Here is a 121,896-nt window from a genome sequence, read left to right as displayed (position 1 = left end):
ACAAAGTAGTTCTATCTGTGTTGCCGCCTCCTCCTCCTCGTGCTGTTTAGGCAGCAATTGCTACAGTGCTCATGAAAGAGAAAAACCACAGAGGTTTCATAGAGCAATGATGTAAAAAGAATCAAAAAAAATTAAGAGTGGATATAAGATCAAATAATATTTAAAGAGAAGTGTAGATTAATGATGTGGCTCTAGCCACTGAGCCAGCAGCTTCACTAGACATGTGACAGGGGAGGACGAGGTTAGGGTTAGGCTGCAGGAGGGGTGAGTTCAGCTGCAGGGGTGGGGGAGGTTAGGCGGGGGGGGGGGGGGGGGGTTAGGCACTACGGGGAGGGTTAGGCACTAGGGGTAGGGTTAAGCTGCAGCTGAGGGGGGAGGTTAGGGTTAGGCTGTGGGAAGGGTGGGTTAGGCTGCAGGGGTGGGGCGAGGTTTAGGCTACAGGGGTGGTGAAGGTTAGGGTTAGGCTGCAGGGGTGGTGAAGGTTAGGGTTAGGCTGTGGGAGGAGGTTAGGCAGTTGGAGGGGTAGGTTAGGGTTGAAATACTTACCAAAATATGTCGGGATTTTGAACTTTGGGATGCCGCTGTGCGATGGAATCGATACCAACCCCGTGCAAGCATCAACACACAGGGAATAATGTGGGATAAACTTTAATGTGCCCAGAGAAGGTGAGCTCATCACATAACATGGAGGATCAATCAACACGTGTCTACAAAAGAGTATACTGTCACAACTACAGTGCCACCTGCTGTCCCTCCGATATAGAGGGTAATTCAGACCTGATCGCTAGGGTGCGTTTTTTGCATCCCGGCGATCAGATAGTTGCCGCCTACAGGGGTGAGGGTATATGGTGTGTGAATTTGTAGCAGAGCTGCATAAACATCAGTTTGTGCAGTCTCTGCACTGCCCTGGACTTACTTAGCCCCTGCGATGGTTTCCTGGTGTATGGGGCTGAAGCTGACGTCAGACACCCTCCCTCCAAACGCCTGGTCCTTCCTGCGTTTCTCCGGACACTCCTGTAAAATGGTCAGTTGCCACCCACAAACGGGCACTTCATGTCAATCACCTTGCAATCGCCTGTGCGACCGCTTTTTTTCGCACCATCCCGTCGCTAGGTACCGATGCCCGGTGCATACGCATGCGCAGTTCAGATCTGATCGCATGCTGTGTGAAAACCATTGCAATATGAGACTTACAACACATGTGAGCTGTGGGGGACACTGGAAGGGATCCTATTGGATCACTTTCAGGGTTTTATGCGGAAAGAAGCCCATAGGCAGGGCCAGATTAACAATAGGGCGGATGGAGCTCCAGCTCCAGGCCTACACATAAAAATAGGCCCATCATCATGGCAGCATGCTGATCACTAGCCACCACCTGTACACATGGTCTGCCACAAAGCATAACTAATAGCCTTGCATTTCTATTTTTCTCTGAAATGATGCAATTTTTTATATTTTAATATTTAGGGTGACATTGGAGCTGATAGTGTAGAGGGTGTGTATGCCCATATGGCTTTTGCCACACCCACACAGCACTCCCCTGTTTTCTTAATAGGCCCTTGAATATTTTCAGCTCCAGGCCCATGCGGCTCTTAATACGGCCCTGCCCATAGGTGTCTATTAGCAGGGCTGCCATCAAAAATTGTGGGGCCAAGACTGGCAAATAGGCAGGGGCTCCCCAGTCATTATTCTCATGTGTGTATGTATGTATGTATGTGTGTGTGTGGGGGGGGGGGGGGGGGGGGGTGAGAACAATAGAGGGAAATGGTAGCGAGAAACAGAAGGAATAGGTGGGAGAGAGGGAGGAGGAATATGGGGAGATGGGCGATAGAGAGAGGAAGAATTGAGGCAGACGGGAGAGTGAGGGAGAATCGGGGAAATGGGGGAGAGTGTGTGTATGAGAGAGAAAGAGAGAGATAGAATAGGTGGAAATAGGTGCCAGTCTCTAGTTCTCAGAGCACTAACAGCGCTGCCGGCTACAGGGGAGGAGGGGGCTCACACACGGAGACCGATGGACACCAGAAAGGTAAGTATAGAAGCAATGGGTGCAGTGTGTGCGGTGTGGGCCCCCTCTAGACTAGAGATGAGCGGGTTCGGTTTCTTTGAATCCGAACCCGCACGAACTTCACTTTTTTTTTCACGGGTCCGAGCGACTCGGATCTTCCCGCCTTGCTCGGTTAACCCGAGCGCGCCCGAACGTCATCATGACGCTGTCGGATTCTCGCGAGACTCGGATTCTATATAAGGAGCCGCGCGTCGCCGCCATTTTCACACGTGCATTGAGATTGATAGGGAGAGGACGTGGCTGGCGTCCTCTCCATTTAGATTAGATTTAGAAGAGAGAGAGAGAGAGAGATTGCTGTGATACTGTAGATTAGAAGAGAGTGCAGACAGAGTTTAGTGACTGACGACCACAGTGACCAGTGACCACCAGAGACAGTGCAGTTGTTTGTTTTATTTAATATATCCGTTCTCTGCCTGAAAAAAACGATACACAGTCACACAGTGACTCAGTCTGTGTGCACTGCTCAGCCCAGTGTGCTGCACATCAATGTATTGTATATAAAGCTTATAATTGTGGGGGAGACTGGGGAGCACTGCAGGTTGTTATAGCAGGAGCCAGGAGTACATGATAAATAATATTATATTAAAATTAAACAGTGCACACTTTTGCTGCAGGAGTGCCACTGCCAGTGTGACTAGTGGTGACCAGTGCCTGACCACCAGTATATTAGTAGTATTGTATACTATCTCTTTATCAACCAGTCTATATTAGCAGCAGACACAGTACAGTGCGGTAGTTCACGGCTGTGGCTACCTCTGTGTCGGCACTCGGCAGGCAGTCCGTCCATCCATAATTGTATTATATACCACCTAACCGTGGTTTTTTTTTTCTTTCTTTATACCGTCGTCATAGTCATACTAGTTGTTACGAGTATACTACTATCTCTTTATCAACCAGTGTACAGTGCGGTAGTTCACGGCTGTGGCTACCTCTGTGTCGGAACTCGGCAGGCAGTCCGTCCATCCATAATTGTATTATAATATATACCACCTAACCGTGGTTTTTTTTCCGTTCTTTATACCGTCGTCATACTAGTTGTTACGAGTATACTACTATCTCTTTATCAACCAGTGTACAGTGCGGTAGTTCACGGCTGTGGCTACCTCTGTGTCGGAACTCGGCAGGCAGTCCGTCCATCCATAATTGTATTATAATATATACCACCTAACCGTGGTTTTTTTTTCGTTCTTTATACCGTCGTCATACTAGTTGTTACGAGTATACTACTATCTCTTTATCAACCAGTGTACAGTGCGGTAGTTCACGGCTGTGGCTACCTCTGTGTCGGCACTCGGCAGGCAGTCCGTCCAACCATAATTGTATTATATACCACCTAACCGTGGTTTTTTTTTCATTCTTTATACCGTCGTCATACTAGTTGTTACGAGTATACTACTATCTCTTTATCAACCAGTGTACAGTGCGGTAGTTCACGGCTGTGGCTACCTCTGTGTCGGCACTCGGCAGGCAGTCCGTCCAACCATAATTGTATTATATACCACCTAACCGTGGTTTTTTTTTCATTCTTTATACCGTCGTCATACTAGTTGTTACGAGTATACTACTATCTCTTTATCAACCAGTGTACAGTGCGGTAGTTCACGGCTGTGGCTACCTCTGTGTCGGCACTCGGCAGCCCGTCCATAATTGTATATACCAGTGACCTAACCGTGTTTTTTTTTTCTTTCTTTATACATACATACTAGTTACGAGTATACTATCTCTTTATCAACCAGTCTATATATTAGCAGCAGACACAGTACAGTGCGGTAGTTCACGGCTGTGGCTACCTCTGTGTCGGCACTCGGCAGCCCGTCCATAATTGTATATACCACCTAACCGTGGTTTTTTTTTCTTTCTTTATACATACATACTAGTTACGAGTATACTATCTCTTTATCAACCAGTCTATATATTAGCAGCAGACACAGTACAGTGCGGTAGTTCACGGCTGTGGCTACCTCTGTGTCGGCACTCCGCAGCCCGTCCATAATTGTATATACCAGTGACCTAACCGTGGTTTTTTTTTCTTTCTTTATACATACATACTAGTTACGAGTATACTATCTCTTTATCAACCAGTCTATATATTAGCAGCAGACACAGTACAGTGCGGTAGTTCACGGCTGTGGCTACCTCTGTGTCGGCACTCGGCAGCCCGTCCATAATTGTATATACCAGTGACCTAACCGTGGTTTTTTTTTCTTTCTTTATACATACATACTAGTTACGAGTATACTATCTCTTTATCAACCAGTCTATATATTAGCAGCAGACACAGTACAGTGCGGTAGTTCACGGCTGTGGCTACCTCTGTGTCGGCACTCGGCAGCCCGTCCATAATTGTATATACCAGTGACCTAACCGTGGTTTTTTTTTCTTTCTTTATACATACATACTAGTTACGAGTATACTATCTCTTTATCAACCAGTCTATATATTAGCAGCAGACACAGTACAGTGCGGTAGTTCACGGCTGTGGCTACCTCTGTGTCGGCACTCGGCAGCCCGTCCATAATTGTATACTAGTATCCAATCCATCCATCTGCATTGTTTACCTGAGGTGCCTTTTAGTTGTGCCTATTAAAATATGGAGAACAAAAATGTTGAGGTTCCAAAATTAGGGAAAGATCAAGATCCACTTCCACCTCGTGCTGAAGCTGCTGCCACTAGTCATGGCCGAGACGATGAAATGCCAGCAACGTCGTCTGCCAAGGCCGATGCCCAATGGCATAGTACAGAGCATGTCAAAACCAAAACACCAAATATCAGTAAAAAAAGGACTCCAAAACCTAAAATAAAATTGTCTTAATCTTACTCACACAGTCAGCTACCTCATTGCGCCTCTTTTTTTCTTTGCGTCATGTGCTGTTTGGGGAGGGTTTTTTGGAAGGGACATCCTGCGTGACACTGCAGTGCCACTCCTAGATGGGCCCGGTGTTTGTGTCGGCCACTAGGGTCGCTAATCTTACTCACACAGCTACCTCATTGCGCCTCTTTTTTTCTTTGCGTCATGTGCTGTTTGGGGAGGGTTTTTTGGAAGGGACATCCTGCGTGACACTGCAGTGCCACTCCTAGATGGGCCCGGTGTTTGTGTCGGCCACTAGGGTCGCTAATCTTACTCACACAGTCAGCTACCTCATTGCGCCTCTTTTTTTCTTTGCGTCATGTGCTGTTTGGGGAGGGTTTTTTGGAAGGGCCATCCTGCGTGACACTGCAGTGCCACTCCTAGATGGGCCCGGTGTTTGTGTCGGCCACTAGGGTCGCTAATCTTACTCACACAGTCAGCTACCTCATTGCGCCTCTTTTTTTCTTTGCGTCATGTGCTGTTTGGGGAGGGTTTTTTGGAAGGGCCATCCTGCGTGACACTGCAGTGCCACTCCTAGATGGGCCCGGTGTTTGTGTCGGCCACTAGGGTCGCTAATCTTACTCACACAGCTACCTCATTGCGCCTCTTTTTTTCTTTGCGTCATGTGCTGTTTGGGGAGGGTTTTTTGGAAGGGACATCCTGCGTGACACTGCAGTGCCACTCCTAGATGGGCCCGGTGTTTGTGTCGGCCACTAGGGTCGCTTATCTTACTCACACAGCGACCTCGGTGCAAATTTTAGGACTAAAAATAATATTGTGAGGTGTGAGGTATTCAGAATAGACTGAAAATGAGTGTAAATTATGGTTTTTGAGGTTAATAATACTTTGGGATCAAAATGACCCCCAAATTCTATGATTTAAGCTGTTTTTTAGTGTTTTTGGAAAAAAACACCCGAATCCAAAACACACCCGAATCCGACAAAAATAATTCGGTGAGGTTTTGCCAAAACGCGTTCGAACCCAAAACACGGCCGCGGAACCGAACCCAAAACCAAAACCCGAAAAATTTCAGGCGCTCATCTCTACTCTAGACTCAGGGGCCCGTGTGCACTGCACCCATTATAGATACTGTATGTATGAATTGCAGCACAGCTGTACAGAAGTCTGAACCTGCTGCATGTGTCTGACAAGGAAACGTCCCTTTGATCATCTGCTGAGCCTGGTTCATATAGTGCTGACAAAGGATGAAGCCTTTCTTCTCTGTGCTTTCATTGACCACTTTCCTTGTCCTCTGCATCTCTTGCTACAAATGCAGTCATAGCGTTGCCCTCACCTCCCAGTGGTAATCTCACTGTACAGCAGTACGTAACTGGAATGGTGGTTCCTGATATCATGCTGGTATCTTACCACACACAAACCTTTCTGCACTCACAGCATCACCCCTTACATCCTGGCTGCTGATACCGCCAAATGTTTCTTCATGATTACTTACACAGGCATGTCATTTATGTGTATGGAAATACTTGCAGACAAGGAAACATTTCTTTCTCACTTGGGAATAATTGTTGTACATGTTGGCAATGGGCCTAATTCACAGTTGATCGCAGCAGCAAATTTGTTAGCAGTTGAGTAAAACCATGGGGGTCATTCCAAGTTGATCGCTCGCTGCCGATTTTTGCAGCGCAGTGATCAGTTAAAAAATGGCAAAACTGCGCATGCACCGCTATGCGCACGCACGTCGTACAAACAGCATCGTTGCTGTGCAATGCTTCTAGCAAAGAATCCATTCGCACAACTGATCGCAAGGAGATAGACAGGAAGAGGGCGTTTATGGGTGTCAACTGACCGTTTTCTGGGAGTGGTAGGGAAAACGCAGGCGTGTGCAGGCGTCTGCAGGGCGGGTTTCTGACGTCAATTCCTGGACCAGACAGGCTGAAGTGATCGCAGCGGCTGAGTAAGTTCAGACCTTACTCTGAAACTGCACAAAAACGTTTTTGTACCGCTCGGCTGCACATGCGATTGCACACTTGCAAAGCGAAAATACACTCCCCCGTGGGCGACTATGCATTTTCATGGCTGAAAAAAGTAGCTAGCGATCGATCAACTCGGAATGAGGGCCCATGTGCACTGCAGGGGGGGCAGATATGGCATGTGCAGAGAGAGTTAGATTTGGGTGAGGTGTGCTCAAACTGAAATCTAAATTGCAGTGTAAAAATAAAGCAGCCTGTATTTACCCTGCACAGAAACAAAATAACTCACCCAAATATATCTCTCTCTACACATGTTATATTTGTCCCCCCACCCCCTGCAGTGCACATGGTTTTGCCCAACCGCTAACAAATTTGCTGCTGCGATCAACTCTGAATTACCCCCAATAACAGAATGGCTTCATATACTACAGGAATACAGTGGCTTTATTCACCGGAATCATCCTGTATAGCAGGGCTGGACTGGGACTAAAAATAAGCCCTGGCATTTAAAGCACACAGGCCCACATTGCATCAGCATCTGGCTCCTGGCATAGGCTCCTCCACTTACTATTCCTGACTCCTCCTACTTCTTAGTCTATGTTCTTACAAATATAATTAATATTAGAACAACATGCAAGTATACATCATCTGGCTCCTGGCATAGGCTCCTCCCCTTACTAGTTCTGACTCCTCCCACTTCTTAGTCTATGTTCTTACAAATATAATTAATATTAGAACAACATGCAAGTATACATCATCTGGCTCCTGGCATAGGCTCCTCCCCTTACTAGTTCTGACTCCTCCCACTTCTTAGTCTATGTTCTTACAAATATAATTAATATTAGAACAACATGCAAGTATACATCATCTGGCTCCTGGCATAGGCTCCTCCCCTTACTAGTTCTGACTCCTCCCACTTCTTAGTCTATGTTCTTACAAATATAATTAATATTAGAACAACATGCAAGTATACATCATCTGGCTCCTGGCATAGGCTCCTCCCCTTACTAGTTCTGACTCCTCCCACTTCTTAGTCTATGTTCTTACAAATATAATTAATTTTAGAACAACATGCAAGTATACATCATCTGGCTCCTGGCATAGGCTCCTCCCCTTACTAGTTCTGACCCCTCCTACTTCTTAGTCTATGTTCTTACAAATATAATTAATATTTGAACAACATGCAAGTATACATCATCTGGCTCCTGGCATAGGCTCCTCCCCTTACTAGTTCTGACTCCTCCCACTTCTTAGTCTATGTTCTTACAAATATAATTAATTTTAGAACAACATGCAAGTATACATCATCTGGCTCCTGGCATAGGCTCCTCCCCTTACTAGTTCTGACCCCTCCTACTTCTTAGTCTATGTTCTTACAAATATAATTAATATTAGAACAACATGCAAGTATACATCATTCTCTGTATAAAATACCCACAACAGAGCTCATCCTGCAAGGGATTCAAACTTACTATAGTCAGACATTTTGTTAGTGTCCAGATGTGTCCTCTGTCATCTTACACGCAGTGTGTATGCTTGTGCATATGCATTGCATGTAAGATTAGCCGCGCCGGGCTGCATATAGTCACAATGCTGTGCGAATGGGCCACTTGTGGGCACGCTTGCCGCGATTGTCCTACCATGATGCGTACACCTAGCAGGTAAGATGAAAGAGTACCCATCTGTAGGTCACACACAAAGTAAATGGAAAGCATATTTCCAATTGACCAAGCAGTTGTAGAGGATTAGATAGTGTTCACTGTAGGAATTTTTAGGGCAGGGGTGCTGAACACAGAGGAGGACACATCGGTGCACATCACAGCAGAGCTGTAACTACACATTTTGGTGCCCTGTGAACATAAAGAGCATTGGTGCCCCCCTCTATATTTTAAGTAGGGAGAGCGTGTACTGAATATGCATGCCCAAAAAAGGGCATGGTCTCGCTGGGAAGGGGTGACCACACAATTATACCCCCAATTCAAATTATGCCACACAGTAATGCAATCTTACACCATTCAGTAGTGCCCCTTATTCAAGTTACGCTACATACAGTAGCGTCCATTATTCACGTTACGCTGGGAGGCAATCACGAGACTGCCTGTCGGGATCCCGGTGGTCACAATGCCGGCGCCAGAATCCGGACAGGCAGTGAAATGCCGCCGCCGGAATACGAGCACCACAGGCTTTTCTCCCTCAATGAGTGTCCACGACACCCATGGAGGGAGAATATAACCTATGGCGAGTGCAGCGAGCCACCGTGCCCGCAGCATGGCGAGCGCAGCAAGCCGGCAAGGGGATTTCTAGTGCTCGCCCTGCTGCTGGAATACTGGCGGACGGAATCCAGCTGTCAGTAAAACATATGTATTCCGTTACGCCACACAGTAGTGTCCATTATTCACATTACGTAATACAGTAGTGCCCCATATTCACATTAGATCACACAGTAGAGCCCTTTCACATTATGCCACACAGCAGTACCCCTTATACAGATATGCCACAAAGTAATGCCCCTTACACATTATGTCACTCAGTAGTAGTGCCCCTTATAACACATTATGCTACACAGTAATTCCCCTTACATATTATGCCACACAGTAATGCCTCTTACACATTATGCTACACAGTAATGCCCCTTACACATTATGCCACACAGTAATGCCTCTTACACATTATGCCACACAGTAATGCCCCATTTTAAATTATGCCACACAAATGCCTCTAATAACACATTATGCCACACACAGTAATGCTCCTTACACATTATGCTACACACAGTAATGCTCCTTACACATTATGCCACACACAGTAATGCCCCTTACCATTTTGCCACACAAAGTAATTTCCTTTACATATTATGTCACACAGTAATGCACCTTACACATTATGCCACAAAGTAACGTACTTTACAGATTATGCCACACACAGTAATGCCCCTTACATATTATGACACACACATTATGCCCCTCATAACATATTATGCCACACAGTAATTTTCTTTACACATTATACCTCACACAGTAATGCCCCTTACAACATATTATGCCATTAGGGAAAAGATGAAAAGAAGGCTCTTGTGTGGGCGCACTCTTGACAACTAGAAAAGTTTAATTAAGTCAATATACAGATAAAATAATACTTTTATTATTTTTACATTAAAAAATAAGTCCACCAAACTGTCGATAAATCAGGACAGTACAAACGTGAAAAACAACGAATGTTCTGGTCTCATGTAGTTATGCAATAACTTGAAAAAGATGTACACACATTCAGTACTGCATCTATTTAACCTTGACCAGTACAGATGAATCTGTATTAATGAGACCATCATAGGCCAAGAAAAAAATGAGTATATGTACAGACCATAATTGGTCAAGGAAACACCTCAGATAACCTCCCCCTAATGTTTGTGTGGGGGGTCCCACTTAAAGGGATCTAACTGCGCATATGCATCCTTTAGTGATGTGCCAGTCAATTGCTCTGTTGTTGTAATAAGACAATACAAGTGATGAAAGAAGAAGTGGTGATGCTGCTGTTAGTGTTGTATCATATGCAGGCCCATTAGGTAAACCAACCTCTACAACACCGGGTATTCCTAGGAGGTCTCCCTTCACAGTACTGACCCAGCCCACCACTGCTTGGCTTCCAAGATCAGACAAGATCGGGCATATTCAGTGAGGTATGGTAGTAGATAATATTGGTAATTGACACAACACCAATGAGAGTGCACCGAGGTAGAATAGTTAAAGTGTGAATGCTGAAAGTTCAAATAAAGAAGAAAAAAAGTAGTGGATCTGCTGTCCAACGTTAGACATGGGAGTATCCACTAAAGTGGATTACTCCCATGAATCGTGGATGAGAGTACACTGAATAAGTACAGATTGTGAAAAAAAAATATTTTTAATAAGGAATTATAATCACAATTTGCAAGCCCTTGCGTGTGGGATTAGAGAACAAATTCCTAAGGCGAAAGAAATAGCGGATGCTATCACTTTTTCACTGGTTTCTGTTGATACTCAAAATCAGCGTATATAAAATATAAATATATTTTAGCTTGACTGAAGCAAAACCAAAAAGCATGGAGAAGGGCAATATAAAGTACAATAACTCTTTTGTGATTTCAAGGCTCCTATTGCTACTAACACACAGCAGATGTCGCAATTGATACTCTTTAGGCAGCCATATCGAGAAAAGCCTATATAGATGTATAATTTCATGTGCTTAGCAATGGTTATATTCATGCTGGAGTTCAACACAGCGTTTCACCCATTTTACGGGCTTGTTCACACCAGGAAGTGAACAAGCCCGCAAGATGGGTGAAAAAATCCATATGATTTCACCAATTTATCCGAATGACCATTTTTGCCAATTTTCCGGCTTTTGAGAGCAAGTGGTTGATTGTCATTTACTCCCATACATTACCAGATTTTCGTTCCAACCAGAAAGATTGGACAGATAATCTTATAGTGTGTATCCAGCTTCTCACATTATGCCACACAGCAATGTCCCTTACACATTGCAACCTCACACTTACCAGCTGACGGTTTGCACGCTGTATCTGCTGGCAGGTATTTGTCCTCCAACAGCAGTGGGCGCAGGTTCGCTATGTAGCTGGAGGCCAGGTACAGGGTGTCCAGCTTGTAGAGTTTGGTATCATGGGGCACCCAGGGCAGGCTGGTCTTCAGCCAGGAGAACACCTTGCCCAGCAAGACATTGAGTGCGTTCCTCTGGGACTGCTTGATCTCCTTGGAGGAGCGAGGAGGCCGCTTCCTATCCTGGTGCTCCTGGCTGCAGCTGCCATGCTTCCATCGGCTGCCAGTGGTCTCTGCAGTAACTATATCCGCCAATGCCCGCACCTGATACAATCCACATACCACACATGATGAGATCCGACGACGGGGTCCCAGGCTCCTCTCGCCAGTGTTTGACCAAATACGCAGCTGCACAACATGACAACATAATGACACGATTCAACCGCACCTTACAGGAACACCACCCACCAAGCAGAGGGCTAGGCATTTGGACTGGCCCATCTGCCCTTCGTCAATGCTGCCAGGTGGCCAGTCCTGCCATGCTGTATAGTCATGTTACCATACGTCACAGTGACGTTCCATTTTTACTTTACTAGCATGTCAGTTACATCAGTTCAGTTTTTATACTATTTAAAATCTGTGCAAAAAAAATGAAACGTCCATTTTTAACCCAGAACAACAGCGCAAGTGCCCTAATATGAGCTCATCAAATTTATCAACAATCAATGTTCTCTTTCTGCAGAACTTTGCACAGACCAGGCCATATTTAAATTAATGTAACGGTGGAGGCAAGAACCTTAGTAAGTTAGGTAGACCTGGGCGCAGGAGCACAGGAGTCTTATACTTGTGCCTGCTGGAAGGCTGGGACAACGAGACACAAAGATAATAGCGATTGATCAGCAGTACTAGCTAGCTGCTTCTGATTGGCTGATAGAATCTTTACTACGCCCTTTAGTAGCGTTTCATTCATTAGTGTGGTTGTTATACAGAGGCAGTTCAACACAGAGGAGTCTACGTGCAGGTGCCCCTTACTCGCTGGTGCATGTGACTAGTAGACTCTAGCACTATACCTGCGTATACTGCACAAGCGCAAATCTCCAGGAAAATGGAGCCAGTTCCATCTTCTCAGTGATTTCTCTACGGTGCATGCACAGATCTCTGGCTGTTGTCCACAGGTGATAGCTCGGAGGGTGATGATCGCTGGTGTAGACTATCATGCACCTTTTTTTCTAAACTAAAGGATTTTGGGAAATATATTTTTAGCAATCTATTGTGCACAATTTTAGTGAAAGACATAGGGGATCATTCAGATACTGCCGCTATTGCGCAATGTGTATGCCTGTGCGGCCGCTGCGCTTGTGCAGTTTTACGGTGGCTGCAAACTGCACCTGCACAGTGGCTGCGTGGGCATTCACATTGCAGTCACATCCCCGATGGATGCGACCGCAATGTGACAGCGGCACGCGTTTTCGGGGTGGCGACACAGTGTTTGGGGTGGGGCGGGACAAACCGGGGCAGGCCGAGACCATTTTTGCGGCGTCTGCATGACGTTTGCGTGCAGCCGCTCCGATAAAACACATGGCCACTGACCGTAACGCAGCCAGGGGTCAACCTTAGTTCTGATGCGTCCGCAAATAGATTGCGGATGCTTTGGTAGGTGGCCCCACACATTCTGGGCGGCCCTCAGCATGTGCCGAGATGCACGCAGATCTGGCTGTGTACACAGCGATCTGCGTTCATCTCTAAATATACCCCCATAGTCCCAATATATGTGTGCAGAATGAGAACATACTGTATCTTATCTTGGACAGTTGCCTAATTTTGTAGTGGAGTTAAACTCAGTCTGATTTAGTATGTAAGGGGGTGGGGGGTTTAAAGAGGCAGATGTATTGAACTTTGGAGATAAAATACTAATCAATCAGCTGCTGCCATTTTTCAAACACAGCCTGTGTGGGTCAATCAGCCACAGTAAATGTCCGTGGGTAGCGGAGTACCTCGCGCGCATTCCGCATGGATGGTTAAGTACAGATGGAGCCGCACTCATCCGTCGCGTCTCCATTGCAGGCATGCACTCCCGGCGTGACTAAGCAATCCGTCCGCCTAGTCACGCCGGGAGTGCACAGAGACGCTCCCATTCTGAGAGTCTCCGCCCAGGCGCGCGGACGGAGACGCTCTCCATTCAAGTGAATGGGGGGCGTCTCCATCGCGGATGTGCACACCCGGCTGGACGGGGACACTCTCGGTGAAAGGCGCGCCCAGGCCTGGTCACAGACGGAGCCACGACTAGCATGGCTCCATCTGTATGAAACAGTTACAAATATATATATTTTTTTTAAAAGCCGTGTTCTTTTTCATGTGTCGACCAACTTTTTCCCATGTCGACCAATAGTGTCGACCTACCATGCGGATACTGCGCATGTCACCTTAGACTGCTGAGCTGGCGGATCTCACATTAATATTCAGGGGACATCCGTGTAACATTGTGTGTGGCTCTGCATGTTCCAGTCCTATATTTCCTGCAGCTGTATGAACTAGAAAACTAAAATAGCAACAAGTGCAGAGGGGTTTTTACCAGCTGGGGGGCTGGTGGAGTCAGAGAACCAAGATTAGACATAAGCTCCTGCAGCAGCAACAGATGATCCGACTCCGAAATCCCTATTCTAAAATCAAGATGCGACAGAGGGACAGAAATGATGGAACTCTTATCAGACGTCTTCTCTGCTCCAAACACAATGTACTTGTTACTGGTCACATTCAATAGAGGCATCAAGCAATATGCTGCACATTTGCATACCATTACTATATTAAAGCACCACAGAATATGCTTACATTATATAAATAAATGGTGATAAATATTACTTCCAGGCACATACAGCTGGTTTGAATAATCACTACCGTATGTGATTTCGCACTGCGCACACCCGGAACCAAACATCCGCTTGTACGAGTGACGCAGAGTCGTACACATCTCCACTTGTGACTGGAGAGGGTATATGTGCTGTAGCGGGATGCTCCCACCTAGGCTCAGTCAGTGAGGGCGTGCTGACGGAACTTTGCAGAGGTGGATGTCAGCGATCTTTACTGCAGTTTCCCAATAATCGGGAAACTGCGCATGCGCAGGACCTGTTCTGCACATGTGCACAACAGGTCCAGCAATCGAATTGCAGGAATGCGATCGCCTCTGCCTGTCAATTTGCAGAGAGGGAAGGGGGCAGCCAGCATTGCTGGAAAAAGGGGCGTGTCACCCCCCATTTTCCGGGAGTGGCGAGGCCAAGGATTGCGTTGTGAGACGCAGTTCCTTAGCCTGGAAAGCCACCCTGCAACAGCAAGCCTGAGTATGTTCATCCCATATGCCAGAGGTTCTCAAACGCAGTCCGTAAGACGCCCCAACAATCCAGGTTTCAGATATATCCATGACTCTGCACAGATGGTTAAATAAAATTGACTGAGGTGCTCATTAAGGCACCTGTGGACAAGCATGGATATACTTAAAACTTGGACCATTGGGGTGCCTTGAGGACAGTGTTTGAGAATCTCTGCCATATGTGATTGCATCGCAGATGCAGGAAGGCACCTCTTCCAGCATTTGCAAATGCAATCTTTGCTGAATTAGGCCCTTAGGGGTCACAAACAGGTTTTTTTTAGGCCCTTAGGGCCTAATTCAGTAAGGACTGCGTCCCTCCCCACAAACTCCTCTGCCTGATTGCCCTGTGATGCAATCGCAGGACTCTTTCTGCAAATGCATAGAATGGCTCCTGCACATGTGCAGTTCCAGACCATCGGGAAAATACAGCTTCTGCAATACTTACTGAATTAGGCCCTTAATCCCTATCCGCTTATAAATGCCAATCACATTACCTTTTGGTCCCACATACAGCAGATACTTCCATCTCGCATGTTGTTCTGTTTTGTATTATTGTTGTTGTTGTTTATGGCCTGCTCACAAAGGAAATCCCTTTACTCCCACCATCCTAGGGGTACAATGAGGATGGTCCAGCTCTCAGAACATAAAGAAGGAATATTACTCACTAGAGAACCTGCAGGAATTTCTTGCTGAGCATATGAAAGAGCCAAGACATTTACCCTATAGCATTCCCTGACATTATATGTACAAGCACCATATTGCCACCTTACCGACCTGTTCCAGTGTCAGGTGGAGCGAGTGACATAAACCATCACACCTAGCTTTAAGTACCATTTCCTAACACATAAGCATCCCATCTTCTTTCGGGATCACAAACAAGAGTTTTGTCACATGAACGCTCTTTTTGTCCCATGTACAGGATACAGTCAGGGACCCACATTAGCTTGTGCAAGGCAACATCCCCTGCATTACTGGCATGCACACAGCCGTGGGAGAATTACATTTACAAGTATGGTAAAAAACCGACACCCAACATATCTGAATATAAGGTCTTAAAGATCCTATATGGAAGTGTAGGAAAGGTAAAAGGGAAGAGGTTAGGGGGGGGGGAGGAACAGGTAGATCCTCTGCACAAGTACTATATTAGTATGTTAAATAAGAATAACCCATATTATTTATGTATCTGTAAATAATAATAGAGTTCGGCAGTTACAAACAAGAGAATCAACTACATATTATTGTGTGTGTGTATATATTTATTTTGTTCCATTTGTTCCTGACCTGAGAAATTCAGGTGTGGTTGCAGTGTGCATAGCTGTTGCCTCCTTGGAAGCAGCAGGAAGCGTAATGCAGCAGGAAGCGTCTGGTATAAGTAGATGCCTCCTGCATGCATGTGCCATCTTCTGCTGTGTCCGAGGAAGCAGAATCAGATTACCTGCGACACCATCAGGCGGCTGAGTCACCCACGAGGTCACGCTGAGGCCAGGAAATCTCCATTGAAAGACGGAGACCCGGGCCTCAGTATGCCCACAAAACGGAGGCCACCTCTGCCCCCAAACGGCTGCAGACTATCAATCGCCTGACGTCTTCAGCTGCTTTACTAGCGATGACACAGAACATCAGTACACGGCTTCTTTTCATAGATAGCGACCGAACCTGAATCATACCCATTTGCTGGCCAGAAGGAACACACGTGCTAGAGAGAGGAACCGTATTCTACGATAATCCAGACCAATATAGAAACTATTTATTAATATAAAAACTTTCAAAAGTTTGACTTATCATTTAGCAATTTACCACATCATAATAAGAATATGATATAAGAGTGCAATCAGATTATTACACTGTATTTAGCCTAATGAAAATAATAACACGCGCACCTTTTTCCATTGATCATAGTAAGGAATCACATTTTTTTGTTTATTCACAATTCTCTAGAAACCTTTATGCCTCATTATAATTACTATTTCACTGTTGCTATAAAACTTTAAAATGAATAAATGTTATATTTTAAGGGGTGCAAGTTTCAGTTTTCACTTCTCTATTTACTTCTGACGGAATCTGGGCTATACTTAACCAACAGTGGGGCAGATGTATTAAGCCCGGAGAAGGGATAAAGAAGTGATAAAGCAGTGATAAGTGGAAGATAACGCAGCAGCCAATTTTTCAAATTCTTAATGATTGCTGGTGCGTTAACACCTTGCGCCTATCACTGGTTTATCACTTCTTTATCCCTTCTCCAGGCTTAATACATCTGCCCTATTTGATGTGTTTTGGGGAAAAAGGAAAAGAAAATTGGGGGAAAAAACACAAAACAAATTATCATTATTCATCAAAATGTAAAAATAAGAATTTACTTACCGATAATTCTATTTCTCGGAGTCCGTAGTGGATGCTGGGGTTCCTGAAAGGACCATGGGGAATAGCGGCTCCGCAGGAGACAGGGCACAAAAAGTAAAGCTTTTCCAGATCAGGTGGTGTGCACTGGCTCCTCCCCCTATGACCCTCCTCCAGACTCCAGTTAGGTACTGTGCCCGGACGAGCGTACACAATAAGGGAGGATTTTGAATCCCGGGTAAGACTCATACCAGCCACACCAATCACACCGTACAACTTGTGATCTAAACCCAGTTAACAGTATGATAACAGAGGAGCCTCTGAAAGATGGCTCCCTAAACAATAACCCGAATTAGTTAACAATAACTATGTACAAGTATTGCAGATAATCCGCACTTGGGATGGGCGCCCAGCATCCACTACGGACTCTGAGAAATAGAATTATCGGTAAGTAAATTCTTATTTTCTCTATCGTCCTAGTGGATGCTGGGGTTCCTGAAAGGACCATGGGGATTATACCAAAGCTCCCAAACGGGCGGGAGAGTGCGGATGACTCTGCAGCACCGAATGAGAGAACTCCAGGTCCTCCTTTGCCAGGGTATCAAATTTGTAGAATTTTACAAACGTGTTCTCCCCTGACCACGTAGCTGCTCGGCAGAGTTGTAATGCCGAGACCCCTCGGGCAGCCGCCCAAGATGAGCCCACCTTCCTTGTGGAATGGGCCTTAACAGATTTAGGCTGTGGCAGGCCTGCCACAGAATGTGCAAGTTGAATTGTGTTACAAATCCAACGAGCAATCGACTGCTTAGAAGCAGGCGCACCCAACTTGTTGGGTGCATACAGTATAAACAGCGAGTCAGATTTTCTGACTCCAGCCGTCCTTGAAATGTATATTTTTAAAGCTCTGACAACGTCCAACAACTTGGAGTCCTCCAAGTCGCTTGTAGCCGCAGGCACTACAATAGGCTGGTTCAGGTGAAACGCTGATACCACCTTAGGGAGAAAATGCGGACGCGTCCGCAGCTCTGCCCTATCCGAATGGAAAATTAAATAAGGGCTTTTATAAGATAAAGCCGCCAGTTCAGATACTCTCCTGGCGGACGCCAGGGCCAGTAACATAGTCACTTTCCATGTGAGATATTTCAAATCCACATCTTTTAGTGGTTCAAACCAATGGGATTTGAGGAAATCTAAAACTACATTTAGATCCCACGGTGCCACCGGAGGCACCACAGGAGGCTGTATATGCAGTACTCCCTTGACAAAAGTCTGGACCTCAGGAACTGAGGCCAATTCTTTTTGGAAGAATATTGACAGGGCCGAAATTTGAACCTTAATAGATCCCAATTTGAGACCCATAGACAATCCTGATTGCAGGAAATGTAGGAAACGACCCAGTTGAAATTCCTCCGTCGGAGCACTCCGATCCTCGCACCACGCAACATATTTCCGCCAAATGCGGTGATAATGCTTCGCGGTGACTTCCTTTCTTGCCTTAATCAAGGTAGGAATGACTTCTTCTGGAATGCCTTTTCCTTTTAGGATCTGGCGTTCAACCGCCATGCCGTCAAACGCAGCCGCGGTAAGTCTTGGAATAGACACGGTCCCTGCTGAAGCAGGTCCTGTCTTAGAGGTAGAGGCCACGGATCGTCCGTGACCATCTCTTGAAGTTCCGGGTACCAAGACCTTCTTGGCCAATCCGGAGCCACTAGTATCGTTCTTACTCCGCTTTGCCTTATGATTCTCAATACCTTTGGTATGAGAGGCAGAGGAGGAAACACATACACTGACTGGTACACCCAAGGTGTTACCAGCGCGTCCACAGCTATTGCCTGCGGATCTCTTGACCTGGCGCAATACCTGTCCAGTTTTTTGTTGAGGCGAGACGCCATCATGTCCACCATTGGTCTTTCCCAACGGTTTATTAGCATGTGGAAAACTTCTGGATGAAGTCCCCACTCTCCCGGGTGAAGATCGTGTCTGCTGAGGAAGTCTGCTTCCCAGTTGTCCACTCCCGGGATGAACACTGCTGACAGTGCTATCACGTGATTCTCCGCCCAGCGAAGGATCCTGGCAGCTTCTGCCATTGCACTCCTGCTTCTTGTGCCGCCCTGTCTGTTTACATGGGCGACTGCCGTGATGTTGTCCGACTGGATCAACACCGGTCTTCCTTGAAGCAGAGGTTCCGCCTGGCTTAGAGCATTGTAGATTGCTCTTAGTTCCAGAATGTTTATGTGAAGAGACTTTTCCAGGCTCGACCAGACTCCCTGGAAGTTTCTTCCTTGTGTGACTGCTCCCCAGCCTCTCAGGCTGGCGTCCGTGGTCACCAGGATCCAATCCTGTATGCCGAATCTGCGGCCCTCCAATAGATGAGCCCTCTGCAACCACCACAGAAGAGATACCCTTGTCCTTGGAGACAGGGTTATCCGCAGGTGCATCTGAAGATGCGACCCTGACCATTTGTCCAACAGATCCCTTTGGAAAATTCTTGCATGGAATCTGCCGAATGGAATTGCTTCGTAAGAAGCCACCATTTTTCCCAGGACTCTTGTGCATTGATGTACAGACACCTTTCCTGGTTTTAGGAGATTCCTGACCAGGTCGGATAACTCCTTGGCTTTTTCCTCGGGAAGAAAAACCTTTTTCTGAACCGTGTCCAGAATCATCCCTAGGAACAGCAGACGAGTTGTCGGCATTAATTGGGATTTTGGAATATTCAGAATCCATCCGTGCTGCTTTAGCACCTCTTGAGATATTGCTAATCCCATCTCTAGCTGTTCTCTGGACCTTGCCCTTATTAGGAGATCGTCCAAGTATGGGATAATTAATACGCCTTTTCTTCGAAGAAGAATCATCATCTCGGCCATTACCTTTGTAAAGATCCGAGGTGCCGTGGACAAACCAAACGGCAGCGTCTAAAACTGATAGTGACAGTTTTGTACAACGAACCTGAGGTACCCCTGGTGTGAGGGGTAAATTGGAACGTGGAGATACGCATCCTTGATGTCCAAGGATACCATAAAGTCCCCTTCTTCCAGGTTCGCTATCACTGCTCTGAGTGACTCCATCTTGAACTTGAACTTCTTTATGTACAGGTTCAAGGACTTCAGATTTAGAATAGGCCTTACCGAGCCATCCGGCTTCGGTACCACAAATAGAGTGGAATAATACCCCTTCCCTTGTTGTAGAAGAGGTACCTTGACTATCACCTGCTGAGAGTACAGCTTGTGAATGGCTTCCAAAACCGTCTCCCTTTCGGAAGGGGACGTTGGTAAAGCAGACTTCAGGAAACGGCGAGGTGGATCTGTCTCTAATTCCAACCTGTACCCCTGAGATATTATCTGCAGGATCCAGGGATCTACCTGCGAGTGAGCCCACTGCGCGCTGTAATTTTTGAGACGACCTCCCACCGTCCCCGAGTCCGCTTGAGAAGCCCCAGCGTCATGCTGAGGCTTTTGTAGAAGCCGGGGAGGGCTTCTGTTCCTGGGAAGGAGCTGCCTGTTGCTGTTTCTTCCCTCGACCTCTGCCTCGTGGCAGATATGAATAGCCCTTTGCTCTCTTATTTTTAAAGGAACGAAAGGGCTGCGGTTGAAAAGTCGGTGCCTTTTTCTGTTGGGGAGTGACTTGAGGTAGAAAGGTGGATTTCCCGGCTGTAGCCGTGGCCACCAAATCTGATAGACCGACTCCAAATAACTCCTCCCCTTTATACGGCAAAACTTCCATATGCCGTTTTGAATCCGCATCGCCTGTCCACTGTCGCGTCCATAAAGCTCTTCTGGACGAAATGGACATAGCACTTACCCGTGATGCCAGTGTGCAGATATCCCTCTGTGCATCACGCATATAAAGAAATGCATCCTTTATTTGTTCTAACGACAGTAAAATATTGTCCCTGTCCAGGGTATCAATATTTTCAATCAGGGACTCTGACCAAACTACCCCAGCACTGCACATCCAGGCAGACGCTATAGCTGGTCGTAGTATAACACCTGCATGTGTGTATATACTTTTTTGGATATTTTCCATCCTCCTATCTGATGGATCTTTAAGTGCGGCCGTCTCAGGAGAAGGTAACGCCACTTGTTTTGATAAGCGTGTTAGCGCCTTGTCCACCCTAGGAGGTGTTTCCCAGCGCTCCCTAACCTCTGGCGGGAAAGGGTATAATGCCAATAATTTCTTTGAAATTATCAGCTTTTTATCAGGGGCAACCCACGCTTCATCACACACGTCATTTAATTCTTCTGATTCAGGAAAAACTATAGGTAGTTTTTTCACACCCCACATAATACCCTGTTTAGTGGTACCTGTAGTATCAGCTAAATGTAACGCCTCCTTCATTGCCAAAATCATATAACGTGTGGCCCTACTGGAAAATACGGTTGATTGGTCACCGTCACCACTGGAATCAGTGCCTGTGTCTGGGTCTGTGTCGACCGACTGAGGCAAAGGGCGTTTTACAGCCCCTGACGGTGTTTGAGGCGCCTGGACAGGCACTAATTGATTGTCCGGCCGCCTCATGTCGTCAAACGACTGCTTAAGCGAGTTGACGCTATCCCGTAATTCCACAAATAAAGGCATCCATTCTGGTGTCGACCCCCTAGGAGGTGACATCCCCATATTTGGCAATTGCTCCGCCTCCACACCAATATCGTCCTCATACATGTCGACACACACGTACCGACACACAGCAGACACACAGGGAATGCTCTAAACGAAGACAGGACCCACTAGCCCTTTGGGGAGACAGAGGGAGAGTCTGCCAGCACACACCAAAAAGCGCTATATATGACAGGGATAGCCTTATAATAAGTGCTCCCTTATAGCTGCTTTATATATATCAAGATATTGCCATTAAATTTGCCCCCCCTCTCTGTTTTACCCTGTTTCTGTAGTGCAGTGCAGGGGAGAGACCTGGGAGCCGTCCTGACCAGCGGAACTGTGAGAGGAAATGGCGCCGTGTGCTGAGGAGATAGGCCCCGCCCCTTTTTCGGCGGGCTCGTCTCCCGCTATTTTGTGAATACAGGCAGGGGTTAAATATCTCCATATAGCCTCTGGGGGCTATATGTGAGGTATTTTTAGCCTTTTAATAGGTTTTCATTTGCCTCCCAGGGCGCCCCCCCCCAGCGCCCTGCACCCTCAGTGACTGCGTGTGAAGTGTGCTGAGAGGAAAATGGCGCACAGCTGCAGTGCTGTGCGCTACCTTTAGAAGACTGCAGGAGTCTTCAGCCGCCGATTCTGGACCTCTTCTTACTTCAGCATCTGCAAGGGGGCCGGCGGCGCGGCTCCGGTGACCATCCAGGCTGTACCTGTGATCGTCCCTCTGGAGCTGATGTCCAGTAGCCAAGAAGCCAATCCATCCTGCACGCAGGTGAGTTCACTTCTTCTCCCCTCTGTCCCTCGTTGCAGTGATCCTGTTGCCAGCAGGAATCACTGTAAAATAAAAAAACCTAAGCTAAACTTTCTCTAAGCAGCTCTTTATGAGAGCCACCTAGAATTGCACCCTTCTCGGCCGGGCACAAAAATCTAACTGGAGTCTGGAGGAGGGTCATAGGGGGAGGAGCCAGTGCACACCACCTGATCTGGAAAAGCTTTACTTTTTGTGCCCTGTCTCCTGCGGAGCCGCTATTCCCCATGGTCCTTTCAGGAACCCCAGCATCCACTAGGACGATAGAGAAATTATAGTGCAGTTATGTTTTGACTGGGAGCTCAAGATGTCATCTCATCATGAAGCAGCTGGCAGATCAAGGGTCAGAGGATTGTGAGTGGGAATCTGCTAGTTACATATTCTCGGATATCCGGCAGACAGCTCAGAACCACACAAATAAATGAGAATCAGTAAGAATGGAAGAAGAAAAGAAGAAAAAATCCAAACAGTAAACAGTTTGATTTGTCATGAAAATATTTAATTATTATACTGTAGCTGCTGTACATTCCTGATCAAAATAAATACAAAAGTATAAAATCTATTTGGTATCTTCACAGTTTGAGATTTAATCCAGCCCAAAATAACAGATAAAATATTATATCAAGTAAAACCCTGTCTCTAACTAGTCATCTTATATTCCAGGTACACTGTATAAAACGAATGCAGAGGTCAGATCTGACCAGTGTACTCACAGCACAAATCACACAATCTCCATTTGTTCTACACACAGGCACCAAAACAAAAGAAAAAAAATGATTTTTTTCCATTGCATACATTGTAAAGAACAGCACACGCTGTATAATACGAAATTAATAATGACCAACTTAAAAACACAATATGGAAATCGATTCGATCTGCATTAAGAGAAATACTTTTTGGCATAACATTAAGTTCATAGTTGTAAGCGAATGCCTTCGCAGCTGCGATCCCGTACGCAGACACTGGGGGTAATTCCAAGTTGATCGCAGCAGGAATTTTGTTAGCAGTTGGGCAAAACCATGTGCACTGCAGGGGAGGCAGATTTAACATGTGCAGAGAGAGTTAAATTTGGGTGTGGTGTGTTCAATCTGCAATCTAATTTGCAGTGTAAAAATAAAGCAGCCAGTATTTACCCTGCAAAGAAATAAAATAACCCACCCAAATCTAACTCTTTCTGCACGTTATATCTGCCTCCCCTGCAGTGCACATGGTTTTGCCCAACTGCTAACAAAATTCCTGCTGCGATCAACTTGGAATTACCCCCACTGTGCGAAAATATGCAAATGTCTCAGCCTGCAGGATCTGTATAGAGACACCCAGCACAGTAACCGCATACAAAGTGCGATCATAGATCCTTCGATAACCGGCCTTCGGAGTTAGCCTATTGTGACGCAGAATGGCTGAGTGTTCAGAGACTCTGAGCAATCTTTAATGCATACCGGATTGCAGACACAGGCAGCATCACACCCCTAAAACGGCCACGGCACATCTGCATTTTTGCTGACATCCAACATTACCTCCCCCAAACGGTTCTTTCCTGTCAATCACTCTGCGAATGAAAAGTCACTGCGTGCGACTACGGTAATGGACTTTGACGTGTGCGCAGTGTGACCATAACACATGAGCAGTCGGATGATAATCGCACAACTGCGAAAGCATTGGCACTGCATACAACTATGACTCAGACCCTAAGTCACAATGGGGCTATGTGGAGGGGTCAGGTAGCTGAAATTTAGCTGGTGTTTTACTGTGTAAAGATGGAACAGTTTTTGCTTCAGTGAACAGAGCATCGTAGTTGGACATGGAGTACAGATCGTGTTATAATGTGACAAATCTAGCTGGATTAGTGGTGCTTATTCCATTTAACTGCAAAACACTGGATGTGCCTTGCTGCCCTATTCCTCGTATTATACTCTACATTCATACACAGGAGTGGCCATTTTATAGGGAGGAGTCCATTATATATTTTAACACTTTATTATCACCATTTTGTTTGCGTCTGAGCAACATGTAAAAAAAGATTCTCTAGATTTCCATACGGAGACAAAGACACTAGATGCCAAATAGTCTGTCACACAGGGGCATAGAATACACAATCTTTATATTGATTTTATCCTTTGCCCCTAGTGTATTGTCCCTCAGTGCAATCATTAATTTACTGTAGTCTATAATTAAATGTAGTCATACATAATATATACGCCAGTGACAAGGCCAGCATGTGACGTATACCCAATGATAAGTGATTAGGATCCAAGAGATGGGTCACATGGATGGATCAGGCAGGAATCCTAGGCCTGGGGCATCAAGCAGCATAAAGAACAGATAAGGCACATGGAAGAGACGGGAGATATGATGTCGCCCTGTAATAAGACTTATTCCCCAGGCCTGTTAGGACATCAGGTATGAAGTCTGAGGTAAATCAGTGTACCCAGTCCTTGGGCTCCCGCAGAACATGGAGAATCTCTGCCTCCCGAGACTCTGGAGGTGGTATATGCATGTACTCCCACCTGAGGAAACATTCACAAGACTCACGTTATTAAATGTGCAGGAAGCAGCCCATAGATAAAGTGTTCTCCATTTATAAGAAAAATCTCTTTCTACTCCATACTACTCTCCTCACACCGTCCACACAGGTCATTTAGAGATGTGCTGTGTGAGCACATATGTGAGGAGTACTGTAGTGGGCTGACAAGCTGTAATCTATATGAGCACTAATAACATGCAGCTTTTTAGGCGTCAACCTGTAGGGCTGTCTAGGTGACGCATAGGTGCTTCCAGTGTCCGCATATCTTCGTATGTATAAATCCGGGTTCCAGCAGCAGTCACTACACTTCAGCCCAGTCCAGGTAGCACTGCAATGTATTTTACAACGGTGTTCTGAATTTTGCCCAAAACTCACTTAAACTGGAGGCAAAACAAGAAGCCACAGTGATCCTACTTTTTTTGTGTGTGATGCATTGATATTCACACCAAGACTGACCGTAAGCAGACGTGACAGTGGATGCCTGTGACAGATGGCTGCGTTATCAGTCTATGGCAGCTACCAATACTGATAACCATATTGCTGAAAGGGCAATAAACTCACAACTGCGGCACTTTTCTAACTTTGGCCTTAACGCATTTTTGTACTACTGACACATCTACAAGCAGACAGAAACCCTGCAGGCTTCCACAATTTGTTTACCCAATGAAACATAAGACGAAACACCCCCCCCCCCCAAAAAAAAAAAAAAAAAAAAAACACAACAACAACAAAACCTTAAATAGAAATAAACAACCGTCTAACAATGGTAATAAAATCGCTTGTCAGCATGGAGGTGCTAGAACTCATTTACATGCCTTTTAATGATGGTAACACGGAGTCTATTTACTAAGCCTTGGATGGAGATAAAGTGGACGGAGATAAAGTACCAGCCAATCAGCTCCTCACTCTCATTTTTCAAACCCAACCTGTAACATGGCAGTTAGGAGCTGATTGGCTGGTCGTTGATTTCCGGCCACGGCTTAGTAAATAGACCCCAATCTTCTGTGCATCTACATACCTGGCGGTCAGCGGCAGGGACATGAGAATACTCTCAATCCTGGAGCCAGAAGTTGCGAGGCCAAATTTGGTTCCTCTGTCATAAACAAGGTTGAACTCCACATACCTGAGATTGAAATACACAAGTGTACAGGTAAGACACGATACGTTACTGCCACTGCGCATACAACTAAGAAACAGTGATGCAAGCGGTGGAGACATTACTGATTAGAGATTTATGGCAAAGCTAAAGATACTTCTTATGTTTGACAAACACACAAATAGAATTATGCATTAATTACGGGAGCAGATTCATAATATAAGAATGTGTGAGGACAGGCTTTGCATTTGTTTCTTTGGCTTACTCAGAGAAGGAACTAATTATATGTGCATATAAAAGACAAAAATGAGTCTCCCTTATCAGAGTTGTACTTTTACCAATATATGAAGTTGTAAGATTAAGTAGCAGCTTCCTAGAATCTCTTATTGCAGACATAGGGGTATATGCAATTGCGGTCGAATTCCCGAAAATGTCGAAAAACTGGACATTTTTGCCAAAAAAAATAATAATAATTCGACAATGCAATACAGTACTTTTCGCCAAAAAAACGGCCATTCCAAATTCGACTTTTTGAAATTCGACATTTGTCAAATTCGACATTTCTGCAATGGTACAAATGCGGCATTTCGACAAAAGTATATTCAATTGAAGATTGTAAATTCAACAACAGTGCTTTTAGACAGTAAATTCGTCATTTTCAATCCGCCACACTTTGCTGGCGGAATCTAATAAAATTTTTTAAAAACATGTTGTTTTTTTGTGTTTTTTTTATTGGTAATAGCATATCTATTTATATTAGAAGGGATTAGGTACTTGGTTTGTCTATTTAGGAGGCACAAGTATTATTTAAAAAAAATAATATATAATAATTTTTATTTTATTTAATGGAATGGTGTAAAAATCAGGAAAAAAAAATGCGTGTGGTCCCCCCTCCTAAGCATAACCAGCCTCGGGCTCTTTGAGCCGGTCCTGGTTGCCAAAATACGGGGAAAAAAATGACAGGGGATCCCCCGTATTTTAACAACCAGCGCTTACTGATTGGCTGAAGGGACCTTTCTGTGACAGGAGTCACGGGGGGTCTCTGCATTCGGGGAAAGGGGTCCCATGTGTAAACATGGGACCCCTTTCAGTCCGTCTGGTTCGGGTAAATGCGGTTTTTTGTTTTGCCAAGTACGTGGATTATAATAAAAGAACTGGACACTGGATCAGGTGAGTATAATTTTATTTTCAGGTACCCGGACGTCGACATTGGAGACGAGGCCAGAGTCGGCGTGTCAACATAGGTAAGTATGTGTCGGCATGTATGTAATAAAGTTATACTTTCACGGTGTCTGTGTCCTGTTTTTATTGGGGTATTTTTTTTGCAGTAGAACTACAGGTACCAGCGGGCCCGTTTCCCCCCCGCATGCTGGTACTTGTGGTTCTCCAAGTACCGGCTTGCGGGGGAGGCTTGCTGGGACTTGTAGTTCTGCAAAAAACAATATTCTTACATTTTCAACAAGGCTATCAGCACCCCATCCGCAGCCCTTGGATGGGGGGGGGGGACCCCTTGATTGAAGGGGTCCCCACTTTTCCAGGGTACCCCGGCCAGGGGTGACTAGTTGGGTATTTAATGCCACGGCCGCAGGGCGCTGTATAAAAGTGACCCCCGGCTGTGGCATTATCTGTCCAGCTAGTGGAGCCCGGTGCTGGTACAAAAAATACGGGGGACCCCTACTCTTTTTGTCCCCCGTATTTTTTGCACCAGGACCAGGCGCAGAGCCCGGTGCTGGTTGTTAAAATACGGGGGATCCCCTGTCATTTTTTCCCCCGTATTTTGGCAACCAGGACCGGCTCAAAGAGCCCGAGGCTGGTTATGCTTAGGAGGGAGGACCCCACGCAATTTTTTTCTGGGTTTTTTACCGTTGTTTTCCGTTTTTTAAACATTTTTAAAAATCTAATCAAAATCCGTCAAATCGGCCGTTTTTCGACAGCGGGACTGTCGAATTCGTTTTTTATTGGATATGTCGAATTCCGGCACCCACCTGCCGGAATTCGACGGTCGAATTTAAAAACGGGCGAAAAAGTGCCGCAATTCGCCCGGAATTGCATATACCCCATAATAGAGAAGGATAGGAAACAGACTATAGGAAGAGTACATGAGCGCCACCCAGTGTTCATATGGTATAAACTGTTACACTGTTCTGTAAAATGGGAATATTTATAGCAGAGATTAACAAAATGGTCAGAACTGTTCCATAGAGTAAGTGCATCACTCTGCATTTCCATGCAGAATCTTACACCTTTCTTCAGCGGAATTAGGCTTGAAGTGTTCTGCACCAAGTTCTCCATTATTATACCCATAACCGAACACCGTGATGACTTGCCACCATTACTGTCCCAACTCTAATGATGAAACATGGCGTGTCATTCAGAGAAATGGGAAAGCCCATGCGGAACTCAACAATTATCCTTGGAATGTTGCTCCTCTGCAAAACCATCTGTTCCTCTGTGAAGCCTGACTTGCAAGACATTCAGCAGCTAATTATTAATCTCTAACTGATAAACAGGACATTAAATTTTTTTTTTTTTTTTTAAATCACAATTTAACAAATGTATTTTTTTGGGAGGTTTGGTGGCTGGTCAGAGAGGGGAGAGATAAATAATTTATATGGCTCCAAAGTAATTTAGAAAATCAGACCTGTGAGTTAAAGGTTTTAATAATGAAGCTGAAGTCAGTCATTTCTAGATACGTTCATCGGCACAATGCAATCCTTACTTACCGTCCTCTTCTCAGCTGCTGCCACAGCTTTTCCTCTGGGGTAAAGGGGTCATTCTTGTGCTTGTTTACTATGGGGATGTAACACGGAACCACGGCCCTGGCACAGCTCTGCACAAACTGGAACAGCTCTTCTTTGGATGGGGAGTCCAGGTCATCAAAGAAAATGCCCCCAACTCCTCTCCGCTCTCCACGGTGCTTAATGAAAAAGTAGTCATCACACCTAAAATGATATTACCAATACAGAAGACTGAGGGGGTAATTCAGATCTGATTGCAGCAGCAAATTTGGGCAAAACCATGTGCACTGCAGGGGGTGCAGATATAACATGTGCAGAGAGAGTTAGATTTGGGTGGGTTATATTGTTTCTGTGCAGGGTAAATAATGGCTGCTTTACTTTTACACTGCAATTTAGATTTCAGTTTGAACACACCCCTCCCAAATCTAACTCTCTCTGCACATGTTATATCTGCCCCCCACCTCCACCCCCCTGCAGCGCACATGGGAGGTCATTCCGAATTGATCACTTGCTGCCGATTTTCGCAGCGATCAGCTAAAAAAAACAACAACTGCAAAACTGCGCATGCGTACGGGCCACAGTGCGCACGCGCAACGTACTTTCACAAAAAACTATGCAGTTTTACACAAGGTCTAGCGACTCTTTTCCGTCGCTCTGTTGATCGGTGAGTGATTGGCAGGAAGTGGGTTTTCTGGGTGGTGACTGACCGTTTTCCAAGAGTGTGCTAAAAAAAAAACACAGGCGTGCCTGGGGAAACAGGGGAGTGGCTGGCCGAACGCAGGGTGTGTTTGTGACGTCAAATCAGGAACTAAACGGACTGAAGTGATCGCATGGAAGGAGTAGGTCTGCAGCCACTCTGAAACTGCTTGAAAAAATGTCTGCACTGTACTGCTAACCTTTTGCGGGCACTTCTGCTAAGCTAAGATACACTCCCAGAGGACGGCGGCTTAGCATGTGCACTGCTGCTAAAAGCAGCTAGCGAGCGATCAACTCGGAATGAGGGCCATGGTTCTGCCCAACTGCTAACAAATTTGCTGCTGCAATCAACTCTGAATTAGGCTGAGTGAGCAGGGGAGAAAGCAGGTATACCACATTAGACTGTTCTACCTACCAACTGCACAACTTTCATGTGTACAACCCACTGCATTCCCATTTAGGATTACCAGAACCTTGTTAATATGGTTTTACCCAAGAATTAAAAATAAAATAAACACACACAATTTTATTTTTTTAAATTGGAACCCTTCTCCTGGCGTCTTTAAGGCTTAATTACACTTTCTATTCTTGATGCAATGTAGTTTTTATTAGGCGAGCACAAGGAAACAAGTCACCACTGCTGTAATCTGAAATGGCCCAAATACACAGCATGTTCAGTCCTCATTATAACCCATGTCCGGAATGGGCAGTTTGGTTTACAAACAATAGTCACTGGTAACAACCCCTAGGAAGACTAGCATGTACAATTACTACATCATACAGACACCAGTACTATGTGCCAATAATCCATTATCCGGCAACCAAACAAGCCTGGCCTACTCACAGGAGTATACTCTATATACTGTACAATGAGCTGCTTTCACACAACTTATTATTGTTACTCTGTAAGGTGCCAGAGTGCCCCGCAGGTGTGCGCAGTGGGGAAAATGGGGCATATATATACGATAAACTCAGATGTAAATACGAAGGTTAGGGATGGCTGTGTCACGATCATTTACAATCTAATTAGTAGCGGGTGTGAGTGTGGACCATGGTGAAGATTGGGACAGTTGTGATGGTGCATTAGTGGAAATAGTATAGGTTAGGCTAGCTTGTACAGTTAATTGACATTTTATTCTTGTTATTATAGGATTTCTAATTAGGATGATAGTTCACCAACTTGAAAAGGTAGGGCTGACAGGTCAGGCAATTATCGCATGTGCAATACACGGAGCATGGTGTGACAATGGCTCCTCCCGCAGCTTAGGCTTGCTGAGAAAGTGACAAGACAGCAGGTGAACATACAAGTGGAACAGCTTTATATTTGGTCGGTTAAGAGTTTTATCATTACCAAAATGTCACACGAGGAAAGGAACACAGGGATTACCCCACAGATAAAGTAGCAGTTCACTAAGATGAGGTGCACCTGTACCGTACACACTGTGGGTGCAGCCATTTTGTGGGCAGAAGCCATATGCACAAAGATCTAGTGATATCCCTGAGGCACGCAGCGAGGGCTCCCCTCATGTTTACATGTTTAGAGAAAAAAAACAGAAACAGAAATATACACCACACATAATCTGGACGCCCATGTGACCAGAATATACCCTTTTATTTTGGGTCCCAAATAAAGAGGCACCTCTACCTCACCTAACATGTCAGTCTGGGACACATGGGAACAAACACTATGCATGAAGTGCCTCATAGTGATGTCATGTATTACTTCTGAATGGACGGGCTCTATGGAGGACGACTCCCAGATAGCATTGATAGCAGAAGCAGCACAGTATACCACCCCACCTGCTTTATCTTAGGACGCAGTGTGTCTGTTACACCGAGGTGCGTTATCTCCCACAGCTGACTGAGCTCATGTACAATGTGGCCTTCACTTTAACCGAGATAAACGTACTAGAGGTTTCACGTTTTATTAGTGTACATGTTCTGCCATAATACTATAAAACTAGTCCTAAGCTATAAATGCACATACATTATGGATCACGTCTAAAGCCATCACAGACAGAATTACATGATGTGCTTTAGTATTGAACTCAAATAACTGCTCATTAATCTGATAAGTTATTACATCATTTCCTACATTCTGTCATTTTAGGGGACCTTGTAAATATTTTAGGGCACTGTACCCTCATCTACTAAAATACAATCTCTTACAATTCCTGCAATGTTCCTGAATACATAAAACAAACCTAACTAATGATTTACTCGCGGTGAGGCAAGCCAATGATTACCGGACACCTACCACTTCTTGAACTGGGGATAGAAGCCTGGACTGTGTTTATCACACGCTTCCTTCAGGGTCTGATGGAAATGCACCACATCCTCCTGGTTCAGGTAAGTTGGGGTGAGGTCTGTCCCACCTCCAAACCACCACTGCTTGTTGCCTGGGGCAAGAGAGCAACTGACATTATATACAGCATCGTGGGATATTAAATGCCTTACGCTAAAACGGAATAAAGTAGCAGAAAATTTGATTTTTTTTTTGCATTTCAGTTTATAATGAAAAATAGTCATTTTATTCATCTCCTATTGAAACACACTACCATAACTTACCTCTTGCTGCATAACTGTGATAAGGCCCCCATACAGCTGCTGACCCATTTCCCCGATCTGCCGGCACTGGAGGCCAGCGATGATCCATCAGAGAAATTAAACCTATTAAAAATGCCCAACTTGCTGATCCTGACCGGTTTCGGGCCGGGATCGGAGAATAAGGATTTTTAAACATGTTTACTATTTCCGATTCCCCAACCCAGACGTCAGGGGATCAGGACATTGCCCCAATATACCAATATATCTGTGATGTATGGGGGCCTTTACAGTATCCAAAACAGGACCTACACCTAGAACATTTACAATGTTTATTTTCATTCATATGTATTATCCTTCTATTAATGAAACAAATTCTTAATTTGTGCATTCATCTGCATAGAAAAATAATCTGCATATAATTATATATATATATATATATATATATATATATATATATATATAAAATTATTATCTCCATATTATTTGGCCACTTACTAAGGTATAATCATATAATCATTTTAAGAAAGTTAGATACATTTCCTCCTGTACTTACCATCCGCTTCCTCAATTTCAAAGTATCTGTAGTTAAAGTGTATTGTGGGAACATGCGGATTCTTCGGATGGATTACTGAACTGACTCCCATGGCACAAAATGGCAGTTTTCCTTAAAAGGTAAAATAATGTCATTTAATTATAGTAGAACTAATACATACAGTAGGGTAAGAAGTACCAATAAGGATTTGTAGTTGTTTTATAAAGATTCCGTGGTTTTTTTTACAGAAATAGTTTCAATCTGTCATAATGTCAAATGAAAGTACGGAACAGGTTTTAGGTTACAAAATACAACACAACTATCAATAATAAACAAATAGGACCAAATATATCGTCTATCATTCTGTTTCTGTCTTGTGGATGGTGGACCCAGGTTTAAAAAAAAATAAAAATAAATAAATAAAAAAGATCTTTGGCCAATAAATTAGAAACTAGCAGTGTGGAAAGTGACAGCTCGCTCAAACTATTCTCGTTCTGTAATTCCATAGACATCACAGAGCTTTGAGAATCCACTGAAAGTATAATATAAACAGCTGTGGTAGTCATTATCGGTCACACTGAGGGATATTTAACGTGTTTAAAAGGGAAATAACAATGCTACCCAAAGAACCTAATTAAATATTTGCTCTCAGTTACTAAATGGCATTAGGAATAAACTACAGAATCTGGTTTCTATATTGTTCTATTGTGGGTTTTTTTTTTGTTTTGTTTTTTATTAGACAACCGCCCCATACCCAATGGCATCACAGCGCCACCAAGATGCATTCAAAATCAATATTTTTTTTACTGGATGATTTATAGTATACACACAAAAACAATACACACTGGATACGTTGTATACATTAAGAATGTGCAGGAAATATACAGCTTTATTATGACCATGCCACTAGCCTGCAGACATAGCGATGCAACAGTTTACACATACTGAGCAATCACAATTTTTAAATGCAAATGATCGTATTACTGACAGATCAGTTTACATGACTAATGTTCTGTGTCCAACACATAGTGATACTTTGTACATCTTATTAACTACTGTATGAGTGCTATGAGAAAACAAGTAAGGAAGCCCGATGCATAGCACTGGCTAAACGCAAAAAAAACAAAAACAGTAATAAAAGTTAAAAGACAGCACCACTTTATAATATCTCATAAAGGAATCTTATCTCGTTTTGGCCTTGAACCACTGTTGGAACTGGAGTTTTAAATGGCTTTTTAGATTACATACCAGGAGACACATGGAGCCATAACCCCTTTAGCACTAGGTTCTGAGGCTAAAAGGGACTATGACATTGATCTAATATTTCACAAACAGCGATGACCATCACTTACCGCTGTTTGTGTTGAAATCACCTATAGATGGTATTAGCCGTACACTTGCTATTGGGGACCTAGCAAAGCCTTTTCGCCAGTGGACAGACACAGTGCGTAGTTGCCAGCAACACAGTAGAGGATGATGAGGAGAAGAAAGACATCGCCGGACAGGTAATGGTAAGTACCGGTGGTATAAAAGCATCACTACGGGATGCTGTGATACTACACAAAGGGCGGGATTCAAATCTTCTATTGCCCCCGGTCTCCCATCTAAAGTGACGGGAGATTGCGGGACGATATTCTAATGACCCCGTTTTCGCGCCCATAAGAGACGGGTTTAGCTGCGTAAAGCAGCTAAACCCTACTAAAGACATGGGCACGATCGTGAAAAGTCCCGTTTGGGCGTCCAAACGGGTCACTTTTCACGCGTTTCAGCTCACCACCCCTGGGGGTGGCGAGCTGAAATGCTGATATCGCACCCATCACCAGTAACATTTGAATACTGCCGGCGGGCGCGATGGGGGCAGAAAAGATTTGAATCCCGCCCAGAGGGCGTAATTCAAGGTTGATTGCAAAAGCAAAATCTTCCTCTAATGGGCAAAACCATGTGCACTGCAGGTGGGGCAGATATAACATGTGCAGAGTTAGCCAGTAGCTGGCAGAGCAGCCAGTATTTACCCTGCACAGAAACAATATAACCCACCCAAATCTAACTCTGTCTGCACATGTTATATCTGCCACACCTGCACTGCACATGGGCCCTCATTCCGAGTTGATCGGTCGCAAGGCGAATTTAGCAGAGTTACACACGCTAAGCCGCCGCCTACTGGGAGTGTATCTTAGCATCTTAAAATTGCGACCGATGTATTCGCAATATTGCGATCACAAACTACTTAGCAGTTTTAGAGTAGCTTCAGACTTACTCTGCCTGTGCGATCAGTTCAGTGCTTTTCGTTCCTGGTTTGACGTCACAAACACACCCAGCGTTCGCCCAACCACTCCCCCGTTTCTCCGGCCACTCCTGCGTTTTTTCCGGAAACGGTAGCGTTTTCAGCCACACGCCCATAAAACGCCGTGTTTCCGCCCAGTAACACCCATTTCCTGTCAATCACATTACGATCGCCGGAGCGATGAAAAAGCCGTGAGTAAAAATACTTTCTTCATAGCAAAGATACTTGGCGCAGTCGCAGTGCGAATATTGCGCATGCGCACTAAGCGGAATTTCACTGCGATGCGATGAAAAATACCGAGCGAACGACTCGGAATGAGGGCCATGGTTCTACCCATTAGAGGAAGATTTTGCTTTTGCAATCAGCTTTGAATTAGGCCCAAAATATACTATCGGCAGCTTGCCTCGTAATTAAATGGAGATAATTGTCAGACATCATCAGGTTACCACATGTATACATGTGCCAGAACCGTAACTAGAAATGTTAGCACCCATGACAAGAATCAGAATTGATGCCACCCCCAAATGCTCATATGCACCCAGATTAACCATTACTATGAATTCCCTGCAGCCACTTTGAATTTGCCGCCCCTGTCGCACACTCCTGGTTACGGCGCTGCATCTGAAGCCAGACACATCCCACAACAGTGAGGGCTACGCACCGTCTTTGGTTTTCAGGGACTTTCCTCGGCTCTTCATCTGCTGGATAGATTCCTGCGACAGGTGGCCATGGACCACGGAGACGTTGACGCCGGCCTTCTCGAAGACCTGACCGTCCTGCAGGACGCAGCTCACACCCCCGCCACCTGCAACACAGAGCAGCCATTATATTATACAAACAGTATACACACATATTACACAGCACAGCGTCGCCAGCACCAGTATTCTGTGTATTCCAGGTGTACAGCACACCACGCAGAGCTCCCCGGTCACACTGCTGCAGTGCCAGCTGCGACTGGCTGGCGTAATGGACAATGCAATGGCTAATAAATCATAGCAGTCCATGCTGGGACTTCTAGTTCCTCCTCCACCACCTCTGCAGAGCCACTCACCCTCCGCCCGCTGCCAGGTGTCCACGGTGAAGCTCGCCCCCACGTCCGCCTCCTGCAGCGCCCGGCACACCTCCGCCTGCGTCTCCAGGATCAGCAGCTCCATGCGGCTCTTCATGTCCTGCCCGGCCGCCCGCAGCTGTCCCATGTCCGTCACCGGGGGAGCCATGAAGCCCGCACACCGCCGGGACAGCTCATCCCCCCGCTCCGCAGCCGCCATCTCCGCCCGCTGCAGGTGGCTGTACCCCGCCGCCACTCCGGCCAGCACCGCGGCCCCGGCCGCCACCAACAGGGAGGGTCTCCCCGGGGAGCGGGCGGCGGAGCCATGCACAGCCCGGACACTGCAGCACCACAGCGGGGAGAGCGGCGCCGTCCGCCGGAGCACCCAGCCAGCCCGCACCGCTAGCTGCACCGACATCACTGACAGCACCCACACCCGAGTCACTCCGCGACACTTGCAGCACCCACACCCGGGTCACACCAATTACACAGTGCAGGCACTGACACACCTGACAGCGGGGTCGTGGTACAGAACTGTACGTGACAGCGGGCATGGCCTCCGTACTGGGCGGTGCCTGGGGTGGAGGATGCCGGGAAATGTAGTCCTCATACGGTGGAGATGGAGCGTTCGCCACTTGCTGGGAACAGCCAATCACATTGAGCGCTCTGACCTGCCGACCAATGCGATTGGTTTGTGTTCCGGGCGGAAGCGGCGCGACATTTAAACCTACACAGGGAGGAAGATAAACGGGGATCGGACGGGCGAGGAGCGGTCGCCACTGATAGCACGGTAATAACTGTAGTCTCGGCTCCCCGGGCTGTGTATGTGCTATACCCTGCGGGCGGTGCCTGGAGGCTGGGCCGTGTCACACACAATGGGGCGCTGCTGCTGTGTGTATGGGGCTGTGTTCCGCCATGTGGAGTGTATGAGGGCAGGATGCCTCCTCCAGCTGCTGGCTCCTAGTCTCCCCTCTGTACAATGCTTCCTCCATTCAGTTCAACGCATTCATTTTCCAGACCGTTACGGGCTCTGTTATATGGAGACCAGTCCCCAATCGTGTCCCCCCATCCTCCCCCCGGGTTCCTCCAGGGATAGTTTGCATGGATGCTTATTTATCAAGTTTACTGGCAGGTCCCTGTTATTACCGTTGGCATCCCTGGTTGGGGATAGCTGAAGCTCTGGACAGGGAACAATAAAATGCATTATTATTAAAATAGTTTTTATGTTGCTAAGGGGGACATGTACTAAGCAGTGATAAAAGTGGAGAAGTTGACCACGGCAACCAATCAGCTGTTCTGTATACTTTTAAAGTATGCAAATTATAAATGTTATGCCAATGCTGATTGGTTGCCGTTGGCAACTTCTCCACTGACTCACTTTTCCACTTGTATCACTGCTTAGTACATGTCCCTCTTAGTATATTACTTATTTTTTAATTTTTTTAAAATATTATTTAAAAAAGAAAGATTTCTCTGGTTTATTTGTAACCAATGTGCAACTGGAGCCCAAGGCTGGGCTGCTGGCACAGTGCATGTGCCCAGTCACACATGCTGGCTGGGCAGAGGGGATCAGGTAGGCTGACCATACCATCCCTTTAACCCTGGACACTCATGAATTCCACAGGTTCTCTGACTGCTTAAAACGAGGTGAAATGCAGGCTTGTAGTCAGCCAGCCACAGAACCTGTGTAATTCATGAGTGTCCCAGGTTAAAGGGATAATATGGTCAGCCTAGATCAGGAATGGCCCGGGGAGCGCTTATAGTCCCCTTACTGTTGCCACCAGTATTCCTGAATATCGCTGATCTTTCTTAGCTAACACTTATTGGTAAATTGGGGCAATAGAAGGTTTTCCATCACAGAAATAAGAGGAGGTAGAAAGTATTTGCTCTCGCCAGGAATTGATGTATAGATGTATTTTAACATTTATTTATACTTCTTAACTGATTTCAGGTGCACTCCTCAAAGTATAAAAGGATCCAAACCCTTATTCTTGCCACCTAATTTCAAGCCTGTTAAACTGGTTTCATAAAAAATATAAACCATTGTCTAAGATATGTGTAATTTAGATTCAACAAAAACTTAAAGCCCATTAAGTTAAAAACAGTAATTACACAAGACATGAAACCAATACATTAAAGCTATGTTCTGTAAATAATAAGATTTTACACTTACCGGTAAATCTATTTCTCGTAGTCCGTAGAGGATGCTGGGGACTCCGTAAGGACCATGGGGAATAGACGGGCTCCGCAGGAGACATGGGCACTTTTAGAAAGACTTTGGATTCTGGGTGTGCACTGGCTCCTCCCTCTATGCCCCTCCTCCAGACCTCAGTTAGGGAAACTGTGCCCAGAGGAGATGGACAGTACGAGGAAAGGATGTTGTTAATCCAAGGGCAAGATTCATACCAGCCACACCGTATAACTTGTGATAAACTACCCAGTTAACAGTATGAACAACAACATACCCTCGGTTCAACCTATTAACCAACACATAACCCTTATGTCAGCAATAACTATATACAAGTCTTGCAGAAGTAGTCCGCACTTGGGACGGGCGCCCAGCATCCTCTACGGACTAGGAGAAATAGATTTACCGGTAAGTGTAAAATCTTATTTTCTCTAACGTCCTAGAGGATGCTGGGGACTCCGTAAGGACCATGGGGATTATACCAAAGCTCCCAAACGGGCGGGAGAGTGCGGATGACTCTGCAGTACCGATTGAGCAAACAGGAGGTCCTCCTCAGCCAGGGTATCAAACTTATAGAACTTTGCAAAGGTGTTTGACCCCGACCAAGTAGCTGCTCGGCAGAACTGTAATGCCGAGACCCCTCGGGCATTTTCCCAAGAAGAGCCCACCTTCCTAGTGGAATGGGCCTTAACCGATTTAGGCAATGGCAATCCTGCCGTAGAATGTGCCTGCTGAATCGTGTTACAGATCCAGCGAGCAATAGTCTGCTTTGAAGCAGGAGCGCCAACCTTGTTGGCTGCATACAACACAAATAGTGCTTGTGTTTTTCTGACTCTAGCCGTTCTGGCCACGTAAATTTTCAAAGCCCTGACCACATCCAGGGACTCGGAATCCTCCAAGTCACGCGTAGCCACAGGCACAACAATAGGTTCATTCATATGAAAGGATGAAACCACTTTAGGTAGGAATTGAGGACGAGTCCGCAATTCCGCACTATCCACATGAAAAACCAGATAGGGGCTTTTATGTGATAAAGCCGCCAATTCCGAGACTCGCCTAGCCGAAGCCAAGGCTAGCAACATGACCACCTTCCAAGTGAGATATTTTAACTCCACCGTTTTGAGTGGTTCAAACCAATGTGACTTAAGGAAACTTAACAACCACGTTAAGATCCCAAGGCGCCACCGGAGGTACAAAAGGAGGCTGAATATGCAGCACTCCCTTCACAAATGTCTGTACTTCAGGAAGAGAAGCCAATTCTTTTTGAAAGAAAATGGATAAGGCCGAAATTTGAACCTTTATGGACCCTAATTTTAGGCCCAAATTCACTCCTGTTTGAAGGAAGTGAAGGAGACGGCCCAAATGAAACTCCTCCGTAGGAGCAGTCCTGGCCTCACACCAAGAAACATATTTTCGCCATATACAGTGATAATGTTTCGATGTCACGTCCTTCCTAGCCTTGATCAGGGTAGGAATGACTTCCTCCGGAATACCTTTTTCTGCTAGGATCCGGCGTTCAACCGCCATGCCGTCAAACGCAGCCGCGGTAAGTCTTGGAACAGACAGGGCCCCTGCTGCAGCAGGTCCTGCCTTAGAGGAAGAGGCCACGGATCTTCTGTGAGCAACTCTTGCAGATCCGGATACCAAGTCCTTCGTGGCCAATCCGGAACAATGAGGATTGTTGTCACCCTTCTTTGTCTTATTATTCTCAACACCTTGGGTATGAGAGGCAGAGGAGGGAACACATAGACCGATCTGAACACCCATGGTGTCACCAAAGCGTCTACCGCTACCGCCTGAGGGTCTCTTGACCTGGCGCAATACCTCTTTAGCTTCTTGTTGAGCCGGGACGCCATCATGTCTATCTGAGGCAATCCCCACCGACCCGCGATCTGTGCGAAGACTTCCTGATGAAGTCCCCACTCTCCCGGATGCAGGTCGTGTCTGCTGAGGAAGTCCGCTTCCCAGTTGTCCACCCCCGGGATGAACACTGCTGACAGTGCGCTTACATGACCTTCCGCCCAGCGAAGAATCCTGCTGGCCTCTGTCATGGCCACTCTGCTCCTTGTGCCGCCTTGGCGGTTTACATGAGCCACTGCCGTGACTTTGTCTGACTGAATCAGAACAGGTTTGTCCCAAAGTAATGCCTCCGCTTGACGTAGGGCGTTGTATATGGCCCTCAACTCCAGGACATTGATGTGGAGACAAGTCTCTAGACTTGACCAGAGACCTTGAAAATTTCTTCCCAGAGTGACTGCACCCCAACCTCGGAGGCTTGCGTCCGTGGTCACCAGGATCCAGTCCTGAATGCCGAACCTGCGACCCTCTAAGAGGTGAGCACTGTGTAGCCACCATAGGAGAGACACCCTGGCTCTGGGAGACCAGGTGATCTTTTGATACATCTGTAGATGAGACCCAGACCACTTGTCCAGTAGGTCCCATTGAAAAGTCCTCGCATGGAACCTGCCGAAGGGAATGGCCTCGTAAGATGCCACCATCTTCCCCAGGACTCGAGTACAGTGATGCACTGAAACTTTTTTTTTTTTGCTTCAACAGGTCCTTGACCAGAGTCATGAGCTCCTGAGCCTTTTCCATCGGAAGAAAAACCTTTTTCTGTTCTGTGTCCAGAATCAGGCCCAAAAAGGTCAGACGCGTTGTAGGAAACAGCTGGGACTTCGGAATATTGAGAATCCAGCCGTGCTGCTGCAACGTTCTCACAGACAGTGGCACGCTGTTCAGTAACTTCTCTCGGGATCTCGCCTTTATGAGTAGATCGTCCAAGTATGGGATAATTGTGACACCCTGCTTGCGCAGGAGCACCATCATTTCCGCCATTATCTTGGTGAAAATTCTCGGGGCCGTGGAAAGCTCAAACAGCAACGTCTGAAATTGGTAATGACAGTCCTGTACCGCAGGGGAGCCCCAGCATCATGCGGTGGATTTTGCTGACGGAGGGGAGGACTTCTGGTCCTGGGAACTAGCTGTGTGCAGCTTTTTTCCCTTGCCTTTACCTCTGGTAAGAAAGGACGATCCCCGTACCTTCTTGCTTTTATTTGAACGAAAGGACTGCATTTGATAATGAGGCGCCTTCTTAGTATGTTGCGGGGGAACATAAGGTAAAAAATTCGATTTACCAGCTGTAGCAGTAGTGACCAGGTCCGAGAGGCCTTCTCCAAACAACTCCTCCCCCTTGTACGGCAACGACTCCATATGCCGCTTTGAGTCGGCATCCCCCGTCCACTGTCGGGTCCGCAAGAGTCGCCTAGCAGAAACAGACATAGCATTTATTCTGGAGCTCAGTAAACAAATGTCTCTTTGTGCCTCCCTCATATATAATGCAGCATCCTTGATATGCGCTAGGGTCATTAGAATGGTATCCTTATCTAGGACATCAATCTCATTAGATAAGGAATCAGTCCATGCTGCGACAGCACTACAAACCCAGGCCGATGCCATCGCCGGTCTAACAATAGTACCGGAATGTGTGTAAATGTACTTCATGGTAACTTCCTGCTTACGATCAGCAGGATCTTTGAGGGTAGCCGTATCCTGGGAAGGCAGTGCCACCTTCTTGGATAAGTGTGTCAACGCCTTGTCTACTTTAGGCGAAGATTCCCATCGTATCCTATCCTTTCGTGGGAAGGGATACGCCATAAGAATCCTTTTGGGAACTTGTAGTCTCCTGTCTGGAGATTCCCAAGCCTTTTCGCACAATTCGCTTAGCTCAAATGAGGACGGAAAAGTGACCTCAGGTTTTTCCTCTTTATACATGTGCACCCTCGTGTTTGGGACAGGTGATATGCAAAACCTCTTTAATCGCAACAATCATGTAATGAATACCTTTAGCCACTTTTGGCTGTAATTTTGCATCCTCATAGTCGACACTAGAATCTGAATCTGTGTCGGTATCTGTGTCAGTGATCTGGGATAATGTGCGTTTCTGAGACCCAGAAGGTCCCGGTGCCACTGGGATCTGACAACCTGACTGATCCCTAGCCTCAGTCTTGTCTAATCTCTTATGCAATAAATTTACATTAGCATTCAAGACATTCCACACATCCATCAAGTCCGGTGTCGGCGGTGCCGACTGCGACCCGACATTCATGCACTCCCCCTCCTCCTTAGGCGAGCCTTCATCGTCAAACATGTCGACACGCGCGTACCGACACACTCCCACATACACAGGGAATCTCCTTTCTGAAGACAGGATCCCCCTTAGGCTCTTTGGAGAGACAGAGAGAGAGTAAGCCAGCACACACCCCAGCGCTATATGACCCAGGAGAAAAACACAGAATGTTTACCCAGTAGCGCTGTAGTATATATATTTGCCAATTATGTGCCCCCCCTCTACTTTAAAACCCTTCTGTCACCGTGTGTCAAGCAGGGGAGAGTCCGGGGAGCTTCCTCTCAGCGGTGCTGTGAAGAAAAAATGGCGCTGGTGAGTGCTGAGGGAGAAGCCCCGCCCCCTCGGCGGTGGGCTTCTGTCCCGCTCAAAGTTTGTAAAATATGGCGGGGGCTCTTTTATATACATGTACAGTGCCCACCTGTACATGTAGATAGGTTATTTTGCCATAGGAGAGGTATTTATTGCTGCCCAGGGCGCCTCCCCTGCACCCTTACAGTGACCGGAGTGTGTGAGGTGTAATGGAGCAATGGCGCACAGCTGCCGTGCTGTGCGTTACCGCAGTGAAGCCCCCGAAGGCTTCTGCCACCTTAGACGTCTTCTTTCTTCGTTTCTTCTGGCTCTGTGAGGAGAACGGCGGCGCGGCTCTGGGGGTGAACGCCCAGGACGAACCTGTGTTCCACTCCCTCTGGAGCTAATGGTGTCCAGTAGCCGAGAAGCAGAGCCTATCATTTAAGTAGGTCTGCTCCTCTCTCCTCAGTCCCTCGATGCAGGGAGCCTGTTGCCAGCAGTGCTCCCTGATAATAAGAAAAAATCCTAACAAAAATGCTTTCTCAGCAGGGAACTCAGGAGAGCTCCCTGCAGTGCACCCATCTTCCTCTGGGCACAGTCTAAAACTGAGGTCTGGAGGAGGGGCATAGAGGGAGGAGCCAGTGCACACCCAGAATCCAAAGTCTTTCTTAAAGTGCCCATGTCTCCTGCGGAGCCCGTCTATTCCCCATGGTCCTTACGGAGTCCCCAGCATCCTCTAGGACGTTCGAGAAAAACCATTATAGGAATTATACTATACTAATAAACCATTATAGGAATAATTGTACCCAGTGCCGACACAGGCTGCGTCACACATGGCATGCTTAGACCAGCAGAAAAATGTCTCTGATTATTGGAAGATCTTATAAACTTTGCCCTGCACATATCCAACAGATCACTGAGGTATAGCAAAGTGATGTGGTGTAGCATGTCTGGGTGTTCACATTGTTAGAAGCGGAAAAAATGCCACTGTGCAGTCTCCAATATGGCTCTTCTGTGCACAATGCTTTGTTCCCTTACCAAGATGACTGCCGCATGCACGGTGCTACCTTGTTACTCTGTGTGAGTGACATAGTCGGAGATGGACCTCTTCCCCCTTAGCTCTTTAGACCAGCAATGCTATTGGCTGCATTGACCGCTGTTCCAGCACCGCTGCCACATCCAAGGGACAGTCACTGACTGGTGACTCTGCTTCATGCTCTTCTATCAGTATAACAGGGAGTACTGATGTACTTGCTCAAGAAAATGCGCAGCTTAGTTAAGCTTACGTGGCCTGGTCCTTTGGGTCAATCTCCTTTCTGCTAATGTGTACTGTAACACTGCTAAACCACCAAACTGTACATGCATTTCCAACACATGTCATAGATTAACCAGCCTAGGGGTGGTCTTTAGTTTGCTGGCTGTTGGGATCCCGGCGCACAGTATACCGGCACCGGAATCCTGACACCTTTTCTCCCTCTTGGGGGTCCATGACACCCCTGGAGGGAGAATAGATAGCATAGCGCACGTAGCACGCCACCGTGCCCGCAGCGTGGTGAGCGCAGAGAACCAGCAAGGGGCTCTTTTGCGCTCGCCCAGCTGTCGGTATGCCGGCGGTCGGGATTCCGGCTCTGGTATGCTGGCCGCCAGGAGCCCGGCCGCCGGTTTTCCCATACTACACAGTTCATTCAGATACAGTGCTAGACACACAGAGAAGTCTCTATTGCAATTTTTGTGTGAGGCAATCCGTTCGGTATCATACAATAAAAGTCTTTGGAAAGAAATACCCCTTTAAAATGTGATTTTACTCCACATAAATAAAGCGGCATGGTCAGGGGATTATTCCTTTGTAATGTACTTGCCCATATCCAGAATATCTTTGTGTTGTCATGCTGTAGCGTCAGAGAAGCTGTGGCGATATAGAATAGTGTGATAGTTCTGGGCAACTGGAACCCCCCCCCCCGCTCCCCCGCATGTCTTGTCCTCATCTATTGCCCACTACTGATCTAGCCGGAATATTATTTTGAAGGGCTGCATAGCAGACCATATAGTGATGAGTCATAAAGAATATTTATCGACAAGATAAATCTTATCTGTTACTTTTCCCTATAAATATAATGCATATATTTTCTTCTGCTATGTGATTGGATGCGGATTTCATCTGTCATGTTGCATTTCTTGCCACGCAGGCAATGTCTCTTCAGGATAAAGAGAGGGGCTCCCCTGGCTGGAGCTGCTCCAGAACCGTACTTCCCGATGAGGAGACAGAAAACCTGCTAAGGGAATTTGCAGAGCTAAAGCGGAGAGAAAGGAAGAATGATCCAGAAGTGCAGCGGGTGAAGAACAGATATAGGCTGAAGTCTTCCATTTATCCATCTCCTGCTAACATTCTCCACACTGGACGGCAACTTCCTCGCACCCCAGGCCCCGGGGTTTTGCCCCTGTTGCCCTCTCAGAAATTTGAGCCGAGGGCAGATGGAAATGACTCCTTAGAAGATATGTTTTTCTCATCTAAAGGCATAGACAACATTGTGCCTTCTGGAAGACAGCTAGAACGCACCCCTGTGTCAACTAAACCTGTACCAAGTTATGTACTGAAAGAAATTCAGCAGCATACAGAGGAAGGTGAACCCGTCACAAGCACACGGATAGCAAAACCGACCGTGAACAACGCCATGTGTGATGCATCTAAATGTGACGAAACAAGCAATAAAATAGCTGGGAAGAGCGGTCTAGTACCTGGAGATTCTGACACTGTGCAAGGCCTAGAGAACGTGTCCCCTGGAGCTGGGGTGAGTAGACAGAGTGAGTAACGTCTAATTAAAGATGCTATTCTAGCTTGTGTTCCGGCATTTAAATGTAGATGCTCAAAGAATATTTCCTGTTTCTAAGTGAACCTAATCACCTCTATAACACAGTATTATCTGTGCTGGACCTCAGCTGGCTGGGACTCCTTATATAGAGGCTGCCCTGCACACATTCAGTATACTTTAGGCTCTTTTAATGCTTGCCAGTAATGTAGCCATAAACCTCTTTGCCCCATGCATAGAATAGTAACTATAAAGCTAACACGGTTCGCAGACCTGGCCAACCTGTGGCTATCCAGCTGTTGTGAAACTACACATCCCAGCAAGCCCTTCCAGAGTTTTAGCATTCCCTAGTAGCAAAACTGTGGCAAGGCATGCTGGGAGTGGTAGTTTACCAACAGCTGGAGAGCCACCGGTTGAACAGGACTGGCATAGAGCTTTGTTAAACAACTACAAGAAGATAAAAAAAAAAAAAAAAAGACGCTTAAGGTTAGATACACTTTAATGTAAATGTAGTTTGTGTCTGAAACCTCACATTCAGTGTATATGGAGAGGAACGGCAGTGAGTGTAATCAGGAAGACTGCAGCTTATGTACGTACTGATAGGTATATCTTACAGGATGCCACACCTGAGGAGGTGAATGTGTGCAGCAGACAGGCTCCTCACAGCCGCAGAATAAGTCAGCTACCTGTTCAGGGTAAGTTCTAGTTTTTTTTCCTCCACACACTTTTCCTGACTTTATATGTCTTTTAACTGTTTAATATTATGAAATGGTTAAATGATGTTATCAGACTCCCCGTACTTATTCACTTCCCAAGAACTGAACAGTATGTGATCTATCTAAAGTACTTACCTCACTAACACCATTCTACCTAGTCCAGCATTGTGCGGCACCAGATGCCAAATGCTGAGACACTGGTGGGACAAGTTCCATCCTGTACCTGTGCCTCCATGTCAGGTATGCTCAACACACAACCCTCCAGCTGTTGTGGAACTACATATCCCAGCATGCCTTGCCACAGTTTTAGCATTACGGCAGGGCATGCTGGGATGTGTAATTCCACAACAGTTGGAGGGGGCAGCATGTTGAGCACGCCTGCTCTACGTCATCACAGACGTAGTCACTCCCAAGTGTAGATGCTGTAGCAAATAATTGAAGTCCACTTTACCAGTAGCAAATAGAACTGGAAGCCCAAGTCCTGGCAGCCATCCCACTGTGCATGTAAGAACAGACAAAGCTGGGTCATGTAGGCCAGGGGCTTCCAGGACTGACTTGTTGGAATCTCTGCTGTCAGCCATGCCTGCTGGGGAGCTGAGTATTGTTCAGTTGCTATACCGATACTTTCTAAGTTTCAATAAATAATCCTTATTGCCCACTGAAATATACAGAGCCCTGAGAGTGTTGTAACTTTTATATCTGCTTATAAAATAACTGAATACTTTGCCATGATACGTCAGATTGTCACCATTAATTGAAATGTGTGTTTACAACGTAGTAGAAAACAAACCAATAAGAAGCCCAGTTTGCACGCGTTCCTCATCTTTTATATTAAACTTTGTGTGTTGTGCCGCAGGATTAAATCGGATGCGCATTTCGGGTGTACTTAAAAAGATGCCAGGATACGAGTGTCGGAATGAAGATCTAGAGTTTCTGAAGCGCATGGAGCAGCGGGAGAAAGTGAAAGCTTTGAAGGTACAATAAGTCTGCATCTAGATGTTTAATTGTAAGGCATTGCAATGTACCCATCATGCAGCAGCTTCTCTGTTGTGGCCTTTACGACGTTTTGGATACGTACTGTGAAGATGCAGCACCAGATCAGTTGCGTGAACATCGGCTATCTGAGTAACCCTCCGGTTATGCAGGATGGCCGGGCTGTTCACGTTGCTGTGTCCAAGGGCTCAACCGCTGGTGTGAGGACCCAGGGCCCGTTCTACCTTTTGGTATATGTACATCTCTGAATCAGGCCCACTATGCACTGAGGTGCGGCCCTTAACGAACCCAGGTTGAGAAGGATGAAGAAGTGAGGGTAGAAGTTTCTGCAACACCATGGCAACTAGTCTGGTAAATAGTGTTAAATACTGATTTAACAGGAAAATTGGCCTGTAGCATTGTCAGAGAGAAGGGTCTTTCCCTGGTTTGGGAAAACAACTGTTCTAGCTGCATTAAATTCGGGTGGAGGAGCCCCTCAATAATGGAATTAGAGAGGGAGATGCGCCAAATGAGTTTGGAGCTGGTAATATTCCGCTCCGAAACCATCTGGCCGTTATCCTTTTTCTGAGAGATATGAATAAAGATAGACCGGAACATGGAACAAAAGGCAGGTGAAGAGCCAATAATGACGGCGTTCAGTCAGCATCATCCATTGGATTAGGGGACACCACGGGAAGAGTCCAGGAAGTTTTTGGTATAGTGTGTCACAGAAATAGGACTTTCCAACAGGAGCACCTCGCGGTTTAGCTGAATACAGTAGGGCGAAACTAAGGCATAGTTCGAAGTGACGTTTGCACATAGGTGAGAATTACTGATGTTTCGCCGCCACCATATTGGAAAAGTCCAGAAACAAAAGAAGGCAGCCACCATTATAGGAAAGTCCTGAATGTTTCCTCCAGAAGCAGGACTTTGTTGACGTAGTTAAGGATCCACATGATTATAGGATGGGTTCATCCGTGTTAATTTGGATGATCTGTGCCAATACGGTGAACTCGCTCCACTAGCAGGGACCCAGTTGGTGGAGAGCAGCCCAATTTACGGGGAAGCCAGCAGAGACCAATTGCGTAAGGTGCTTGGATTTAATGGATTTAGGAAGACCAATTAGGTGCATATTATTCCTTATTTCTGTTTTCGAGGTTTTCTAGTTTAACCTGCATACAAGTAGCAGCCTCCTGAGTGCGCAAGGCTGATAGGGTTGCGGTGAGGTCGTCTTCTAGATCCGAAATCTGCTGCCTAGCCTCAGAGAGGCGTTGTGAGTGTTGCATTAGCCGAATTAGAGCAGAGTCCAAAGTAGCCTTCAAGGGGGCCAACTTCTGGTCCAGAAGGAATGACAAAATGTATGTAATCTCTAAGTTTTGAAGGAGGAGGTGGAGCCCACGGAGGAAAGATCTGAAGTATGTTCCCGTGGGCTCTCTCTAATTCCAGAGGCCGGTGAGGATGGGGCATCCACAACAGGGGCCTCTTTCCCTCTCCTAGCTGGACTACCTCTAGGTCCCCTGGTTTGTTTAGCCACAAACTTCTCCATGATGGCTATTAACTTAGAGCGCCAATGAGAGTGGCAGGAGACTGGCATCTGGAGGTGTAGAGGAGATATAGGGCTGTAGAGAAGGCCAGTCAGCACAACCTTTATACCAGGGACCACTGCAGACTAGGTGAGGACGGAGAGTAGGAAGGGACAGCAGGAAGACAGTAAGGAGAAGGCTGTGTTATAGCCAGCCAGCCTGCCTGATTATAGAAGATTACTGACCTGCTGGAGTATGGAGCCACACTGACCTGCACTGTTCCGCTGTACACAGAGGGTACACGGTGCAGTTAAGATAGATGAGCTGCACAGAGAATGCCAGGCCGCATCCAAGATGGCAGCCACGGCAGCACCATGCACGCTAGGGCTGGATGCTAGGGCTTAGGGAATGGGCAGAGAGCCAGAAACAGCCACAGTTGGCAGCCAGTCGTAAATAGTAGATTCTAGGTGGATAACGGGGAGCTCCGGGAGAAAACGGCAAACACTTTGGAGCCGCCCACCGGAAGTACAGATAAGTACATTATGTTTTAATCTTTCCCTAGGCAGAATTACTGTGTTTAAGAAAGGATCTCGCAGCAACAAACCAGGATAAAGAATTGATCACCGCCAAGAGGGATAAGATTGAAGATGATATTCAGAAAATGGTAATGTGCCTAATTTTCTGTGTTTGCACGTCTGGAATTTATGGATCTAGTTAAAAACTGGTTGTTTATATTTAATTTAACCAAACCAACAATGACTCTGTCCAGGGAGACAGTCCATCTTACCATGGGTCCAGCTAGCACTTATGTTTCTCCCACCCAACAATGAATAACCACCTTCCAATGTTTTTTTCTACAGTACAATCCATACTGCCTAAGAGGTAATACAAAATAAATATATATATATATATATATATATATATATATATATATATATATATATATATATATATATATATATATATATATATATATATATATATATATATATATATATATATATATATATATATAGAAATCGAAAAGTGGTCAATGCGCTACTTCCCCTCTATCTACAGTCAGATGTATAACAAAAAGTCTTTCCTGTGGTCTGTCGGTTTCGGCACCCGGAATCCACAGGTAAACCCATGGATGGCAGCTCAGTCCTTCGAAGGGCCACTAGGTTTTAGTGGAATGGAATCTGGAGAAGGAAAGTAAAGGACAAGCGCCTGATGGTGCAGTAATTTCAACCTTAGTTTTGTATCACGACAACACTCATATAGGTATTATGCGTACCAGATGAGGGGTTTTCTATCAAGCACATCAGATACTGCTAGTTTAGATCTTCCATCTGTTGCTCACAGCATAGGGGGTCTACAAGTAAACATAAAGAACACCTCTCATGGTGCAGTATTGTTTGTTTCAAAATGAGACCGTTGGTCACCTCTACGGGTAATATGCGTACCGGAAGGCTGAAGTGTAACAGCAAATCACAGGGGGTCTTTGTCCTCCAATGTTCAAAGATACAATGGGATCTCTGAATAGGGCCTTATCAATGTGTGAGATTGCACCATGAGAGGTGTTCTTTATGTTTACTTGTAGACCCCCTATGCTGTGAGCAACAGATGGAAGATGTAAACTAGCAGTATCTGATGTGCTTGATAGAAAACCCCTCATCTGGTACGCATAATACCTATATGAGTGTTGTCGTGATACAAAACTAAGGTTGAAATTACTGCACCATCAGGCGCTTGTCCTTTACTTTCCTTCTCCATATAAATTATATTTCTCTGACGTCCTAGTGGATGCTGGGGACTCCAAAAGGACCATGGGGAATAGCGGCTCCGCAGGAGACAGGGCACAAAAGTAAAAGCTTTAAGACTACCTGGTGTGCACTGGCTCCTCCCCCTATGACCCTCCTCCAAGCCTCAGTTAGATTTTTGTGCCCGAACGAGAAGGGTGCAGTCTAGGTGGCTCTCCTGAGCTGCTTAGAAAAAAGTTTAGTTTTAGGTTTTTTATTTTCAGTGAGACCTGCTGGCAACAGGCTCACTGCATCGAGGGACTAAGGGGAGAAGAAGCGAACTCACCTGCGTGCAGAGTGGATTGGGCTTCTTAGGCTACTGGACATTAGCTCCAGAGGGACGATCACAGGCCCAGCCATGGATGGGTCCCAGAGCCGCGCCGCCGTCCCCCTTACAGAGCCAGAAGAGCAGAAGAGGTCCGGAAAAATCGGCGGCAGAAGACGTCCTGTCTTCAATAAGGTAGCGCACAGCACCGCAGCTGTGCGCCATTGCTCTCAGCACACTTCACACTCCGGTCACTGAGGGTGCAGGGCGCTGGGTGGGGGCGCCCTGAGACGCAATATAAACACCTTAGGGGGCAAAAAATGCATCACATATAGCTCCTGGGCTATATGGATGCATTTAACTCATGCCTGTTTTTCCATAAAAAAGCGGGAGAACGGCCGCCGAGAAGGGGGCGGAGCCTATCTCCTCAGCACACTGGCGCCATTTTTCCTCACAGCTCCGTTGGAGGGAAGCTCCCTGACTCTCCCCTGCAGTCCTGCACTACAGAAACAGGGTAAAACAAGAGAGGGGGGGCACTAAATTGGCAGATAAATCTATACAGCAGCTATATAAGGGAAAAACACTTATATAAGGTTATCCCTGTATATATATATAGCGCTCTGGTGTGTGCTGGCAAACTCTCCCTCTGTCTCCCCAAAGGGCTAGTGGGGTCCTGTCCTCTATCAGAGCATTCCCTGTGTGTGTGCTGTGTGTCGGTACGTTGTGTCGACATGTATGAGGAGGAAAATGGTATGGAGGCGGAGCAATTGCCTGTATTAGTGATGTCACCCCCTAGGGAGTCGACACCTGACTGGATGGTCTTATGGAAGGAATTACGTGATAGTGTCAGCACTTTACAAAAGACTGTTGACGACATGAGACAGCCGGCAAATCAGTTAATACCTGTACAGGCGTCTCAAACACCGTCAGGGGCTCTAAAGCGCCCGTTACCTCAGGTGGTCGACCCAGACACGGACACTGACTCCAGTGTCGACGGTGAGGAAACAAACGTATTTTCCAGTAGGGCCACACGTTACATGATCACGGCAATGAAGGAGGTTTTGAACATTTCTGATACTACAAGTACCACAAAAAAGGGTATTATGTGGGGTGTGAAAAAACTACCCGTAGTTTTTCCTGAATCAGATGAATTAAATGAGGTGTGTGATGAAGCGTGGGTTTCCCCCGATAAAAAACTGCTAATTTCTAAAAAATTATTGGCATTATACCCTTTCCCGCCAGAGGTTAGGGCGCGTTGGGAAACACCCCCTAGGGTAGATAAGGCGCTCACACGCTTATCAAAACAAGTGGCGTTACCGTCTCCTGATACGGCCGCCCTCAAGGAACCAGCTGATAGGAAGCTGGAAAATATCCTAAAAAGTATATACACACATACTGGTATTATACTGCGACCAGCAATCGCCTCAGCCTGGATGTGCAGTGCTGGGGTGGCTTGGTCGGATTCCCTGACTGAAAATATTGATACCCTGGACAGGGACAATATATTATTGACTATAGAGCATTTAAAGGATGCATTTCTATATATGAGAGATGCACAGAGGGATATTTGCACTCTGGCATCAAGAGTAAGTGCGCTGTCCATTTCTGCCAGAAGAGGGTTATGGACGCGACAGTGGTCAGGTGATGCGGATTCCAAACGGCATATGGAAGTATTGCTGTATAAAGGGGAGGAGTTATTTGGGGTCGGTCTATCGGACCTGGTGGCCACGGCAAAGGCTGGGAAATCCACCTTTTTACCCCAGGTCACCTCTCAGCAGAAAAAGACACCGTCTTTTCAGGCTCAGTCCTTTCGTCCCCATAAGGGCAAGCGGGCAAAAGGCCACTCGTATCTGCCCCGGAGCAGAGGAAGGGGAAAAAGACTGCAGCAGACAGCCTCTTCCCAGGAACAGAAGCCCTCCCCCGCTTCTGCCAAGTCCTCAGCATGACGCTGGGGCCTTACAAGCGGACTCAGGCACGGTGGGGGCCCGTCTCAAGAATTTCAGCGCGCAGTGGGCTCACTCGCAAGTGGACCCCTGGATCCTGCAGGTAGTATCTCAGGGGTACAAATTGGAATTCGAGACGTCTCCCCCTCGCCGGTTCCTGAAGTCTGCTTTACCAACGTCTCCCCCCGACAGGGAGGCGGTATTGGAAGCCATTCACAAGCTGTATTCCCAGCAGGTGATAATCAAGGTACCCCTCCTACAACAGGGAAAGGGGTATTATTCCACGCTGTTTGTGGTACCGAAGCCGGACGGCTCGGTGAGACCTATTTTAAATCTGAAATCCTTGAACACTTACATACAAAGGTTCAAATTCAAGATGGAATCACTCAGAGCAGTGATAGCGAACCTGGAAGAAGGGGACTATATGGTGTCTCTGGACATCAAGGATGCTTACCTCCATGTCCCAATTTGCCCTTCTCACCAAGGGTACCTCAGGTTTGTGGTACAGAACTGTCACTATCAGTTTCAGACGCTGCCGTTTGGATTGTCCACGGCACCCCGGGTCTTTACCAAGGTAATGGCCGAAATGATGATTCTTCTTCGAAGAAAAGGCGTCTTAATTATCCCTTACTTGGACGATCTCCTGATAAGGGCAAGGTCCAGAGAACAGTTAGAGGTCGGAGTAGCACTATCTCAAGTAGTACTACGACAGCACGGATAGATTCTAAATATTCCAAAATCGCAGCTGATTCCGACGACACGTCTGCTGTTCCTAGGGATGATTCTGGACACAGTACAGAAAAAGGTGTTTCTCCCGGAGGAGAAAGCCAGGGAGTTATCCGACCTAGTCAGGAACCTCCTAAAACCAGGCCAAGTGTCAGTGCATCAATGCACAAGGGTCCTGGGAAAAATGGTGGCTTCTTACGAAGCGATTCCATTCGGCAGATTCCACGCAAGAACTTTTCAGTGGGATCTGCTGGACAAATGGTCCGGATCGCATCTTCAAATGCATCAGCGGATAACCCTGTCTCCAAGGACAAGGGTGTCTCTCCTGTGGTGGTTGCAGAGTGCTCATCTTCTAGAGGGCCGCAGATTCGGCATTCAGGACTGGGTCCTGGTGACCACGGATGCCAGCCTGAGAGGCTGGGGAGCAGTCACACAGGGAAGAAATTTCCAGGGCTTGTGGTCAAGCATGGAAACGTCACTTCACATAAATATGCTGGAACTAAGGGCCATTTACAATGCCCTAAGTCAGGCAAGGCCTCTGCTTCAGGGTCAGCCGGTGCTGATCCAGTCGGACAACATCACGGCAGTCGCCCACGTAAACAGACAGGGCGGCACAAGAAGCAGGAGGGCAATGACGGAAGTTGCAAGGATTCTTCGCTGGGCGGAAAATCATGTGATAGCACTGTCAGCAGTGTTCATTCCGGGAGTGGACAACTGGGAAGCAGACTTCCTCAGCAGACACGATCTCCACCCAGGGGAGTGGGGACTTCACCCAGAAGTCTTCCACATGATTGTGAACCGTTGGGAAAAACCAAAGGCGGACATGATGGCGTCCCGCCTCAACAAAAAACTGGACAGATATTGCGCCAGGTCAAGGGACCCTCAGGCAATAGCTGTGGACGCTCTGGTAACACCGTGGGTGTACCAGTCAGTGTATGTGTTCCCTCCTCTGCCTCTCATACCCAAGGTACTGAGAATCATAAGAAGGAGAGGAGTAAGGACTATACTCGTGGCTCCGGATTGGCCAAGAAGGACTTGGTACCCGGAACTTCAAGAGATGCTCACGGAAGACCCGTGGCCTCTACCTCTAAGAAAGGACCTGCTCCAGCAGGGACCATGTCTGTTCCAAGACTTACCGCGGCTGCGTTTGACGGCATGGCGGTTGAACGCCGGATCCTGAAGGAAAAAGGCATTCCGGATGAAGTCATCCCTACCCTGATCAAAGCCAGGAAGGATGTAACTGTGCAACATTATCACCGTATTTGGCGTAAATATGTTGCGTGGTGTGAGGCCAGGAAGGCCCCTACAGAGGAATTTCAACTGGGTAGTTTCCTGCATTTCCTGCAAACAGGACTGTCTATGGGCCTAAAATTAGGGTCCATTAAGGTTCAAATTTCGGCCCTGTCAATATTCTTCCAAAAAGAACTAGCTTCAGTTCCTGAAGTTCAGACGTTTGTCAAGGGGGTACTGCATATACAGCCTCCTTTTGTGCCTCCAGTGGCACCTTGGGATCTCAATGTAGTTTTGGGGTTCCTAAAATCACATTGGTTTGAACCACTCACCACTGTGGACTTTAAATATCTCACATGGAAAGTGGTAATGCTGTTAGCCCTGGCCTCAGCCAGGCGTGTCTCAGAATTGGCGGCTTTATCCTATAAAAGCCCTTACCTAATTTTTCATACGGACAGGGCAGAATTGAGGACTCGTCCTCAATTTCTCCCTAAGGTGGTTTCAGCATTTCACTTAAACCAGCCTATTGTGGTGCCTGCGGCTACTAGGGACTTGGAGGATTCCAAGTTGCTGGACGTAGTCAGGGCCCTGAAAATATATGTTTCCAGGACGGCTGGAGTCAGAAAATCTGACTCGCTGTTTATCCTGTATGCACCCAACAAGCTGGGTGCTCCTGCTTCTAAGCAGACTATTGCTCGTTGGATTTGTAGTACAATTCAGCTTGCACATTCTGTGGCAGGCCTGCCACAGCCAAAATCTGTAAAAGCCCATTCCACACGGAAAGTGGGCTCATCTTGGGCGGCTGCCCGAGGGGTCTCGGCTTTACAACTTTGCCGAGCAGCTACTTGGTCAGGGGCAAACACGTTTGCTAAATTCTACAAATTTGATACCCTGGCTGAGGAGGACCTGGAGTTCTCTCATTCGGTGCTGCAGAGTCATCCGCACTCTCCCGCCCGTTTGGGAGCTTTGGTATAATCCCCATGGTCCTTTCGGAGTCCCCAGCATCCACTAGGACGTCAGAGAAAATAAGAATTTACTTACCGATAATTCTATTTCTCATAGTCCGTAGTGGATGCTGGGCGCCCATCCCAAGTGCGGATTGTCTGCAATACTTGTACATAGTTATTGTTACAAAAAATCGGGTTATTATTGTTGTGAGCCATCTTTTCAGAGGCTCCTCTGTTATCATGCTGTTAACTGGGTTCAGATCACAAGTTGTACGGTGTGATTGGTGTGGCTGGTATGAGTCTTACCCGGGATTCAAAATCCTTCCTTATTGTGTACGCTCGTCCGGGCACAGTATCCTAACTGAGGCTTGGAGGAGGGTCATAGGGGGAGGAGCCAGTGCACACCAGGTAGTCTTAAAGCTTTTACTTTTGTGCCCAGTCTCCTGCGGAGCCGCTATTCCCCATGGTCCTTTCGGAGTCCCCAGCATCCACTACGGACTATGAGAAATAGAATTATCGGTAAGTAAATTCTTATTAAATATAAATATAAATAAATATATATATATATATATATATATATATATATATATATATATATATATATAAATGAAGCATGAAGAAAAGCGGCACTCAAAGTCTGATAAAGAAGTTAAATGTATTTCACACGTAAAAGTGAACCGACGTTTCGGGGACCAAACGCCCATTTTTCAAGGTGAACAACCTTGTTCACCTTGAAAAAAGGGGCGTTTGGTCCCCGAAACGTCGGTTCACTTTTACGTGTGAAATACATTTAACTTCTTTATCAGACTTTGAGTGCCGCTTTTCTTCATGCTTCATTTACCTACCTATTCCTGAGACGGCACCAAAGCAGCTAAATTGAGGAGGGGGAGTGCCGGTCCGAGCAGACTGTATGTATATATATATATATATATATATATATATATATATATATATATATATATATATATATATATATATATATATATATAATAATAATTTTATAAGACTGGCACAGGCAATGTGTGATTGCCAGTTAGCGAGTACAGGATGAGTTTTGCAGTAAAAAATAAATTGGACAGAGGTATTTTTTTTTTTTTTTTTAAAGGTCTGTCGCCCACAGACAGTGAGGGCCACGTTGTCTGTGTAATCCAGTATGTTAGGGATCAGTGACATCAAAGGCCCTGTGTGACTAATATTCATTAACCCCCGACTGATATTTCAGAAACTGGTTCCTAGAGAATTGATAGGCTGCGTAGCCCACAACATAGCCGACTCCGCTGTGTTAACAAACTTTACTGTTTATGGGCCTAATTCAGACCTGATCGTAGCAGCAAATTTATTAGCAGATAGGCAAAACCATGTGCACTGCAGGGGGGCAGATATAACATGTGCAGGGAGAGTTAGATTTGGGTGTGGTGTGTTCAAACTGAAATCTAAATTGCAGTGTAAAAATAAGGCAGCCAGTATTTACCCTGCACAGAAACAATATAACCCACCCAAATGTAACGCTCTCTGCACATGTTATATCTGCTCCCCCCCCCCCCCCCCCCTCCCTCCCTTTCCTGCAGTGCACATGATTTTGCTCATCTGCTAACAAATTTGCTGCTACGATCAGGTCTGAATTAGGCCCTATGTCTTAAAACAGTAGTTCCCAAATGGCACGCTGGGGTGCCTCGGGGCACCTGCAGGGGTGCCCTGGGTTGGTGGTCCAGGACCAATTCAAATTGCCCAACCCATAACCCTGCAAGGGGGCAGCGCTCAGTGACCACATTGCGAAAGTCTTGCCCCTCCCTAGCAGCTGCGAGCAATGGAATGCCTTTTACATATGTTTTCCTCCCAGCACAACTCCTCCAGTGCTTAGGACAGTTGGGGCTTGTCCTTAGCACATAGGCTGATTTTGAGTAATATGCTGCTCAAACCTCATTTGCCTCTTTTGCCGTAGTTGTAGCTGAGACTATATGCTAATGCTAGTATAAACCCTTTCCGAGGTGTACAAGTGTGTTTCTGAATGCGCAATAGCTAAGACGACCCATTGGTAGGTGCAGATTCTCAGTCTGCCTTAATCTGTCCCGCAACTCTATACGCCGGCACAGTGAAACCTATTAGGGATTTAGATGCATACGCTGTCGCGGAAAAATGCTAATTTACGTAAACATTGTCATTGTGTTCGACTTCATCCCCTTAATGCACATGTTGAGGACAAGTCCCACATGTAATTAGCAATTACGGGGTTGTGTTCAAAATAATAGACTAGTGCCTATTAAATAGAAGCTGTGTCCCATGGTGCAGGGGTGGTTTTGTTTAGAATGTTTGCCTATATTTTGAGTAACATTTTTCCCCGGCACACTAGAGGAGCCAGTGGGCATGGGCGTCATGGCATGCTGGCATTTGTGGTTCTCCAAGTGCTAGCATGCCCTGGCACGTTTCATTGGAGATTTAAGTACAATTATTGGATTTCACAAACCTCTCTATTCTAAAATGATTCCAAAAAATTATCTTCAACATATTCAGTTATTTAAGCTGTGTTAACGAATTACTCGTCATCAGCGCTGAGATGCTAAAAAAATATAAACATTAGCAGTGTCCATTTGTGATTTCTAAACCGAGTCATGTTGGAAAATGCATCTGTTTGTTTTTCCTTTTATAGGAAAGAACTTAAAAATGTGATAGATTTGTCTTTCTGGTTTTACAGAAGCGGTCCTTGGAAAGGACTGTACAGCTGGGAAGAGCGTTCCTGAGTAGGACACGGGAAACCAGTAATGCGGGAGATCTGAGTCTGGAGGAAGTGCTGAAGCAGTTGCACTCTACGGCCATTCACAAGCTGCATCAGGAGGAGAGAGTTCAGCTTGTGGCAGCTCAGAAAGAACTCGCCAGGAGACAACGTGACGCTGCCAGTAAACCTCCTCTAGAAGATAAAACCAGGTATATGACAGCTGCTGGCCTCCTTCTGATCTGTCTGGGCTGCAGTATGTAAATAAAGGGGTGCAGACAGAGTTAGGACTACCCTAGTAGAATTATTCGTACTCCTCCTACTGTGCTTCTGAGTAGCAGACAGAAATGTTAATGTAAAACTTATGTGCTTTAATAAAGTCATCTAGTCTGGGTCACTAGTGTACGGTTACTGAGTAGAGGTTATACCCTGTAAGTTGCATACTTAGGGTATTTGCGGAAGGAATTGTGGAAAGAGGTTTATGTTTTTTGATTTAAAGTGTTTGCCTTCTATTATTACACTTGCAGTTTACTGGCTTCTATGGTGGAATCCTATGAGCAACGCATCAAAGAGGCGCAGAGTAGAATCCAGCAGCTGAATGTAAGATCTGCTTTGCTTGTGATTTTATTTGCTGTATAATGCATTTATCCTGCATGTGACATAGATCCTGCCTTTGTTCTAAAACACGGCCGCATGGGCCACTCATACAGAAAGGAAATATGCCGAAAACTCTACTTGGGTTATAGCCACAAATATCTCTGTAAAATGTTTTTTGTGGGGGTTGGGATAAAACAATTTGAGAATAGGTTATACACAGCATAGGGGAAGCACAGCACACCTCCTATGGAACTATTGCAGGGCATCACTGGACCACAATTTAGGGGGTCATTCCGAGTTGATTGTAGCTGTGCTAAATTTAGCACAGCTACGATCAGGAACACAGACATGTGGGGGGACGCCCAGCACAGGGCTAGCCCGCCCCACATGTCAGTCCTGCCCCGTCACGGAAGTACAAGCAGTGCTCTTGTACTTCAGGAGTAGGTCCCGGCCAGCGCAGCGTTTGCGCGCTGCCCGGGAGCTACTCGACGCTGCCCGGCTTGCAGCGGCTGCGTGTGACGTCATGCAGCCACTGCGGCCACATCTGCACCAGGACAAGAGCCCTGTACTCATCAGGGTGAGCCACAGAGGAAGAGCTGCTGAGTAAGACTTTGGGTAATGTCATGCTCCTTCACCAATGTGTCATGCCGGAGCTTCAGTACTCCTAACATAGTAACAGTTCATACTTCCATTGCACTAACACTAGCACTGTGGGCCTGAGGGAATCAGGGGTCCCAGATGGGCAGTGAGCACCTCTTGGAATGGGGGCTATAGTCAGTTTATTTGTAAAGTCTTTAAAATTGTCCTTTTTACAGTGATGTGTATTGATGCACACAGGTACAATCTTATTCAACCCCCCAACTTTTGTGATGAGAGTGCTACATCTCATAGTTCTTCCATGGGAAGTTTTCTTACTGTATATATCCCTGTGCTATGTTGGTGGTAACGTGTTTATTGTTATGTGTAGGAAGAAGTAGTCGCGTTTAAAACTCAGATTGAAGAAGTTGAGAAAGATAAATCAAATCTAGAGGTAAGTGTTCCTTTTATCATTACTCCATAGTACCTATATATGTCCTGCTTTATATCTGTTTTATCAAAGAAGAGCCAATTGCTGTATTTAGTGTTGCTCATTCCTGAGGTCACTGGCTGCATCTGCTCTTACCAATGTCACTGGTACTTTTGTGTTGCAGAATCCAAACCAAAGCTCCCCTATTTGTGATATCATTCTGCCTATTAGTTAGAGCAGTGATTCCTAAACATGGTCCTCAAGGCACCCCAACAGTCCAGGGTTTAGGGATAACCCTGCTTGTGCACAGATGGTATAATCAAACTGACTGAGGTACTAATGAAGTCACGTGTGCTTAAGCATGGATATCTTTAAAAACTGAACTATTTGGGTGCCTTGAGGATGGTGTTTGGGAACCTCTGAGCTAGAACTACAGACCTCTCTAGCTCTTATATTCTGACTCGTTGACCATCCTTGACTAGGGGGTATATTCACTAAAGGTTGATTTTCATCGATCTAAATCGATGGTGCTCATCCAGGGCTAAACACACAAATTTACTAATTAGTATTAAAAATCATCCGCAGGAGACATGGGCACACTAAAAGACTTTGACTGGGTGTGAACTGGCTCCTCCCTCTTTGCCCCTCCTCCAGACCTCAGTTAGATTCTGTGCCCAGGAGTGACTGGACACACACTAGGGGAGCTCTACAGAGTTTCTCTAAAGACTTTATTGTTAGGTTTTTTATTTTCAGGGAGACCTGCTGGCTACAGGCTCCCTGCATCGTGGGACTGAGGGGAGAGAAGTCAGACCTACTTCTTCTTAGTTCAAAGGCTCTGCTTCTAGGCTACTGGACACCATTAGCTCCAGAGGGTTCGATCACTTGGTTCGCCTAGCTGCTTGTTCCCGGAGCCGCGCCGTCACCCCCTCACAGAAGCCAGAAGAAAGAAGCCGGGTGAGTATGAGATTAACAGAAGGCGTCAGACGGCAGAAGACTTCAGTAACGGAGGTAAGCGCAGCGTTAACGCTGCGCTCCATGCTCCCACACACCAACGGCACTCACAGGGTGCAGGGCGCTGGGGGGGAGAGCGCCTTGGGCAGCAGTTACTGAGGTCTCGTTTAGACTGGCAAAAGAGCATAGTCGGGCCCTAGCCACCTCATAAGATACCCCCGCCAGTACATGGCAGCGGTCGCGCTGCGTGCCAGTGCTCCCATACACCAACGGTTTTACTTGGGTGCAGGGGGGGGCCCTGGACAGCAATATGTATATTGATAAGGAGGTATATAGTGAGTATACACTATATACGGTCCCCTGCCTGCATATAGAATGATAGATAACGGGGCTGAAGCGCGCCGATGAGGGGCGGGGCTTAGCCCTCACACAGTGTTGAGCGCCATTTTCTCACTGTCCCCGCCAAAAGATGTGTACAGCACAAAACAAGGGGGGGGGGGGGGCACAATCTTTTATGTTGAGGGATATATAACTCTATTTGCTTTTAGAAAGGGCATGTACTCATGATTGTGTATATTCTCTGTGTGCTCCCTGTCCGATATACCCACTATAGTTCACTTGTGTCGACATGCGTGAGTGTTCTGTCACAAACACCTATGGGGTTCACTGTCGGCATCGCCGACGCCTGTTGGTACTTGATACAGTAGATGCTGAGTCAACAGGTCGGTAGTGGTATACTAGTCAAAAGTAAACACTTATGGGGAGACACAGTAGTATGTGGGTGACCCTGTCGGCACCAACTGTTATTAACGGGTGTAAATTGACATGCTGTAACTAACTTATACCTGTATATGTATGGTACGGTTCCATGGGCCTGTAGCTCGAACACAGACATGGTAGTATTTGTGGGGGAGTGATTTTAAAATTATATATGTATACTTCCCTCGGACCCCTCGGGGTCGCAAGAATGTTATTTTGCCTGGTTACTACTCCCTGCTGTCGACGAATACTGGGGTTTTCTGTCAACTGTAATGTTTCCTGGTAGATCCACAACTGGGGCATTCAGTACATGGTCATACACATTCAGAACACATTAATGTCACTAGGGACCCGAAGGCTCCGGACAATCCACTTATATGTATGTTATATTATATATATATATATATATATATATATATATATATATATATAATGAAATGTGTGTATTACAATATGTATATTCATATTATGATTTCTAATGAATGCTGAAGTAATAGTATTCCTTCTCATGTGCTGGTCGCTCTGTTGATAAAGCTCTAGGTCGGCCGTGACGAGTTGGTCTCAGATCCTCACAAGGAGTCCGAAGGTTTATTTTTTCCCCTGCAGCGGATAGAATACTGTGAAAGTCAACTCCTGGTCGACACTAGGCTCTGTCTCAAAGGATCGTATACAGGAAGCTAAGTGATATATTATTTCTATGCTTTGGGTTTATTGGCATTACATGCACATGGGGGAGTGTTTATATTTGGACAGACATCCGATAGAATTTCCCTAGAGAGGGAGGGGATGTTCCTTATGTTGGTTCTTCTCTATAACATTGCGGCAGGCTGCCGTGCGACTGCAGGAAGTGTGGCCGGGGGAATGCTGAGGCTGACTCCGAGAGACACTGGAGTTTTTCCCTGGGACGGTGTACTGCTGTTTGGGGATGCCTCAGTTCAGTCAGTCTCGGCGGATACTGCTGGTAAATCTAACTTCGTGAGTTAGATTCCCTTACAACGGTTGGTGACGCATTCTTTTGTGGGATGCAGTCGTTTTAACCGGTTCGATACCGTTCTTTTTTCCTTTTCTGTGCAGACAGTGGTGAAAAAGAGTTCTGCAGCCTTGTTCGGTTAGCAGAAGCGGATGTCATTTTCTGTTTCTCTAACGTCCTAAGCGGATGCGTAAGGACCATGGGGATTAGCGGCTCCGCAGGAGACTGGGCACAACTAAAGAAAGCTTTAGGACTACCTGGTGTGCACTGGCTCCTCCCACTAAGACCCTCCTCCAGACCTCAGTTAGATTCTTGTGCCCGGCTGAGCTGGATGCACACTAGGGGCTCTCCTGAGCTCCTAGAAAGAAAGTATATTTAGGTTTTTTATTTTACAGTGAGATCTGCTGGCAACAGACTCACTGCAGCGAGGGACTAAGGGGAGAAGAAGCGAACCTACCTAACAGGTGGTAGTTTGGGCTTCTTAGGCTACTGGACACCATTAGCTCCAGAGGGATCGACCGCAGGACCCGACCTTGGTGTTCGTTCCCGGAGCCGCGTCGCCGCCCCCCTTACAGAGCCAGAAGCATGAAGAGTCCGGAAAATCGGCGGCAGAAGACTTCGGTCTTCACCAAGGTAGCGCACAGCACTGCAGCTGTGCGCCATTGCTCCTCATGTACACCTCACACTCCGGTCACTGATGGGTGCAGGGCGCTGGGGGGGGGGCGCCCTGAGGGCAATATATGACACCTTGGCTGGCAAATCTACATCATATATAGTCCTAGAGGCTATATAGATGTAAAATTACCCCTGCCAGTATTCCAGAAAAAGCGGGAGAAAGTCAGTTGGAAAAAGGGCGGGGCTTCTCCCTCAGCACACTGGCGCCATTTTTTCATCACAGTGCAGCTGGAAGACAGCTCCCCAGGCTCTCCCCTGTAGTTTTCAGGCTCAAAGGGTTAAAAAGAGGGGGGGCACTAAATTTAGGCGCAATATATGTATACAAGCAGCTATTTGGGGAAAAATCACTCAGTTATAGTGTTAATCCCTGCATTATATAGCGCTCTGGTGTGTGCTGGCATACTCTCTCTCTGTCTCCCCAAAGGACTTTGTGGGGTCCTGTCCTCAGTCAGAGCATTCCCTGTGTGTGTGCGGTGTGTCGGTACGGCTGTGTCGACATGTTGGATGAGGAAGGTTACGTGGAGGCGGAGCAGAGGCCGATAAATGGGATGTCGCCCCCTGTGGGGCCGACACCAGAGTGGATGGATAGGTGGAAGGTATTAACCGACAGTGTCAACTCCTTACATAAAAGGCTGGATGACGTAACAGCTGTGGGACAGCCGGCTTCTCAGCCCGCGCCTACCCAGTCGTCTCAAAGGCCATCAGGGGCTCAAAAAAACGCCCGTTACCTCAGATGGCAGACACAGATGTCGACACGGAGTCTGACTCCAGTGTCGACGAGGTTGAGACATATACACAATCCACTAGGAACATCCGTTACATGATCTCGGCAATGAAAAATGTGTTACGCATTTTCTGACATGAACCCAAGTACCACATAAAAGGGGTTTTATTTTTGGGGAGAAAAAGCAGCCAGTGTTTTGTTCCCCCATCAGATGAATGAATGAAGTGGGTAAAGAAGCGTGGTTTCCCCTGATAAGAAACTGGTAATTTCTAAAAAGTTACTGATGGCGTACCCTTTCCCGCCAGAGGATAGGTCACGTTGGGAGATATCCCTTAGGGTGGATAAGGCGCTCACACGTTTGTCAAAAGGTGGCACTGCCGTCTTAGGATACGGCCACCTTGAAGGAACCTGCTGATAAAAAGCAGGAGGCGATCCTGAAGTCTGTATTTACACACTCAGGTTATATACTGAAACCTGCAATTGCCTCAGCATAAATAGTGCTGCTGCAGCGTGGTCTGATACCCTGTCAGATAATATTAATACGCTAAGACAGGGATAATATTTTGCTAACATTGAGCATATTTAAGACGTTGTCTTATATATAAAGGATGCACAGAGGGATATTTGCCGGCTGGCATCCAGAATTAATGCAATGTCCATTCTGCCAGGAGGGTATTAGAAACCCGGCAGTGGACAGGTGATGCTGCATTTAAAAGGCACATGGAGATTCTGCCTTATAAGGGTGAGGAATTGTTTGGGGATGGTCTCTGGGACCTCGTATCCACAGCAACAGCTGGGAAGAAACATTTTTACCTCAGGTTTCCTCACAAAAGCCTAAGAAAGCACCGTATTTTCAGGTACAGTCCTTTCGGCTTCAGAAAAGCAAGCTGATCAAAGGCGCTTCCTTTCTGCACAGAGACAAGGGAAGAAGGAAAAAGCTGCACCAGTCAGCCAGTTCCCAGGATCAAATATCTTCCCTCGCTTCCTCTGAGTCCACCGCATGACGCTGGGGCTCCACAGGTGGAGACAGGTGCGGTGGGGGCGCGTCTTGGGAACTGCAGGGACCAGTGGGCTTGCCCACAGGTGGATCCCTAGGTTCTGCAAGTAGTATCACAGGGATACAGGCTGGAGTTCGAGACGACTCCCCCTCGCCGTTGCCTCACATCAGCCTTGCCTGCTGCCCTCGGAGAAAGGTAGTACTGGCGGCAATTCACAAGCTGTACTTTCAGCAGGTGAAATCAAGGTACCCCTCCTTCAACAAGGCCGGGGTTACTATTCCAAAATGTTGTGGTACCGAAACCAGACGGTTCGGTGAGACCCATTCTAAAATTGAAATCCTTGAACACTTATATACGAAGGTTCAAGTTCAAATGGAATCGCTCAGGGCGATTATTGCAAGCCTGGAAAATTTCAGGGTATCACTGGACATCAAGGATACTTACCTGCATGTCCCTATTTACCCTCTTCACCAGGTGTACCTCAAAATTGTGGTACAGGATTGTCATTACCAATTCCAGACGTTGCCGTTGGTCTGTCCCCGGCACCGAGGGTATTTACCAAGGTAATGGCCGAAGTACTTATCCCGTACTTGGACGATCTCCTTATAAAGGCGAGGTCCAGGGAGCAGTTGTTCGTCGGAGTAGCACTATCTCGGGAAGTGCTACAACAGCACGGGGAGTCTGAATATTCCAAAGTCGCAGCTGGTTCCTACGACGCGTCTACTGTTCCTGGGTATGGTTCTGGACACAGAACAGGATAAAAAGGGTTTCTCCCGGAGGAGAAGTCCAAGGAGTTGGCGTCTCTAGACGGAGACCTCCTAATACAAATACAGGTATCGGTGCTTCAATGCACGCGAGCCTTGGGAAAGATGGTAGCTTCTTACGAAGAATTTCCATTCGCCAAGTCCCATGCAAGGATCTTCCAGTGGGATCTGTTGGACAAGTGGTCCGGGTCGCATCCTCAGATGCATCGGCAGATAACCCTGTCTCCAAGGGCCAGGGTGTCGCTGTGGTGGTGACTGCAGAGTGCTCATCTTCTAGGGGGCCGCAGATTCGGCATACAGGACTGGGTCCTGGTGACCACGGATGCCAGCCTTCAAGGCTGGGGGGCAGTCACACAGGGAAGAAACTTCCAAGGCCTATGGAAAAGTCAGGAGACTTCCCTACACATAAATGTTCTGGAACTATGGGCCATTTACAATGCCCTAAGTCAGGCTAGACCCCTGCTTCAACACCGGCCGGTGCTGATCCAGTCAGACAACATCACGGCGGTCGCTCATGTAAACCGACAGGGCGGCACAAGAAGCAGGATGGCGATGGCAGAAGCCACAAGGATTCTCCGATGGGCGGAAAATCATGTGTTAGCACTGTCAGCAGTGTTCATTCCCGGAGTGGACATCTGAGAAGCAGACTTTCTCAGCAGACACGACCTCCACCCGGGAGAGTGGGGACTTCATCCAGAAGTCTTCCAAATGATTGTACACCGTGGGGAAAGGCCACAGGTGGACAGGATGGCGTCCCGCCTCAACAAAAAGCTACAAAGATATTGCGCCAGGTCAAGGGACCCTCAGGCGATAGCTGTGGACGCTCTGGTAACACCGTGGGAGTACCAGTCGGTGTATGTGTTCCCTTCTCTGCCTCTCATACCCAGGGTAATGAGAATAATAATGAGAGGAGTAAGAACTATACTCATTGTTCCGGGTGGCCAAGAAGAGCTTGGTACCCAGAACTCCAAGAAATGATCTCAGAGGACCCATGGCCTCTGCCGCTCAGACAGGACCTGCTGCAGCAGGGGGCCTGTCTGTTCCAAGACGTACCGCGGCTGCGTTTGACGGCATGGCGGTTGAACGCCGGATCCTGAAGGAAAAAGGCATTCCGGAGGAAGTTATCCCTATGCTATTTAAAGCTAGGAAAGAAGTGAACGCAAACCATTATCACCGCATATGGCGGAAATATGTTGCGTGCTGTGAGGCCAGTAAGGCCCCAAAGGAGGAATTTCAGCTAGGTCGATTTCTGCACTTCCTACAAGTCAGAGGTGACTATGGGCCTAAAATTGGGTTCCATTAAGGTCCAGATTTCGGCTCTATCGATTTTCTACCAAAATAGAACTGGCTTCACTGCCTGAAGTTCAGACTTTTGTTAAGGGAGTGCTGCATAGTCAGTCCCCGTTTGTGCTTCCAGTGGCACCGTGGGATCTCAACGTAGTGTTGGATTTCCTGAAGTCGCATTGAGTTGAGCCACTTAAATCCGTGGAGCTACAATACCTCACGTGGAAAGTGGTCATGCTGTGGGCCTTGGCGTCGGCCAAGCGTGTATCAGAATTGGCGGCTTTGTCAAAAGCTCTAATCTGTATTTTATATGGATAAGGCGGAATTGAGGACTCGTTCCCAATTCCTTCCTAAGGTGGTAGCAGTTTTTCATGTGAACCAACCTATTGTGGTGCCTGCGGCTACTTGGGACTTGGAGGATTCCAAGTTTCTGGACGTAGTCAGGGCCCTGAAAAGTATATGTTTCCAGGACGGCTGGAGTCAGGAAAACTGACTCGCTATTTATCCTGTATGCACCCAACAAGCTGGGTGCTCCTGCTTCTAAGCAGACTATTGCTCGCTGGATCTGTAGCACGATTCAACTTGCACATTCTGCGGCTGGACTGCCGCACCCTAAATCTGTGAAAGCCCATTCCACGAGGAAAGTGGGCTTTTCTTGGGCGGCTGCCCGAGGGGTCTCGGCTTTACAAATTTGCCGAGCTGTTACTTGGTCGGGTTCAAACACTCTTGCAAGAGTCTACAAGTTTGATACCCTGGCTGAGGAGGACCTAGAGTTTGCTCATTCGGTGCTGTAGAGTCATCTGCACTCTCCCGCCCGTTTGGGAGCTTTGGTATAATCCCCATGGTCCTTACGGAGTCCCCAGCATCCACTTAGGACGTTAGAGAAAATAAGATTTTACTCACCGGTAAATCTATTTCTCGTAGTCCGTAGTGGATGCTGGGCGCCCATCCCAAGTGCGGATTGTCTGCAATACTTGTATATAGTTATGGCCTAACTAAAGGGTTATTGTTGAGCCATCTGTTGAGAGGCTCAGTTGTTATCATACTGTTAACTGGGTATAGTATCACGAGTTATACGGTGTGATTGGTGTGGCTGGTATGAGTCTTACCCGGGATTCAAAATCCTTCCTTATTGTGTCAGCTCTTCCGGGCACAGTATCCTAACTGAGGTCTGGAGGAGGGTCTTAGTGGGAGGAGCCAGTGCACACCAGGTAGTCCTAAAGCTTTCTTTAGTTGTGCCCAGTCTCCTGCGGAGCCGCTAATCCCCATGGTCCTTACGGAGTCCCCAGCATCCACTACGGACTACGAGAAATAGATTTACCGGTGAGTAAAATCTTATTTTCTACCACATGCGCCACATGTCGCTGAGTCTATCTGGCTGGACCCCACTCCGGTGGGTACTCGTCTACTACTTTTCAGTTAGTCCGGTAATAGACTAGGACCTGTGAGTTAATTATAGAATCAAAAGGGGAACTTTCTGGGGTTACAGATGTTTCCCTTCACTGATTTTCTAATAGATCTTTCTGTTTCCCCTCTGGAAGGGGAGGTAGTACGCGACGCCATACCAGAGGTGCATCAGGTTCAGGGCATTGTCCTGCTGTCCCTGTTAATAAAAAAAAATAAATAAGAGGTTTAAATGCGTTGTTCTCCGCATTGTTTATCTGGGTTGATATCCAGGAGTGTCTTTGCCATTTCACCGGAGTGATGGCAGTATGATGGTTTTCAGTAGTAAGAGCCATTGTTAGTCTGTATTGAGACGCTCTCCTGATTAGGGCGAGATCGAGAAAAAAGTGGTGCAAATCGTTGTATCTCTCTGACTGTTCTTCAACACAGGGAATGGCTGTTGTTCCCAACGACGCAGATGTCGGAGGTGGGTGTCAGAGTAGATACTGAACGGTTGATGTTCTGTGTTTTTCCTGTGGAAAGAGGTCTGAGGATCCAGAGTCGGCTCAGATTTGCAGTGACAATCCATCAATATGTTCCGTTGATGAAGCAGATGGTGCGGCCTAAGAGGCCTTTTCAGTGAGCAGGTCAAATGCCACAGTGGTTTTCACGGGACCAGTTGGATATGTGGTCCGGGTCTCACCTGCACATGCACCGGAATATAATCCTAATGGCCAGGATATCACTCCTGTGTTGTCTGCTCGGTTCCCACCTCCTAGAGGGACGAAGGTTCGGAATCCAGGATGAGATCCTGGTGTCCATGCATGCAGATTTCCGAGACTGGGGAGCAGTCCTTGCAAGGGAAGTATTTCCAGAGGAAAGGGTCAAGCTGCGAAGCTTGTCTGCAATAAGCTTTCTTGATTTAAGAGCTATTTTCAATGAACATATGCTCCGTGATCTGCCCGTGTTATTTCTGTCGGATAACTTGACAGCAGTGGCGTAAGTAAGCCACTAGGGCGGAACAAGGAGAAAAGCGGCAATGGCAGAAGCCGAAAAAGGTTTTCCGCTGTGTGAAAAAAATGGTAAACGCTATATTAGCAGTCTTCGTTCCGGATGTGAACGACTGAGAAATAGATGCAGACGTGATCTCCATCCGGGAAAAATACAGTCATCGAGACGTTCTCACTGAAGTGACAAGTCTTTGAGGAGTGCCTCAAGTGGACATGTTGGCGTCTCGCCTCAACGAGAGATCTCAGGGATATTGTTCCGGGTCAGGGGACACTCAAGCTATAGCAGTGGACGTCCTCGAGACACCTTGGGTGTTTTCAGTCGGTCTATGTGTTCCCTCCGTTTTCACTGTTCGGAAGGTGATAAACGTAAGAAGAACAAAAGTTCAGGCGATCATTGTCCCACTCTAACCAAGGAGGGCTTGGTATCCAGTTCTTCAAGATTTACTCATAGAAGATCCATGGCCTCTTCCTCTACGTGAGGAATTGTTACAGCAAGATCCGGGCGTGTATCAAGATTTACCGCGGCTGCGTTTGACGGCGTGGCGGTTGAACGCCATATCATAGCCAGAAAGGGTATTCCCAGTGAAGTCATTTCCACACTTCAGGCTAGAAAAGAAGTAACGGCAAAGCCTTACCACTGTGTTTGGAGACAATGTGTGTCTTGGTGTGAATCCAAGAAGGCTACTACGGAAGACTTTCAAGCTGAGTCGTTCTTCTCCATTCTTTGCAAGCAGGTGTGGGTGCAGGCCTAAAGTTAGGCTCCATTTAAGTGCGGTTTTGGCCTTATAAATTTTCTTTCATGAAAGAATTGGCAACCTTTCCGGAAGTTCGGACCTTCGTGAAAGGAATACTGCACATCCAACCTCCAGTTGTGTCCCTGTTGGCACCGTGGGACCTTGACGTGGTGTTGAGTTTTCTTGTCTCACACTGTTTGGAACCTTTGTGAAAGGTTGTGTTAAAATTTCTCTTTTGGAAAGTGTTCATGCTATTGGCTTTGGCATCCGCAAGGTGGGTGTCCGAAGTAGCGGTCTTGTCTCACAAGAGCCCTGTTTGATCTTCCGTGTGGATAGAGAGGAATTGAGAACTCGGATAATAGTTCTGCCAAATATGCTTTCTGGGTTTCGCAGAAATCAGCATATTTTGATGCCGGTGTTTACTTAGGCATTAGCTGATTCAAAGTCTCTCGATGTAGTCAGGGCTTTGAATATTTAGGTCGCCAATTTCGCTCAGATTGGGGAAACAGAGGCTCTTTTTGTCTGGTATGCTCCCAGCATGATTGGGGCGCCTGCGTCTATGCAGTCTGTTACATGCTGGATCTGTGATACGATTCGGCGTGCTCATTCTACGGCTGGATTGTTGTTACCGAAGTCGGTGGAGACCCATTCTACTAGGAAGATGGGTTCTTCTTGGGCGGATGCCCGAGGAGTCTCGGTGGTTCAACTTTGCCGAGCGGCTATTTGCTCAGGTTCAAACACTTTTGCTATGCTCTACAAGTTTGATACCCTGGCTGATGGGGACCTTTTGTTTGCTCAATCGGTGCTGCAGAGTTGTCCGCACTCTCCCGCCCGGTCTGGAGCTTTGGTATAAACCCCATGGTCCTTACGGAGTCCCCAGCATCCTCTAGGATGTATGAGAAAATGGATTTTAATACCTACCGGTAAATCCTTTTCTCTTAGTCCGTAGAGGATGCTGGGCGCCCATCCCAGTGCGTACTATGTCTGCAGTTATTGGTTATGGTTACACTCTTGTGGTGTTTCTTTTCTGTCAGGCTGTTGCTGACGTTGTTTCATGCCATGGCATGCGGTGTCTTCTTATTGGTTGTGTTGACACATAGGTTGTGTTACATATTCTCTCGGCATGTGGCTGTGTATATTTTCATGCCGTTGGCTGGTATTCTATTGAATGCCACGTTTTGCGGTATGTTCATGGTGTGAGCTGGTATGACACTCACCGTGTTTACACAATAAATTCTTTCCTTGAAATGTCTGTCTCCCTGGGCACAGTTTTCTAACGGAGGTCTGGAGGAGGGGCATAGAGGGAGGAGCCAGTTCACACCCATTCAAAGTCTTATAGTGTGCCCATGTCTCCTGCGGATCCCGTCTATACCCCATGGTCCTTACGGAGTCCCCAGCATCCTCTACGGACTAAGAGAAAAGGATTTACCTGTAGGTATTAAAATCCTATTTTCAGCCCCTGAAATACAACACTGGCTTATTCCCTTGCAGTTCACTTAGAGACGGCAAATCGTAGATGCAGTATGCAATCTGGGTGAAGTGCATGAAAGGAGGGGAAATCATTCTGAGCAAGAGGATAGTATAGGAGGCTTATAGGGGCTATAAACAAAGTATTGCAGGGAGTTGAATGGTGTCAAGTAGTTTTTCTCTCACGTCCTAGGGGATACTGGGATGGTAAGAGTTACCATGGGGTATAGATGGGGTCCATTGAAGCCTGGCACAAAATTCTTCAGTGTTCAGTTTAGAATAATGTGCCCAAGGAGCTGGGTGCATTCTCTGGAGCTCCAGAGAAGTCTTCTTCAAAACTTTGTCTTATTATTTTCAGGCAGCACTGGCTGGCACCAGTCTGCCTGCATCGTGGGACTTAGGGGGGAGACCAGACCAACCTCTTTAAGGGTTAATGGTCTGTATCCCTGCTGACAGGACATAGCTCCTGAGGGGTTGTTTCGCATTCCCCACAGGGTGTGCGTGCATTCCAACAGCATGCTGCCACCCCTAACAGAGCTGAAGACGCTGGAGTGGTGAGTACAGACACCAGGGCCCCGGTTAGCGGGTCCTCAGTTACAATGGCGGCATAAGGGCGCGGCGGGCACTCGCCACTGTGGGCTGCGGTGCCTGCTGCACATACCCACACTGGCGCTGTCACAGAAAAAGGGCTTTTAACCCCGTTTTCTGCAAAATTGGAGTGATTGCCAGTATAATCTATACAGGGATCGCGTGCCATTAAGGGGGCGGGGCTTCCTGGAGAGCGGGACCAGCAGCTCAGAGGCTCCATTTCCTGCTGCATCATACTACAGGCTGCATGCAGGGAAGCGCTGCTCCTCCAAGGACCCTCAAAACACACCTTATACTGGTACCAGTGGGTTTTGTAGAAGGTGGGGAGCTATGGGGGAGGGGCTCTAGTTTTCTTCCTGGCAGAGCTTTGCTTTTGCTGATAGAGGCAGCGGTGTGCTGGTTCTCTCCCTCTCTGGCTCACTCCATCCAGGCTTACACTGGGTCTCTGTTATTCACTGCTTCTGTATGTGTGTGTTCTGCTGTATGAACATGTCTGCCAAGAAGGTTGATTGTCAGTCGTGTAGCACAAAGTTTTTCTCCACAGGGGGATCTCTGCTGTGTGCTCAATGCAGTCTCCCTTCACAGGGCAGCAGCTCACAGGAACCAAATTGGCTGGATTCAATAAAGGGGATGATGACTAACATATCTGAACTGGCTACTGCCAGGCAGGAAAGACTAGTGTTTAAGAAATCTATGGATGATTTCCTGACTCATACTTCTGATCTCAGACCTTCCTCTCATCCCCCTCTACTGGTTTCTCAGAAACTCACACTGCCCCATGTGCTCCAATCTGACTTTGATAATTATATGCCAGATTTGGAGGTAGGGGAAGTTGAGGGGGATAAAGGAGACAGTACTCTGTCTCAGGTTGTGGAAGCTCTTATGGTCCTGAATATCCCTGATAAAGAGGCAGACCCTGAGGAGGAGTCATTTTTTTTATGGAAAACAAAAGTCTACTGCCACCTTCCCTGTCTCTAAGGAATTAAACACACTTTTTAAAGAGGCGTGGGTTAATCCTGACAAGAAATTTCAAACTCCCAGGCGGTTACTAAATTCCTTCCCTTTACCCCCTGAGGATAGGAAGATGTGGGAGAATCCTCTGATTGTGGATACCTCAGTGTCCAGGCTGTCACGTAAGATTGTGCTGCCTGTACCTGGTGCTATCTCCTTAAAAGACCCTGCTGACCATAAAATTGAGACTACACTCAAATCCATTTACACTGCAGTGGGAGTCGCACAGAGACCCGCCATTGCTTGTGGTTGGATCACAATGGCCATTATTAAATGGTCTAGTAACATCATAGTGTTTTGATACCATGCCTCAGGAAGAGCTACTAACACTCCTGCAACATATTCAGGATTCAGCTAACTTCATGAGTGAGGCTATTAAGGAGATTGGCATTATCAACTCGTGCTCTAATGCTATGGCTGTGTCGGCGCGCAGGGCTCTGAGGCTCCAACAGTGGACGGCGGATGCAGACTCCAAAAAGGGCGTTGAAAACCTTCCTTTCACGAGGTAGGCTTTGTTTGGCGAGGAACTGAACAAGTGGATTTCACAAGCTACTGCCAGTAAGTCCACATATCTGCCGTCAGCAGCTCCTCCAGCCAGGCGTGCCTATCCCAGCCCCTCTCTCCAGTCCTTTCGTGTGGCCAGATTTAGGGGCAGAGCCAGAAGTGCTTTCAGCGCTGCTTGGGGAAACCGAGGTAAAGAACACAGACCAGCGGCCGCTGGTTCCCTGGAACAGAGTTCAGGCTCTACCTCTACCAAGCCTTTCCGTGTGACGGCTGGCCCCGGCCTCAAGGGGAAATTCAGGTGGGTGCTCGCCTCAAATATTTTAGCCATGTTTGGGCGGAATCCTGCCAGGATCCTTGAGTGAGAAACTTTGTCTCCCACGGATACTGGTTGGAGTTTCAACAGCTCCCTCCTCACAGATTCTTCAGGTCCGGTTTACCAGCTTCACCTGTGTCCAAGGTTACCTTGTTAGAGGCCATCCAATGACTACAACAAATGCAGGTCATTGTTCCAGTTCCCCCTCTACTCAAAAACAAGGGCTTTTATTCCATCCTGTTCATGGTACCAAAGCCGGACGGTTCCACCTGGCCAATCTTGAACCTCTCTGAATCCATACCTAAGGGTATTCAAGTTCAAGATGGAATCCCTCAGAGCGGTGATTTTGGGCCTGAAAGAGGGGGAATTCCTGGTATCCCTAGATATCAAGGATGCGTATCTTCACATCCCAATATGACCGCTTCATCAGGCTTATCCGGTTTGCATTAAAGGAAGATCACTTCCAGTTCCAGGCCCTATCCACAGGTGTTCACAAAGGTGATGGCGGAGATGATGCTTCAACTCCGCGTGGTGGGGTGTGAACATCGTTCCATACTTGGACGATCTCCTCACAAAGGCTGTGTCCGAAGCTCTGTTGTTGGAAAGCATCGCTCTGACTACACGGCTTCTGACGGATCATGGGTGGATTCTCAAGCTGCAGAAATCACACCTGGTAGTATCACAGAGACTGCAGTTCTTGGGGATGATCCTGGACACGGTGTCTCAGAAGGTGTTCCTATGGACAAGGCCTTGACAATTCAAACGATGGTGCACTCCGTTCTTAAACCTCCAAAAGTCTTGGTGCCCTCTCCATCCGCCTGTTGGGCAAGATGGTAGCCTCATACGAGGCTATCCAGTACGGAAGATTCCATGCCCGTCCATTCCAGCTGGATCTGCTGAACAAAGGGCCCAGCTCACACCTACACATGCACTAGCGGATATCCCTGTCACTAAAAGCAAGGGTTTCCCTGTTATGGTGGTTACACATCCCCCACCTGATAGAGTCGACATTTCGTAACTCAGGCTTGGGTTCTATTGACGACGGATGTGAGCCTCCGCGGTTGGGGTGCTGTCACCCAGGGGGCTCAGTTTCGGGGAAGGTGGTCGTCTCAAGAGGCCTCTCTTCTGATAAACATTCTGCAACTCTACAAGCTGCTTCTCTCCTCCTCTAGTATTGCTCTGGGGTCACTCAGCTGCTTGGTTTTGGGGTGTCTTACGCCCTAGATTTGTACCCCCTAAAATGTTAGGGGCTTGCCTGACTAATAAGGTCACCTGGATGCAGTGGGCAAGCAGTTATTTATGGCCATAACTATGCAAAGAACCTTCCTCAAAATGCAATATTTTATTGCAATGGTTATTATTAATAAATTGGTAGTGTTTGAATTGTGCACCAGCAACCTTGTCTTTGTATGCAGAGAATGGTTCCTGGCCCCTCTGATTGGATGTAATTCACAATCAGAGCGGCCAGGCAGCATTCTCTACACACCTCCCAAGAAGTTCTGGAGGCAGCAGCCCGGGAAGCAGATGTCCTCAGGACCAGCCCACCGCTGCTCGAAGGCCCCTAGAATTGTGGGGTCCTAGGCATCTGCCCAGTGTGCCTAAGATGGCCCTGGGGTACTGCACTGACATTTCTGGCTTAGAATAAGGATTTTTTTTCTCTTTACTTATCACCTAGTCTGGAGGTGAGAATTGATACCTGCATTAACCCCCATTGAGACTCATGTTACATTAATGTGGATTTCTAATTAAGTAGCTAAAAGTTGAGGCTGCAGGTTTTTAACCCACATTAAGCAGTTTTTGGCCAACTCACAGCTAATTCAATTGGCCCCTATGTAATAGTATTAGTTATTAAATGAGTGAAATAACCTAGTACTCAAGAAGTTTCCATTTTCTTTAAAAGAAGTCATTTATCAAAATGTATTAAAGGCTAGTGCAGATATTGGTCTCTGACATCTCTCCTCTTTATTCTATAACCGTTGTGCATTTTGGCTACTGCAGAAGAATAAATGTAGAACTGTCTTTGTTTTTGCACCATACAGGCCAGTGTACAGCAGAGACGGCAGCAAATAGCCCATTGCCTTAATCGCTCAGAAGAAAATCAGGTTATGAGCGAGTCAGAAAAGGAGAAAATGAACCGTAGCCTGCAGAGGATTCTCCATAGAAAAGATATTTATCTAGAACGAGAACGAATCCTTCGGAAACTGAAGAGAGAGCTGAAATGAGCTCTAGCATGGCGGACTTTTAACAATGTGGTTTTACAGTGTGTTGCTGCCACTTTCAGAGGACTGTAGCGCAGTATATTGTGTTAGATGACTGTATTGATCCGTATGGGGAAAGAGCTCCTGTGCATGGCTTTATACAGCCAATCTTGAAATGTCCAGTTCTATTGTGGCTCCTGTTTTTATACCGTTCACATCACTACTGCAGGTTGCACAAGTTATTTTATGTTTAGAGGTTTTCAGCACTGTGCTGGGGGGTTTTAGTGCAGGTGACTCCCTTTTTACACTACGGTTATGGAAATCTGTAAGGGAGGTCAGGGCTGTTGTAAAATGACATGTTTGCAGGGAATGCTGGTACTTGTAGTTTCAACAGCTAGAAAGGTAATGTGGATGATTTTTATCATGACGTTTTATTTTTATTTTGTATGTCCTAAAATGAGCTACCTTAAGTTCATCTGCCCATTGCCATTTATTATATTGTATAGATCATTTAGTAATGGTATATGACCGTGGGAAAGATTATCTGTAAACAAATGGCCTGTGATTGTAATACTTGCTTAGGAGGTCTGTATCTACATATTGGGTGGAATTCAAATGTTTGAAAAGTCGGTTGGGTGTCTGTTTCTCCTGTCTATTAAACTCCCAACTGACTTTTCAAACATTTGAATCTCCCCCAAAGTGTCAACCGATTTGTAGCAGAAGCCAGTCTGTGATTGGCTTGCAGTCTACCTTCTGGATTGCAGACTTAAGCTGGTTACACACCGGAATGATGTTCGCCCAATTTGCTGTTTCATAACAACAAATCGCCAACATCGCTCAGTGTATGGGTGGTTGCACGCTCCCGCAGTCGCTAGCAATGGTCACCAGGTTTGATGTGCTGTGCATCCAATCAAGCGATATCGCTAGCAACCTTGTTTGCGATTGTTCTGTCCTTCGTAAAAATTGTCCTAATGTATACACAAAATCTGGGCTCAAGAGCACTTGTTCCGATGTCGGAATGAATGCCCGTTGCTCCAGTCTGTACCCAGCTTCTCATATTGAGATGGCCTCTCGCAGCAAACACCTTTATGCAACATAAGGAAACCCAAGGTGAGGGATTTTTAAATGCTCCAATTGGTACAATGAACAATCAAGTACTTTGTTTTAGAAGACAGACTGGGGGGGAGGGAATGTTTAAAACTATACTTTATTATGCGGTTTTATTATGGTTTCCAAACAAACTGCATTATTAATTCATCTTTCCTAACGAAAACAACCGGATTGGAAGCTGAACTGCATGCAGCAAGCCTAATGGTAGCGCATATGTCTCTGGGCCGGGACCAGTTTATGTGATGACGCCTGTACATACGTGCTGTTGGTTTTATGTTTAAAGTTGTACATAATATTTGTTTCTCAATGTGTATTTGTAGCTACTGTGTGACCTTGTTTTAGAAACTGACTGGTATTTTTCTATAGGTAGATGGAAAATATATGTAACCTGACCAATCTCACTACTAAACCCCCCCCCCCCCCCCCCCATCTTCAGTAGTAAAGGATGATCCAAGTGTTTGCAACCTGTTGCTTAATACAGTGCAGTGTTTTCATGATTCCCGGGTCACAGGCGTTGCACTCTACTGCTCTGAAGAAGATGCCGCTTGATGTGCGTTTTTTACTATGAATTGTACAATACATTTCACTGTGTTGTTTTTAGCGATTATTGAAAAAATATCATTAAACATAATACATGGACTGAATAAAGTCAGTGCTCGGCTTTCAAGTACAAGCCATGTAATTTTGTGTTTGAGGGGGCAGATACGTCCCTTAACTGACCTTTTTTTTTTTCCTCTTCAAAAAAAATGCTTCGAAATTGTCTGGTGTTTTTTTATGAGTGACTTAGGTGAAGAACGTATATTCAACCTTATCAAAAATGATTAGTAAAAACAAACAAAAAAATAAATATTTTTATATATAATATATATTTTGGATTTTCAAATATCGGAGCCATAGCGACTTTCATTTAAATAGCCGCCAGGTACACTGGGGAAGGGGGGATAATTATACACTTCCCCAGTGGTTGCTATTGTCTGCAGCTGCCGGATGGGGTTCCTGCCTTGCGGACAGATCAGCAGCATGGCAAATACTGGGGGAGGGTGCGGAAAGGTCCCTCTGAGAGCAACAGCTGCGGAAAGATTCCCTTCCCTGTAGCTCAGGCATGTCAAACTTGTGGCCCTCCTGCTGTTGTGAAACTACAAGTCCTTCCAATGATCAGCTTGTAAAGCATGCTGGGACTTGTAATTTCACAACAGCTGGATGACCATGAGTTTGACATGCCTGCTGTAGCTGCAAACACTGTGCATCTGCTCTCATCCTGTGCGACCAGGTCATATAAAGCACTTGCTGCTATGGTCGTATCTGATGTGACCATGCCAGGTGGTTAAAGTATACTTGCCGGATGCAGCCAGCGATTCTAGACTTCAGTCATCCTTGCAAATAACTTTTTATAACACTGAATGACCTACATAGGAGGCACAGTAAGTCATGCTGATATATCACAGCCAGGGATTCCATCTGTAAAGGATCTACTGTACACAGTGGATCTTAGATACATTTGATGGCAGATAAGAACCTATTGGCCCATCTAGTCTGCCTTTTTTAGGGTATAGTGATTAGGAGTTTGGTTTGGGTATTAGGGTCAGGGTTTGGATTAAGGGTAATGTTTGGGGGTGTTAGGGTAGCAGGATTAATTGTGAAAGTTAGGGTATAAGTGTTTGGTGTTAGGATTAATAATTATAATTTCTCTGACGTCCTAGTGGATGCTGGGAACTCCGTAAGGACCATGGGGAATAGCGGGCTCCGAAGGAGGCTGGGCACTCTAGAAAGATCTTAGACTACCTGGTGTGCACTGGCTCCTCCCACTATGACCCTCCTCCAAGCCTCAGTTAGATTTCATGCCCGGCCGAGGTTGGATGCACACTAGGGGCTCTCCTGAGCTCTTAGAAAGTTATAGTCTTAGAATTTGTTATTTTCAGTGAGACCTGCTGGCAACAGGCTCACTGCAGCGAGGGACTAAGGGGAGAAGAAGCGAACTCGCCTGCTTGCAGCCGGATTGGGCTTCTTAGGCTACTGGACACCATTAGCTCCAGAGGGATCGACCGCAGGCCCAGCCTTGATGTTCGGTCCCGGAGCCGCGCCGCCGTCCCCCTTACAGAGCCAGAAGCAAGAAGATGGTCCGGAAAATCGGCGGCATGAAGACATCCTGTCTTCACCAAGGTAGCGCACAGCACTGCAGCTGTGCGCCATTGCTCCTCATACACACTTCACACTCCGGTCACTGAGGGTGCAGGGCGCTGGGGGGGGGGCGCCCTGAGGCAGCAATAAAAACACCTTGGCTGGCTAAAATACCTCAATATATAGCCCCTGGGGCTATATATGAGGTAAATACCCCTGCCAGAATCCCATAAAAAGCGGGAGAATACGCCGCAAAAAAGGGGCGGAGCCTATCTCCTCAGCACACTGGCGCCATTTTTCCCTCACAGCTCGGCTGGAAGGAAGCTCCCTGGCTCTTCCCTGCAATTCTACAGTACAGTAAGAGGGAAAAGAGAGGGGGGGGCATTAAAATTGGTACTGTATACAGTATATTATATTGAAAAGCAGCTATTAAGGGACATAACTCAGTCCCTGTATATATATATATATATATATATAGCGCTCTGGTGTGTGCTGGCATACTCTTACTCTGTCCCCCCAAAGGGCTTTTGTGGGTCCTGTCCTCTGAGCATTCCCTGTGTGTGTGGAGTGTGTCGGTACGGCTGTGTCGACATGTTTGAGGAGGATAATGATGTGGAGGAGGAGCAGATGCCTTTAGCAGGGATGTCACCCCCTGGGGGTCAGACACCTGAGTGGATGGTATTATGGCAGGAAATGAGTGCACGTATAGACTCCTTACATAAAAAATTTGACGACATGCTGACTGTGGGACAGCCGAGTCTTCAGCTCGTGCCTGTCCAGGTGTCTCAAAAGTCATCAGGGGCTCTGAAACGCCCGCTATCTCAGGTGGCACAAGTAGATGTCGACACGGATACTGACACCAGTGTCGACGACGATGAGTCAAATTTAATGCCCGTTAAGGCCATTCACTGCATGATTGAGGCAATGAAAGAGGTGTTAAATATTTCTGATTTACATCCAGGTACCACAAAAAAGGGTATTATGTTTGGGGAGAAAAAACTACCTGTAGTTTCTCTGACGTCCTAGTGGATGCTGGGGACTCCGTCAGGACCATGGGGATTAGCGGCTCCGCAGGAGACAGGGCACAAAATTTAAAAGTTTGACCACTAGGTGGTGTGCACTGGCTCCTCCCCCTATGACCCTCCTCCAAGCCTCAGTTAGGTTTTTGTGCCCGTCCGAGCAGGGTGCAATCTAGGTGGCTCTCCTAAAGAGCTGCTTAGAAAAAGTTTTATTAGGTTTTTTATTTTCAGTGAGTCCTGCTGGCAACAGGCTCACTGCAACGAGGGACTTAGGGGAGAAGAAGTGAACTCACCTGCGTGCAGGATGGATTGGCTTCTTAGGCTACTGGACACTAGCTCCAGAGGGACGATCACAGGTACAGCCTGGATGGGTCACCGGAGCCGCGCCGCCGACCCCCTTGCAGATGCCGAAAAGAGAAGAGGTCCAGAAACCGGCGGCTGAAGACTTCTCAGTCTTCATGAGGTAGCACACAGCACTGCAGCTGTGCGCCATTGCTCTCGGCACACTTCACACCAACGGTCACTGAGGGTGCAGGGCGCTGGGGGGGGCGCCCTGGGCAGCAATGAGAAATACCTATTCTGGCTAAAATACATCACATATAGCCCCTGGGGCTATATGGATGTATTTAACCCCTGCCAGGTTTTCAGAAAAACCGGGAGAAGAAGCCCGCCGAAAAGGGGGCAGGGCCTATTCTCCTCAGCACACAGCGCCATTTTCCTACACAGCTCCGCTGCTAGGAAGGCTCCCAGGCTCTCCCCTGCACTGCACTACAGAAACAGGGTAAAAACAGAGAGGGGGGGGGGCACTTATTTGGCGATATTAACAATATTTGAGCTGCTATAAGGGGAACACACTTATTTAAGGTTGTCCCTATATATTTATAGCGCTTGGGTGTGTGCTGGCAAACTCTCCCTCTGTCTCCCCAAAGGGCTAGTGGGGTCCTGTCTTCTATCAGAGCATTCCCTGTGTGTCTGCTGTGTGTCGGTACGCGTGTGTCGACATGTATGAGGACGATGTTGGTGTGGAGGCGGAGCAATTGCCTGTAATGGTGATGTCACCCCCTAGGGAGTCGACACCAGAATGGATGGCTTTATTTATGGAATTACGTGATACTGTCAGCACGCTGCAAAGGTCGGTTGACGACATGAGACGGCCGGCAAACCAGTTAGTACCTGTCCAGGCGTCTCAAACACCGTCAGGGGCTGTAAAACGCCCTTTACCTCAGTCGGTCGACACAGACCCAGACACGGACACCGAATCCAGTGTCGACGGTGAAGAAACAAACGTATTTTCCAGTAGGGCCACACGTTATATGATCACGGCAATGAAGGAGGTTTTGCATATCTCTGATACTGCAAGTACCACAAAAAGGGGTATTATGTGGGGTGTGAAAAAACTACCGGTAGTTTTTCCTGAATCAGAGGAATTGAATGAAGTGTGTGATGAAGCGTGGGTTACCCCCGATAGAAAACTGCTAATTTCAAAGAAGTTATTGGCATTATACCCTTTCCCGCCAGAGGTTAGGGCGCGCTGGGAAACACCCCCTAGGGTAGATAAGGCGCTCACACGCTTATCAAAGCAAGTGGCGTTACCGTCGCCAGAGACGGCCGCCCTCAAGGATCCAGCTGATAGGAGGCTGGAGAATACACTAAAAAGTATATACACACATACGGGTGTTATACTGCGACCAGCAATCGCCTCAGCCTGGATGTGCAGTGCTGGCGTGGCTTGGTCGGAGTCACTGACTGAAAATATTGATACCCTGGATAGGGACAGTATTTTACTGACTATAGAGCATTTAAAGGATGCATTTCTATATATGCGAGATGCACAGAGAGATATTTGCACTCTGGCATCAAGAGTAAGTGCGATGTCCATATCTGCCAGAAGAAGTTTATGGACGCGACAGTGGTCAGGTGATGCGGATTCCAAACGGCATATGGAAGTATTGCCGTATAAGGGGGAGGAATTATTTGGGGTCGGTCTATCGGATCTGGTGGCCACGGCAACAGCCGGGAAATCCACCTTTTTACCTCAGGTCACCTCCCAGCAGAAAAAGACGCAATCTTTTCAGCCGCAGTCCTTTCGTTCCTATAAGAACAAGCGAGCAAAAGGACATTCATATTTGCCCCGAGGCAAAGGAAAGGGTAAGAGACTACAGCAAGCAGCTCCTTCCCAGGAGCAGAAGTCCGCCCCGGCTTCTGCAAAGGCCTCAGCATGACGCTGGGACCTTACAAGCGGACTCAGGGGCGGTGGGGGGTCGCCTCAAGAATTTCAGCGCACAGTGGGCTCACTCTCAGGTGGACCCCTGGATCCTGCAGGTAGTATCTCAGGGTTACAGGTTGGAATTCGAGAAGTCTCCCCCTCGCCGGTTCCTAAAGTCTGCTTTGCCAACGTCACCCTCCGACAGGGCGACGGTATTGGAAGCCATTCACAAGCTGTATTCTCAGCAGGTGATAGTCAAGGTACCCCTTCTACAACAGGGAAAGGGGTATTACTCCACGCTATTTGTGGTACCGAAGCCGGACGGCTCGGTAAGACCTATTCTAAATCTGAAATCTCTGAACCTGTACATACAAAAATTCAAGTTCAAGATGGAGTCACTCAGAGCAGTGATAGCGAATCTGGAAGAAGGGGACTTTATGGTGTCCTTGGACATCAAGGATGCTTACCTTCATGTCCCAATTTGCCCTTCACACCAAGGGTACCTCAGGTTCGTGGTACAAAACTGTCATTATCAGTTTCAGACGCTGCCGTTTGGATTGTCCACGGCACCCCGGGTCTTTACCAAGGTAATGGCCGAAATGATGATCCTTCTTCGAAGAAAAGGCGTATTAATTATCCCTTACTTGGACGATCTCCTGATAAGGGCAAGATCCAGAGAACAGCTGGAGGTCGGAGTAGCACTAACCCAAGTAGTGCTCCAACAGCACGGGTGGATTCTGAATTTTCCAAAATCCCAACTGATCCCGACGACACGTCTGCTGTTCCTAGGGATGATTCTGGACACTGTTCAGAAAAAGGTATTTCTTCCGGAGGAGAAAGCCAGGGAGTTATCCGAACTCGTCAGGAACCTCCTAAAACCAGGGAGAGTGTCTGTGCATCAATGCACAAGAGTCCTGGGAAAAATGGTGGCTTCTTACGAAGCGATTCCATTCGGCAGATTCCATGCACAAATTTTTCAGTGGGATCTGCTGGACAAATGGTCCGGATCGCATCTGCAGATGCATCAGCGGATAAAATTGTCGACAAGGACAAGGGTGTCTCTGCTATGGTGGTTGCAGAGTGCTCATCTGTTAGAGGGCCGCAGATTCGGCATACAGAACTGGGTCCTAGTGACCACGGATGCCAGCCTGAGAGGCTGGGGAGCGGTCACACAGGGAAGAAACTTCCAGGGCGTGTGGTCAAGCCTGGAAACGTCTCTTCACATAAATATACTGGAACTAAGAGCAATCTACAATGCTCTAAGCCGGGCAAAACCTCTGCTTCAGGGTCAGCCGGTGTTGATCCAGTCGGACAACATCACGGCAGTCGCCCACGTAAACAGACAGGGCGGCACAAGAAGCAGGAGGGCAATGACAGAAGCTGCAAGGATTCTTCGCTGGGCAGAAAATCATGTGATAGCACTGTCAGCAGTGTTCATCCCGGGAGTGGACAACTGGGAAGCAGACTTCCTCAGCAGACACGATCTTCACCCGGGAGAGTGGGGACTTCATCCAGAAGTCTTCCACATGATTGTGGTCCATTGGGAAAGACCAATGGTGGACATGATGGCGTCCCGCCTCAACAAAAAACTGGACAGGTATTGCGCCAGGTCAAGAGACCCTCAGGCAATAGCTGTGGACGCTCTGGTAACACCATGGGTGTACCAGTCAGTGTATGTGTTCCCTCCTCTGCCTCTCATACCCAAGGTACTGAGAATTATACGGCAAAGGGGAGTAAGAACGATACTAGTGGCTCCGGACTGGCCAAGAAGGACTTGGTACCCGGAACTTCAGGAGATGCTCACGGAAGATCCGTGGCCTCTACCTCTAAGAAGGGATCTGCTTCAGCAGGGACCGTGTCTATTCCAAGACTTACCGCGGCTGCGTTTGACGGCATGGCGGTTGAACGCCGGATCCTAAGGGAAAAAGGCATTCCGGAAGAGGTCATCCCTACCCTGGTCAAAGCCAGGAAGGAGGTGACTGCACAACATTATCACCGCATTTGGAGAAAATATGTTGCGTGGTGTGAGGCCAGGAGGGCCCAGACGGAGGAATTTCAACTGGGTCGATTCCTACATTTCCTGCAAACAAGATTGTCTATGGGCCTCAAATTAGGGTCCATTAAGGTTCAAATTTCGGCCCTGTCGATTTTCTTCCAAAAAGAATTGGCTTCAGTTCCTGAAGTCCAGACTTTTGTAAAAGGAGTACTACATATACAGCCCCCGGTTGTGCCCCCAGTGGCACCGTGGGATCTCAATGTAGTTTTGGATTTTCTCAAATCCCATTGGTTTGAGCCACTCAAATCGGTGGATTTGAAATATCTTACATGGAAAGTAACCATGCTACTGGCCCTGGCTTCAGCCAGGAGAGTGTCGGAATTGGCGGCTTTATCGTATAAAAGCCCATATCTGATTTTCCATTCGGACAGGGCAGAATTGAGGGCGCGTCCTCATTTTCTTCCTAAGGTGGTATCAGCGTTTCACCTGAACCAGCCTATTGTGGTGCCTGCGGCTACTAGCGATTTGGAGGATTCCAAGTTGCTGGACGTTGTCAGAGCATTGAAAATATATATTTCAAGGACGGCTGGAGTCAGAAAATCTGACTCGCTGTTTATACTGTATGCACCCAACAAGCTGGGTGCTCCTGCTTCTAAGCAGACGATTGCTCGTTGGATTTGTAGCACAATTCAACTGGCACATTCTGTGGCAGGCCTGCCACAGCCTAAATCTGTCAATGCCCACTCCACAAGGAAGGTGGGCTCATCTTGGGCGGCTGCCCGAGGGGTCTCGGCGTTACAACTCTGCCGAGCAGCTACGTGGTCAGGGGAGAACACGTTTGTAAAATTCTACAAATTTGATACCCTGGCTAAGGAGGACCTGGAGTTCTCTCATTCGGTGCTGCAGAGTCATCCGCACTCTCCCGCCCGTTTGGGAGCTTTGGTATAATCCCCATGGTCCTGACGGAGTCCCCAGCATCCACTTAGGACGTCAGAGAAAATAAGAATTTACTCACCGGTAATTCTATTTCTCGTAGTCCGTAGTGGATGCTGGGCGCCCATCCCAAGTGCGGATTGTCTGCAATACTTGTACATAGTTATTGTTACAAAAAAAAAAAAATCGGGTTGTTTTATTGTTGTGAGCCATCTTTTCAGAGGCTCCTACGTTTATCATACTGTTAACTGGGTTCAGATCACAAGTTGTACGGTGTGATTGGTGTGGCTGGTATGAGTCTTACCCGGGATTCAAAATCCTTCCTTATTGTGTACGCTCGTCCGGGCACAGTATCCTAACTGAGGCTTGGAGGAGGGTCATAGGGGGAGGAGCCAGTGCACACCACCTAGTGGTCAAACTTTTAAATTTTGTGCCCTGTCTCCTGCGGAGCCGCTAATCCCCATGGTCCTGACGGAGTCCCCAGCATCCACTACGGACTACGAGAAATAGAATTACCGGTGAGTAAATTCTTATTTTTCCCCCCGTCAGATGAATTAAATGAAGTGTGTGAAGAAGCGTGGGCTTCCCCTGATAAGAAATTGGTAATTCCTAAGAAGCTACTAATGGCGTTCCCTTTCCCGCCAGAGGATAGGTTACGTTGGGAAACACCCCCGAGGGTGGATAAAGCGCTCACACGTTTGTCTAAAAAGGTGGCACTACCGTCCCAGGATACGGCCGCCCTTAAGGAACCTGCTGATAGAAAGCAGGAGGCGATCCTGAAGTCTGTATATACACACTCAGGCATTATACTCAGACCAGCTATTGCGTCAGCATGGATGTGCAGTGCTGCCGCTGCGTGGTCAGATAAACTGTCAGAAAATATTGACACGTTAGACAGAGACACGATCCTGCTAACAATTGACCATATCAAAGACTCAGTCTTATACATGAGAGATGCACAGAGGGAAATCTGCCGGCTGGCATCTAAAGTAAGTGCATTATCCATCTCTGCTAGGAGATGCTTATGGACTCGCCAGTGGACTGGAGATGCAGATTCCAAAAGGCACATGGAAGTTTTGCCTTATAAGGGGGAGGAATTATTTGGGGATGGTCTCTCCGACCTAGTTTCCACCGCAACGTCTGGGAAGTCAGCATTTTTACCCCATGTCCCCTCACAGCCTAAGGCGGCGCCATTTTATCAGGTTCAGTCCTTTCGGTCCCAGAAAAACAAGCGGGGAAAAGGAGGGTCTTTTCTGTCAAGAGGCAGAGGCAGGGGAAAAAGGCTGCAGCAAACAGCAGGTTCCCAGGAACAAAAGTCCTCCCCCGCTTCCTCTTCCAAGTCCGCCGCATGACGGTGGGGCTTCACAGGCGGAGCCAGGTACGGTGGGGGCCCGCCTCAGGAATTTCAGCAATCAGTGGGCTCGCTCACAGGTGGATTCCTGGATCCTTCAAATAGTATCTCAGGGATACAGGCTGGAATTCGAGGCGACTCCACCCCGCCGTTTCCTAAAATCCGCCTTGCCGATTGCTCCCTCAGACAGGGAGGCGGTGCTAGCAGCGATTCACAAGCTGTATTTCCAGCAAGTGATAATCAAGGTACCCCTACTTCAACAAGGCCGGGGTTACTATTCCACACTTTTTGTGGTGCCGAAACCGGACGGTTCGGTGAGACCCATTTTAAATTTGAAATCCTTGAACACATACATAAAAAAATTCAAGTTCAAGATGGAATCGCTCAGGGCGGTTATTGCAAGCCTGGACGAGGGGGATTACATGGTATCCCTGGACATCAAGGATGCTTACCTGCATGTCCCCGTTTACAATTCTCACCAGGAGTACCTCAGATTTGTGGTACAGGATTGCCATTACCAATTCCAGACGCTGCCGTTTGGACTCTCCACGGCACCGAGGGTATTTACCAAGGTTATGGCGGAAATGATGATACTCCTTCGAAAAAAGGGAGTTTTAATTATCCCATACTTGGAAGATCTCCTAATAAAGGCACGATCCAAGGAACAGTTGTTAGTGGGAGTAGCACTATCTCAGGAAGTGCTGAGCCAGCACGGTTGGATTCTGAATATCCCAAAGTCACAGCTGGTCCCCACGACACGTCTAATGTTCCTGGGAATGATTCTGGACACGGCCCAGAAAAAAGTGTTTCTCCCGGAGGAGAAAGCCAGGGAGTTGTCTTCTCTAGTCAGAGACCTCCTAAAACCAAAACAGGTATCGGTGCATCACTGCACGCGGGTCCTGGGAAAGATGGTAGTTTCTTACGAAGCAATTCCATTCGGCAGGTTCCATGCCAGAATTTTTCAGTGGGACCTGTTGGACAAGTGGTCCGGATCGCATCTTCAGATGCATCGTTTAATAACCCTGTCTCCACGAACCAGGGTGTCTCTTCTGTGGTGGCTGCACAGTGCTCATCTTCTGGAGGGCCGCAGATTCGGCATACAGGACTGGGTCCTGGTGACCACGGATGCCAGCCTACGAGGCTGGGGGGCAGTCACAAAGGGAAGAAATTTCCAAGGACTATGGTCAAGTCAGGAGACTGCCCTTCACATAAATATTCTGGAACTAAGGGCCATTTACAATGCCCTAAGTCAAGCAAAATCCCTGCTCCTACACCAGCCGGTGCTGATCCAGTCAGACAACATCACGGCAGTCGCCCATGTGAATCGACAGGGCGGCACAAGAAGCAGGACGGCGATGGCAGAAGCCACAAAAATTCTCCGATGGGCGGAGAATCATGTACTAGCACTGTCAGCAGTGTTCCTCCCGGGAGTGGACAACTGGGAAGCAAACTTTCTCAGCAGGCACGACCTCCACCCGGGAGAGTGGGGACTTCATCCAGAAGTCTTCCAAATGATTGTAAATCAATGGGGTCGTCCACAGGTGGACATGATGGCGTCCCGCCTAAACAAAAAACTAGAGAAGTATTGCGCCAGGTCAAGAGACCCTCAGGCGATAGCTGTGGACGCTCTAGTGACACCGTGGGTGTACCGGTCAGTTTATGTGTTCCCTCCTCTACCTCTCATACCAAAGGTATTGAGAATAATAAGAAAGCGAGGAGTAAGCACAATTCTCGTGGTTCCGGATTGGCCGAGAAGAGCGTGGTACCCGGAACTTCAAGAGATGATCTCAGAGGACCCGTGGTCTCTGCCGCTCAGACAAGACCTGCTGCAGCAGGGCCCCTGTCTGTTCCAAGACTTACCGCGGCTGCGTTTGACGGCATGGCGGTTGAACGCCGGATCCTGAAGGAAAAGGGCATTCCGGAGGAAGTCATTCCTACGCTTATTAAAGCCAGGAAAGATGTTACGGCAAAGCATTATCACCGCATATGGCGGAAATATGTTGCATGGTGCGAGGCCAAAAAGGCCCCAACAGAGGAATTTCAACTAGGTCGATTTCTGCATTTCCTGCAAGCAGGAGTGAATATGGGCCTAAAACTGGGCTCCATTAAGGTACAGATCTCGGCTCTGTCAATTTTCTTTCAAAAAGAACTAGCTTCAGTACCTGAAGTTCAGACAAGCCACTAAAAACCGTGGATCTGAAATATCTCACGTGGAAAGTGGTCATGTTATTGGCCTTGGCTTCAGCCAGGCGAGTGTCAGAGTTGGCGGCTTTATCATGTAAAAGCCCTTATCTGATTTTCCATATGGATAGGGCAGAATTGAGGACTCGTCCCCAGTTTCTCCCTAAGGTGGTGTCAGCGTTTCCCCTGAACCAGCCTATTGTGGTGCCTGCGGCTACTAAGGATTTGGAGGACTCCAAGTTGCTAGACGTTGTCAGGGCCCTGAAAATATATGTTTCCAGGACGGCTGGAGTCAGAAAATCTGACTCGCTGTTTATCCTGTATGCACCCAACAAGCTGGGTGCTCCTGCTTCTAAGCAGACTATTGCTCGTTGGATTTGTAGTACAATTCAGCTTGCACATACTGTGGCAGGCCTGCCACAGCCAAAATCTGTCAATGCCCATTCCACAAGGAAGGTGGGCTCATCTTGGGCGGCTGCCCGAGGGGTCTCGGCTTTACAACTTTGCCGAGCTGCTACTTGGTCAGATACCCTGGCTGAGGAGGACCTGGAGTTCTCTCATTCGGTGCTGCAGAGTCATCCGCACTCTCCCGCCCGTTTGGGAGCTTTGGTATAATCCCCATGGTCCTTACGGAGTTCCCAGCATCCACTAGGACGTCAGAGAAAATAAGAATTTACTCACCGGTAATTCTATTTCTCGTAGTCCGTAGTGGATGCTGGGCGCCCATCCCAAGTGCGGTTTATCTGCAATACTTGTACATAGTTATTGTTAACTAAATCGGGTTATTGTTGAGCCATCTGTTGAGAGGCTCTATTGTTTCATACTGTTAACTGTGTTTCATATCACGAGTTGTACGGTGTGATTGGTGTGGCTGGTATGAGTCTTACCCGGGATTCAAAATCCTTCCTTATTGTGTACGCTCGTCCGGGCACAGTACCTAACTGAGGCTTGGAGGAGGGTCATAGTGGGAGGAGCCAGTGCACACCAGGTAGTCTAAGATCTTTCTAGAGTGCCCAGCCTCCTTCGGAGCCCGCTATTCCCCATGGTCCTTACGGAGTTCCCAGCATCCACTACGGACTACGAGAAATAGAATTACCGGTGAGTAAATTCTTATTTTCTCATACGTCCTAGAGGATGCTGGGGAAGCTTCAAGAACCATGGGGTATAGACTGGATCCGCAGGAGACATGGGCACTTTAAGACTTTCAAAAGGGGTGTGAACTGGCTCCTCCCTCTATGCCCCTCCTCCAGACTCCAGTTAGATTCTGTGCCCAGTGAGACTGGATGCACACTGAGGAGCTCTCCAGAGTTTCTCAGAAAAAAGACTTTGTTAGGTTTATTATTTTCAGGGAGACCGGCTGGCAACAGGCTCCCTGCATCGTGGGACTGAGGGGAGAGAAGCAGACCTACTTCTCTGAGTTCAAAGGCTCTGCTTCTTAGGCTAATGGACACCATTAGCTCCAGAGGGTCCGATCACTTGGTGCGCCTAGCTGCTCATTCCCGGAGCCACGCCGTCACCCCTCTTGCAGAGCCAGAAGATAGAAGCCGGGTGAGTATTAGAAGATCAGAAGACTTCAGTGACGGCAGAAGACGGCTTGTTGAGGTACCGCGCAGCGGCTGCACTGCGTGCCATGCTCCCACACTGAGAACGGCACTGCAGGGGGGGCGCCCTGGGCAGAATTTATCCTCAAGTTAGCCACTGGCAAAAGAGTATAACGTGCCTAGGCACTGATTACAGACCCCCACCAGTATAAAAAAAATAATGAAATTAAGTGGGACTGAAGCGCGCCATAAAGGGGGCGTGGCTTAGCCCTCACAGCTCTGACCAGCACCATTTTCTATTCACAGAAGCTACAGAGACGCTGAGCCTGGCCTCCCACACTGCTGTACAAGTAACAGGGTGCAAAACAGGGGGGGGGGCACAAGAGATTTGGTGCTAATTATTGGAATATAAAAGCGCTAGCAGGTCTGGGCAGTATTTTACTCGCTTCAGTACCGGGATAGGCGTTGGGTTGTGAGCTGACAGAACTCCCTCTGTGTTTCTCTAACAGGCTTCGGTGTGGGTCTGTCTCCTATAGCCCAGTGTGGTTGTGGGTGTCGGTACGTGGGTGTCGACATGTCTGAGGCCGAGTGCTCTTCTCAGCAGGAGGCTGGAGTGGGAACAGGAAAAGGCTGGGGGAGTGACCGTGTCGGCACCACCGACGGCTGATTGGGTAAATATGTTGAGTGTTTTGAATGCTAATGTGGCTCGGTTGACGAAGAGATTAGATAAATCTGAGTCTAAAAGCCAGACATGGTGGAAATCCATGGAGGAGGCATTGTCACAAGCTCAGACCCCTTCGGGGTCACAGAAGCGTGCATTTACCCAGTTTACAGATACAGACAGGGACACTAATTCCAGTGTCGACTATAGTGATGCCAGATTAAATCCTAAACTGGCCAAGAGCATTCAGTACATGATTGTGGCAATAAAAGAAGTATTACATATCACGGAGGACCCTGCTGTTCCTGATACGAGGGTCTGTATGTAAAAAGGAAATAAACCTGCGGTCACTTTTCCTCCCTCTCATGAACTGAACGCTCTCTTTGAAAAGGCTTGGGAAAATCCTGACAAGAAGGCACAGGTTCCCAAAAGAATTCCAGTGGCATATCCCTTTCCTTTTGGGGACAGGGAAAAGTGGGAGTCAACCCCCACAGTGGATAAAGCTCTATCGCGTCTATCCAAAAAGGTGAGGTTTCCATCTTCTGACACGGCAGCCCTAAAGGATCCTGCGGATCGCAAACAGGAAAATACACAAATCCATTTATGTCACTACGGGTTCGCTACTCAGACCTGCCGTTGCTTCGACATGGGTGAGTAGCGCTATTGAAAAGTGGGCAGATAACTTGTCATCTGAGATAGATTCCCTAGACAGGGATAACGTGCTTTTGACTCTGGTCATATCAGGGACGCTGCAGCATATTTAAAAGAAGCTGTAAGGGCCAATGCCATGGCAGTCTCAGCTAGGAGAGCATTGTGGATTCATCAATGGAATGCTGATGCCGACTCTTAAGAAGGCGATGGAGGCTTTACCGTTTAATGGTAGTGTCTTATTTGGTGACGGCCTCACTGACCTGGTATCTACAGCTACCGCGGGTACGTCATCACTTTTACCTTATGTTCCTGCACAACAGAAGAAAACGCCCCACTATCAGATGCAGTCCTTTCGGCCCGATAAATTCAAAAAAGGACGAGGGTCCTCCTTCCTTGCTGCGAGAGGACGGGGAAAGAGGTCACAGGCTGTGGCAAGTTCCCAAGAGCAGAAGTCCTCTCCGTCTTCTACCAAATCCACCGCATGAAGCTGGGGCTCCTCTGCGGGAGTCCGCACCGGTGGGGGCACGTCTCAAACTCTTCAGTCAGGTCTGGGTACACTCGGACCTGGATCCTTGGAAATTAGAAATAGTAACTCAAGGGTACAATTTAGAGTTTCAGGATGTGCCCCCTCACCGATTTTTCAAATCGGCCTTGCCAGCTTCTCATTTGAAAGGGAAGTGGTATGCGCGGCGATACTAAAGCTGTGTCAAAATCAAGTCATTGTCACGGTACCCCCGTCACAACGGGGGATGGGCTTTTATTCAAGTCTGTTCGTGGTCCCGAAGCCGGATGGCTCAGTCAGACCGCTTCTGAACCTAAAATCCCTAAATTTCTTTCTGAAAAAGTTCAAATTCAAAATGGACTCTCTCCGAGCAGTGATCTCCAGTCTGGAGGAGGGGGATTTTATGGTGTCGGTCGACATAAAGGATGCTTACTTAAACGTTCCCATATATCCTCCACATCAGGCATACCTGAGGTTTGCGGTTCAGGATTGTCATTACCAATTTCAGACGTTGCCGTTTGGTCTGTCCACGGCACCATGGATTTTCACCAAGGTTATGGCGGAAATAATGGTTCTCCTGCGCAAGCAGGGAATTACAATTATCCTGTACTTGGACGATCTCCTCATAAAGGGGAGGTCCAAGGAGCAATTGATGAAGAATGTTGCGCTCTCACTGACTATTCTGTAACAACATGGTTGGCTCCTAAACTTGCCAAAATCACAGTTGGTTCCAACGACACGGCTGTCGTTCCTGGGTATGATTCTGGATACAGAATTACAGAGAGTTTTTCTTCCAGTGGAAAAGGCTCTGGAAATACAGAACATGGTAAAACAGATTCTGAAACCAGCAAAAGTGTCAGTTCTTCAATGCACTCGGCTGCTGGGGAAGATGGTGGCGGCCTACGAGGCCATTCCGTATGGCAGGTTCCATGCCAGGGTGTTTCAGTGGGACCTGTTGGACAAGTGGTCCGGGTCTCACCTGGACATGCACCTGAAAATAATCCTATCTTCCAGGACCAGGATCTCCCTTCTGTGGTGGCTGCACAGTTCTCACCTTCTGGAGGGACGCAGGTTCGGGATTCAGGATTGGATCCTGGTGACCACAGATGCAAGGCTCCGAGGCTGGGGAGCAGTCACACAAGGGAGAAACTTTCAGGGAAAATGGTCAAGCCAGGTAGCTTGTCTGCACATAAACATTCTGGAATTAAGGGCCATTTACAACGGCATTCTGCAAGCGGAACATCTTCTTCGCGGTCTGCCAGTCTTGATTCAGTCAGACAACATAACAGCAGTGGCGTACATAAACCGCCAGGGCGGAACAAAGAGCAGAGCGGCGATAGCCGAGGTCACGAAAGTTCTTTGCTGGGTGGAAAGACATGCAAGCGCTCTATCAGCAGTCTTCATTCCAGGAGTGGACAACTGGGAAGCAGACTTCCTCAGCAGACACGATCTCCATCCAGGAGAGTGGGGTCTTCATCAAGAGGTCTTTGCAGAAGTGACAAGTCGTTGGGGAATTCCTCAAATAGACATGATGGCGTCCCGCCTCAACAAGAAACTTCAGAGATATTGTTCCAGGTCGAGGGACCCTCAAGCAATAGCGGTGGACGCCCTGGTGACACCGTGGGTGTTTCCGTCGGTCTATGTGTTTCCTCCACTTCCACTCATTCCACAGGTGTTAAAAGATTATAAGAAGAACAAGGGTTCAGGCGATACTCATTGTTCCAGACTGGCCAAGGAGGGCCTGGTATCCAGATCTTCAGGAGTTGCTCATAGAAGATCCCTGGCCGCTCCCTCTTCGGGAGGACCTGTTACAACAAGGTCCGTGCATGTATCAGGACTTACCGCGGCTGCGTTTGATGGCATGGCGGTTGACTGCAAAATCCTAGCCAGAAAGGGTATTCCCTGTGAAGTCATTCCCACTCTTCTTCAGGCTAGAAACAGCAAAGCATTACCACCGTATTTGGAGAAAATGTGTGTCTTGGTGTGAATCCAAGAAGGCTCCTACGGAAGAATTTCAGCTAGGGCGTTTGCTCCATTTTTTGCAAGCAGGTGTGGATGCGGGCCTGAAGTTAGGCTCTATTAAAGTACAAATTTTGGCCTTATCAATTTTCTTTCAGAAAGAATTGGCCTCCCTTACAGAAGTTCAGACCTTCGTGAAAGATGTGCTGCACATCCAACCTCCATTTGTGGCACCGTGGGATCTTAATGTGGTATTGCAGTTCCTGCAATCTCCTTGGTTTGAACCTTTACGTAAGGTTGAGTTAAAGTTCCTTACTTGGAAAGTAGTCATGTTGTTGGCCCTGGCATCCGCAAGGCGAGTTTCTGAGTTGGTGGCTTTGTCTCACAAAAGCCCCTATTTAATATTCCATGCTGATAGAGCGGAGTTGAGAACTCGTCAGTAATTTCTGCCAAAGTAGTTTAATCGTTTCATGTAAACCAGCCGATTGTGGTGCCAGTGGCTACTGACGCCTTGGCGGAGTCGAAGTCTCTCGATGTGGTCAGAGCTTTGAAGATCTATGTCGCCAGGACGGCGCAGATTAGGAAAACAGAGGCTCTGTTTGTCCTGTGGGCTCCCAACAAGATTGGGGCTCCTGCTTCCAAGCAGACTATTGCGCGCTGGATCTGTAATACGATTTAGCAGGCTCATTCTACGCCAGGATTGCCGTTACCGAAATTGGTGAAAGCCCATTCTACCAGAAAGGTGCCTCATCCTGGGCGGCTGCCCGAGGGGTCTCGGCATTACAGCTTTGCCGAGCTGCTACCTGGTCGGGTTTAAACACCTTTGCAAAGTTTTACAAGTTTGATACCCTGGCTGAGGAGGACCTCTTGTCTGGTCAATCGGTGCTGCAGAGTCATCCGCACTCTCCCGCCTGTTCTAGAGCTTTGGTATAAACCCCATGGTTCTTGAAGCTTCCCCAGCATCCTCTAGGACGTATGAGAAAATAGGATTTTAATACCTACCCGTAAATCCTTTTCTCTTAGTCCATAGAGGATGCTGGGCGCCCGTACCAGTGCGGGCTGTATCTGCAGTTTGGTTTTAGTTACACTCATGTTAAGTACAATCAGTCTGTGGCTGATGTTGGTCATGCCGTTGCATGCGTTTTTGTTGAATGCCATGTTGTACGGTGTGTTTGAGGTGTGAGCTGGTATGTATCTCACCTTAGTTTAAAAATTAAAAATAAATCATTTTCCTCGAAATGTCCTTCTTCCTGCGCACAGTTCCTATAACTGGAGGAGGGGCATAGAGGGAGGAGCCAGTTCACACCCCCTTTTGAAAGTCTTAAAGTGCCCATGTCTCCTGCGGATCCCGTCTATACCCCATGGTTCTTGAAGCTTCCCCAGCATCCTCTACGGACTAAGAGAAAAGGATGTACCGGTAGGTATTAAAATCCTATTTTAATTTATATAGACACTTTGTCCAATAGGACTCAAGGTGATTAAGGTATAAGTATTAACGGTACTGAACATGGAGGTAAGAGGAACAGCAATGTCACATTGCCTCTACCCACAACTCTGCGACGATTGATCATTTCCAGTGCATGTACTGGACTGCGCATTATCACAGGAGGCTGAGATAAGGACCGGGTAGGTAATAGCAGCATTGACAGCTCCTACCCAGGCCTGGTAATGGCTGTTCTGTACCTCACAGCCCTCAGACATGTGAAATGGTGACAAAATAAGCCCTCTGCAAAATGCTGGCCACTTTTGTTGAAATATCACCCCTTTTAGGGCCTGCAAATTAGGGCAGTTGGGAAGTATGATATTCTGCTCTTGCCAATACACACTGATAGTGCTGATTTATCCTTAGGAATGAAAGCTATACCTTAAACACACCTTAAATACACTTTACCATGGAGCCGCTGCGGCCGCTGTACTTAATTTACACTCTACGTACTTTGTACGCTATTAGTGTACAAAGTCCCGTACTGTGCACGGACTTAGCGTACAAACGCCGCGCTGACGGTACAAAGTACTCACAGCGCGTACACACCCAGAGATACACTTTAAACCTTATACAGCAATGCAATGATAATACACTTTAAACCTTAGCAGGGCAATGAAGACATGACACCAGATTGTAATTAAACCGCTGGGTTCCGAAACCACAGCGTATGATTGCTGAAAAGGGGTTGCAATACAAATAATACAATACAATATAACAGAGTAAATGGCAACATTCAATGGTACATACGTGAGTGGATTCGCTTGCGCTACCCAGTCCTCCGTCATCTGATAGATAACGTTGTGAGTCTTGTGTCTGACCAAGCCTGCAGCAGGCTCTCTTTATACAATTCTTCCAAAAAGCAATACAATAGATACTGTAATCTCTTTGTCCATTGGACACAGGGATGCACATTTACAGTACAGGAGAGGTCATAGGTCGGTTTGAATAGGTAGGCGATGTCTGTTCCAACTGCTCTTGTGGGTGGTCTCCTCTGGATTCCCGCCGCATACATAATGTACAGTAAATACAGTTTATATCTATATTCTGCTCCTGCACATAACTATCCGCAGGAACATGCGATCTTCCTCAAACCAACACCGGAATGTTACCCTTAAAATACCCTTCAGCTGGATACCAAACACCACCTTATAACCTTGTTCTGTCCCCTCCTATTCTGTAAAGGTGAATCCCTTTGTTCTGAAACCATTTAAACTGCTGTTACTTTCTGATGTGGTGCAGGGAGGCTATGTGTACATTGTGCACTATTTGGATTAAATATGTAATGTGTTTTGATAGCTTTCCATGCGTTCACAAACTCTACCGTAAATACCCATACCACGCGCTAATGCGCAGGACCGCGGGAGCGACAATACGCAAATTGCGAATATGTGCACGCACGACAGAACAAGTACACGCGCAGAGGCCATCTGTGTGTAGTTTGTACGTGATGTGTGTACTGCAATATTTTTTTACTTTGACAGTCCACCCTTTGGCAGTCACCAATAACTGCCACTATCTAATCACTAAACAGAAAAATATCTACAGAAGTTTGGATGGTCGGGGGAGAGTGGTAGGTAGGAAATGTATGACCTAGTGGGATAGTAAAAAGCATGTATGTATGAATCCATGTCTGAGGGGCATGTATCATCGTGCCGTATATGTTCTAAATAAGCTTCGAGGTATTGCGAAGTATACATTAAATCCTTCTCATCCCGTATTAAGGGTCTGTAAATGGGCCAACAAACACTACCGAGCTCTTTTTGGCTTCTTGTTAAAACAAATGGGGTGCACATTTAGTTGATGATACATGGAGGGGGAAACATGTGAGTGCTAGTATATGTGGATATCACCTGTCAACTATGTGTGCTATTAACTGGAGGTTGCAGAGATGAAGATAAAACATAACTAAAATACATTAAGATAAACATTTTAGGTAGGGCAGATGTCTTTTCCGGATGGATGTATCTGGGCAGAGGGGGAAACAAAAGAAAAAACAGGTGAAAGAAACAGGCCATGAAATTCATTTGCAATCCTTATCATAACACTGTCTCTATGGATGGGTCATAAATTAAATCTGCTGCAATAACAGCGCCCTCGCTCCTTAGACTCATCAACTTTGTGCCATGCTTGCGCCGCGTCAGAATTCGAACACACCTAAATATCAAACCAATAATTATGACGACTCCCAGGATACAAAGGAGAAACTTCCCTACACTCATAATAACATTTTGAGCCCACTCTCCTAAACCTGAGAACCAATTTTGTGGGTTCAACCATGAGGCCCAGCCGGTCAGTTCATTACTCCCAAGGTAAGGTTGTGTTTCCTCCTGAACTCCCACTTCAACTGCAAGATATCGTCCATCTTTTGATCGATAATCTCCGTTGGATCATCAGTACTGTTCGTAATATACGTACAGCACTTCACCCCATATTGAGTTGCCAGGGTAACACAGTACCCACCTGTCACGGCTGTGATATAATTTAGGACCATCCTGTGCTGAATCAGTTCCTTCTTGTAAGCTTGTAACTCCCTTCCCGTATACCTGAAGGTGTCGTCATACATCTCAGTGATATTATCTATCAAGTTCGCTAGCGCATGGATATACCTATAATTTATAATTCCTCTGGCAGTACGGGTGATGTCTAATGCGAGAAGGAATTGAATCCCGGTGGATTCGTGGATCAAATCAGAGGCTGCGTGCTCTGTCCTATCTATGAGGTGTCTCTTGATAATGTGTTCATAGTGAGTATGAGTAGAAGGAGCCTGAGCACTGCGGTGAATGTCTTTCATCTTATCATGGGTTATGGTCATGCCCTCTGGCAGTACTCTCCCAATATAACACAATCCCTCTGAGCTCGGGGCAAGCCACTTGTACGCCTTCCTCCCACATATGAAATAGGCATCATCTGGGAGAACATAGGGGTCAAAATATAACATCACCATATTACAAACTTTCCAAGTAAAGAAACCCATCCCTAGTTCTCCCATCTGTTCAGTACAAGTATCGGGCTGGATGATATGAGCACAATACCCTGGCAATACTTTTCCAACCCACATGGTCTTGCTTCCACGAGTATACCTATACCGGAAATACCTCCCACTGTTGGCTATTTGGCGTACAAGTTCAGAGTCTATGGGTATCCTATCAGCTCTGTGTGAAAAGGTAATTGTCTGGTTATTCCATGTCACTTCCCAATTTCCCGGTTTTCGGTAATTGGAAATATTAAAACATAATAAGGATCTGTCTACATGATACTGGCGGAGCTTCAAACAAGGGGGCCTAGAAATATTGAATTTCTTGTCCACCGGTTTCCCACCCCGTAATTCGAGTACCTCATCTATTGCTAAAGGGTATGGTACTAATCCTGACTTGCTCTGACCTTGAGGTACCTGTGAGCACACTCAACATTCTGTCTAGTTTAATACCTTACCCACTAGTGAGTGGTAATCACTCAACGGATGACAGTCCATGTCGATATTAAGGTTGGACTGACATCTCTGGATGCACCCATCCTCAACTATATTCTCACAGTTCCTACAAATACAATATTCATCAGACAATAACCCCTCACAGTGCCTCCGAGCTCCCTGACTACCAGAGCGCTTACTGATGCCAGCCTTTACCAAAATGATGTGCTGATCCTGAGATCCTACAAATTCATACTTGCCATCAGAACCCATTCCAGATCCCTGCTCGACCTCTCTGGGACCCTCACCAAAACACACTGTTCTTATCAAAACCAGAATTACTAATAGAACCCGAAACGCAGTCTCTTGTGATCGATCCATTTCGTTAGGGGAAAGGAGGAAAATAAGAAGGAGAAAAGAAAGGAATAAATGCAGGGGGAGGTGAAAAAATAAAGTGGTATGACAACCGTTCTAGCTCTTGTTACTCTCTGTGCTCAGATGCCCTTCAACAGTCCTGCCTCTCAAACAGACACTCCAGTGATACGAGATTCTCTACACTCTGCTCTTTGTCACGAGTTCTCTCCGGGTCAGCGACCTTCTTGCAGTGGGACGAGTGGATCCAAGTCTCTCTTTCGGCGACCTTCAATGCTGTTGTGCTGGTTAATAAGACTTGATATGGTCCTTCCCACCTGTCTATGAGGCAACCTGAGCGTAAGAAATTTAGAATCATCACATAATCCCCAGGTTCAATGTCATGACAATTACTGTTCGGCAGGTCAGGAATCACCAGCTTTAAATTTCTTTGTTGATTTCTCAGCTTCTGGCTCATCCCAACCAAATATTTCACAGTCACTTCATTATTACATTTCAAATCATCCTGGGGGTCTATCATTACATGAGGTTGTCGACCAAAAAGAATTTCAAAGGGTGATAGGTTAAGGGAAGACCTGGGAGTGGTTCTGATGCTGTACAACACTAGTGGCAAAGCTTCTGGCCACGACAATCCAGTTTCAACCATTAATTTGCTCAGCTTGTTCTTAATAGTGCTATTCACTCTCTCCACCTTTGCACTCGCCTGTGGACGGTACGGAGTATGCAGCTTGCTATTAATTCCCATCAGTTTGCATATGACCTGAAAGACTTCACCTGTAAAATGGGTACCCCTATCACTTTCAATTATTCTAGGGATACCATATCTACACACAAATTCCTGCACAATTTTCTTTGCAGTGAACGTAGCAGTATTTGTGGCAGCAGGGAACGCTTCTACACAATTAGAAAATACGTCAATACAAACTAACACATATTTTAAATTCCTACAGGGTGGTAACTGTATGAAATCGATTTGTATTACCTGAAAAGGTCCATCTGTCGGAGGGATATGGGATGGCTCTGTTGGTATTGACTTTCCAATATTCTTCCTCAAGCAAGTAAAACATATCATTGCTCTCTTACCTGCATGAGAAGAGAATCCTGGCGCACACCAGTAGGCTCTCACCAGCTTACACATACCCTCTTCACCCAGATGAGTCAGACTGTGTGCCGCCTCAGCTAAGCTTGGAAGATATGCTCTGGGGGCCACTGGCTTACCTTGTCCACAGTCCCGAGGATTCCTGGCCATATCCCTTTGACCTCCAGACTGCCTTTTCCTGTAAAGAACACAAATCTTGCATTTCAATTAATTGTTGTGTGTTGATCGTGTTAAATGTCATCAGTGATGTGATGTTCGTTTGTATGGGGCTGCTGATTTAGCAGCTTCGTCTGCCCGGCTGTTACCAAGTGAAATTGGGTCTTGGTTGTAAGTATGTGCTTTGCACTTGATAACAGCCACTCTGGTTCCTGTATCGCTGTTAGAAGTCTTTTTATGTGGGACGGTATGCGCTATGGGTGTGCCAGCTGCAGTCATGAAATTTCAGAGGCGCCATAGGGCCCCGAAATCATGCACCACTCCAAAGGCATACCTAGAATCTGTGTATATATTAGCTGACTTACCCTTGGCCAATTCACACGCTCTGGTTAGGGCGACCAACTCAGCAACTTGTGCTGAGTGCGGTGGGCCCACCGGTTCAGCTTCTATGATACCTCTGTCGTCTACAACTGCATATCCAGTACACAGGTCTCCCGAGTCCATTTGTCTGTTGCAACTACCGTCAGTGTAGAAGGTAAAGTCTACCCCTTCCAGTGGGTTGTCACTGATGTCAGGTCTCGCAGTGAAAGTCTGATTAAGGTATTCCATACAATCATGCGTATCAGTGTCTGCACTAAATCATCCTTCACCATCATTCTCATCCTCCACCCTTTGTGCCTGTCCAGGCACACTTGGCAAATAAGTTGCAGGATTTAGTGAGCTGCATCTCTTAATGGTGATGTTTACAGGGGCCATCAGTGATAATTCCCACTTTGTAAACCGAGCAGATGAGACATGTCTGGTTTGGGCGGAGTTCAGTAAGGCTGATACAGCATGAGGTGTATGGATGGTCAGGTTGTGTCCTAACACTACGTCCTCACTTTTACTTACTAGCAAAGCTATCGCTGCAACACTTCGCAAGCATGTGGGGAGAGACCGCGCTACGGTGTCCAACTGTGCACTGTAGTAAGCTACCAGCCTGCTGGCATCACCATGTCTCTGTGTGAAAAACCCCTGCCGCGCACCCAGCACTTTCTGTATCGTATAATTCAAAGGGCTTCTCATAATCTGGCATACCTAATGCAGGTGCCTGTGATAGGCACTGTTTGAGTCTCTTAAAGGCAAGTTCGGACTCATCTGTGTGTGAGACCCATTCTGGTTTGTTTGAAGAGACCATTTCTTGCAAAGGTAAAGCCAGTATAGAGAATCCTGGAATCCAGTTTCGGCAGTACCCACACATTCCAAGGAAAGTGCGGATCTGTTGCTGCGTTTGTGGCAGAGTCATGTCGCGAATCGCCTGTATTCTATCAGCGGTGAGGTGTCTAAGTCCTTGAGTCAAGCAATGTCCCAAATATTTTACCCTGGTCTGCACAGCTGCAATTTATCCTTTGAAACCTTGTGAAAGATGAAACAGAAGCGGTTTCGTGTCTTTCAAGGACGATTCGAGTGAGTCAGAACACAACAATAAGTCATCGACATACTGTATTAGTACTGATCCACTCTCAGGTTGAGTCATGCAAGGCCTGGGAGAAAATACTAGGGCTGTCAATGAAACCTTGGGGAAGTCGAGTCCAGGTGTACTGTACTCCCCTGTATGTAAAAGCAAAAAGATATTGGCTGTCAGGGTGCAGAGGGACAGAAAAGAAGGCAGAACAGAGGTCGATGACAGTGAAGAATTTTGCAGTAGAGGGAATTTGCATGAGGATGACAGCTGGATTGGGCACTACGGGGAATTGGCTCTCAACTATCTTGTTTATCCCCCTTAGATCCTGCACTAGCCTGTAACCCCTCCCCCCACTTTTTCACAGGGAAGATGGGACTATTGGCAGTGCTGGACGTCCTGACTAGGATGCCCTGTTGTAGCAACCGCTCTATGATGGGGTATACTCCTAATTCTACCTCTGGCTTCAGAGGATACTGAGGGATTTTTGGAGCTATCCTACCATCTTTTACTTGCACTACTACTGGAGCTACATTTGCCATCAATCCAGTGTCTTGTCCATCTTTGGTCCAAAGGGAACCCGGTATTTGTGAGATAATTTCCTCTACCTTTGATGGACACTTGTCTATAACAGTAGAATGCAACATTAGCCTTTGAGGGGTGTCTAATATATCTTGCACTTCTTGAACGTGGTTCTCAGGTATATCCAAAAAGACACCCTCAGGAGTACAGTATATGACACACCGCATTTTACACAATAAATCTCTCCCGAGTAGATTAGTCGGAGCCGATGCAGCCAACAGGAAAGAATGTTTGGTTTGCAAGGGCCCTATCGTAATCTCTGCAGGTCTACTCAAAGGGTATTGTTGCACCGTTCCTGTTACTCCCATTGCCGAAATTGTTTTACCCGTGGTTTTTACACCTACTGTTGAATTTAACACTGACCGCCCCTGTATCTACAAGAAAAGGTAATGGTACGCCAGCTACATCAACCGTGACCTCAGGTTCACTACCATGGCTAGCAATTAACTTCACTGGCTGCAGACTACAGGTGTGGCCCAACCCCTATTGTGTGGTGAGACCCTCCCACAGCGCATTGGCAGCTACAATATGTGAGGGGGGTAGCTGTGAGTTTTCGGAGGCCTGCTAGTCCCTCCTTGGTGGGTACCTCCTTGTTTGCCCTGCGTGTGGCTCGTAATTTCTCCTACGCGGTCCCTGATCCCAAGTATGTGCATTGTAGTGTGGTTCATATCCTGGTCTAGGGGGTCGGTATACATTATGTGTACTTTTTTTTCCTACATTCCCTCGAGTAATGTCCTACCTTTTGACAATTATAGCATATATATATATATATATATATATATATATATATATACACGTGACTTACCATCAGGGGTCTGGGGTTTCGGCTGATGTGGCTCTGTTGTAAGTGCATCTATACTCACTTTCATCAGCCTTTACCCCTGTAACTCCCTGTGCTTAATGATGTTCCTATCATGCTCGACAGCGGACTCTCTCAATGCAGCCACCGAGATACCTCTCCAGTGTCAAAGTTGGAAAAATATCATGCTACACGTTGCCATATATTCACCTCATGCGCTTGCCCGCTGCACGTGCACATTCTCTCCCGTGCGTGCGGATACTCGCAGCTGCGTGATGGCGCCTCCTCGGCCATGCGCTCGAGCGCGTGGTATGTGCATTTACGGTAGAGTTTGTGTGCGTCTAGCGGGCGACTCAATCGTTAAATAATAAAACCAAATAGTATGTTTTATAGATAATGTTCCCCTTAATAATGACTGTAAGTTTGTTTAATGTAACTGGTCGCTGGACAGAGGAATTCCTCTTTTCATGGTACGAAGGGTCAGACAGGGTTTGAGCAGTTGTGTTTGGTACCTAACTAAAGAACATTTTATTAGAAACAATCCGGTGCTGGTTAGGTAAAGATTAATCGCTCCTGCGTATAGTTATGTCTATTAGTAGTTTCTGGACATTTACTATATTTGCGGTTCATTATCCATGCGGCGGGAATTCTCAGATTCCCTCCCACCTGAGCAGTTTGATATAGTCACAGCCCACCTGTTCAAACTAACCTATGACCTTTTGTTATGATGCGAGGAGACATTCCTGTGTCCAATGAACAATGAGATTGTAGGTCCCTTTGTAGTATACTGTACGCAGTGTATATAAGGACAGCCAGCCTGGCCAGCTCAGTCTTCTCTCCACAAACGGTTTTCATCTTGACTAACTCGGAGCTGGTACCAGGACTAACGCAGCGATCATTCCCCAGTGTGTGTAAGTTATTCTCTGTGACCATTCTAAATCTCTGTTTGTATTTGCCATATTCTCTCTCTCTGTTATTGTATAAGATTGTGACGATATTGTATATGTATGTGTAGTTAGCCTGCTTAGATATTGATGTTAGCCTGTAGTGTATGAACTGTTAACTGTTTTAACTTTTACATAGCTAGATATTGTTGGTAAAGGTGTTGGAACCTTAGCAAGGTATTGTGTGTTTATTACATTGCTGAGAGTATTCAGAGTGTCTCAATCGCTCAAGAGGCTTTCATACAATAGAGGTTAATTAGCATTGCATTGTGCTCACATTACAAAACCAAGGTTTACAGTACAAACTCAATCTTTCACTGTGTTGCATACAAGGTTTACTGAGTGTCATCCCGTGAGCGTCTGCGCCGCTCGTTTTCTCCTCGTGGTCACGAGCGTACGCTACGCTAGTAGCGTAGTATTACGGTAGTCGGCCGCCTTTAGCGTGCTCGACACCAAGCGTTAAGTTGTGAGCGAGCGTGTCGCATGTGCGTCTCGACCACGGCTAAGCGTCTGCTACGCTAAGTGCGTACCTTTACGGTACCCCATACGCCAATTGCGTACTGAGTCTCTTACCCATTTTATAGTGAATGTAATAAGATAAATAATTAGCTTTATCACCAGTTTGGTAGAGAGGTCTGTACCCTCGTTCTCAGTGCCTCCTTCAACCCATCCATTAATACTGAAACAGCTACCTCCCTGTGATGTACATTGTCTATATTGTCCTCGATCCCAGTGTATCTAGCCATTTCCTGCAGTGCTCGATGGAAATATTTGGATGCCGTTTCACCTTCCTTTTGTCTTATGGAAAAGATTTTATTCCATTTGACAACAGTAGGGAAATATACTCTTAATTGCAGATTGATTTGCCGTACATTCTCCTGATTGTATTCATCAGTAAGAGGTACTTCTGCGTCTAACTTACAATCGGTTATGAATTTCGCAGGGTCAATATTTGAGGGTAAACATACCCGTAGCACTATTCGCCAATCTTTGTTTGTGGGTTCGTTGGCATTACCTAACTCTTTAATGAACCTTTGGCATGCGACTAGATCTTTTCTGGGATCGGGAAATTCTGACATAATTGACCTTAACTCTGCCCGGGACCAAGGACAATGCATGGCAGTGTTCCTGATGGGAGTTACTCCCTGAGCGTCAGTCTTCCCATTGGGGACTGCAATCACCCTGACAGGATTTAATTCAATTACATCATTCTGGTTTAATTCTACAATGTGGGGTGCTATGGTTTCTGCATAATGTACGGTACCGTACTTACCCGTGGACACGACCTCACTTATCCCTCCGCTAGGGGGCCTGACTACTGCTCTTGTTGGTTGGGCCGTGCCCACCTGAGTGTCTTGTATGGTGGCTGCTAGAGAGAGTGCCGATATCGTGCTGGGCTCATCTTCCTGCTCACAGTCCTGGGGAAAATTTAAAACAGGATACAACTGGCAAGGGTTAGGGTTAGTACATTTATCAATTACTCTCCTAATCCTGTACCAATGTACCATTGTCTGTAGCCATCTTCTCCCCCACAATATATGGTGGTGGTGGTGCGGTCGCCATTGTTTTCCCGCTAGGTTTGGAACCTGCTGCGCGAGCTAATTCCCTTTGCATATCCCCCTCCTGTTGCCATATATTTAAACAATCTGTATGTTTAATCCTTTGTTTCTTGAATTTTATCAGACATATCCTTAACCTTAAGTTCTGTAATACCTCTGGTTCAAAGCTGCCCACCCTAGGGAATGGTACCCTATCCTTGTTAGTCATACGTACAAAAAGCCTTCCGTGTGTGGACCATATTTCCCACACATAACAAACCTCGCTGACCCCATGGGCCGCGGCTCTTCAACCTGAACCCTGGTTACAAAACGTCCACCGCTTGTGCAATTGGATCCCATCACGGGCTTTTTCCTTTTACGCAATCCCCAATGCACAATACGAATAGACGGTGAAAGTTCTTAGAGCGCTTTCACCCACGTTGGCCAGTACTACCATACACTGTCGATAGCGAAGGCAATGTACCCAACCTAGTGCCCTATCTGACCTATATTTACTGGAAGTTTTTTAGGAATAACTTACCCTTTCCAGTAAAGTATCGGCCGTTGGAGATTTTCCTGAGAGAGACCAGCGAAAACTCCCTATGCACTTTGGTATACACAAATCACGCTTGCATATGCTCTATGCAGCGCTAATACCGCGATTTTACGCAAAAGCTCGTAAAAAGGATATCAAGTTGCGCTGTCGCACCCACAAAAGCGGTCCAATCGCACAGCATATAGGTACTTGTTACTTTTCTCTGACGTCCTAAGTGGATGCTGGGACTCCGTAAGGACCATGGGGGAATAGCGGCTCCGCAGGAGACTGGGCACAACTATAAAGAAAGCTTTAGGTCTAACTGGTGTGCACTGGCTCCTCCCACTATGACCCTCCTCCAGACTTCAGTTAGAATCTTGTGCCCGGCTGAGCTGGATGCACACTAGGGGCTCTCCTGAGCTCCTAGAAAGAAAGTATATTTTAGGTTTTTTATTTTACAGTGAGATCTGCTGGCAACAGACTCACTGCAGCGAGGGACTAAGGGGAGAAGAAGCGAACCTACCTGACTGGAGATAGTTTGGGCTTCTTAGGCTACTGGACACCATTAGCTCCAGAGGGATCGAACACAGGACCCGACCTCGATCGTTCGGTCCCGGAGCCGCGCCGCCGTCCCCCTTACAGAGCCAGAAGCAAGAAGTGATCCGGAAAATCGGCGGCAGAAGACCTCGGTCTTCAACAAGGTAGCGCACAGCACTGCAGCTGTGCGCCATTGCTCCTCATGCACACCTCACACTCCGGTCACTGATGGGTGCAGGGCGCTGGGGGGGGGGGGGCGCCCTGAGCAGCAATATAAACACCTTGACTGGCAAATCATCACAATATATAGTCCCAGAGGCTATATATGTGATAAGTTACCCCTGCCAGAATTCCTGAAAAAAGCGGGAGAAGTCAGCCGGAAAAGGGGCGGGGCTAACTCCCTCAGCACACTGGCGCCATTTTTCCCTCACAGCTCCGCTGGAAGGATCGCTCCCTGGCTCTCCCCTGCAGTATCAAGACTACAAAGGGTAAAAAAGAGAGGGGGGGCACTAAATTTAGGCGCAGTATAACTTATATAGCAGCTATAAGGGGAAATAATTCAGTTAATCCTTGTATTATTATAGCGCTCTGGTGTGTGCTGGCATACTCTCTCTCTGTCCCCCCAAAGGGCTTTGAGGGGTCCTGTCCTCTGTCAGAGCATTCCCTGTGTGTGTGTGCGGTGTGTCGGTACGGCTGTGTCGACATGTTTGATGAGGAGGCTTATGTGGAGGCGGAGCAGATGCCGATAAATGTGATGTCACCCCCTGCGGGGTCGACACCTGAGTGGATGGTTCTGTGGAAGGAATTACGCGGCAGTGTCGACTCCTTGCATAAAAGGTTTGACGACATACCAAATATGGGACAGCCGGCTTCTCAGCCTGTGCCTGCCCAGGCGTCTCAAAAGCCATCAGGGGCTCTGAAACGCCCGCTACCTCAGATGGCAGACACAGATGTCGACACGGATACTGACTCCAGTGTCGACGACGATGAGACTAATGTAACTTCCAATAGGGCCACACGTTATATGATTGAGGCAATGAAAAATGTGTTGCATATTTCTGATGTTACCCCAGGTACCACAAAAAAGGGTATTATGTTTGGAGAGAAAAAACTACCAGTAGTTTTTCCTCCATCTGAGGAATTAAATGAAGTGTGTTAAGAAGCGTGGGCTTCCCCCGATAAGAAACTGGTAATTTCTAAGAGGTTACTAATGGCGTACCCTTTCCCGCCAGAGGATAGGTCACGTTGGGAAACATCCCCTAGGGTGGATAAAGCGCTCACACGCTTGTCAAAGAAGGTGGCACTACCGTCTCCGGATACGGCCGCCCTGAAGGAACCTGCTGATAGAAAGCAGGAGGCTATCCTGAAGTCTGTATATACACACACAGGTATTATACTGAGACCAGCTATTGCTTCAGCATGGATGTGCAGTGCTGCAGCTGCGTGGTCAGATTCCCAGTCTGAAAATATTGATACCCTAGACAGGGACACTATATTGCTAACCGTAGAGCATATTAAAGATGCAGTCTTATACATGAGAGATGCACAGAGGGATATTTGCCGGCTGGCATCTAAATTAAGTGCAATGTCCATTTCTGCCAGGAGAGGGTTATGGACTCGGCAGTGGACAGGTGATGCAGATTCTAAAAGGCACATGGAAGTTTTGCCTTATAAGGGTGAGGAGTTGTTCGGGGATGGTCTCTCGGACCTCGTTTCCACAGCAACAGCTGGGAAGTCTACATTTTTACCCCATGTTCCCTCACAGCCAAAGAAAGCACCGTATTATCAGGTACAGTCCTTTCGGCCCAATAAGGGCAAGCGGGTTAAAGGCGCGTCCTTTCTGCCCAGAGGCAGAGGTAGAGGGAAAAAGCTGCAGCATACAGCCAGTTCCCAGGAGCAAAAGTCCTCCCCCGCTTCCTCTAAGTCCACCGCATGACGCTGGGGCTCCACAGGCAGAGCCAGGTACGGTGGGGGCCCGTCTCAAATACTTCAGCAATCAGTGGGCTCGCTCACGGGTGGATCCCTGGATCCTTCAAGTAGTATCTCAGGGGTACAAGCTGGAATTCGAGACGTCTCCCCCCCCGCCGTTTCCTCAAATCTGCCTTACCAACAACTCCCTCAGGCAGGGAGGCAGTGTTAGAGGCAATTCACAAGCTGTATTCCCAGCAGGTGATAGCCAAAGTGCCCCTACTTCATCAAGGACGGGGTTACTATTCCACAATGTTTGTGGTACCGAAACCGGACGGTTCGGTGAGACCCATTTTAAATTTGAAATCCTTGAACACATATATAAAAAAATTCAAGTTCAAGATGGAATCGCTCAGGGCGGTTATTGCAAGCCTGGACGAGGGGGATTACATGGTATCACTGGACATCAAGGATGCTTACCTGCATGTCCCCATTTACCATCCTCACCAGGAGTACCTCAGATTTGTGGTACAGGATTGTCATTACCAATTCCAGACGTTGCCGTTTGGTCTATCCACGGCTCCGAGGGTATTTACCAAGGTAATGGCCGAAATGATGATACTCCTTCGAAAGAAGGGAGTTTTAATTATCCCGTACTTGGACGATCTCCTGATAAAGGCGAGGTCCAGGGAGCAGTTGTTGGTCGGGGTAGCACTATCTCGGGAGGTGCTACAACAGCACGGCTGGATTCTGAATATTCCAAAGTCACAGCTGGTCCCTACGACACGTCTACTGTTCCTGGGGATGGTTCTGAACACAGAACAGAAAAAAGTGTTTCTCCCGGAGGAGAAGGCCAAGGAGCTGTCATCTCTAGTCAGAGGCCTCCTAAAACCAAAACAGGTGTCGGTGCATCACTGCACGCGGATCCTCGGAAAGATGGTAGCTTCCTACGAAGCAATTCCATTCGGCAGGTTCCATGCAAGAACCTTTCAGTGGGACCTGTTGGACAAGTGGTCCGGATCGCATCTTCAGATGCATCGGCTGATAACCCTGTCTCCAAGGACCAGGGTGTCTCTGCTGTGGTGGCTGCAAAGTGCTCATCTTCAAGAGGGCCGCAGATTCGGCATACAGGACTGGATCCTGGTGACCACGGACGCCAGCCTTCGGGGCTGGGGGGCAGTCACACAGGGAAGAAACTTCCAAGGACTATGGTCAAGTCAGGAGACTTCCCTACACATAAATATTCTGGAACTGAGGGCCATTTACAATGCCCTAAGTCAGGCAAAACCCCTGCTTCAAAACCAGCCGGTACTGATCCAGTCAGACAACATCACGGCAGTCGCCCATGTAAACCGACAGGGCGGCACAAGAAGCAGGACAGCGATGGCAGAAGCCACAAGGATTCTCCGATGGGCGGAAAATCACGTGTTAGCACTGTCAGCAGTGTTCATTCCGGGAGTGGACAACTGGGAACAGACTTCCTCAGCAGACACGACCTCCACCCGGGAGAGTGGGGACTTCATCCGGAAGTCTTTCAACTGATTGTAAACCGTTGGGAAAAGCCACAGGTGGACATGATGGCGTCCCGCCTAAACAAAAAGCTAGAAAGATATTGCGCCAGGTCGAGAGACCCTCAGGCGATAGCTGTGGACGCTCTAGTGACACCGTGGGTGTACCGGTCGGTTTATGTGTTCCCTCCTCTTCCTCTCATACCAAAGGTACTGAGGATAATAAGGAGAAGAGGAGTAAGAACTATACTCATTGTTCCGGATTGGCCAAGAAGAGCTTGGTACCCGGAACTTCAAGAAATGATCTCAGAGGACCCATGGCCTCTGCCGCTCAGACAGGACCTGCTGCAGCAGGGGCCCTGTCTGTTCCAAGACTTACCGCGGCTGCGTTTGACGGCATGGGGGTTGAACACCGGATCCTGAAGGAAAAGGGCATTCCGGAGGAAGTCATTCCTACGCTGATTAAAGCTAGGAAAGAAGTTACCGCAAACCATTATCACCGCATTTGGCGAAAATATGTTGCGTGGTGTGAGGCCAGGAAGGCCCCAACGGAGGAATTTCAGCTGGGCCGTTTTCTGCACTTCCTACAGTCAGGGGTGACTATGGGCCTAAAATTGGGTTCCATTAAGGTCCAGATTTCGGCTCTATCGATTTTCTTCCAGAGAGAACTGGCTTCACTACCTGAAGTTCAGACTTTTGTTAAGGGAGTGCTGCATATTCAGCCCCCTTTTGTGCCTCCAGTGGCACCTTGGGATCTCAACGTGGTGTTGGATTTCCTAAAGTCACATTGGTTTGAGCCACTAAAAACCGTGGAATTGAAATATCTCACGTGGAAAGTGGTCATGTTGTTGGCCTTGGCTTCGGCCAGGCGTGTATCAGAATTGGCGGCTTTGTCATGTAAAAGCCCTTATCTGATTTTCCATATGGATAGGGCAGAATTGAGGACTCGTCCCCAGTTTCTCCCTAAGGTGGTATCAGCTTTTCATCTGAACCAACCTATCGTGGTGCCTGCGGCTACTAAAGACTTGGAGGCTTCCAAGTTGTTAGACGTAGTCAGGGCCCTGAAAATCTATGTTTCCAGGACAGCTGGAGTCAGAAAGACTGACTCGCTATTTATCCTGTATGCGCCCAACAAGTTGGGTGCACCTGCTTCAAAGCAGACTATTGCTCGCTGGATCTGTAGTACGATTCAGTTTGCACATTCTGCGGCTGGACTGCCGCATCCTAAATCAGTGAAAGCCCATTCCACAAGGAAGGTGGGCACTTCTTGGGCGGCTGCCCGAGGGGTCTCGGCTCTACAACTTTGCCGAGCAGCTACTTGGTCGGGGTCAAACACATTTGCTAAATTCTACAAGTTTGACACCCTGGCTGAGGAGGACCTAGAGTTTGCCCATTCGGTGCTGCAGAGTCATCCGCACTCTCCCGCCCGTTTGGGAGCTTTGGTATAATCCCCATGGTCCTTACGGAGTCCCAGCATCCACTTAGGACGTCAGAGAAAACAAGAATTTACTTACCGATAATTCTATTTCTCGTAGTCCGTAGTGGATGCTGGGAACTCCGTAAGGACCATGGGGAATAGCGGCTCCGCAGGAGACAGGGCACATCTAAAGAAAGCTTTAGGATCACCTGGTGTGCACTGGCTCCTCCCCCTATGACCCTCCTCCAAGCCTCAGTTAGGATACTGTGCCCGGACGAGCGTACACAATAAGGAAGGATTTTGAATCCCGGGTAAGACTCATACCAGCCACACCAATCACACTGTACAACTTGTGATCTGAACCCAGTTAACAGCATGATAATAGAGAAGCCTCTAGAAAGATGGCTCACTACAACAATAACCCAAATTTTTTGGTAACAATAATTATGTACCAGTATTGCAGACAATCCGCACTTGGGATGGGCGCCCAGCATCCACTACGGACTACGAGAAATAGAATTATCGGTAAGTAAATTCTTATTTTCTCTGACGTCCTAGTGGATGCTGGGAACTCCGTAAGGACCATGGGGATTATACCAAAGCTCCCAAACGGGCGGGAGAGTGCGGATGACTCTGCAGCACCCAATGAGAGAACTCCCGGTCCTCCTCAGCCAGGGTATCAAATTTGTAGAATTTTACAAACGTATTTGCTCCTGACCAAGTAACTGCTCGGCAAAGTTGTAAAGCCGAGACCCCTCGGGCAGCTGCCCAAGATGAGCCCACCTTCCTTGTGGAGTGGGCATTTACAGATTTTTGGCTGTGGCAGGCCTGCCACAGAATGTGCAAGCTGAATTGTACTACAAATCCAACGAGCAATAGTCTGCTTAGAAGCAGGAGCACCCAGCTAGTTGGGTGCATAGAGGATAAACAGCGAGTCAGATTTCCTGACTCCAGCCATCCTGGAAACATATATTTTCCGGGTCCTGACAACGTCTAGCAACTTGGAGTCCTCCAAGTCCTTAGTAGCCGCAGGCACCACAATAGGTTTGGTTCAGGTGAACGCTGAAACCCCCTTAGGGAGAAACTGAGGACGAGTCCTCAATTCCGCCCTGTCCGAATGGAAAATCAGATAAGGGCTTTTACAGGATAAAGCCACCAATTCTGACACGCTCCTGGCCCAGGCCAGAGCCAACAGCATGACCACTTTTTCTGTGAGATAATTTAACTCCACAGATTTAAGTGGGTCAAACCAATGTGACTTTTGGAACCCAAAAACCACCTGGAGATCCCAAAAGTGCCACTGAAGGCACAAAAGGAGGCTGTATATGCAGTACCCCTTTAACAAATGTCTGAACTTCAGGGACTGAAGCTAGTTCTTTTTTGGAAGAAAATTGACAGAGCCGAAATTTGAACCTTAATGGACCCCAATTTCAGGCCCATAGATACTCCTGTTTTCAGGAAATGTAGGAATCGACCCAGTTGAATTTCCTCCGTCGAGCCTTACTGGCCTCGCACCACGCAACATATTTTCGCCAAATGCGGTGATAATGTTTTGCGGTTACATCCTTCCTGGCTTTGATCAGGATAGGGATGACTTCATCCGGAATGCCTTTTTCCTTCAGGATCCGGCGTTCAACCGCCATGCCGTCAACGCAGCCGCGGTAAGTCTTGGAACAGACAAGGTCCTTGCTGGAGCAGGTCCCTTCTTAGAGGTAGAGGCTACGGATCCTCCGTGAGCATCTCTTGAAGTTCCGGTTACCAATTCCTTCTTGGCCAATCCGGAGCCACTAATATAGTGCTTACTCCTCTCTATCTTATCAATCTCAGTACCTTGGGTATGAGAGGCAGAGGAGGGAACCCATACACTGATTGGTACACCCACGGTGTTACCAGAGCATCTACAGCTATTGCCTGAGGGTCCCTTGACGTGGCGCAATACCTGTCGAGTTTTTCCCAACGGTTTATAATCATGTGGAAGACTTCTGGGTGAAGTCCTTACTCTCCCGGGTGGAGGTCGTGCTGAGGAAAACTGCTTCCCAGTTGTCCACTCCCGGAATGAAAACTGCTGACAGTGCTATCACATGGTTTTTCGCCCCGCGAAGAATCCTTGCAGCTTCTGCCATTGCCCTCCTGCTTCTTGTGGCACCCTGTCTGTTTACGTGGGTGACTGCCGTAATGTTGTCCGACTGGATCAACACCGGCTGACCTTGAAGCAGAGGTCTTGCTAAGCTTAGAGCATTGTAAATGGCCCTTAGCTTCAGGACATTTATGTGAAGTGATGTCTCCAGGCTTGACCATAAGCCCTGGATATTCCTTCCCTGTGTGACTGCTCCCCAGCCTCGCAGGCTGGCATCCGTGGCCACCAGGACCCAGTCCCGAATGCCGAATCTGCGGCCCTCTAGAAGATGAGCACTCTGCAACCACCACAGGAGGGATACCCTTGTCCCTGGTGACAGGGTTATCCGCTGAAGCATCTGAAGATGCGACCCGGACCATCTGTCCAGTAGGTTCCACTGGAAAGTCTTGCGTGGAATCTGCCGAATGGGATTGCTTCGTAGGAAGCCACCATTTTTACCCAGAACCCTTGTGCATTGATGCACTGAGACTTGGTTTGGTTTTAGGAGGTTCCTGACTAGCTCGGATAACTCCCTGGCTTTCTCCTCCGGGAGAAACACCTTCTTTCTGGACTGTGTCCAGGATCATCCCTAGGAACAGAAGACAAGTCGTCGGAACCAGCTGCGATTTTGGAATATTGAGAATCCAATTGTGCCGCCGCAACACTACCTGAGATAGTGCTACACCGATCTCCAACTGTTCCCTGGATCTCACCCTTATCAGGGAATCGTCCCAGTAAAGGATAACTAAAATTCCCTTCCTTCGAAGGAATATCATCATTACGGTCATTACTTCAGTAAAGACCCGGGGTGCCGTGGACCATCCCTACGGCAGCGTCTGAACTGATAGTGACAGTTCTGTACCATAACCTGAGATACCCTTGGTGAGAAGGGTAAATTTTGACATGAAGGTAAGCATCCTTGATGTCCCGAGACATCATGTAGTCCCCTTCTTCCAGGTTTGCAATCACTGCTCTGAGTGACTCAATTTTGAATTTGAACCTCTGTATGTAAGTGTTCAAAGATTTTAGATTTTAAAATCGGTCTCACCGAGCCGTCTGGCTTCGGTACCACAATAGTGTGGAATAATACCCCGTTCCCTGTTGCAGGAGGGGTACCTAAATTATCACCTGCTGGGAATACAGCTTGTGAATGGCTTCCAAAACTGCCTCCCTGTCAGCGGGAGACGTCGGTAAAACAGACTTTTGGAAACGGCGAGGGGAATACGTCTCGAATTCCAATTTGTACCCCTGAAATATTACCTGAAGGATCCAGGGGTCTACTTGCGAGTGAGCCCACTGCGCACTGAAATTCATTGAGAACGGGCCCCCACCGTGCCTGAACCTGTAAAGCCCTAGCGTCATACTGAGAGCTTGGCAGAGGCGGAAAAGGGTTTCTGTTCCTGGGAACTGGCTGATCTCTGCAGCCATTTTCCTCTCCCTCTGTCACGAGCAGAAAAGAGGAACCCTTTTGTCCGCTTGCCAACCAGGACTGCGCCTGATAATACGGCGTCTTATTTTGAGAGGCGACCTGGGGTACATCCCCTTTTTTAAGGCAATACTTCCAAATGCCGTTTGGAATCCGCATCACCTGACCACTTTACTGGTATAATTGGACAACGCACTTATACTTGATGCCAGTCGGCAAACATTCCGCTGTGCATCATGCATATATAGAAATGCATCTTTTAATTGCTCTATAGGCAATAATATACTGTCCTTATCTAGGATATCAAATTTCCAGTCAGGGAATCCGACCACGCCAACCCAGCACTGCACATCCAGGCTGAGGCGATTGCTGGTCGCAGTATAACACCAGTATGTGTGTAAATACATTTTAGGATACCCTCCTGCTTTCTATCAGCAGGATCCCTAAGGGCGGCCATCTCAAGAGAGGGTAGAGCCCTTGTTCTTACAAGCGTGTGAGCGCCTTATCCCCCCTAGGGGGTGTTTCCCAACGCACCCTAACCTCTGGCAGGAAAAGGTATACTGCCAATAACTTTTTAGAAATTATCAATTGTTATCGGGGGGAAACCCACGCATCATCACACACCTCATTTTATTTCTCAGATTCAGGAAAACTACAGGAAGTTTTTCCTCACCAAACCTAATACCCCTTTTTTTTTTTTGGTGGTATTTATATTATCAGAAGAGTGTAAACTTTTTCCATTGCCTCAATCATGCAATGTGTGGCCCTATTGGAAATCACGGTTGTCTCTTCACCGTCGACACAGGAGTCAGTATCCGTGTCGGCGTCTGTATCTGAGGTAACGGGCGCTTTAAAGCCCCTGTATGAGACGTCTGGACATGCACAAGCTGAGTAGCCGGCTGTCTCATGTCAACCACTGTCTTTTATACAAAGCTGACACTGTCACGCAATTTCAACAGTACATCCACTCAGGTGTCGACCCCCCAGGGGGTGACAACACTATTACAGACACTCTACTCCGTCTCCTCATCATTTTTCTCCTCATACATGTCGACACAAACGTACCGACACACAGCACACACACAGGGAATGCTCTGATAGAGGACAGGACCCCACTAGCCCTTTGGGGAGACAGAGGGAGAGTTTGCCAGCACACACCAGAGCGCTATATATATACAGGGATAACCTTATATAAGTGTTTTTCCCTTTATAGCTGCTGTATTGTTTATACTGCGCCTAATTTGTGCCCCCCTCTCTTTTTTAACCCCTTTCTGTAGTGTAGTGACTGCAGGGGAGAGCCAGGGAGCTTCCCTCCAACTGAGCTGTGAGGGAAAATGGCGCCAGTGTGCTGAGGAGATAGGCTCCGCCCCTTTCTCGGCGTCCTTATCATCCGTTTTCTTGTATGTTTTGGCAGGGGTTAAATGCATCCATATAGCCCAGGAGTTATATGTGATGCATTTATTTTAGCCATAAAAGGTTTTCTATCGATTTATTGCGTCTCAGGGCGCTGCCCCCCCAGCGCCCTGCACCCTCAGTGACCGGAGTGTGAAGTGTGCTGAGAGCAATGGCGCACAGCTGCGGTGCTGTGCGCCTACCTTTATCTGAAGACAGGAAAGTCTTCTGCCGCCGATTTTTCCGGACCTCTTCGCTCTTCTGGCTCTGTAAGGGGGCCGGCGGCGCGGCTCCGGTGACCCATCCAGGCTGAACCTGTGATCGTCCCTCTGGAGCTAATGTCCAGTAGCCTAAGAAGCCCAATCCACTCTGCACGCAGGTGAGTTCGCTTCTTCTCCCCTTAGTCCCTCGATGCAGTGAGCCTGTTGCCAGCAGGTCTCACTGAAAATAATAAACCTAAACTAAAACTTTCACAAAGAGCTCAGGAGAGCCCCTAGTGTGCACCCTTCTCGTCGGGCACAGAAAATCTAACTGAGGCTTGGAGGAGGGTCATAGGGGGAGGAGCCAGTGCACACCAGGTGATCCTAAAGCTTTCTTTAGATGTGCCCTGTCTCCTGCGGAGCCGCTATTCCCCATGGTCCTTACGGAGTTCCCAGCATCCACTAGGACGTCAGAGAAAATAAGAATTTACTCACCGGTAATTCTATTTCTCGTAGTCCGTAGTGGATGCTGGGCGCCCATCCCAAGTGCGGATTGTTTAACTAAAGGGTTATTGTTGAGCCATCTGTTAAGAGGCTCAGTTGTTGTCATACTGTTAACTGGGTATTGTATCACGAGTTATACGGTGTGATTGGTGTGGCTGGTATGAGTCTTACCCGGGATTCAAAATCCTTCCTTATTGTGTCAGCTCTTCCGGGCACAGTATCCTAACTGAAGTCTGGAGGAGGGTCATAGTGGGAGGAGCCAGTGCACACCAGTTAGACCTAAAGCTTTCTTATAGTTGTGCCCAGTCTCCTGCGGAGCCGCTATTCCCCCATGGTCCTTACAGAGTCCCAGCATCCACTACGGACTACGAGAAATAGAATTACCGGTGAGTAAATTCTTATTATCTGCCGTACGACCACGGGTCGTTGTACAAACTGCGACCCTCAGTCTGGAGCGTAATACCAAAAAAAACAACTTTTAACTTCAATACTTTGCAATACAATGCACTATCACTCTCCTCTACAAATCACCTCACAATTTGCGTATTAAACCTTATACTAACGTGAGTCAGCCTTCTCACGCCACCAAGCCTCCACTCACTTGATGTACCGAACGACGGGATCCCGAATTACTGGGTTCGAATTTCACTCACTCCTACGTTCGCTCACTCAGGTATACTTGGTTTTTTTGTACAGAAAATTAGGATTCATTCAAGTTGGCAGCTTTACCCCAGAGGCAATTAAAAAAAAATATTTATACAAAATTTTGTTTTTATATTAAATTTCTTTAGAAACCGGGTAGTTTGGTGCTATTGTAGTGTGGCTACTGTCCCGCCTTTAAACAAAACGAACTATTGTGTAATTTGTACTTAGCGACCGTACTTCTTACGCAATTTGCGTAAACAGGCTACCGTGCATGTCTCTTACGCCGCGTGTGCAGTTCCGTACTTTGTCCACGACACGTGTACGAAACCGTACGTCCGCAATAGCACAAATCATACAATTCTATAAATGTGAGCAATAAAACTACTATTGCCCACTATTTATTTATTTATTTATTAACAGTTTCTTATATAGCGCAGCAAATTCCGTTGCGCTTTACAATTTGAAATAACAATAACAAAATGGGTAATAACAAACAGTCATAGAGGTAGGAAGGCCCTGCTCGCAAGCTTACAATCTATAGGGAAATAGGCATGTGTACATAAGGAAAGGTGCTATCTATTGCATAGAATGAGAAGACATGTGAGGATATGTGTGGACTGTACAGAGTGGATGCAATTTGATAGGAAGGTTTATGAAAGTTATGTGGGCGGTTCTGGAATTTGGTATGCTTGCCTGAAGAGGTGAGTTTTCAGGGAACGCTTGAAGGTTTGGAGACTAGAGGAGAGTCTTATTGTGTGTGGTAGGGCATTCCACAGAGTGGGTGCAGCCCGATAAAAGTCCTGCAATCGTGAGTGGGAGCGAGTAATGAGTGGATGAGAGACGCAGGTCTTGTGAAGAGCGAAGAGGTCGGGTTGGGAGATATTTTGAGATAAGCGAAGTGATGTACGTTGGTGTAGTTTGGTTAATGGCTTTGTGTGTGAGTAAAAGTATTTTATATTGAATGCGGTAGAGTACAGGTAACCAATGGAGGGACTGACAGAGTGGATCTGCAGACGATGAACGTCTAGCGAGGAAGATCAGCCTCGCCGCTGCATTCAGAATGGATTGTAGTGGTGAGAGTCTCGTTTTGGGAAGACCAGTTAGGAGACTATTGCAATAATCAATGCGGGAGATAATGAGAGCGTGGATTAGAGTTTTAGCAGTGTCTTGTGTAAGGTATGGTCGTGTTTTGGATATGTTTTTTAGATGCATGTAAGATGATCTTGAGACAGATTGAATGTGGGGAACAAAGGACAGATCAGAGTCAAGGATGACACCTAGGCAGCGAGCTTGTGGGGTAGGGTAGATAGTCGAGTTTTCAACAGTGATAGAGATATCAGGTTGGTACCTACTATTGGCCGGTGGAAATATTCAGTTTGAGGTGGCAAGATGTCATCCAGGATGAAATGGCAGAAAGGCATTCAGTGACACGGTCCAGTACAGATAGGGACAAGTCAGGTGAGGATAGGTAGATTTGAGTATCATCTGCGTACAGATGATACTGAAAACCAAAAGAGCTGATTAGTTTACCAAGAGATGAGGTATAGATAGAGAAAAGCAGAGGACACAAGACTGAGCCTTGCGGTACTCCAACTGAAAGAGGTAGCGAAGAGGAGGTAGATTCAGAGAAGCGAACACTGAAGGAGCGATTAGATAGGTAGGATAGGAACCAAGTAAGGGCTGTGTCTTTAAGACCTAGGGGTTGTAATGTCTGTATGAGAAGAGAGTGGTCTACAGTGTCAAATGCAGCAGATAGATCTAGAAGAATAAGTAGTGAGTAATGGCCTTTAGACTTCGTAGTGACCAAATCATTAACCACTTTAGCCCACTAAACACAATCCACACTTGTTCCGTTTTAACCCTCTTACTACTGGTCCAGAAATGCGTTTTGTGATTTTACTCTTACTTCCTTAAATACTTATTTTATTTTTAACTATATAGCAACAAATATCTCCGGCTTCACACAAGTCTAAATGAATCTAGCAATTTGAATGTTATGGCAAAAATGTGAGAGAGTATGCAAAGTATGGGTGCCGTGTACGCTTTTGGCGGCAAAAAAAAATTTCACAGATTTTAAATAGCTTTTTTCCTGTTTACCTTACGAGTTCTACCAGCATCTCTACAAACCATACAGAGCAGACGCCATCTAATCAGCAATCAAGTAGGGTTTTCAGTGCATCCATCGACCAGGAAAAGGATACGTAGGATAACTTTCTGTCCACCCTTTGCTGATAGATTAAGTCTGCTGTGACCTGTTAGGTAGTAAGTATGTGGAAAACCGGGGGAGCCCCCAATTGATAATGCTGATTTATCCTTAGGAATGAAAGCTATACCTTAAACGCACCTTAAATACACTTTACCATGGAGCCGCTGCGGCCGCTGTACTTAATACATACTATACGTACTTTGTACGCTGTTAGTGTACAAAGTCCCGTACTGTGCACGGACTTAGCGTACAAACGCCGCGCTGACGGTACAAAGTACTCACAGCGCGTACACACCCAGAGATACACTTTAAACCTTATACAGCAATGCAATGATAATACACTTTAAACCTTAGCAGGGCAATGAAGACATGACACCAGATTGTAATTAAACCGCTGGGTTCCGAAACCACAGCGTATTATTGCTGAAAGGGGGTTACAATACAAATAATACAATACAATATAACAGAGTAAATGGCTACATTCAATGGTACATACGTGAGTGGATTCGCTTGCGCTACCGGTCCGGTCCTCCGTCATCTGATAGATAACGTTGTGAGTCTTGTGTCTGACCAGGCCTGCAGCAGGTTCTCTTTATACAATTCTTCCAAACAGCAATACAATAGATACTGTAATCTCTTTGTCCATTGGACACAGGGATGCACATTTACAGTACAGGAGAGGTCATAGGTCGGTTTGAATAGGTAGGCGATGTCTGTTCCAACTGCTCTTGTGGGTGGTCTCCTCTGGATTCCCGCCGCATACATAATGTACAGTAAATACAGTTTATATCTATATTCTGCTCCTGCGCATAACTATCCGCAGGAACATGCGATCTTCCTCAAACCAACACCGGAATGTTACCCTTAAAATACCCTTCAGCTGGATACCAAACACCATCTTATAACCTTGTTCTGTCCCCTCCTATTCTGTAAAGGTGAATCCCTTTGTTCTGAAACCATTTAAACTGCTGTTACTTTCTGATGTGGTGCAGGGAGGCTATGTGTACATTGTGCACTATTTGGATTAAATATGTAATGTGTTTTGATAGCTTTCCATGCGTTCACAAACTCTACCGTAAATACCCATACCACGCGCTAATGCGCAGGACCGTGGGAGCGACCATACGCAAATTGTGAATATGTGCACGCATGACAGAACAAGTACACGCGCAGAGGCCATCTGTGTGTAGTTTGTACGTGATGTGTGTACTGCAATATTTTTCGACTTTGACAACACAAACACATAACTGTCTTCCACACAAATGGCTGCATATATGGCTATGCAGTGACATCCTAATAGTTTCATTATGACAAAATGGGGTCAATCCAATTAGCTGCGATGATATC

General features: G+C 47.0%; 2 protein-coding genes and 1 pseudogene across 2 annotated transcripts; 1 reads left to right on the top strand and 2 right to left on the bottom strand.

Annotated features, from left to right (window-relative positions):
* Positions 1-10,415: 10,415 nt before the first annotated feature.
* Positions 10,416-10,534, bottom strand: LOC135051731 (5S ribosomal RNA; annotated as a pseudogene).
* Positions 10,535-22,955: 12,421 nt separating this feature from the next.
* Positions 22,956-36,602, bottom strand: CPOX (coproporphyrinogen oxidase). Its single transcript, XM_063956273.1, has 7 exons — positions 35,947-36,602; positions 35,557-35,700; positions 32,633-32,743; positions 31,790-31,931; positions 28,822-29,040; positions 26,021-26,125; positions 22,956-24,985 (listed from the first exon to the last, which is right to left on the bottom strand). The coding sequence occupies exons 1-7, from the start codon at positions 36,359-36,361 to the stop codon at positions 24,898-24,900; spliced, it is 1,224 nt and encodes a 407-aa protein (XP_063812343.1). The 5' UTR covers positions 36,362-36,602; the 3' UTR covers positions 22,956-24,897.
* A 28-nt stretch (positions 36,603-36,630) lies between these two features.
* On the top strand, positions 36,631-77,878 carry LOC135050108 (myosin heavy chain, striated muscle-like). Its single transcript, XM_063956274.1, has 9 exons — positions 36,631-36,733; positions 44,732-45,334; positions 45,969-46,047; positions 46,925-47,043; positions 49,126-49,227; positions 58,148-58,377; positions 58,693-58,765; positions 59,730-59,792; positions 75,943-77,878. The coding sequence occupies exons 2-9, from the start codon at positions 44,735-44,737 to the stop codon at positions 76,123-76,125; spliced, it is 1,449 nt and encodes a 482-aa protein (XP_063812344.1). The 5' UTR covers positions 36,631-36,733; positions 44,732-44,734; the 3' UTR covers positions 76,126-77,878.
* Positions 77,879-121,896: the final 44,018 nt, after the last annotated feature.

This window comes from Pseudophryne corroboree, chromosome 2, assembly GCF_028390025.1.
Source record: "Pseudophryne corroboree isolate aPseCor3 chromosome 2, aPseCor3.hap2, whole genome shotgun sequence".
NCBI classification, from domain to species: domain Eukaryota; kingdom Metazoa; phylum Chordata; class Amphibia; order Anura; family Myobatrachidae; genus Pseudophryne; species Pseudophryne corroboree.
The sequence above is the reverse complement of the archived record's forward strand: the minus strand, read 5'-3'. Positions and strand labels throughout refer to the sequence as shown.

Excerpts from the sequence above, each read along its gene's own strand:
- LOC135050108 (XM_063956274.1), top strand. The coding sequence starts at position 44,735 with ATGTCTCTTCAGGATAAAGAGAGGGGCTCCCCTGGCTGGAGCTGCTCC. Across the intron at positions 45,335-45,968 it reads ACGTGTCCCCTGGAGCTGGG|GATGCCACACCTGAGGAGGT; the intron begins GTGAGTAGACAG and ends TATATCTTACAG. Across the intron at positions 47,044-49,125 it reads AGAAAGTGAAAGCTTTGAAG|GCAGAATTACTGTGTTTAAG; the intron begins GTACAATAAGTC and ends ATCTTTCCCTAG.
- CPOX (XM_063956273.1), bottom strand. The coding sequence starts at position 36,361 with ATGTCGGTGCAGCTAGCGGTGCGGGCTGGCTGGGTGCTCCGGCGGACG. Across the intron at positions 35,701-35,946 it reads CACCTGGCAGCGGGCGGAGG|GTGGCGGGGGTGTGAGCTGC; the intron begins GTGAGTGGCTCT and ends TCTGTGTTGCAG. Across the intron at positions 24,986-26,020 it reads TCCCTGCCGCTGACCGCCAG|GTGGGAGTACATGCATATAC; the intron begins GTATGTAGATGC and ends ATGTTTCCTCAG.